This window comes from Cenococcum geophilum (genome assembly GCF_001692895.1).
Source record: "Cenococcum geophilum 1.58 unplaced genomic scaffold K441scaffold_16, whole genome shotgun sequence".
In the NCBI taxonomy this organism is placed as follows: Eukaryota; Fungi; Ascomycota; class Dothideomycetes; order Gloniales; family Gloniaceae; genus Cenococcum; species Cenococcum geophilum.
Genome location: NW_027137574.1, coordinates 1,828,331 through 1,950,226, shown reverse-complemented (window position 1 = coordinate 1,950,226; position 121,896 = coordinate 1,828,331). Strand labels below are relative to the sequence as shown.

Genomic DNA, 121,896 nt, shown 5'->3' with positions numbered 1-121,896 from the left:
ATTAGATTAAACTATATAGTACCTATAAGCTTATAGTATTAGTAGTTAATATACACAACTACACCAAGGTAGTTAGCCCGCAACCCTTCTAGGCGGCTAACTTCGTAGGTTATAACCTTATCTTTAGATACCCTTAGCTAGCGAAAGCAGATCCTAAAATACGCTTTAAAACTAGAGCCTTTAAATAGTGGAATAATAAAGATTTGGAAGGGTATATATTACTAATAAGCCTAAAGGACATCCTAGAGAATATAGCCCTAGGTAAAATAGTATATACTCTACACCTAAAGGAGTATCGGATCTAACCCCTATTTAGTAGCAAGATAGGTATAAAGTCTAGTATAGGTAATAACCCCTCTATAACGGAGACCCTATAGGAAACTACTAAATAGGTTATAGAGACATTATAAAGAGGTGGCGATCTTAAGGATCTTATAAGATACTTTAACCGCTATAGATTACTCTAGCTTAAGTAATATACGGAGAGTATACTACGGCACCTTAAACGCTGCGTTAAGGAGTTCCCTACCCTCTACTGGCTACTATATAAAACGGTTTAATATACGGTGGCAACTATATATGAGCAACCACTATAATATACGACGCTGCCCGCGAGCATCCTAAGGGAGCTCCGGGACCTATCTAATAATAACGCAAAGGACAAACGCGACCCTAATTTATCAAATATCCCAGTAGGCCTAAGGGACTTATTAAGGGTATTTTTGGGTAGGAGAGCAAAAGTCCTACTATAGAACTTAGAGTACGATTATGCAATTAATCTAAAAGAAGGTAAATAACTACTAAACCTTCCTATCTATAACCTCTTACGTAAAGAGCTTAAGATCTTATGGGAGTACCTTAATAGGTCACTAGAAAAGGGGTAGATCTAGCCTAGTAAGTTACTATTAGGCGCACTAATCCTCTTCATTCCAAAACCAGATAGAACTATAAGGCTATGCGTAAACTATTGCGGTCTTAATAAAATTATAATTAAGAACCGTTACCTACTACTACTAGTTAGTAAAATGCTAGATTAACTATTTAGGGCGAAGATCTTTATAAAGCTAGATCTATAAGACACCTACTATAAGCTCCGTATTAAAGAAGGGGATAAGTAAAAGACCGCTTTTAAGACCTAATACGGCCACTTTAAGTATCTAGTAATGCCTTTTAGGCTAGCTAATGCGCCTGTAATATTCTAATTATATATTTATAGAGCCTTAGGAGGACTAGTTAACCGCATATACGTCATCTATTTAGATAATATCTTAATCTACTTAAAAGATGAGGATTAATATAAATAATATATCCACAAAGTGCTAGAACGTTTAGATAATTAGGGCCTCTACACTAAGGCGTTAAAGTATATCTTTAACACTAAGTAGGTCGAGTTCCTAGGTTATATTATAACGCCTATGGGTATAGTTATAGACCTAGTATAGGTGCAGACAATCTAGGAGTGGCCGGAGCTAAAGAGCTACTAGGATATTTAAGTATTCCTAGGCTTTACCAATTTCTATAGGCGCTTTATCTATAACTACTTAGATATCGCCTAATACCTATCTAACTATATTATAGAAGCTTCTTAAGACCTAACCTAAGGAGCAAAAAGCTTAAAGGCGGTAAGGAAGAAAACTAAGAAGGGACTAACTAAATAGTATAAGCTATAGTTATAGCCTAAAAAGGTTTAGGAGGCCTTCTAGGAACTTCGCGTAAAGTTTATAAAAGCTCTATTACTACGGCATTTCAACCTAGATTAGCTATTAATAATAATTACTAATGCATTAAATTTTGCTTTTGCTAGTATCCTATTACAACCTAACAGGCATCCAGACGCTATTTAGCTCTATTAGAGACCAGTAGCATTTTATAGCAGAAAATTCTAGGGACCTAAAGTTAGGTATTATACCCACGATAAGGAACTGCTGGCTATAGTTAACTACTTTAAACAGTGGCGACACTACCTTAAGCACGCAAGCTATACTACTTATATACTCTTAGGTTACTATAATCTACGCTACTTTATAACTATAAAGGAGCTTATACCTTAACAAGCCAGATAGGCAGAGGAGCTCGCGTAATTTAATTTTAAGATTAAATATAAGCTAGGGGAAAACAACCCTACTAATAAACCGTTATAACGGCCAGACTATACCAAAGGCTTTAAAACGGGAGAAGGAAAACAGATAATAGATATCTTACTCCCTATATTACAGAACAAGCTCCGGGTATAGGATACTTAAGCACCTACAGCTCTATACACCAAGTCTTAGGCGGTATAAGCCCCATTAGTTTCCACTAATATTCTAGCTAGTACCCGGTCCGTTGCCAATAAGGGTCTAAATATACCTAAATAGGACATCCCCAATATATTCTTAGAACCTAGTAATACACCATCTTTAATTACTAAGCTATCCCCTTAAATAAATAGCGAAGCTATAGAGCAATCGGAACTCAGAGCCCTGCAATAACTAAAGGACTTTAACCTTATAGCGGCCTTCCTAATATACGCGTATTAAAGAGTTATAAGATCTATAGTACTATCTAGTCTTATACTTAGAGTAGTACGGGATAAAATAGCTTTTACTTAGGAACTATCTAAAGGGTTAACGGATCTTATCCGTAAGGTGTAACGGAGGGACGCTTCCTATACTATTCTTAATACGGAAGTAGACCAGAAACGTAACGGAAAGGAAGCTACTAGGCGCCACTATTAGGAACTAGACCTAATAGGCCTACTGCATAGAGGTAGTAAGGTTTAGGTACCACAAAAAGCAAATTTATAACAGAAGATTCTTATAAAGAATTATAATAATCCTTTAGGCGGCCACTATAGTTAAGTAAAAATAGTAGAATTACTTTAGCGCAAATACTATTAGCTAAGGCTTAATTAGGAAGCAAAGGAGTATATTAGCCATTATAAGAAGTGTTAAGTATATAAGATCCGCAGGCACAAGCTATAGGGTCTACTTAAATTAGTTTCCCTCGCTAGTAAGCTATAGTAACATTACGCTATAGACTTTATTATGGATCTCTTGCTATCTAAAGATAGCTAAGGATAAACATATAATTCGGTCCTTATACTTATTAATAGGTTTTTAAAGTACGTCTAATACCTTCCCGTTAATAAGACAATTAACACATAAAAGCTCGCCAACTTAATTAAGGAAAAATGCTTTCTTAAAATAAATTAGCCGCACTCCATTATTACTAATAGGGGCAGCGTCTTTATAAGTTAGTACTAGTCAGATCTATGCTTCCATTTAAAGATAAACCACTAGTATAGTACGGCTTTCCACCCGTAGATAGATGGGCAAACGGAACGCCAGAACTAGGAACTAGAGTCTTACCTATAGATGTATTTAAACTACTAGCAAGACAACTAGTGCGAGCTACTTCCGTATATAGAGTATGCTTACAATTTAAAGCAATATATATTGTATAAGTATACACCAATCCAGATTACCTATGGCGTTTAACTATTTAGGTTTAATAGTATACCTAACAATTACTAGCTAAGGCCGTATAATTAGTTATAGGATCCTACCGGAAAGTCTAAAGACATCCACTAAAGAGTATAAGGATACCTCTAGAAATAGGAGGAGTAATAAAAGTATGTAAAGCAGAGCCTATAAGATACCTAAGAGCAGTAGAGACTTTAGTATAACTGCAAGCACCAAGACAAGTATTTCGGAGTAGGCGATAAGGTTCTATTACGTTTAATAAATATTAAAAACCATTAACTATTAAAGAAGCTTAATATAAGATACCTAGGTCCCTTCTAAGTTAAGNAATAAATTAGNAAGCTAGCCTATNGTCTNNAGCTACCNCTATCTATNGCCTNTATATATCTANTGTTTTATATAAACCTACTAGAGCTATAGCATAGACTACTACTAGAAAAGAACTTCCGTCTAGGTCCAATTAAATACCCTAAAGTAGTGGGCGAGCGGTATAAGGTTAAAGCTATACTATACTATAAGTCTATCAAAAACAAGCTTTAATTTAAAGTTAAATAGCTAGGCTAGCCCGCTAAGGACTCTATATAGGAACCAGAGGATTACCTTAATTATTATAAAGATATTCTAAAAGAATATTAGGACCAAGGTCTATAATCTATAAGTCGCAGAAAACGCTTTAATACTACGGTATTATTGCGACCTATAAAGAAAGCTCGCAAAAAGAGTAAATAGGTTAAATTAGATATAAAACAGACAGGCTCCGGAAACCATAGGGATAAGGCTATAGCCTAAGGCAGGACAGGTCCTTAGCCTTTTCATATACATAGCATAGAGTTAATAGGGCATTTTACTAGAATTGCATTCCCATTCATTAATCTATATTAGGAACATTATTCCTAGGGCTTTTAAGCCCTTTTTAAAAGCCTTATGAGGCCTTCCCAAGCACCTAATTAAGGTCCTTAATTGCTACTATATACAAAAACGAATCCCAAAAGTCTAAACCATAAATGCCTAATCTAAAAAGCCACTACGCCTTATTATCAGGAGTAGGATCAGTATCTATTAGGCCACTAAGTAATAGCTAACAAGAATAGGATCTAGATACCTTAGTAGGCGTATAAGTAGGCATAAAAATAGGGGCAGGACAATAAGGTGTAGCTAGAGCAGAGACTCTTAAACGCTTAACACTAACATTAGGTCCAAACCAATACTAACAAAGCTCTTGTGGCATAAGCTTATAGTTAATAAAGACACGCTTAAGCCTAGAATAAACAGAGACGTTAGCTGGCTGGCACAGTCCAGAACCACTAAGACCTTACTACGGCAACTATTAGTTACCTATTTAGTAGGTATCTAAAGGGTAACCTACCTAATAACGCATCATATTATGCTCTTTTAAAACTTAACGCGCATGCGCGAACTCCTTTCTATAGTAGACAGCAACCTTCTTCTCATCACCCCTATCCCTTACCCTATCCTCAGTATACCAACCTTACTTTTATATTAGGCGTTACTAGCTAGCTTACTAGGAATTATGGGCAATATAGATGGCCATAGCATAGTCTTAAATTCGGCCAAGTTGTTTAGTATTTACGCTAGAATAAAAAAGAGCCCAGGCGATATAGTAGTTAAGGACATTAAAGAAACATCGCCACTTAGGCCCAGGCTATTAAAGCTTAAAGTTAGCAATGAAAATCTATTAAGAATAAAAAAGCTCACCTTAATATAACTACCGCTCTTAGTACGCATGCATTAATTATAAGGACTAAAGGTATTAGATCTAACGCAGTGCGTCTTATTATAAGCCTCCAGAATCCTATTATCAGATTTCTGGTCTTTTAAAGACATACAGGCAAAATCATTTAGGTAGGACCAGCACTAGTTATAAGTCAGCGGAGGTTAGGGTTCTATATGCAAAGGCAGGGCTAAGATACGCTGTAGAATCTACTTAAAAGAGTAGTTAGTAGGAGAATAAAGAGGCATATTAAATTATTAATGGAAAAAAAGAAAATCTTAATAATATATCAAAGATACGTCCAAAATTGGACGAAGGTTAATAATAGGAAAGTAAGGTATTAAGGAAAAGGAGCTACTTAATAAGCAAAGGTATCCTTATACTTTACCGTCTAATACCCTTCTAGTGAATAGCCGCAACCTTGCCAATATAACTCCGTTACAATAGCGCTATTTAGAAAGAAGGAAACACGCGTATAAGTTATTTAACCATTACTTCCTTATAAAAACTAACTACGCGGCCAAGGGAAGGCAATTAAGACATTAAATTAAAGACGTATATAGGTTAAATTAGACCTAAAACAATACTATAGTATTAAAAAATAACATTATAGACGTTCTTAACAATCGCATAATAGCTACAATTACTATCGTAAAATGTCCCTATTTGCTAGGTAGTAGAGCTACGCCAAATATACGGTATAGGACCACTAGATTTAAAACCATATACACTAAATCTTAAGAGATAAGTCTCTTTAACTAACTAATTAATACCTTAACCGCATCTAATAGCCTGAGGGTAAATATGGGAGTAATGTGTTAATAACGCAGAGGATTATAAGAAAAGGATTATAAGAAAGAATTATAAACTATATCTTAGCAGTTAAAGACAACGGCAAGCCAAGGCTCTATACGTTAAATCCTATACCAAAAGGTTCTATAGAACTATATTAGAATACTAAATTGCCTACAATACTTATAATTAATTATAGACCGGCATAAAGGCTTAGAAGCAGAGTTGTATAAAAATCCCTATATTAGCCTAGGTAGTCACTAGCATACTTCTAGTAGACTTCTAATAGGTCTCCTAGTAATCCTCGCGTCTTTTCTCTAGTTACGTTTTTCCCTTATTAAGGTTTTTCAGGAGTTTAAAGTAGGGGTTAGATAGATAGATAATATATAGCGGCATACTAACACCTCTCTAATATCTTTCCAAACCTCTTCCGGGACGAGCCCTTATAATCTCCCTACTATAAGGTAATAGCAATTAGGGGCCGACCGTAAGAAGGGGGGGGGCAATATAAGGAATATTATTGCGGACACCTTAGGTTGCCCTCAGGACAACCCCCGGACACCCCTTAGATAGTCGCCAGTTACGTGCTAAAGGCATATACCCGTAGTATATAGTCTCCATAATCCTAAAGGCCTTACCTCCTTAAGAATTCGTCTCTCTTATATTACGGACACTTTAAGTACAATGTTACAACTACTTGGAGAGGAGTTAAAAGAAGCTAGTTGGTTAATATAAGCACGGTCTAGGATAAAACCCGTAAAACTATATGACGAGAAATAGTAAGCAGAGTCACGTGATGTGATCTATATAATCTATATAATCTGCGAGATCTATAACAGAGCGAATAGAGCAGATAGAGCAGATAGAGTAACAACTTTCTTAGGAGTATGGTTGTGTATTTAAGGACCCACAGTCCCTACCTAGATAGTTCCTTCCTTATAGTAATTCTTAGAATATAATTAAAGTTAATCTATTAGGCAACTACTCTACTAGTTATTATTACGTTGTTAACTTACTTACAATACTTATATACCTAGCCCATTAATAAGTTTACCGTAGTCTTTACTACAAGGCTCTATTATATAATTACTACTACAGTTATAGTTTTAATAAGTTAAATAATATGCTACTAAAAGCAGCCACTATAACGCCATTAACGGCGGCAACTACGTCAGGATTAGGTAACAATACTAGTATAGCGGACATTAACTTATAATAACCTATAATAGTAGGATAGTTATAAGCAATAGTTAATTAGTTAACGGAAGATAATACGGCACTTAAAAATAGGATTAATAGGATAGGAGCAGTAAAGGTTAAGTTATTATCAATTAAAAGATTTTTAGGAGAGAGATTAAAGCTTAAAGGATTCCTTACGCAAATACACTTTAAGGTTGCGTAAGAGGGAGCAAAGCTGGCAATAACTATAGATTAAGTAGTATATGCAGGATTATTCTTATTAAGAAGAGCACTTAAATAGTTTAAGCCTTACCTTATAGAGATACAAGCTAACGGAATAATAATAACGAACTAAGAAGTACGGTTTATGTTTTTAAGCTGGAATAGATTTATAGAGCGACTTATATAAATATTCGGGGACCCGGAAGCAACAACTATAGTAAAAAGAAAACTTTAGGACCTAATATAATGAACTTTAGCGATTAAGTATACAATATAATTTTAAACGCTAGCTATATAACTTAAGTGGAATAATAAGGCGCTTATAGTATAGTATAAATAGGGACTTAAGGCTAAAGTTTAGGACGTAATTATTCTAATAGAAGATGCGGACACCCTAAGGGAATTAATAATAGGATCTTTTAAAGGGAACAGGCTAAGAGGGGCTAAGATAGAGTTCTATAGTTATATAAGACGCAAAGCACGCAATAACTAAAGCTAAATTAGAAACTATGGTATGGCGCAGAGCTAATAGACCTAAGTAATACTAAAGAAACCCATAAGAGATAGAGTAAAAAACTATAGAAACCTAGAGGTTAAAAATTAAGTAATTACAGGACTAAGGAGCATAGGCTAAACTAAGGATCTTAGTAGCAGAAGACGTTTAAGCGGACTCTATAATAAAAGTAATGGTTTAAAGAAGGAGCTTATATAAATTGCGGAAAACAGGGTTATTTTACCAAAGACTATAGAAGTGGTTAGAGTTATTACGTAGTAAAGGGAACTAAACTAGCAGTATATAATATACACGTATAAAGGGATAATAGTACATTACAAGGAACAAAAGAATATTTAATTAGAAGTTTTATATTTTATTATAACAACACATACTGAATTTATAAAGACGCTAAGTATAGTGCAAGCTATTGGCTATAAGAGCTAAAGTTAAGAGAACTTAAAGGAACTAAAGAGTTAGACGAAGATTAAAATCGACTCTATAAGCTAGATTAAGATATTACAGCTATATACGGACAAAGATTAGCAATAATAATAATAGAGTTAGAGTACTTATTAATTAACAGCAATAAGGATAGTAAGGGAACTAACTAGGGGTATTTAAACCTCGGTAACGCAACAGAAGTAGAGACTAAGACCGCTATAGAGTAAGGTTTAGTAACGGGCATTATAACACCATTAGATACGGCATCTATTACTTTATAAGACGGAAGGAGTAATATCTAGAAGTGATTAAGCAAGCAGATAACTGCTAGTGCTAGCTCACTACTTAATAAAGGCAAAAGGCTAAAGGCTTAAGATTCTTAAGAAGAGATAAGAGATAACTAAGATTCTTAAGATAAGATAAGGTATACTTAGAGGCCTATAACAGATAATAACCAATAAAGCAGAGCAGCGGCTTAGTTTAAGAATATATAAATAAGCTCGGGACAAGTATTCCCAACGGCATAAGACTCTTAAGATAAGATAAGTAAGATTTAGAACTCTTAAGACGAGACGAGGACACTAATAAAGCCTAGCTAGACTAAGGCTAGAGCTAAGCTTAAGTTAGAAGCAAGCTTAGGATTAAAAAATCTAAGGGATTAAGAATTTGGAGTACAAATTAGAACACCTATAAGTAAGAGGTAAGAAGCTTCTTTATAGATTAGAGAATCTATAATATAAACAGCAGTTAGACTAGAAGACAGATATATAGACCTAGAGGACTTACTAGTTAAATAAGACGTTTAAACTAAAGATCGAAAGTTCAATACTAAAATTAAAAAGTAAGAGGACTTTAAAAATCCACTTATAAGACGCAAAAAGAAAGAAACCATAGAGGAGTTTAGAGCGAGAATTACCTTATAACAAAAACAGAAACTAGATAAGAGATCTAGCATATTAGGATATATAAGGGATAGAGCACCCGTATAAAGAATTACTAATAGGCTAAAATAGGCACACTAAGAGCTAAGTGGCTTACCGAACTGGAAAGTAAAGAGGATTTAGGGATTCCTACTAGGTTCAAAGAACGACATATAAAGGGCTGTTATAACGCAGTAATAAAAAGATACTTCCTTATAAATAGACCGTATATACTCTAACAGCTATACTAAAAGTAGTATAGGCAACAACATAATAATAAGTGGGAAGATTTCTATATATAGTTAGACGAGAAAGTTATCTAAGACCACCTAATTACGGAAAAAGCAATAAATTATATTAAGGGAGCCTTAATTATAACATTAAAAGATCTAGAGGAATAATTAGAGGATTAGAGAAGTAAAAAACGCATCTTAGTACCTATAAATAAAGTCGCGACGTTTAGATCAGCATAATAAAGGTTTAAACTTAAGGACAAAAACAAGCCAAGAGTTAACCCAAAGCACCTAGCATACCATATACTATTATAGATTGCATATATAGACGATATATATAAAATGCATAAGAATCTAAAAGAAAAGAATCGGAAATACCCTATAAGGATATACTAGATAATAGATAAATAATAGTATAGAAATACCAAATATATGCACGGATGGCATCCAGTAAAAGTCTAAGAGGAAGGAGATTTAATACTTTAACTAGGAAGATTCCTTACGGAAGAATACTTAAATAGACAACAATAGTAAAAATGTTTAGAGAACACCTATCTATAGTATATCAAAGATAAAAAGCAAACTAGGCATTGGCTAAAGAATAAGCTAAGTATAATAGGATTAAGCAGCTAATAGTTAGGAAAAGTAGAGGCCTACAGGACTAAAGGGAGCCAGTGGTAGAGCCTTAGACCCTTAAAGGAATTTAAGAACAATACCTAAACCTAAAAATTAAATAGCAAGATTAATAGTTTAAAGTATTAGTAAATAGTGGAGTAATAAGGAACCATATCTCACTAATAGCAGTTAAAAGAATAGGGCTACCACATAGGTAGAAAAAGTACCCCTACCTATTAATAACAATTTTAGGAGATTCGATAGCCTATAGAGGAGGCGTCATTAATCTTAAAACAGGACCAATTTAGATAACCATTAAAGGGAGGCAAGTCAAGATGTCTTTCAATATATTACTATTAGGGAATAATAAGGCAGTATTGGGAATGCCTTAGTTACAGGAATATAATCCAAAGATTAATTAGGTTATAGGTTAGGTCAATATTAGAGATATATAATAACATAAGATGTAATAACAAACTAAGTTAGTATAGTACTAAGTCAGAGCGACATATAAGGAGACTAATTAAGGATTAAGCCATATACCAAAAAGATACCATAAGTATAGTAAGAAGCTATAGTTACTAGAAAGTAAAAAGCTGTTAGATTATACAGTATAGGACTATAAGATAGAGCTAGAACTAGGAACGAGTTTAAGGTTCTACCTAACTTATAAGTTAATAGAAAAAGAGTTATAAGCACTTAAGGAGTTTATCCAGGAAAATCTTTAAAAAGGATATATTAGACCATTACAGTTATTAGCGGGATATCCAGTACTATTCGTACCAAAGAAAAATGGAAAACTTAGGCTATATATTAACTATAGACAGTTAAATAGCATTACTAAAAAGGATAAGTATCCTTTACCCTTAATTAGCAAAATCTAAGATAGGATCAGCAATACGCAAATCTTTACAAAGATAGATCTAAGATAGGCGTACCATCAAATTAGAATTAAGGAAGGCGATAAATAAAAGGCAGCTTTTAGGTTAAAGGAAGGACTATACAAGCTATTAGTTATACAATTCGGGCTTACAAACGCACTAGCAACGTTTTAGAAGCGCATTAACAATATATTAAAAGAACATTTAGATAAATTTATTATGGTATACCTTAACGATATTATTATTTACTTAATAAGCGAGGAAGAATATAAAGAACACGTTAAATAGGTCTTAAAGAGACTATAAGAAAAACAGATGCCAATAGTAATTAAAAAATGTAAGTTCTTCACCAAGAAAACTAATTTTATTAGATTTATTATTAAACTAGGCTAATTTAGCATAGATCCCAAGAAGATTAAGGCTATAGTAAATTAGCAAGAACTAGGGAATGTAATACAGTTAAGGTTATTTATAGGGTTCTGCAATTACTATAGAAGGTTTATAGCTTAATAGTTAAAGGATATTAAGCTACTTACGAGATTAATAAAGAAGGAAGAACTATAGGTATAGGGAGAGGAACAAAAGAAACTATTTAAGAGAATTAAACAGTTATTTACCTAGGAGCCAGTTCTTAAAATCTATTAACTATAGCTAGAGACAGTAGTTAAAACGGATGCATTAGACTATATACTAGAAGCGTACTTTTTATAGAAATATAAGGATAGATAGCACCTAGTGGCATACTATAGTTAAAAGATAATATTACTAGAACTAAACTATAACATCTATAATAAGGAGTTATTAGGTATAGTTACAGCACTAAAGAAATAGAGGTTATTCTTATAAGGCATAAAAAACTATTTATAGTTAAGACGGATTATAAAAACCTAACGGGGTTCCTAATAACAAAAGAACTTAATTATAGATAGGTTAGATAGGTAGAGATGCTTATAGAATACTATTTTAAAATTTAGTATACTAAGGGTACAGAGAATACACGAGCAGATGCTCTAAGTAAAAAGGCTAAACTATAAAATAATAAAAAGCCATTAGGGGCTTTATTGCGAAGAGATATAGACAGATTAATTAGATATAATTATCTAAAGATTACGGTAATATAAGAAGAGAAAACCCATAAATTACTAGAGAGTAATTAGATAATAAAGATCCTAGACGCATAAACAAAAGATCCGGACTTAGAGTAGTATAAAAATTAAGAAGTAATATACGTGCTAAGATCCATTATAAAGGAGTTTATTAAGTTATTTTATAAAGGACTAACTTAAGGATACAACGGAGCTATAGGCTTAGTGTTAAGACTTTAAGAGGAGTATATTATTAATGGAATTTAGGGACTAGCTAGGCAAGTTATAAAGGAATATTTAGATTATTAAAGAAATAAACTAACGAGGCATAAGCTATATAGAGAGCTATAACCTATTAAAATACTAGAGAGACTATAGGAGGTTATATTATAGGACTTTATTATTAAGTTACTAAAGTTAAGAAACCCTATTACCAGACAAGATTATAATGCGATCTTAGTAATAATAGATAAGCTTATAAAGTAGGGATACTTTATAGCGTGCATAGAAGAAATATTAGCGGAAGATGTCGCTAGAATCTATGTTAAAGAAGTGTTTATAAGATATAGAGTACTAAGTAAAATTATATTAGACAGAGATTTAAGATTCGTAGTAGTATTCTAGGAAGTGTTTTTAGCAAAGTAAGGAGTTTAAGTAGTAACTTCCACTGTATATTATCTATAGACAGACGGTTAAACGGAAAGATTAAATTAGACACTAGAACAGTATTTAAGGTATTATATTAATTATGCATAGAATAATTAGGTATCGCTACTACTAGTTATACAGTTTATATATAATATAACACTATAAGAAGGAATAGGTATGTTACTATTTAAAGCGAATTACGGATATAAGCTAAGAACCTTACTATCGCTATATTAAGTAAAGAAGATAAGTAGCATAGCTAAGTAAAGAATAAAGAGCTTAATAAATCTTTATATAGACCTTACGGAAATAGCTAAGGTGGTATAGTAAAGAATAAAAAAGTACTACGATGCTAAGAGATCTAAGGGACTAGATCTTAAGGAGGGAGATAAAGTATAGCTACTATATAAAAATTTCAAGAGTTAACAACTAAGTAAGAAGTTAGACCACGTTAAACTAGGACCTTTTAAAATTATATAAAGAATTTTACTAGTTACGTTTAAGTTAAACCTACTAGCCAGAATAAAGATCTACCCTATATAGCATATCGCAATGCTAGAGCTAGCACACGGGAATATTAAGCCGCCAATTTATAAGGCAGACACGTATAGAGGACAAGAAGAAGATAAATAGTAAGTTTTAAAGATCGTTAGTTATAAGGACGTAGATAATAAAATATAGTATAAAGTAAAGTAGATAGGCTATAATAAGATTACCTAGGAGCTACTAGAGAACCTAAAGAACGCTATAGGAAAGGTATAGGAGTATTAGAAGAAAAAAGGTCAGGCAACATTAATAAAGAGGAATCGCCGAAGAATAAGTCACCTAAGGGGGACCTAGGAAGAGCGACTGCCAAACTACTTAGAGTTATTTCCTTCTCTATTAGAAGAGAATCCGTTCTTTTATTACTAAGTTCCTACAGACCTTACTCTATAAGCTTCTACTCCTTAAAACGAACTTTCTTACGAACTTTCTTAAGACAAATTAGTTAAGTAGACGCAGTAAGACAAGAATTAAGAGCCCGTTGTTAAGTATTAGTAGCCTCTTTCTTAGCGTCACGCGAATAATAAAGTTCTGCTAAAGCAACGGACAACTTATTATTAAGCTTCGCAGCAGTAAATTAAACATAAAACCCTATGATAAATTACTTAGGGAACTTAGAGACTATTAAGAGTTATAGGACGCGTATACTTAGCGTTAGAAACCAAGTAAATATTATAAGATAATTAAATGTTTACTCTAGTGCACTTTAAATAAAAGGAAGGTTGCCGGGATAAAGGACTTACTAACGCAATATAAACTAACCCCTCTTTCGCACAATAAGAATATGAAGATAGTATTACTTTACCAAGCGACAGTATAGAAGAAACTATACGCGTATAATAAAGAGTTAAAGAAGAAGAAGGTGCTTTAGGCATTATAAGTAATAATATTAACTAAATTAATTAGACGGATATCGCACCTTTAGTAAACGACTTAGAGATGCTAGGTATCTTTAAGGACGAAGATAAAAAGAAAGGAGATGGTGTTATAGACGCTTTAAGTACAATATTACGACTACTTAGAGAGGAGTTAGAAGAAGCTAGTTAGTTAATATAAGCACGGTCCAGAATGGAACCTATAGAACTATATAACGAGGAATAGTAAGCAGAGTCACGTAATATAATCTATGTAATTTATATAATCTATAAGATCTATAACAGAGCGAATAGAGCAGATAGAGCAGATAGAGTAACAACTTTCTTAGGAGTACGGTTGTGTATTTAAGGACCCACAGTCCCTACCTAGATAGTTCCTTCCTTGTAGTAATTCTTAGAATATAATTAGAGTTAATCTGGTAGGCAACCACTCCACTAGTTATTATTACGTTATTGACTTACTTACAATACCTATATACCTAGCCTATTAACAAGTCCACCGTAGTCTCTACTACAAGGCTCCGTTATATCTCACCAATCTATCTTATTCCAATCGTGTCCTTATAGCCCCTTATCTACAAGATCCCCTTATAAATGCTAAGTATATACACGGCTAGTATCTAGCGGAAGTTTAGGAGTTAGGTAACTTAATATTTTAACTAAAAAGATTTCTTACGGAAGAATACTTAGACGGATAATAGTAGTAGGAATGCCTAGAGAATACGTGTTTATAGTATATTAAAGATAAAAAGCGAACTAGGTATTAGCTAAAAAGCGAGTTAAGTATATAAGGATTAAGCAGCTAATAATTAGGAAAAGTAAAGGCCTACAAAACTAGAAAGAGCTAGTAGTAGAGCCTTAGACCCTTGAAGGAATTTAAGAATAATACCTAAATTTATAAGTTAAATTGCAAGATTAGCAGTTTAAAGCGCTAATAGATAGTAGAGTAACGTAAAACTATATTTTACTAGCAGTAGTTAAGAGAATAGGACTACCTTATAGATAGAAGGAGTAATTTTACCTATTAATTACGATTTTAGGAGATCTAATAACCTATAGAGGAGGGATTATTAATCTTAAAATAGGACCTATTTAAATAACTATTAAAGGAAGACAAATCGAGATATCTTTTAATATTCTACTATTGGGATAAGATAAGGCAGTATTAGGGATGCCTTAGTTATAGGAATATAATCTAAGGATCAATTAGATTATAGGTTAGATTAATATTAGAAATACTTAACGCCGCCAGATATAATAATAAGCTAAGTTAGTATAGTACTAAGTTAGAGCAATATATAAAGAGACTGAGTAAGGCTTAAGTTATATATTAAAGAGATACTATAAGTACGGCAAGAAACTATAGTTACTAAAAAGTGAGAAGCTGTTAGATTATATAGCATAGGACTATAAGATAGAGTTAGAACTAAAAATAAGTCTAAAGTTTTTTCTAATTTATAAGCTTACTAAAGAAGAAGGCAGAGTACTAAAAGAGTTTGTCTAAGAAAATTTATAAAAGGGATATATTAGACCATTGCAGTTATCAGCGGGTTATCCAGTACTATTTATACTAAAGAAGAATAGTAAACTAAGGCTGTGTATCGACTATAGATAATTAAATAGCATTACTTAAAAAGACAGGTATTTTTTACCCTTAATTAGCGAAATCTAAGATAGGATAGGTAACGCGCAAATCTTTATAAAGATAGATCTAAGATAGGCATACTATTAGATTAGAATTAAGGAAGGTAATAAATAAAAGGCAGCCTTTAGGTTAAAGGAAGGGCTATATAAACCATTAGTTATGCAATTTAGGCTTATAAACGCACTAGCAACGTTCTAGAAGCGTATTAATAATATGTTAGAAGAACACTTAGATGAATTTATTATAGCATACCTTAATATTATTATTATTTACTTAATAACTAAGGAAGAATACGGGGAACACGTTAAATAGGTCTTAAAGAGACTATAGGAAGAATAGATGCTAGTAGTAATTAAGAAATACAAGTTCTTTACTAGGAAGACTAATTTTATTGGATTTATTATTAAACTAAGCTAACTTAGTATAAACCTAAAGAAGATCGAGGCTATAGTAAATTGGTAAGAACTAGAGAACGTTATATAGTTAAGATTATTTTTAGGGTTTTATAATTACTGTAGAAGGTTTATAGCGCAATAGTTAAAGGATATTAAACTATTTACGCGATTAATAAAGAAAGAAGAACTATAGGTATAGGGGAAAAAGCAATAAGAGTTATTTAAGAAAGTTAAAAAGTTATTTACCTAGGAGCTAGTTCTTAAGATCTATTAACTAGGACTAGAGACGGTTATAGAAATAGATATATTAGACTATATATTAGGGGCGTACTTTATATAAAAATACTAAGATAAATGGCACCTAGTGGCATATTATAGTTAAAAGATAACATTACTAGAGTTAAACTATAATATCTATAACAAGGAGTTATTAGGTATAGTTACAGTATTAAAAAAATAGAAAGCATTCTTATAAGGTATAGAGAAACTATTTATAGTTAAGATAGATTATAAAAACCTTATAGGATTCCTAACAATAAAGGAACTTAACTAAAGATAGGTTAGATAGGCAGAGATACTTATAGAATACTATTTTAAGATTTAATATACTAAGGGTATAGATAACACATAAGCGGATGCTCTAAGTTAAAAGGCTAAACTATAAAATAATAAAAAGCTATTAGGGGCTTTACTGCGAAAAGATATAGACGGATTAATTAGGTATAATTATCTAAAAATTATAGTAACTTAAGAGAGTAATAAACTAGAGAAAGTCTATAAGATACTAGAAAGCTTTTAGGTATAAAGAATTCTAAAAGCATAGCTAGAAGATCTATAGACGAATATATACGAAAATCGAGAAGTAAAGTATATCTTAAGAAGTATAGCAGAGTAATTTATAGAAGAATTCTATAAGAGATTAACTTAGGGACATAATAGAGCTACGGGCTTAGTGTTAAGACTTTAAGAGGAGTATATTATTAACGGAATCTAAAATATCGTAAGAAAAGTTATAAAGGAATGTTTAGATTGCTAAAGAAATAAATTAATAAGGTATAAGCTATATAGAGGGCTACAACCTATTAAAATACTAGAGAGACTATAGGAGGTTATATTATAGGACTTTATTATTAAGTTNCTAAANTTAANAGATCCTATTACCGGATAAGATTATAACGTAATCTTAGTAATAGTAGATAAGCTTATAAAGTAGGGATACTTTATAGTATATATAGAAGAAATATTAGTAGAAGATATCGCTAGAATCTATATTAAAGAAGTGTTTATAAGATATAGAGCACTAAGCAAAATTATATTAAATAGAGATCTAAGATTTATAGTAGCATTTTAGGAGGTATTCTTAGCAGAATAAGGGGTTTAAGCAGCAACTTTTACCGTATATTACCTGTAGACAGACGGTTAAACGGAAAGATTAAATTAGATACTAGAGCAGTATTTAAGGTATTATATTAATTATATATAGAATAATTAGGTATCGCTATTACTAGTTATATAGTTTGTATATAATATAATACCTTAAGAAGGAATAGGTATATTACTATTTAAGGCAAATTATAGATATAAGTCGAGAACATCGTTATTACTACAGTAAGTAAAGAAAATAAGTAGCATAGCTAAAGAAAGAATAAAGACGTTAATAAATCTTTATATAGACCTTATAGAATTAGTAAAGAAAGTATAAGAGAAAATAAAAAAGTACTATAATGCTAAAAGATCTAAGGGACTAGATTTTAAGGAGGGAGATAAAGTATGGCTACTATACAAAAATTTTAAGAGTCGATAACTAAGTAAGAAGTTGGACTATGTTAGACTAGGACCTTTTAAAATTATATAGAGGATTTTACTAGTTATGTTTAAGTTAAACCTACTAGCTAAAATAAAGATCTACCCTATATAGTATATTATAATACTAGAGCTAGTATATAGGAATATTAAGCCACTAATTTATAAAGTAGACACGTATAGAGGATAGGAAGAAGATAAATAGTAAGTTTAAAAAAAGCCGTAACAGCAGCGAAACCAGCCTAAAACCACTTAATAAAGCAACCCGATATCGGAATCCTATTCCCCGCACCAAGAAACCCTATAAAACCACGTCGCCCCCTATCTAGAGCATAGGGGACGACGGAGGGGCGCAGGCTTCCTACTAGAGTCGCGAGAGTCGCGACGCGCGGGAGCCGAACTATAAACCAGGTGGGCAATAACGTAAAAAGGACAGCTGCCAGTAATAGTAAAAACTAAAGGAAATACTTAAACAAATTAAAGACGATCTTATAAAAGAGGAGGAAGAAACTCTACGGCACTAAATACTTACCTCTGTTTAAGAGGCAATATAGTATATTAAAGCCCTTTTAACGCGTCTAGTCCCCTAGACAACCTAAAAATAAAAGACTAAGGCCTAGCTTAACCGAATTAAAGCTAGTATTAAGAAAATCCAAAAAGAAACGCGTAAAGGAGGACCCCTAGGCCTAGGAGTTCCCCTAGTATAGGTCTAAACCTAGGCAGCCGTCGCTGCGCAGGCGGCCCACACGGTAAACGCAGTTGCGGCACTATAGAGAGCGAGTGTATGCGTCCAGCTTAAGGAGCCCTAGGGCCACGAACTAGGGGAGCTTCTTAAGACTATTTAAAGAATAATACTAAGCGCATATACCGTACGCACCCTTAATAGTAAAGATATAGATATTTATATCCCCTCCTAAATAATAAAGGACTAAATCCTAAACGGGCTAAACGCGCTAGGACTTAGGATACTAAGGAAAGATTACCTCCTAGAAGTACCGGGAGTCCTACTTAAGACTCTAATTAACAGTAAAAGGGACGTAAATAATTTAGAATTAACTTAATCTATTTATAAAGCTATAAAGTGCCTTATACCTAGAATAGCTATTAGCTAGATCTAATGGCTATATAACCCTAAAGCGCAGGCGAAACGCTAGGTAAGCTCTAGCAGCGCCTAAAGAGAACCTAAGAAGACTAAGGGAATAATTATAATTAGCGTCCTAACCTAAGCAATTTAGCAAAAGATTGTAAAAAGTAGGATAGTTATTAAATCCTAGCTTTTTAAGACTAGGCTATTTAAGAATAGCGTAATTATAAAGTAATACTACCGCTATAATTAATAGGGGTATATATAAAGCGTATACGGAAAGTAAATAAAATATAGGCAATATGCGGGACCATATAACACCACAGATTGCCCTAAGAAAAGAGTATCCTATATTAACTGCGGTAAAGCCTATAAAGTATAGCAAAGAAAGAAGTATAGGACCTTTTAAAGCTACCTTAAAGGTATCTAAATAAAGAGGATAGCCCTCTTAACGCAGTCGCTCCGTATATAAGAAGCCGCAGAAATAATATACCAACCCTTAATACCAGGAAACCTTATAATTAGCACTAATAAGAAAAGAGAATAGGAAATGTTTTACCTAGGGACCTAAGAATAACCACTTAAACGGGGACTAGGTAAACTATCTTTTATTAAAATAGCAAGTAGAGATAGATTATAATTAAGGCTCCGGCTTCACGCTAATAAAGTAATAATAATTAATAGCGAAAACGATAAGGAATAGGACACAGACATAGATAAGCCTATACCTACTTTAAATGAGTAAGTATATAATTATCCAGTATAACTACGGAAATGCAAACTAAGGGGCGTATCGCCCCTTCTTCGACAGCGTTACACTAGCGGACTACTAGGTTCTCGCAATTTAGGAGCCGGCATATAATAGATATACTAAATTAATATACTGCCCTAGGGGATTTACACTTATATACGACGCTCTCCCCATAATAAAGGTCTGCTTTATAATTAGCCGGAATATTAACGCCGTGTATTAAAAGCGTAGATAGTACGGCCCCTTTACCGTAGCCCTCTGGGTACGCCTAAAGGGGCTAGAGGCTATAATTATTAATATCTATAACCCGCGCGAAAATGGCCCTTAAATTAGGGCATGGCCTAAGGTTAAAATGGCTATTAAGGAAGCTAAGGGAGAAATTATACTCTTAGGTGACTTTAATGCCTACCACCCAATATAAAGTAGAAAGCATATAGCTAGCAAAGAGTAGGTAGAACGCCTTCTGGCCGAAACTAACGCTAGAGGCCTAGTACTCGCCACACTAAAAGGAGAGCCTATATGGAAAAGAGGGTAATAGGAGAGTATAATAGACCTTACGTTTATATCACTAGATCTATATAAAAAAGTTAACTTTTATAGTATAGTTAAGGAATAGGCCCTTATAAGAGACTATATACTAATCCGTATCCAAATTAATAACGCTAGCTATCCGCTAGCGGAACGCCAGCACCTCGCCCTTAAGAAGCTAGACTTATAGGGCTTTCTCTAAAGTATTTAGAAGCTTAACTAGGCTATATCTAAAGACCCCTTTTAAGCCCTTTAGGAAGGGATTAAGTAAGCACTTAAAGAACACTGCCTATAAGTATAGCCTAGCCGGTAAGCCCGTTAAGAATAGTCGCCATAGGCTATATAGCTCTACGCCGGCGCCTAATAGGCGTAATAATAGCTCTAAGCTTATAACAACCCCAAGGACTACTAAAGATATTTAGCATTAAACAATTAACTGTAAAAAGAGACTAGGAGAGTTAGTCGTAATAACTAAAGACGCTTTATTTATAAAATTACTAAAGATTAGTTAAAACCATACAATAAGGGACTTTGGACTCTATTAAAATGGAGTAAAAAAGTAAGCATAGCAAAGGCGGACCCCTATCTACTAGACCTTAGAAGGTCTACTAAGAATCCCTTAACAGATAATAATATTATAAAGGCTGATATCCTTACAGCTAAATTCTTTCCTAAAACTAGAATAGCAGACCTTAGCGATATAAAGACAATAAGGGAACAAAATATGCTTAATATTAGCCCCACTATCTTAATAGAAGAAATTAGTAAGCTTATTATAAGTCTTCTAAATGAAAAAGCCCTAGGGCTAGATAGTATACCAAATGAGGTCCTTAAAGTAGTTACCCTAATTATTATAAAAGATTTAGCAGAAGTAGCCAGTTATTACTTTACTAGCGGAATAATACCAGAAAGCCTTAAAGAATCTATAACTATAGTATTATATAAAAAAGGAAAGAAAGACTACTCTTTCCTAGGCAGCTATAGACCAATTACCCTTAAAAACACGCTAGTAAAAGTCCTAGAAAAGTATGTAGCTAATATTATATCTAAGGCTGCGGAGGAGTAGGGGCTACTTTCTTAGAACTAGATGGGAGTAAGGCGTAAACGATCTATACTATTAGCGGTAGGACTGCTTAGCTCCTATATATAAACGGCATGGTAAACGCGCCGCGGGTATATAGTGTTAATACTAAGCCTAGACTTAGCAGGGGCATTTAACAACGTCTCCTATAAAAGGCTCCTCTATATTCTAAAAAAAAAGGCTTTTTAAAGTAGCTTATAGACTTTGTATAAAGCTTTCTAATAGTATATAAAACCCGTATTAAGTTTATAGGATATAAGAGTAACTAGATTTAGACACAGACAGGCATCCCCTAAGGGTTACCCTTATTACTAATCTTATTCCTCTTTTTTATATTAAAGCTATTAGAGGAATTCCAGCGCCCTAATAGCGGCACGCTAGGGTTTAGCTTTATAGACAATATAAACCTTATTACCTAGGGGGACTCTACAGCAGAGAACTGTCAATAATTAGAGGCCGCTTATAACTACTACACTATATAGGCAAATTAATATAGGGCGGCGTTCGCCCCTAAGAAGTACTAGCTTATACACTTTATAAGGCGACGACGCCACGCTACTGTAGACCTTATATCTATTATGCGTATCACCGGCTGCGAGACAGCCCCTTAGAAAACCAGCATACAAGTCCTAGGGATCTAGGTAGACCCTAAGCTCTAATAAAAAGAGTAGGTTAAAAAGGCCGCGAGTAAGGGCTTAGTAGCCTTTAAAGCGATATTAAGGATTACCACGTCTATATAGGGCCCATTAATGCGCCGCTTACGCCTCCTATATACAGCCACCGTCCGACTAGCAATGCTATATAGCGCCTAAGTATAGGAAGTACGGGATAATAGCGGAACGCTAGTAAAAAGCTTGCTTAAACTACTATAGAAAGTCTAGAACTAGTGTCTCTGTAGGGTTATAGGGGTATACTAGCGAACACTAATAGCTGCAATAGAGAAGGAAGCGGCTATTCCCCTAATCTAACTCTATATTAAAACGATAGCCCTCTAAAGAGCTGCTAAGATAGCCTCTAATAGGGTAGAAAAGAAATTAGTAGAGGTACTTAAAGGTATCTAAAATATATTAGTAAAGCGCCGGTAAAAAACAAAACGGCTATTAGTACTATTAGAAGCGCTTAGGGAACGCGTAAAAAACTGTAAAAATGAGATATAAGGCTTCCTTGCGCACTAGAAGGACTATATAGAGTAGGAAGCTATAATAAACCCCCGCAAGCGTAGCCAGCGAAACGCCGGCAGAGCGTAGGTAGAGCGCCGCTACCGCATAGGAGGTCACTAGCACTAAAGGCAGGCAACCACCTTTATCGCGAAATGGGTAGATTTAAAATGGCGATAATAGTAGTAGGTAAAGGCTAAAGACCGCATAGAAACTACGTGGAAGACCCTATAGGGAAAACCTATAATCCCATTATATAAAGGCCTAATAAAAGTAAAGGCTATAGTACTATTTTTTCTTTATATAGAGGTAATAGGGCTTAATATATGGCTTATATCCGTTAGTATACCGGCGGTTCTCCTACGGTGCAAATGCGGCTAGATAAGGTAGATAATCTACTATATGCTATTCTAGTATCCAAACTACTAAAGGGCGGACTTTATAGCAAAATGCGCCTCGGAACGCCTTTAGGATATTTTAAATAATAAAGAAAGCGCCTAAGCGGCAGCAAAATGGCTGGTACAGTTAGGTATTTTACCCTAGTTTTAGGTAGTAAAGGTAATAAATGCAAAAAATATATATGGATACTAGCCCTTTTAAAGCCTAGAGGACTGGTAAAAGAATAAGGGTAAAAGGATAAGGAAAGAAGGGGGTAGAGTAAGATTGTCCGTAAAGCGCGGCTAGTTGGCTTAATATACAGACTTAAAGGCAGGTAGAAGGCGAGCCGCCGGCGCTCCGATATCGGAACGCTGCCATCTCTCCAGCGTGGCCCGAGGTGGGGTTTTCTCTAGGTTAGAGTTTTTCCTATAGAAGGTATTAGCCTACGTGGACCCACTAGGGGGACCGGGACGGGCGGTAAATTGAATTTATTATTAATAACGTACTAGGAATAAGAAATAGCCTAAATACCTTAACTACGCTTAATCTACTACTCTAGTCTAAGGTATACGTATAGCGTAAAAAGGGAGAATAGTTAGGCCTATATTAACTTATTATAATTAATAGTTAGACTTATACTATTTAGATACCTTACAGACCTACTTAATTCCATTTAACTGTTATTAAGCCTTACTATAAAGATAGCAGCTCTAAGCCTTCGCAGGATGCTATAGAAAATGCCCTAAAGGAGAGCTACGATTAACGTGCTTTAGAAGGCAACTATAATTCTAATATAATTATAGTAAATACGCCGCAACTATAACGCGGTAGAGGTCGCCTAAAGGGATTATAAAATTGCTAATATCTTATTAATTTTAAAGAGCAATTTATTGCCGCTATTAAGAATAGAGTTAAGCTGTTAATGGCCTTTATAATAGCTAAAGAGAAGGCTGACTTTAAACTCGTAAAATAGCTCTAAAAGGAAGGTTATATTATAACTTTAGGAGCTCCTTTCTAAGTATCTAATAAGTAGGAGATTGATAGTCTTATTGCAAGAGGAGTCTTTAAATTTAAAAAGTATAACCCTACTAAATTTAATAGAGTCCGCATCTTTAAGTTAAGAATAGTTAATAAAATTAAGGGCAAAGCTACTAATACCCTATTTAAGAAATTAAGGCTTATTATCTAAGGTTATAACGATAATAGTAAGGAGGTAATTCTTACATAATTTCCTATAATTTAACGAGCTAGTTAGCGAGTTATTGTTGTACTAGCTCCCTCCCTAATAAAGAATAAAATGGTGGTCTATCTGTAAGATATTATTTAGGCATACACCTAATTAGAGACGCACCTTTAGCGCTTAATATTAGCATACCTTCTAGAGCAAATTCGCTACTAATATCCTAAAGATACAATTATAGTTATACTTAAGCCATTATATAGAATTGCAGAGGTAGGAACTTATTAGTAGGCTACCTATAGTAAGCACTATAAAGAGAAGCTTTTAATAACTACTTCTATATTTAATCCCTGCTTCCTTATTATAACTACAGAAACTCTATTTAGAATTATTGGCATATAAACTAATAATATAATTATTTTAGGAGACGATTAGTTCTTAACTCTTAAAAAAGATAAGCTAGTAAAGGCAAATCTTATAGCAAAGCCAAAGGAAAAGCTTAATTTAATAATACTATTACTTTTTAATAGATGCATCCTCTCCCTAAATGAGGATTCTATTGCTTTACGCCAGAAGGGTTAAGGCAAGAAGATTAATATTATTAATGTTAACTCTCTAAAACAAGGATATATAGAGTAACGCGCTTATAGAGCTTACGTTACTTCTATCTATTAACCTAAGGCTTTATTTAATCTCTCTGTTGCCGCCTAATACTAGAAACTAACTAAGGATAACGTTCTTACCCTAAATAAATGTCTTTTTTAGTAAATAAACCATCTTAATCGGGGACTACTCTACATACCTATTAATCTTCCTACCGTTAAGCTCTTTATATTTATTAATAGATTATTTATAAATAATAAAGATTTTAGCTCCTAGCTAGGATATAAGATTATTATCGCGAACGAATTTACTGGAGAGAATAATCTTACGATCTATAGTAATCTTATTTATTAGAGCTTAACTAAGAGTAAACGCGTTACTTAAAGCGTTCTAGCGTTAGAGATATATAGAATAGTTAGCGGAGTTAATATAGTAATTACAATTGGAACTACCCTAAAAATAATTATAGATTAACTTAAACTTCCCGATATCCCTATAATTGTATATACCGACTTATATTCCCTCTACAAGTGTTTAGTTAAGCTTAGTACTATAAAGGAAAAGCGCCTTATAATCGATATTATGGCACTTTAGCAATCCTATAAGCGTTAAAAACTCTTTAAGATTTAATAGATTAATAGCTAAGATAACCTAGTAGATATAATAATAAAGGCGAACCCAAACAAGGCACTAAAGACGTTTATTAATACAAATACTCTACGTATATAAGTTAAAGGTTAGGTTAAAAGGGAGTCCCTAAAAATTTCTTAGTTATATAAGGTCTTAAGATATCTAGGAACTTTAACTACCGGTTAAAGTTATCTAATTAGCCAGATTCTATAGACCCTAACTTAACCTAGCTAATTAGGATTTTCTATCCCTAGGATGGAAAATTGCTATTGGCTTGCTTATAACTAGCGCCTTAGCGGCCCTAATATAATATACACTTACGACTCTAAGCAAGAAAGCACTACATACTAAGAGGCAAATTTTAGGACAGTAAGACTTATATTATAATAGCAATAGTAAGTAAGGAGGATTAGTATTTGTTACGCTAGTTAAGCAGTATTTATATATAGATAGCAACTATAAAAAAAGAGTTGCTAGTGTTAGGAATAAGGCAAGCGGTCATTACGTAACGCCGCGGCACTAGTGTGGTGAGGAGTCTTAAGCTCCTTGCCCTCCCTCATTCCAATCAAAAATAAGCTTTATTAACCAACATCACTGTAACCTACTCGAGTAGTCGTTATTGGTGAGTCACCCTGTGTGACCAACACAAATATTTACTTTAGTGCACTCTAAGCAAGAGAACGGTTATCGCGAAGATGGACTTGCTAACGTAATATAGACTAACCCCTCTTTCGAACAACGAGAATACAGAGATAGTATAATCTCACTAAAAGATAATATTATAGTAATAGTGCGAGCACGACGTTAGGCGTATAAGGAAGAAATTGCTTTAGGTATAATAAGTAATAATATTAACTAAATTAATTAGACGGATATTACACCTCTAGTAAATAACTTAGAGATATTTTAAATCTTTAAGGACAAAGATAAAGAGGAGGGAGATAGTATTACGGACGCTTTAAGTATAATATTATAACTACTTAGGAAAGAGACGAAAGAAGCTAGTTAGTTAATTTAGGTATAGTCTAAGATAAAGCTAATAGAACTATATAATAAGGAATAGTAACTAAAGTTATATAATATACTATATATTAAACGAGAGGAATAGGAGGAACTTACGTACCTTATATATAAGGCGTATATTACGTATAAGAAGGATTTTATAGGAGTACGGTTGTGTATTTAAGGACCCTTAGTCCCTACCTAGATAGTTCCTTCCTTATAGTAATTCTTAAAATATAATTAGAGTTAATCTGTTAGGCAACCACTCTACTAGTTATTATTACATTGTTAACTTCTATACTTGCATTTCCTATACACCTAGCCCAATAATAGGACCTATCGTAGTTCTTACTACAAGGTTCCGTTATAGGAGGAACTCCATAATATATATATTCTAGAAAAGATTTTTAAAAAAGAGCTAGATATTTTAGGGTTGCTTTTACTATTAATATCCTCTATAACCTATACCTTAAGGAATTTCTTAATATTGGAGTTGTTTTACTACTATAGTATTTATATTACCTATAGCTTTTAGCGCTAAAAAAAAGGGCTCTACCGTTATCTAATTCGCCTTTAATAACTAGTAAGGGGTATAGTTACTTACTTTTAAAGTAACGGAGATATAGAGGACGGTATTAAGGGGGAAAGGGGGTTAATATTAGAGAGTAGGGAGAATAAGAACGCGTTGGTATTTACCTAAATACTAAAAGCGCATAACTTATAAAGTAGTATTTATATTATAAAAAGGTAATTAATTATAAAGGAGACTAATCTAGCTTAACCTATTAGCCTATTAGGTTAAATAGGTATTATTAAAGAGTTAAATATATAGGTAAAAGTATCTCTTATATAAAATTGCGAAAATTAAAGTTGAGCGCTATAGAGTTCCGCACTAAAGGCCCTTAGATAGCAGGGCAAACTTAAGGTTGGTGGATAGCTGATTGGTTGAAAAAAGTGGCGTTTTCTTAGGCGGAGACTAGTGACATTTTAGTGTTAGTGAGTGCGCCTTAAGTTCTGCCCCTGTCTTCTGAGTCGCTCTGAGATAATACCTTTCCGCTACTACTACACAAATCGTCACCTATAACGTGTCTGATTTCCTGCTCATAATTCTCGATCTGTTACCGTTAAAATCTCTTCCCCCCTGGTCCGCTTTCCAAACCCTCTTTGGTTTTTTTTTTTGCCCCTCCTTCGTGTGTCGTTGTGAGTTTTAGATTGTCTTGGTTCGAAGGTTTCTGCGTCCTTTAGATTGGCCATATGCTCTAACGATTTCAAATGCTGTTTTGACTTCCTATATGCTTTTTCGACCCGGACATCTGTATCTTACACACTCTTTAGCAGCCGGATCGGTATCAGACCATGCCTCAGGATGTTTGAAGATTTCCGTACGCGCCTCCGCGTGGCAATGAGCTATCTGGAGTTCGTTTGTGGGCTTTTGAGTAGGCAAGTAGCAGTTCCGGATCGCAGTTTCGTGGCCTTGTTGCTCCTGCCTCACTGTATCCACCAATGGAGTAACTAGCTGGATTTGCTAATAGTAGCGGATAATCAAGACACGAATACGAATACCGCCTACACACTCCCTACTGACGATATGCCAATTATGGGTTTGTGCCTACAGCGTTCATAGTACAGCTCGCTGCAACTTGACCGACATCTTGATCCACTATTTGGGACAATGGTATGTCTCATACCTCCGGGAGTTTGCGGCAAGATTGATTCAAATCGCCTCAGTACAAAGCCACCGTCAGTATCAAATTGGTCAGTGTCATATATGATTGGTTGCCGTTTCTTGAAAGCCTCGCTCCAGCATGGCGAAGCGAAAGTTTGTTCGACTGGATGCCTTGTCCTACGTAGCGGATAGCTAGACGAGGACCTGATGTGTTACCATGCGCCATGCATGTGGCTGGTGCAATGCAAGTTGTTCATCATCTTAAGAATCCCATTTCTGATGATATTCTCCGGGTAATAGGAATGGACGTGGCCCACCTTCATTGGTCAAAGATGACATCTTTAGGAAGGTATGCAGCCCTGCATATTCCAAGATATTCTGTAATTTACCTGGCTACTTCATCGCAGACCTGGCTTCTTTAAAACCATGGAATGCTGTCATTTCATGAGGCGAACCGGACCTAAAACTTCCTACTTGGTAAAAATCTTTCCTTATAATTTCCAAGATTGGCAGAAGATAAACTTCTTTCACGTGTTCGAGAACGATTGTGACATGTATCATCGGACACTGTTTCACCATTCCGTAACGTCATCTTAGATATACCACACACCTGGCCAACGATGTGTTCCCCGATAACTACCGAAGGGGCTGAAATCATGCCAGACCAATTATTTCCACAAGGTTGTTGACGAATCGCTAACTGCCCTTGCCTTGAAATGTGCTGTGTTGACAAGGTTTGTGGATACGCCGGAATTGGCCAAACATGCAGATGCGCTCCTCAAATCAACGCTTGACATATTATGCGGGACATCGAAACACATCATCGACATGCATGGTAACAGCTCGCTGGGAGGAGGTGTGCATGCTTCGCGTCTTCACTGATAAAGTATCTTCTAGCCATTGCGGATGGATGAGCAGAGATACGAAGAAAGAAACCTGAAGTCTTCATTCTTTCCAACCTATTACGTCTCGTTTTATAACCACACGTGTGATATACTTTCGAGCCACATAAACTCTCTTCTGTCTACAGGCCGTGATGAGTTCTCCGGTTGAAGGTTCCCCGGTTGAAGGCCCCCCCGGGCTGGCGGAAAGATATGAAAGAAAGATGAGGGAGCGTTTGCAGAGTGGAGCAGACGCACTAGAGCAAAAACGAATTCAGGACCACGGGAACCGGCTGCAAGAGGTTCGGGGTGTTCCTGGATTAGCCTTATCTAGGGAAATCGATTCATCTGAGGAATCTGCTCCGAAAGTTCCGCTTAAGCCGGCTCCAAAGCCAGAGGGCTTAACAATCAGTACAGGGTCGAATCAAGAGCCTGACGATATCCAGTGTTAGTTTTCACAGCCCATCCTTGAATTTATTGCATGTACGGAAGACTGATTGAAGGCTGCGATGTCCAGTTGTCCCTTCATCCTCTGAATCAACAGATTCAGTTGAGGCATCACCTAAAACCGCTGTTGCCTCTATTGCCTCGAGTTTGCAAAGCACGCCACTACCCAATGATCCTGTCATTGAAGTCCTGCAGCACGAGCTGGGGAAAGTAAAGGATGAGGTAGAACAGCTGAAGCAGGCTCGGGACGAACGGAACGAGCAGATAAGGCACCTCCAGGAGCAACTTAATGAAGCCCAAGAGAAGTATCATCTCTCTATTGGCACTGTGAAGGAGGAAGTCACAACACTCTCCGAAACCGTAGACCATTTACGGCGAGAGCTGGAAAAGACTAGGCGCGAAAGAGATGAGTATGCCAAGGAGGTTAGAGAATTGCAAGATAAGGAGGCGCGTTTGAACGATGAACTACATAACGAGAGAATAAGCAGACGAAAGTTCATTCAAGAAGGGGCGGAGAAAGACCTCAATGCAGAGCAGGAAAGGAACAGGCTTCTTAGAATCATTGAAGAGCTATCTCGCCAAAAACCTATCCCTAAGGAGAGACGGCCGGCCGAGAAAGTGATTCAGCAGCAGAGAGAGCCGCAACTGGCTTGGCTGGAATTGGATCCTCTTGACTTGTCTTCGATGCATTTGGTTCCGCTGGAAGAGGAGACTGGTGAAAGTGCCCAACAATTCCAGCCGAAGAAGCTAGAAAGGAAATTCAGGAAAACACAGATGTACACGGGGAGTAGGGCAAACATGGCTGTCCGGAAATGGCGGGGGGGCCATGGTACTTTCAACTTACCCGGAGGAACTTTTGTTTTGGGGTAACAAGTCAAAAGAGGCCATGGATTTGGTACAATTCGTCGACGTGAGCGTGCGATTTCATTTGGACAGGAGCTTGCTGTTAGTCTGGGTATTGATATGCTCCTATTCTTCTGCTTCTTTTTGTCAGTAACAGAGCATAGCCTTGGGCAGATTACGCATTGGCATGGCGCGTTCCAGTTTCCTAGCATTTCTACGGGTAAACTACCATATCTACTTGCTTCGAGGTGGGATGTCGGTGTTTCGGGTACTTGAGTTATTTTCTCCCAGCATTTTCGTCGTTCGGCTGCTTACTTTCAATTCCTTCCACTACCACGGAGCAGTGTCGTTGGAATCAGCGCAGTAAAAATGTAAAACACGCTAACACCAAGAGCATGGCCCATGATCTGACGCAGCTTAGGCCTGGGTCATTTCATTGTTGCCACAACATATTTAAGTTAAGCTGTTAAAGACCTTAACAACCAAATATACAGAGTAACTCTTACAGCTTTCTTAATAAGTCTTTGCTTAGTTAGGGTTCTATTATGACTCACTTTCACCTTTCTAAACAGTTTGACGCCCTTCACGAGGGCGTGACTAGGGAGTACAGGAATCTGGCTTGCAATGATTGAACGATCCGGGCCTCGGGCTTATTATGTACATACGTAAGATCAAAGTTTAATATATACAGATATCTAGAAGAACCCGGCATATTTAAGAACGCCTTCCGCACAATGACATTATAATGCGAGCCACAATGTCAACCTCCAACCAAACGCCCAGAGACGCAACGCACTTCACATGAGAATTTTCTCCGGCTTCGATGGCCTCTCGAACTTATCCGTTTTAGCAGACCTCAACGGCTTCCCTTGAATCTCCCCCTCCACGGCCTGTAATAGATCATCTTCTCGCGTAGCATTTGTCGCCCATATGCGACTAACACTCAGGTCAAATGGCCCCGGTAACCTGTCAATAAGTCCAATACCTATTGTGCGTACTTTCTGCGTCAGCATCTCACGCTGTGGCTCTACTACTTGCCCGTGGTTTGTCCGCACAAACTCGTCCCACTTGATGAGCACCGTCTCCCATTCCCCCGGTGTCTTCGTGTATAGCCGGTGCTGGTGGATGTCTGTAGGTACGATTGATTCGGTCTGAACGTTGATGAAATATTTGCGGCCATCGGATTTGAATTGGAGAGCTAGGTAAGTGTATGGGTCGACGTCCCATAACGATTTGCCGAATAGGGTGAAACGCCGGTCTAATGTCCTCCACGCCGCGTATCCGGTCCTCTGAATGTGTGGCTGATCTTTTGGGAGCTCAATTGAGATATTCCCGTGGAAGCGGATATGAGATGGCTCCTTCCCCACTGCCGGGTGATAATCCAAGTTTACGGTGGAGAAGCCTCCAATATCTTGATCGGACATTTTCTTGCATAGTGCGAGAGAGCCTGGGCTGTCGAGGTAGATGAGGGGGTATGGCTTCTCAGGAATGGTGATGCCCTCGAATTTCAGAGCTGTAGTAATTACGTATTAGCTATTGAATGACTGATTGCAGGTGAATTGTTACTGTAAACTCACTGGAGACAGACAAGCGCTTAAATTCGTCTAGACTGCGCTTCAGGAAGCCCGGAGCAAGACACCGTGGTGAAGGTCGCATGGTGCAATGCAAGAATGTGAAGGTGCAGCAATTGTCGCCTTGGTGTTCGGTGCGCTTGTGCCATTCCTCAACACCACCACCACCAAAAAGCTATGATCCATGACGAAACACCTCGGCTTCTCCTTTCCCCGTACGCTAAACCGCTGTAGGTAACCAGACTTCGTAAATTTCTTGATCGGCCCTTTTCGACATTCCTCTTTCTAACTGCACAACCACCCATTCACTCCTTACTCCCTAATCTTTGCTAATAAAGTGCTTCAATTGTGTGAGCTTGCTGTTTCATCTCCTCATCCTCCCGCGCTGCCGGCATTGCCCAATAAATCCGCATTCGCCATCGACTATACATGACCTTGGCAACCTCCTCCCCGTCTCAACAACTTCGAGAAGACCCGGCACCACTCCAGCAGAGTCTACTGCCACAATCGCGAGAGACTGGAGATGTGCTCCCACAGAAGCAGGCCGACGGGACACCGGTAACCGCAAAGAAGTCGCCTTTTGCGAAATCATGGGCACACTTAATCGCAGGAGGGTAATGCATCGTCTCCTCCCGATTCCTCTTCCAAGTACTGATCCGGCACTTACACAGTCTTGGCGGAATGGCCTCCGCAACCCTCACCGCCCCTCTCGACGTCCTGAAAACCCGCCTCCAATCCACCTACTACCAGCAACATCTCGCGGCCTCGCGGTCCGCGCGCGGCCTGCCTCCCATCGAAACCATGTCGCTAGCCCGGAGCTCGCTCCAGCACGTGCGCGAGACGTTCCAGATCCTGTACGAAGTGCCGCGCGTGGAGGGCTGGCGCGCGCTGTTCAAGGGCCTCGGGCCGAACCTGATCGGCGTGGTGCCCGCGCGCGCCATTAATTTCTACGCCTACGGCAACGGCAAGCGCCTCATCAGCTCGTACTTCAACCACGGGCAGGAGGCCGCGTGGGTCCATCTGTGCGCCGCGGCCGCCGCGGGCATCGTGACGTGCACGGCGACGAACCCGATTTGGCTCGTCAAGACGCGGCTGCAGCTGGACAAGTCGCACCATGCTGACGGGGCGGGGCGGCAGTACAAAAATGCGCTGGACTGCACGATGCAGACGCTGCGGAATGAGGGGATTCGAGGGCTGTATCGTGGGCTCAGCGCGAGCTATCTGGGGGTTACTGAGAGCACGCTGCAGTGGGTGCTGTATGAGCAGATGAAGCTGGGGCTGTCGAGGCGCGAGCAGAGGTTATTGGCATCGGGGAGGGAGCCCGGGGTCTGGGATCAGACGGTTTCGTGGACGGGGAAGCTGTGTGCGGCCGGGAGTGCGAAGTTTGTGGCGGCGCTGATCACGTATCCGCACGAGGTACGTCCCTATCCTACTCCTCTCCCTTTCGGGAAATGCTCTCTCCCTCAGCTAGCTCTGCTTCCATCAACATATCTGACTCCCTCTCTCAGGTCGTCCGCACCCGCCTCCGGCAAGCTCCGATGCAAGACGGCCATCTAAAATATACTGGCCTCGCACAGTGTTTCCGGCTGATCTGGAAAGAAGAAGGCATGGCCGCGCTATACGGCGGGCTCGTCCCGCACATGCTACGCGTGGTGCCCAGTGCCGCAATCATGTTCGGCACCTACGAAACCGTGTTGCATCTACTTGGCACTTCGTCACAAGTCTAACCACGTCTTCTCTCAACCCATTACGTATGTTTGTATTTACGGTCTGGACGAGCAACGCAGTCGGCTGATTTTGGCCGTGAGAGCTGAATGAAATCTGAATGGGAAAACTACTCTACTCTTTATGTAATATATGCCGGAACGGCTGTCGGAGCTCGGTTGTACAAAAAAAAGGGAGTTTAGGTGGATATTAGACGGCCGTCGGTGGCCCGGTGTCTTTGTATTTATATGTATATTGCATATTAGCCGCACCTGGGGCTAGAGGTGTTTCAGGCGGCATTGGGAAGGGAATCCATGCTCAGGCACTCACAATAGGATGAATAATTGCATATCTCATTGTGTTCGAATGCGTAAAGTACAGTTGGATGGGCCATATTGAAATGGGTAGGAGAATACTAACGTATGCGTATCCTTAATTTGTGGTGTCATAGCTATAGATACCCGAGGGAAACTGGGAATTCTTATGTATGTAGTCCCGAAGTCCTCCAGACGTTCGTATAAAACTGACATAATATGGTAAGGACTCAACAACGCTTTTATAAACAGTATATGAGACCGGGTATAGCAACGAACAAAATTACGACCGTGTGTATTATAATACGGCCTCCAACGCCCCCTAATCCAGCCCCCCAGTCTCCCCCTGCAACTCCGCCTCCTCCTTCTCCCCCTTAACCTTCTCCTTCCCCTTCCCAGGCACTCTCTCCTCAAACCTCTCCCTCGCCTCCGGAAACTCCTCTAGCTCCGCGATCGCCTCCTCCCTCTTTAGCTTCCCCCCCTTAACATCCTCAACCAACCTCTCCGCAAACGCCCCGGCCACCAAACTAACCGTCTCCTGCCACTCCCCCTTCTGCGCCGCCGCGAGCGCGAGCGCAAAATGCGCATGNTCAGGCTTCGCAAACAACTTCCGCTTATCCGCGTACTTCTTCTCCGCCAGCAGGACCAGGCGGGCGCACAGCGCAGCATGCGGCGCCGCGAGCGTCCAGAACGACGCATCGAGGCGCAGGCTCGGGTACGAGCCGGAGGCGGAGAAGGAGCGCGCGAGGAAAGGGTCCGCGCCGGCGTCGAGCAGCGCGGCGGCGTTGGCCGGGCGCGCGGCCTGCAGGGCGCACTGGAAGGGCGTCTGGGCGTTGGACTGGTTGACGAGGCGGGGGGGCTGGCGCGCGAGGGCTTGGCGGAGCAGCGGCAGGAATGGTGTTGCGGCGAGGCGGTGCAGGAGGGACGGGCCCTGTGTCTTTTTGGGGGGCCCGAAGACGTTGCCGCTTTCTGGGCGGAAGTAGGGGCGCAGGCTGTTGATGAGTGAGAGGAATTCGGTGTCTTCGGGCTCTAGGGAGGGTGGGGTCGGCACGTCTTCATTCATGAGGGTGAGGGTTGCGAAGGCTTGGCGTGTGCGGATGGCTTTGCTAAGGAGGTCGGGGAGGCCGTCGGGAGGGTATTTGGTCTTGTCGCGTGCGAGCAGTGCGCTGGCAAGGCTGTGGCGGCCGGCGAAGTCTTCGCGTGGGAAGTTGGGCGCGTCGAAGAGGACTGATTCGAGGGTGGAGAGGGGGTCATCGAGCTCTTTGTCCCGCAGCTTTGTTGCCTCGTTGCTGTCGCGGATATAGCGCATTATGAAGAGAGCGACGCCGATGTGGCTGTTTTCGACGGCGACTTCCATGGGCGTGGTCTTTTCGCCCTTGACCTCGCGGCAGTGCAAGGGGTCAGCTTTGCGCTTCAGGAGCTCCTCGACGGCCCAGGTGAGCCCTACTTCAGCTGCGCCGTACAAGGGAGTACGCTTTTGAGAATCCCAGACGTCGAATTTGCTTGATCTTTCGAGAAACATCAGGGTCCTGACGACGGTTGTGCCGTAGCGCATGGCGGCGTATCCAATACCGGATAGATCTTTCCGCTCTGCTTCGGGGAGGCGAGCTAACTGTCTTTCCCAGAACAGTTCCGCGGCACGACGGTTGCGTGAGAGGACTGCAACATCAAGCGGTGTGTTTCCGTGATTGTTTTTGATTGATAGATCTGGCCCCCGGTCAAAATCGAGGAGTATTCGGGCGATGACATCGTCCCATTCTTCTCCGCGTCTTGCCTTGTAGTCGTCTACCTCTTCCTTGAAATCGATTCTGTAGTCGTTAGTTGAGAAGTTTCCTCGGTCTATGAATTCTCGCATTGACTTGTTGTTCTCCTTGGGATTCATAGCCACTACATGCAGTGGTGTCCAGCCATATTTGTCCTTGGAGTCTATCCTGGCACCGTTGATGATGAGGAGCTCGACCATGTGCCGGGATCGCTCTATAGTCGCCAGATGAAGCGGCGTCCATCCCTCTGCACATTTTGCTTCTATATACTTTTTTTTTGATGCCAAACGCGCTGCTTTCTTGAGATAGGATCCAGATACGGCGTAGTGGAGAGGTGTCCAGCCGAGATCGCTGTCGGTTTTGTTGAATAGGAGCGCCCGTTTGCATCCAGGTACAGGGTCCAGACTGCGCGGTACAGGGGTATAATTAGGGGGATAAGATGGCTTGCAATACCAGCGCTCAAAGGTCTTGTCGATTGGATTTCTCTTGTCGTCTAATGGGGCCATGATGACTGCGGCCGCTTCGTGTGCTATAAGGAACGTGTGTAAGAGGGAAAGCTAGATGATGCTGGACCGGCCCAACTAGCCGGCCTCAACTGCACAATAGGACTTGGTAGATACTTCTTCAAGCTAATAATAGAACTCGATGGTAAAATATAATTAGGCTCGACGGACAGCGCTTAAGCCACGAGGATATAAGACAAAAATGCGGCGCAGAACTCTAGTGATGACGTTGCAGTGCAGTGCGGCCTTGCTACAGCATAATCAGACAACAAATGGCTACAAGTATTCGCTAATGATGGATCTCGAAAAGAAAAGCGGCATATATGGAGAGGTATAGAGACAGAATGGAATGTTCTGCTAGAATTCGATCTCTCAGCCTGGGCGGTTCTGTCTTCGGTCGTATGGTGTTTTCCAGAGACAGGCTGGGATATGAAGGGCAATTGCCTTCCTGATATTCATAGCGGCTTCGGCGGAGTCAGCCGTGGGGGAGAGGGTTGAAGGCAGCTGAGACGACCAAGGCTGTAGCCTTTTTCTTACAAATGACTCCTGAGGTTGACGGCTGGCTGTGGCTTGCTGTGGCTTGATATTGCCCCTCCAATCACCCCTCCATCGCATCGCCATCTCGCCATCCGAAGCAATTTTTCTGTGTTGGTTTCGGATAGCCACCATGTCGGCAGAGGCTCTCGTGGGAATTGACCTTCAAGGCAAGCTCAAGCGCGTGGCGTCCGGGAAAGTGCGTGATGTCTTCGAGATTGACTCCGAGACGTTGCTGTTCGTTGCCAGCGACCGCATTTCAGCCTATGATGTTATCATGAAGAATGTGAGTCAAGCAGATATATTCTTTGCTCAATTGGGTCATCTCAAGTCTTCAATCTATTTCCCATATTTATGAATCTATCACTGGCTTCTTCATTTCATTCGCCGTTCAACTGTGCTGTAAATTCTGTAGAAAGAAGTCTGCGGAAACACCATCTCCAACTCCACCATCTACCACCTCAAATGTCTAACACTCCGCATTTAGGGCATCCCTGGGAAAGGCGCCCTCCTAACAGCAATGAGGTAATTCTCTCCTCTCCCTCCTCTCCAACCCCCAGCTAATCCACTCGTCCAGCGCCTTTTGGTTCAACTACCTCACAACCGCACTCCCGCACCTCCGCACGCACTTCCTCTCGCTCTCACTCCCACCCTCGCTCTCCACTCTCCCACCGGATCTCACAGCCCAACTCCAACCCCGCAGCATGCAAGTCCGTCGCTACCAGATCCTCCCCCTGGAGTCCATCGTGCGCGGCTACATAACGGGCTCCGCATGGAAAGAGTACACAACTCACGGCACCGTGCACGGCATCCCGATGCCCGCGGGGCTGCGCGAGGGCGAGAGGCTGCAGAAACCGATATGGACGCCCAGCACGAAAGCCGAGGCGGGGCAAAAAGACGAGAACATCAGTCCAGAGAAAGGTGCGCCGGCTCATGTTCCCACGCACCCTCAGACTCCCGAGCACCCTCAAGACTCCTCACACACCCTCAGCTTCTACCAGAGACGCGAATGCTAACGAGCTTCCGTACGTCTTCCAGCCGCGGAGATGGTAGGAGCCGATCACGCCTCCCAAATCGCCTCCCTCAGTCTCGAGCTCTACACCGCCGCCGCGGCGCACGCCCTCGCCGCGGGCATCGTCCTCGCGGACACGAAATTCGAGTTCGGCCTTGACGAGTCCACCTCTCCTCCGTCCATCGTGCTGGCCGACGAGGTGCTGACGCCCGACTCGTCGCGCTTCTGGCCCGCGGACACGTATGTGGATAATATCGGGCGTGCGCAGCCGAGTTATGATAAGCAGTATCTGCGCGACTGGCTGACGGCGCAGGGGAAGAAGGGGGTGGAAGGAGTGGAGGTGCCGGAGGAGGTGGTGAGGAAAACGGGGGAGAAGTATCGGGAGGCGTTTGAGCGGATTACGGGAGGTGTGTGGGGGGCGTAGGGAGGGTATGAGTTGAGAGAGATGGGCGAGGGTATGGGGAGGAATGGAGGGAGGTGTATGATACGCATACGTACGGATAGAGCCGCGACCTCGAGGCAGACATGGCGGTAGGGTGTAGGGATGGAGCGTGCACCTCGCACTATTCCTCTCTCAAAAGTCCATAGTGCACATCACACGGCAGAGAGACAAAACCCTAGATTCCTTGTATATCTCTCCCCACCGCGCCCCAGACGCACCACATCATCCAGGGTATCCAAGCTCACATCCTACTAGCAATGACACTTAGTGATACATCCATCCATCCTAAATCCCTATGCCAGACCCCTCTCTCCCACCCCTTTCTCAGCACTCCACTGCACAAGTCGACAAGCGAAAAGGATAGAAAGCACAGAAAACGCCGACACCTCGTCTACAATATCAAGATCATCATACCCATCCATCCCTCTGCGGAAAAAAAAGGGGAAAACAATAAAATCGAAAATGCGTCACCGCTATAACGCTCAGACAAAAATTTCCCACGCGTCGCAGCAGAAGCTACTCACCGCGCCATAACCCTAGACGTCAAAGCAAAAAATAAGAATAGAAAAGAGATAGAAAAAGATAAACCAAACAACTAAGAAAACGAAAAGACAGCACCCAAAATAACCACCCGGCCTAAAAGCCCACTCTCCACTCCCCACCCTACACCCTCCTCGCCTCAAACAACCCCAACGAAAGCGCCGTATCATTCCCGCCGGCATTACTCGCCGGATCGGGCAGGATCTCCCACCTGCGGAGCAAAAAGGGCATTGGTCGCACCTCCACCTTCTCCGCCCTACCCAACGCGCCCTGGCCCTGGGTCTGGCTCAGGTTCTGGCCCTGGCTCAGGTTCTGCGACTGCCCCTGCATCGGACTCGCGCTCGCGCTGCGCTGCGCCGCCAGCTGCTGCATCTGCTGCACCGACACGGACCCCGGCTGCGGGCTCTGCACCTGCGTCGTCGCGAAGCGCTGGAGCTGAGGCGGCTGCTGCTGCTGCGTGCCTCCCGTTCCGCTTGCTGCTCCGCCTCCGCCTCCGCCGCTGGCTTTCTGCTGTGCTTGCTGCTGGAGCAGCAGCTTCTGCTGGCCCTGCTGGCTCAGGCTACGCAGCATGGGGCTGGGCGGCCGCTGGGCGGGGGTGTGGTACTGGCTCTGGCTCTGAGCCTGTGACTGAGACTGGGATTGAGCCTGGGACTGCAGCGGGGTGGGCGTCGCGTTGGAGGCTGCTGCGGCTGCTGCTGCGGCGGCGGAGGGGTTAGCGGTAGTGCCGGCGGCGGGGGTGACAAGGCCGAGCCAGCCGTCGAGAGCGGGCTGCGAGCCGAAGACGAAGGCGGAGCGCGGGTCCGGGGTCGGGCGTGCGGCGTCGAGTTTGGCGAGGTGGGCGCGCAGGTCGTCGGGGAGGTCATCGGAGAAGTAGGCCGCGGCGTCGAAGATGTGCTCGGTGGTTGTCGGGTGGCGCTGCAGGGCGGGGTGGGTGAAGAGGCAGCGGAGGAGCCATAGGAAGGCGGCTTGGGTTTGGGTGGATGATTTGCCAGTTTGGAAAGAGGGCCTATGGATAATGGCGAGGTGGAGGAGGGCGTGGACCCTGCGTGACTTGATTAGCGTTGGGTTGGTTGGGTTGGTAAGGGAGTGCTCACCATGGACAGAGCTCCGCAGTGGTAGGTGAGGATGCGGAGAGGTCTATTAGCATGCTGTCTAGTTCCGATACCTTCTCGTTTGGTGCCGATAATAGTTCTGCGAGAGCCTTTAATCTATCAACTAGCACAGTAGTCATTTGTGACTGTCCTTCTGAAGATACGTTCGAAGCAGTGAAGTCAACAACGGTCAGATATCTGCGAATGAATGATTCATCCAGGCGTTCAGATGTCTTGAGAGGAGACGATACAATTTTCCCTAGGCTTGCTATGGCATTGAATATTTCGGCCTCGGCATGTTCGCGGATCTACCCTACTGTCGGTCATGACTCTGGCAAAATGGGGACATCTTGAACATACCTTGCGTGTGAGCCCAGTGTCAAGCCCAGCTATTAGATCCGACCAATTCGAACGATCATTATCCACAGCGGCTTTGATAGCTTCAAGAAGTGCTACTGATACGGTATCATCAGAGCTATCCGAGGATGACTTATTCAACTCGAAAATTTGGCGAAGCTCTAGTTGGCAGAAGGGTAAAGATAGATCATCTGCCGCGTTGACAATGGTCGAAACCTGATCCTCAAGGCTCTTCTGCGGGAGATCTAAATAACAGTTAGTTGTTTGAAGAACAAAACTACTTTTCAAGAATGCCTACCCAGGGAATTAGCAGGATCAAGAAGGCGATCCAGAGCTCGTTTAACTGCTGATATGCCAGTGGTAGAATCGGAGCCGATACCCAATGTACTTGCGAATGTCTGAACATTGTGGACCGCGAATTGCCGCAATAGAGCAAGCAAACGGTTACTCGATAGCAGTGAGGCAAGGTAATTATCAAGATCGGCAGAGCTATATAAGGAGCACAAATCGATAGCTTGGCGCACATATCGAAGGAAGCCTTTCTCGGGGTCCGCACAAAACTTTTGTTGTTCCAACCTATATCGGTAGGCATCCTGAGACCAGATTAGAATATGGCATTACGGATGTGAGTTTTAACTTACTTGAGTCTGGCAAAAGCGATTAAGCTCATTATTGGGCAGAATCGCGTTCAAAGCATCCAACGATACCGTAGCAGCACTGACCCCGTCCTTCCCTTCAAGACTGCTGATACATCGATTTGATACATCCACAAAGCCCGACAACGTGATGCAACCGGCAGCGGTCAATGTCGGAAGGGCTGTTAGTAGAACCTCTCCTGCATGGCCGAACAGCAGCTTCGATATCCATTGGTTCACGAATCGTTCAAAAGCTTTATCATCAAAGTTTCGGAGACGATAGAACCAGGACCCAAAATTGCTCGCCTGGGTGACGAGGCCTTTGCTCAGCTGTACCTCCAATCGCGTTGTGATCTTGTTGAATACCCGAGACATAATCTGCTCATCCATGCTCGTACCACTTGTAAGGATGCGCTCGATTTCATCGTCGGTGTCCATTTTCGTGCTCTGAAAGATGTCGGTCATATTGTCGGATGCCGGGGAGCAAGCAGCGATAGAAGCCTTTTGCTCGCATCTGGTCAAGTCAAACGCCAAGAGTTGCATAAGTTGAATATCAGCCCCTGCTGTGCGGGCAAGATCGGCGAGCGCAAGCGAGTGCTCTCTTTCTGGAGGCCTCTGCATCCTGAGAGTAGTGTATCTTCCGACAAGACGTTGGAAAAGTGGCTTGAAAGCGCCAATAGCGGCGAAAGTCTTGACATGATAGTTGAGGGTATCAGCGGCACCCGAGAGAACAGCATAGTCAGAAGAGCTGGTAACTATTCCAAGGATATCTGCAAGAATCGAATAGTCTCCGAGTTGTTCCATGAACTCTCGAATCATATAGAATTCTGATGATGTGATGGTCGACACAGGAGTTGGAGTTTCGATGGGTTGGCCTTTCATCGGCACTCTATACAGCATGTTAACTTGCATTTAAGAAGTTCATCATATATGTGCTTACAGTTCCATGATTTCAGTCTTAGAGGCAACTTGCTGCCTCATCCAGCGTCCCAGATCAAGCTTGATAGTTGTGCTCAACTCGGAGAGTTCAATCTCAGGTGCTTCTGCAACCATTTTAGTCGACTCGAAAAGGGTAGGAATTTGATGTATGACAAAGTCTTGAGCATCATCGAGAATTTGTTCCTCAGATTCAATGGGAAATCCTATGCCCTGTAGAAGAGTATGCCTCAAATTGAGCACGTGATCCGATAAGTCGTTAAGGGGTAATTCAGCAATCAGCCGAAAATGGCAAGCGGCGTTCTTTCAAGAGTCAGTTTAATGAATGCAGATGAGTGGGCGGTACATGCTTACCTGTGAGAAGTCCTTGTTGCGGCTTAGGGAGCCAGTTGCGATTAGCCACTGCAGATAGCGACCAACAGAGAAGTGCTTTGAGCGGGTTAGTTCTGCAACGATCCGAAAGACGTTTTGCGGCTCAGTGCTTTTATTTGGTTGCGCTGGAGTGAGGAAGGAAAGAATGCCACTATCTGTATCGATGCCCATCGAGTTCCACTTCCGGATTAAGCGGGTGACCAGATATATTCTGTGCGCTCCTTCGCGGTATATCGAGGAACCCCATTGCAGCACCGTCGAAATAAGGTCTTGCGAATCGGGTAATAGTCGAGTACAATCAGTGGAGACTTTCTCGACGTTGATGTTGGTGTTGTGTTCAAGTGAGTCCAAAAGCGACACAACCTCCTTCTTGGGAGATTTGACAGTGGGACCAGATTTTTGAGAGCCATCAGCAAGACGTCGATTTCGACGGTCAATGTTTCGAATTGCTTTATTGAATTCTGAGTTTGGCTGTTTGCTAGCGAGAACTTGCAAAACCTCTTTTTGGCTGTCCCAAGTTCTGGGCAGCAGCAGACAAGCGGGGCGAGATATCACCAAATTCGTGATGAGTTTCTCGAGGTGGGTGAAGATGGCCTTGTTTGTGTCATCGTCGCCATCCGAGTTCAGCTACAAAGAGAATTAATCAGCAAATGGATATATAATTTTCGGTATAAAAACCTACAGTGTTAGCATGAGTAAGTAGTCCCTCCGCTAAACGCCGGCCACGACGCCGAGAAGCAATGAGATCCTGCCAGTATATTTGGACAAGAAGTAGCCAGATAGGCAAGCGCTCCAATGAACTCGCGTCGAGCGATGTGAGTAACCAATCAAGATAATGGTCTTGGTCAAGAAGGTGGTCGGAATAAAGGTGTGAAGAGAGTCGAATGCTACAAACAAGTTAGAGGAAGCCACGAAAATCAAAGGACAACACTGTACGCACGCATAATCCATCCTTGTTTTCCAGTCTTGCTGTCCACAAGCAGATATGGTACTCTCCACAAATTGTTCCACGAAGACGGTCCATTCCCTAATCCACTTGAGTTCACCACCTATTCCGACTGTACCGTTGGCACCTTTTCGCTTGAATGCCCGCATTTCATTGGAACCAACGCATTTTGCAAGCCATACAGCTCTAGCAGTCGGAATGTTCTTGCTTAAGCACTGTTCCAATAAAAGCTTTCCCCGAATTCCGTGGGGGATGGTCCGACTAAGCCTCCGTAAAGCTATTGCCGGATTGGCAAGATCACGAAGCCACCCTTCTCGCTTTGTATCTGTTAAGGTTACCCTCGGAGGTGGTTTGAAGGTAGACGGAGCAGTGAGCCGTCCACATGATTGTCGCTTTTCAAGGACGGCGACAAAGAGAGTCGAGAGGGTTTGAAGGCCAGATTTGTTCTTGAGGTTTGACCATAGTGAAGGTCGGGCGGTGTTTGTCTCGTTTGGAACTTGTGGCTTATTGCCTACACCTGCCTTCACCAAAGCGTCTGAAAGGGTGTCTTCAGGGTGATTGCCATTCCAGGGGAAGAAGTCGGCGGTTTCTGTATCACGTAGTTAGCTTATGCAGAAGAATCGGGGCATGAAACCCATACTTCCGTGGGGAAAGAGAATAGCGGCAGATGGCGGGTCGAATCCTGCGAATTTTGAAGTTGTATCTTTCTTGACTCCACTTCCGCCAGGCATGATGCGTCTGTGCTGTTGTAGTATCTCATCGTGTAAAGTAGAGCCTGGCCTGGGGGGCATAGGCACGTTGGTACTCGGCGACTGTATTAAGTGTCCATGGGACAAGTGTGGAGGCATCCCCAAGTTCTCCGCCGCATTATTATTCCCCGTGCTGAAGAACAACTGCGGCTTCCCTCGAGGAGGCGGTCTGGCCTGTTCATTCTGTCCCGTCTGTATGTTTTCCAGAGGACTTGGTTTGGGTTTCGCAACTCCCTGAATCGATCCCAGAGGCCGGATTTTTTGTGGTGCATCCTCCGCAGAGCGCTTCTCGCCATCAAAAGTCAGGTCAATAACGTCGTGGCGCGCATTGCTGGCGGGATTGAGTTGGGTGGAGGGACGCCTTCGGTTTTGGGGTCGTTGGGGGCCTCCACTCCCGGCGCGCTGGAGAGACTCTTGTATCCCCGGAGCAGGACGAGAAGTCATCGCACCGAGAGCGCATACATTGTCAGCTTAGATGAAGACGAGGTGGACACGGCGATATTAGGGTTGCGGGCGGACGAATAGTGTTGAGCGCAAGACGGAGGGCGCATCTGTAAGGGTGATTAGTATCCGAATGGGCGAGGTAAGTAGGTGGTACAATACTGGAAGCGTCACGTAATGAATCCGCTGCAAGGTGGAAGAGTAGGAGTGCTTTGCTGCAGTGCGTACAAGAGTAAGTTACGAATGGATCCGGGGAAGGGCACTGCGGCGACCAGCCGTGACAGCCCGTAGGGTGGGTGTGGCAGCGAGGATTGTGATGGCGGGCTTGCGTGCTCGAGCTCCGAAAGGGCCAGCTGGGATGGAAGGCCGCCGAGAGAGATAAAAGCCCGGGCACGGCATCAAATCAATTCCATATTACCGTCATCGAGCTAGGCACGCTTGGTAGTGAGCACTATCAAATATGATGCTTTCCCGGAGGGGGTTATTCTATATATTGCGAGGCTTTGGATATCCTGAGCCTGAGACTTGTTTGCAAAAGGTTCTTGAGCCGCTGGGAGGCCAAAAAGCCTTGCAGCAGTCGGGGGGAAGAGGGACGTCTTCTCGCAGGCTTGCAATCAATGCCTCCCGCGTGCCGCCCAGGGCACTGGGCTCGCACGGCTCGATCCATGCAAAGTGGCGGCGGGCCCTAACGTTAACACGAATCCAGCCTGTGCTCGCTTCGGAGGGACATTTCCCAAACCTCCACTTTAACCTCCTCGGAGCCATCCGAACAAAACCCATCACCCCATACCTTTCCGATCATTGCCGCTCCCCGTTGTCATCCTGCAATCTCGCCGTATTCCGATCGCGGTAGCACTCATGGCGTCGAAGAAGGACATGCGGAGGCTAGACCTCAGTACGTTTGGCCACCTCTCCTTCTGCCTCCCATTCGTCCACGTCACGTGCCTTGCTGACAGCGCTGCAAACAGTTGTTCCCCATGTGGAACCGGCCAAGGACAAATCTGATGGCGATATGACTAGTACGATGACTGTAGTGGGTGAGACTTATGCCTAGAAGGCTCACACATGGCGCAGGTACCATGGCCAGCACTCTGCCCATGGCTACTGTGAGTTAAAACGCCCTTTTTTTATATTCCTAGTTGCTGAGCTAAGTATGTTCCAGATATTCACCCGGAACAAGTAAGGCATCCATTAACCGCGGAAGACATTGTATATTGCCTTGCAATCTAACGTGATGCTCCTACGACTAGGATGATTGGCTGGTAAACGCGGACAGCCCTGTTTATCTGAACAAGATACTGATCAACAATTCCAGGACTGCCGTCGTTTTCGCCTTACAATCTTGGTTGGCCGAAACTCCGGAGCAGAAACGCACTGCGACCACTCCTAGTTATTTCTCTGTTGGCATGGCCTGTGAGTTGTGCCTCTCCTCTCCAGTATTGACACATCTAACTGATATGGACCAGTCATGTCGCTCATGGTGGTAAGTCCCTCCATCGCCAAGCAGTCAGAAGGCGTGCGTGGTTCAGGATGTGTCATCTAAAGTCTGCTTATAGGCATATCTGCCTATGTTTCTACCGCCCCCAGCGAATCAGGCTGGAGTCGGTGCAGGCACCGAAGCTCCCGCAGCTGTTCCTCCTCCCTAATCTCCAGTTTTGCTTACTCAGGATTTTAGTAGTTCTCACTAGTTATTCTCTTCTGAAAAATTAGCATGCGTTGGCGGTCCTGTGTTTATTCTCTGTAAGATTATCCAGAGGGTGTAATATTCTGCTATTCCCACGAATGCGGATCGGATAGGGTCAAAAGAAGATATTCAAAATCAAACTTCTATCGCCTAAAGTATCCGTCCTTCATGATTGACTCTATCCTTACGTACATTGGTGATTGCCTACGTTTCACTAGTTATCCAGGGGTCCTGGAAATCCCCGGTTACGTTCTGTCAGGAGTTGGAGGGGTTTTGAATCATAAATTCGTAATTGAGATTGTCAGAGCGTACAAACTATGCAAGTACTGTCGGTGCTAAGGTTGTAGATCACAACTTTAGGTCGATATCTTGCAGTACCCCACGAGTTTTAAGGGGGATGTTGAGAAGCATGTATTGAAAAGTCCAGCCTGACCAGCCTATGGGAGTGGTTGTAATGCATTGTAATGCACCTACCACGCCTTCGCCGAGTGAGATTTCTAGAAGCTGGATAGAAAAGGCATGCTGCCATCGACGATCAAGTCACACCGCATTTCAAGAAAAACGCGCGCAGCTTTACGTCGAATCAACGGGCGGATAAGGAACGGCAAAAGTCATTGGGTGTGGCAACTTCCTTTCGTCGCACTGACCCGTCGCCTCTCCAACTTCAAAACCAGCCCCTCCTTCGAACCCAGCCATCAAGACAACAACATCAGCTCTCTACCATACTACCACAACTCATTCTTAGCGGCACATCGATCGCATCCCTCTCCCTTCCCAACAGAAACTTACCAAAGGTCGTTTGGGCACACAGCGAGTTTATGTCCATCGAAAATCTCAAGACTTTCGGTGAGTTGTTATCGCTCCTCTGAGCCTTTGCTTACTGGCATCGTGCGCCTGCCTGCGCCCTCATCACGCACACAGCTGCACCCACTGCACATCTTCAGCTGTATGCGAGAGAGGATGCGACTCTCAGCGCGCGCTTTTCCCGCCTTCCCGTGCTTTCTGTCGTTGAAACTCCTCTGCTAACATTCAGCCTTGCTACAGACCCGTTCGCCGAGGCCGACGAAGACACTGGCGAAACCAAGCAGTCTCAGAACTACATACACATCCGTATCCAGCGTACGTATCTTCTCTTCTCCGCTGCCTAGCCCATCACACTACCCTTACCGCAACCGTCGGAGGCCGCCGATCGCTAACCACTTGTGTCACCACAGAACGCAATGGTCGCAAGACCCTGACCACGGTGCAAGGCTTGCCCAAAAAGTTCGATCAGAAGAAGATTCTCAAAGTAATCAAGAAGAAATTCGCCTGCAATGGCACCATCGTCAACGACACGGAGATGGGCGAGGTGATCCAGCTCCAAGGCGACCAGCGCAAGGATGTGCAGGAATTCTTGACTGATAAGAAGGAAGGGCTGGAGCTGGATCCTAAGACCATTAAGGTGAGTCCTACAACTGAATTCTCCCCGATTTTCTCGCGTCGCGGAGCTCTGGGCGTCATGACGTACGCTAACCTGGAACCAGGTTCACGGCTTCTAAGCCCTATCATCCACCACGCCCCGCCCGCCACCACCGGCCGCGGGCTAAGCCACTCACAGACAAGTCTCTTTTCTCTCCCCACCACGGTGGCCGGGTTAAGTGACAGGGCATACAATGGGGCGAGTGTTAGATGATACCCTTTTTCCTTCATAGAGGACTACAATGGCTAGACGATACTTCCCTTTGTAGTTCTTTTGCTTTGGTTGCTCCGTACTTTGCAGTGGAATATGAGCTGTTGAGGAATTCATGACGGTCGTTTTCCCTCCGGTTGAGCGTGCTAGTTCTTTTTTCTCTGCTTTGCTTTGCTTCGAGCTTGGTTACAGCTACCTTGGACGCTGTGCCGATCATTCTTAGAAAAATCGTTAGCTGGCAGAATGAACTTTATTTGATTTTTACCAAACTTTCGTCGAGTAATGGCGACTTTCAATGTGATGATGAGTCGAGCTTCCGTACACAAGACAGCTTTACATTATAAAGCTAGTCAAACTTAGTCTGGACATCTCAACTACCCTCCAGAAGTGATCTTGCCACAATATATCCTAGCTTTTCTACAGGCGTCTTTCCAGCTATGCAGTATATAGTACATCCCACAACCCCTCCACTCACCAAACAATATGGTACAAATCCCCTACTCTACCCTAACCCCCCTCCTCCCGTACTCCGCTCCACACCTCAAACCCCAGCATTCTGCGCCGCCTCAAACTCCTGCATAGCCTTGACGCGCTTATCCTCCTCCCGCATCCCCTCCAGCGTCGTCTCTTCCCCAAACCCCCACACCATCCAAGGCCCCTCAACTCCCTTCACCATCAAGCGCTGCAAAACCACAAACTCGGTAACCTCGCGCTCAACCGTCGTGCCGCCCTCCAGCTCGCCCTCCGCCGTCGTCGTCGCCGCCGCCACCCGCGACGCACCAAGCGCCGACACCACATGCGGCGCCACCCGCGCGCGCGCCTGATCCTGTCGCAGCTGCCGCAGCTCGGGGCTGAGTTTCTGCGCCCCCCCGGTCCCCTTCCCCTCTCTTTCTTCGTCCTCCTCCGCCGCCGCCAGCTTCTCGGCCAGGACCTTCCGGGCCTGGGCGTCGGAGCGGGTAGTCAGGATTTGCACGGAGCGGATCTTGACGATGGCTTGGCGCAGGGCGGTTTCGGGGAAGCCGGGGAAGGGGAGCGGCGCCGTGCGGTGTGAGACGAGGCGCGGGCGCGAGAGATAGCGGGACAGGGTCCAGGTTACGGAGGTGCTGGGGGGGCGGTGCGAGAGGCGGGCGCGGAAGGTGGAGAGGAGGCCGGAGCCGCAGAGGGTTGTGAGGGCATGGGTGTCGCGGCTGGGGGGAGAGGTTAGCTGGGGTGGGGTGGTAGGGATGGTTGGAAAAGGGGGCTTAGGGAGGGGGCGGGGAGGAGGGAGGAGGGGCGTACGCTGCGAAGGCTTTGTAGATCTGCTGGTGCAGGTCTTTGGCTAGCGGGATGAGCTTCTTGCGGTCGAGCCGTGGACGTGGCTTTCCTTTCCTCATAAAGAATTTGTAGTATAGCTGGCTGGAATGGTGTCAGCATCAATCCGCTGTGTTCCATCCAGGGCAGCCGGTTGCATGTCCGAATCTAGAGGGCATACCCAGCAATATCCGTCACCCGTGTTTTTGCCCATCTCAACTCCAGAGTTAACCGATCTTTAGGTGAACTGAATATGGAAGGTATATTCACGCCGGTTGGTCGAATAAATGTTCCTATACGCCCAGAACCGAATTAACTATCCAATCCACCTACCCGTTTCAATTGCGCCACAACTTATGCAGGAAAGGGTGGTTCTACCAGGCAAAAGTCCTACATCGGTAGGGAATTGATCCAGTTTAGCTGCCTGTTGGGCCATCAAAGTCTTCGGGGACAGGAATTTCTGCGTCGGCGGTCTCTGCGCTTTCGTTAAGCTGTTCGGCGGTAGGGCCTCGACGCGCGGGGTTGAGGAGAATTGACGTGAGGGGTGGAGGAAGAGACATTGTGGACGGTAGGGTCGAGGTATTCGGCGTGGTAGGGGCGGATGCATTGCGGCGGTGGTGGTGGTCGCAACTTGTTTGGAGAGAGATATAAGTTTCTGGTGGAGGACAGAAGGGTTTCTCGAGATCACGTGATGGCGGTTCAGCCAACCTGTTCTTCCAAGAAAAGAAAAATAAAGTCTATTCTCCAAGTGTTAATTAGATGCTGTCCTTTATCAGATTTCCAAATCGTCATAGAAGTCCTCGATACTCCCTTCTACAACCTCCCAGGCCCTGGCGCCACACTGGTCTCTATCGGTTAGACAAAATCTGGGGTAACGCTTTGACGTGCAGCTCCTTGCCCGTCTCCGCCTTGGCCTACTGTCCTATTACGCCTGATTTGCAAAATTCTGTCTTCTCACGGCGTCGCTCGCGGTTATGCTTCGCGCAAAAGCTAGGTAGCTTCACTCAGGCTTGGATTCTTCCATTTTTTGCTCTGCCTTTTGCCTTTCTGCACTCTATTGCGACTCCATGGAAGTTCGATATGGTCTTGCGTCGACACGTCTCCACCGCACTACCAACTGCAAGCCCTTGATCTCCTAACTCCACCCCCCTGGACCCCCCTCACAACATCCATTTAGTCCGTTGCTTCGTGGCAGCATATGCCCGTGGATTTCGAAGCTGGCGCATCCACGTCCGCACTCCCCTCCACCCCCATATACCCCTCTTATCACCAGTCCCATCACCAGCCCTCTTCGTGAACATCCCTTGGGTACTCCTCCAATATACAGTCGGCAAGGAACCCTTTCGTTAGCAACAAACCCCAGACAGCATGAAGATCCACTGGAAAGCGAAGCATCCTCGTCGGCAAGTCCGCCTCTAAGGGCAGCCTCAGCCCTACATCCCCAAGTCGCTGTTATTTTGAATATCCCCAAGCATTGGCACATCTGGCTTCAGGTTTTCCGCTGGCTTTCGGTTCTTCCGGCCGTGTATTGGGCTATATACTGTGGATGTGTCATGTTCAAGGAAGCGCTCGACTTATATGCCAGCGGCATGCCTGCTTCAATCTGGAAGTTTGAGCAACGGATTTGGTTTACAGAGGTATTCCTGGCAATCCTCTGGGTAATATTTACTTTGCTGTTGTGCGTCTGAGAGTTGATGAGATTGGTACTGACTACAAAAATTTGCAGTGCGTTGCATCAGCTTACATATCCTTCTTCTTTATCGACTGCCTCATGAGTCGATGGTAGGTCTTTTCTTTCCTTCTTCTTGCCCTCTTTCATCCCTCAAAGCAAAGAGCTTCCTTCCATCATTCATCCAGACAGCATAAACATAAAGCCTACTTCTTCTAACACAGTCATCAGGCTTCTACACTACCCTCCTGGATCGGCGTTGATTCGACTTGCAACAATGGACTTACTCAACATGCTTCTCACTAACCAATTCGTTAACCTTTGTGGAGCAACCACAAGCCCACCCCGTCTCTTCCTGGCCTGGGTCTGCATTGCAAGTGTAAGAATAACTTCGTGCTTCTTCTGCAAGATTTTCCTTTGGAAGGACTAACTGCCTTTCCATCTCTTACTTCCTACCCATGCCCACATTCTAGGGCATTTCCATATTTCTCTACGCCGCCGCTTTCTGTTTATGCTTCTGGGACCGCGGAGCTCGTTTCGCTCTAATGATACTAGTGCACCTCTAAACAAATCAACTCCCTCTCCCGGCTTTTCCTGCCAGTCCTTCTTTCAGGCCTTCCTCTGCTGCTCTCCATCTCATTCTCCATCTCCTCAAACCCCCCACACATCCACGTTCCACCCAACACCTCTTTCAGCACCACCCTCTAATACCCCCAGCAGACCCTCACGATCCTCTACCACATCACGCATCGCCGCACGAACATCAAGCGCGAAACCACAACCGCTGTGCGCGTCTTCTCGCCCCTCACCTACCTCAGCCTGTGCCTGATCCTCTTCCAACTGCACCACCCCTCCTGGAGCGACCAGGTCGAGCAGAACCCCGTGGCCGTGCCGCTGTTCGTGAAGCTGAAGGCGGTCGGAGAATGGTTTGCCGACCTGGGCCGCACCGGTATGCAAAAGCAGGACTTGTGATGTTTTTCTTTCCTCCTTTCCTTCCTACCTTCTTTCTCTTCTTTCTTTCTTTCTTTCTTTCTTTCTTTTCTTTTGGCAACGATATCCTGGCGTGGAGTCTGGCGTCTGGTGTTTGTGAGTGGTATACAGTGGTATGGAGGGAAGGGGTAGGCAGTTTTAGTTATGAATCGAGCTGCTAGAGTTTTTTCTGCTGGTACTGTGCTGGTGCTCTGGTACTCTCTGACCTGCTTGCTTGTGCGGAGAGTGGGTCTGCTGGGAGTGTGATGTTGTTCAGCCGGGTTCCGGGGTGCTGTGGCTTGGAGCGAGATGTCTGTAAAACCTCTCGCTCTTCCCCGTGGCTTGCCTTTTCCCTTGCCACGGATCTGATTCTCGGGACCGACCACTTTGGATTGGCGAATTAACTGGTGCTTTTCATCAAACATCAACTCACACAGCGGAGAGGTGTACGGAATTTCTAAAATGAACCACCCTCACACAGCCTCATAAGGGTGTTGGTCGCTACCCTTACATTCGAGTGTGTTTCTCAAAGGGTTCTGAAAGGGGTCAAACACATCTTAACGCTGTGCATCATATCGAGCTACCGATGCATGCTACCGATGCATGCTAGCTGTGCCTCATTATAAAGCCGTGAGGAGTACAGGCAGGGATGGAGGAAGCAGGCGGACAGCACGGGGAGGCGGTGACGCATATGATCAGTTTGAGCGGTGAGGGTGGATGCTGTATTCAACTATGTACATGACCGACCCCGTCCATCATTCCATCAAAGGTAATCCTGACAAGAGATCATCTAGATAAAGCAGCACCCATAACGCGTCGAAGATACTTCCACTTTTGTAGAGAGAAAACGATCCACAGATAAGAAATTCCAACAGCGAAATGTGCCCAATCCTTTTCGACCCACTCCACAACGAGGATTTGAGGAGAAAGGAGTGATGGGAATGTATCGTGATCTCGAGGGTGGTGTGAGGAGATTGCATAGAGGGTTGTTCTTCCCGATGTAGTGTCTTAATGGTGGCGATGAAACCAACCATTTTCGACCTACTCCACAGCGAGGATCTGGGGAGAAAGGAGTGATGAGAATGATCGCGATCCCGAAATGATGTGAGGAGATGGTGTAGAGAGTTATTCCTCCCGATGTAGTGTCTCGAGGGTGGCGATGGGGTTATGGTTCTTTGAAAGACAAAAAGACTGAAAGACTTCTCCGCCAGGAAAAGCATGACTATCATATCACGAAGATAAAACCCACTATATCAATGTTGTAGGAGAAAAAATATGGACCATCAATAAAATTTGAGAAAGGAAAAGTTGTGCATTTGGGTTGCCTTTGTAATCGTGAAGTTCCGTATAGTGTACTAAGAAGTTTCTGCAAGAAGTTTCACCGATCTGAGCAGTTCATGTTACCGTAAAATTGTGCATGATAAAGTGAGAAATTGTTGAAGAAGGAATTATGGATCTGGTCGGTTTCGTGTTGCTGTAAAAATTTGCATGGCAAGATGAGAAGTTGCTGAGGACGATGTCCGTAATAGCTGCTATGACTATCTCTGGAGTAATTTCCAAGAATTTCTCTTCTAGACAGGAGGTCATGTCGGACGAGGTATCGGTGAGCTGACCGCCCAAAGTTGGCCCAGTCGCAAGCACAAGCTCTCGAAATCACCAGAAGTAGATGGCCGGTCGAGATGTCTCAAATGCTAGGAGTTGCCTCTCTTTTACAGTGCTGATTCATGAAGATCTAGAGACATTTAGAAGCGGCTTACAATATCCAAAACCCCTGGCATGAAATATATGACCAAATCCGAGGAGTGTAAGATGATTTGATGAGTTCTTCTCTCACTTCGCTCGCAACGGCTTCATAGTGATGTATGGTAGAGATTAATAGTGACCTGAGGTGCTTGAAGTTCTGCAGATGAGAGGAATAGGAAGAGTAGCGGTGCTGTGTGGTTGTACAAAGGCGAGGAGAGGAGGTAAATTGAAAGTTGATGTTTTGAAATCATTCCCAAGCTTGTTGATCTGTTGTATTTATATCTGAGCAGTTGCTCGGCTCTCTGAAAGGGGAAGTAATGAAAGAGAATATGACGTTTCTGAGAAATAGAGGGTAAGAGACTGCCGCTTGAGAGTAGAGAGTTGTTTGTTGCCCGGGTGTGACTGAATTTGTGGGCCGATAAAACTAGAACGGTAGTCGAATGCAGGCAGGCAAGGGCCATGCTGCGTCATTTACTAGTCAGGCGAGAGACTGATACGGTTGAGAAGCAGTAGCAGTTACCTTCAAAGAGCTAAGCTTCCAAGAAGAAGGGTATTTTGAGTACAAGTGAAGAAAGAAGCATATCCCAGCCAAGCTCACACGCAGAAAGGAAGCCATGGCAAGAATACAAGTGTAGGTGAAGCTAGCAAAATATTCCCAGATGCAGAAATTTCTAGAGATAAAGTGCGAAACAAACAAAACAGAACGATTGCAGTGAATCCGATAGGAGTGTGAAGAAACAGGCAAAAACTATTCGTGGATGGAGAATTCCAGTGGGTTCAGGGAAATGGGCACATTGCGAAGGAGGCAGGAAAAACCGCCGTGGATATGGCCGCAAAACGCTCAAAAATCCCTCCCAAATGCAAACGCCATCGTATCTGGCCCTCTCCCTCTTCCCAGTCGTCGTAAGGTCATGATTCATGATGGTGGTGTGATTGGTTGGGACTGGCGACAAATTGAGAGGTCATACTGAGATGGCATCCGTTGTGCCTGAAAGCGTCTACCAGGCGTGTCGGTCCCAGTTTGGATCTATTGAGTTAGAATATGGGAATTAGCTTTAGATCTCGAGGATCTGATGATCAAACAAAGGGAAACTCACCTTGAACGAAGGCAGCAAGAACCTTTGAGCCGGTCTGTAGGAGAGGGTGACCAACGACGATTTGGAGGAAACGCTGAAGTCCTTCTCTGCGGTGCTCAATGACATCGTCTGAGAATCTATGGGTGAGGACTTTGCCAGGGAGTGGTGGAATAGTGACGCGTGCAGACTCGCGTTCCAGAATGTCACGAAAGGCCTCAAATTCCGAGTATCTGCGACGAACAGAGGAGGACTTCAGCTTGAAAGCGGGGATGTTCGTCCGCATGACGATTTCGTAGGTTGTGTACATGCCACGGCCCATTCCATGCGTCATTGGATTGCGCACCTGAAAGATTTAGGCCGAGAGTCTTGAAGGGAGTCAGGAAACTTACTTCGATCTCCAGGAAGTTCTCCGGGGGCCCGTAAAGCTCCTCGTACGATTGTGAGCGAGCTTCGGGGAGGGATTGCATAATGAGACAACGTACAGGTATGAGGTGTTGATATTCAATAGGTATCTCACAAAGATTTGCGGGGCGAGGCGGGTCCCACTGCTCGTCGTTTTCATAACGTAGGTGATCATCTCATGCACGCGACCGCTCGTGCACGCTTTTCCTCACCAAAACATACCTTTTTATATGTATACCGCCTATAACTTAATAACCTTTTAATAAAAAATTATAAAATTATAAAAAAAATTATTAAATACTAAAACTATAACGTAAGCGATAGGGTTATAATGGTCGGTATAGTTATAACGGTTCCTAACAAATTTCGTCTGTGCGCAGTTTTAATTAATTTAATAACTCTTAAAATAGTACGTACCAGGTTGCCTGGCGGAGGTAATATTATATAAGAAGAGGACTCTATAGCTAATTTGGGTATAAATAGGCGCAGGTTATTACGGGTTCGGGTTATAATAATATAATTATAAGTACCCGCCGTAGGCAAGGACAATATAATCCTCCCAAGCTAAGCCCAGGTGTCTATAGAATCCTATACGCTAATATTATCTAGTATAATACAGCCCTTAATTACTACGGCCGCCGGCCGGCCATATATTCTAGTAATAAAATGATTAAAATCTTTAAGATAGATGGAGACTAATACCGCTTAATAGAGACGCTAAAAGGTTAAGAAGAGCTCGCCTAGGGTATTTCTCCTACTCCTTAAAAATATGCTATACTTATATATTCCTCCTTTATAGACACAAAGGCGCAGTCTGGTACGTCTCCTAGGTATACCCCCGCTATGGCACGCTTCTGGCCTCCTCTAGCTACGACGGCCGCGTATATATTTACCGCGAATTGCCCTCCCAGACCTCCTTAGTACTAGGTCAACACCCGTAATCACATAGACCTAAGTCTTCGCCTCGACAATCTACACCGCCTCCGTAAATATGGTCTCCTAGTTGCCGCCCAACCTAGGCTACCTACTCACATACGCCTCCTCTGATGGAAACGTAAGTGTCCTCTCCTTCGACAAAGATGGTAATTAGAAAACCACAATCTTTCCCGCGCACGCGATAGGTATTAATGCTATGAGTTAGGCGCCTAGTGCGGGCAGATCGTAAGGAAAGACGCGGGGATAAATACGGGCGTGGTTAGGCGATTTATTACGGGTGGGAGCGATAATACCGTAAAGATCTAGAAGTTCTCCTCCTTTATAAACAGCTATGAGAACGTCGTTACGCTCCCCTAGGGACATACAGATTGGGTCCGCGACGTGGTATAGAGTCCCACCCTACTCTTAAAATTATACATCGCGTCCGCGTCCTAGGATAAGACCGTAAAGATTGGACATTCTTAAATATGAGCGCTTAGAATGTAGGGGATTGGACGCTTGCGAAAACGCTGGAGTTTGAGGCGGTTACTTAGCGCGTGAGTTGGAGTCTAAGTGGGAATGTGCTGGCTGTAAGTAGTGGGGATAATAAAGTTACGTTATGGAAGGAGGATCTTAAGGGGGTAAAGAGGAGAATAACTAAATCCACTAAGAGATTAACTTGGTTATCTGAATGCGAGTGGTAATACTCGCGACGGACTTAAAATTGGATTGTTATATAGAGGACCAACTGGAGACTAAACTACTAGAGATGCAGTATCGCACGTATCTGTGGCTTTATCTCGCTATTCAGGGTATATATAAGACTTACTAGAACTGTTTGCGACCTAAGGAAGCATTAAGTCACTCCCCTCTACTGTTAAAGACGCCTACCAGAAAATTTTAAGTCGTGTCGGCGAGGAGCGGAGAGGCAATGTAAAGAAGATTCTGCAGATTGTGGTTGGGGCACGTCGTCCCCTAACCGTACAGGAAATGGCGTTGGCTCTCGGAATAGCCACGTCGACGCAGTCCAAGTCGCTAGGAAAGGCTAAACTCGACCCCATACGACTCGAAGAGAGAATCTATCAGGTGTGGATTATTTATCTTTATTAACCGTGCCACAATACACCTACTGTAAACTGAACTACATCCACCAGAACAATGGAAGAGAGATTGTGCAACAAGAGCTTAGCTGTATCAGGGCATGCGGCAAGCCTTCACAAGGGCTCCAACGATTACTGCTCTCCTTAATTAAGATCGAAATTAGACAAGAACACCTTAACAGAGCCAAATGCATAATCAGTAAGCTGTTGGGCATCTACAGCAAGATTGCTAAGCCAGACATAAACGAAAGAGTTGGGCATGTACGAACGCTAATCGCCAGGGCGCGCATCTCCCGGTTACCTAAAGCGGAAAGGAACTGGAATGCTGCTCTCCTTCAGAACAGGGCTTATAACCCCCTGGAAAAAGAAGTCTTTACCTACAGCGTAATCTATCTCCTCATCTCCTCTGTACGCTTTCAGCTTGAGAATCTTGATGGGTCCCGGGTTTTTTTCAGACGCGCGATAGAGGTCCTTTGCAGGAAGAAACCTCAATTTTTGATGCCTGGTGTCGGGACATATTTGCTCAATTCTGTTAGATCAGACTTACAATCAACGGCTAGTTGGATAGTACCGAGTATAGTTCAGTAAATATAAATTGTGATCCTACCTATACCTAGATTTGTATTGTGTTAAACTAACTCAACTCGCACCGTTACAAGCCCGCTCGCTCTTTACCAAGGATGGGGTAAATAGTGCAAATAGGGTTGCTGACTAAACAAAAATTTCCCGCTGTGCTGCCGCAGCTTGAGGAAAGCCGCTCTACCTTTCTAAGGTACTGCCTAACATAACAAACCGTTTCGGATTCCTAGCTATACCGCTAATCATACAAGCAGATTCCATGGGATCGCATAAAGAGACCTAGGTTCGACCCGTCTCCCCCATCATACCCTCCTCCGATCCTCCCTCTCAAAAGTCAGTTACATTTCGGTGCTATAGTTGGTAACAGGTTTGTCACCACCGGTACCTCAGCAGGTGCGTCAACAAGTCAGGCAGCGCTGAAATGTTCCGCATGGCACGCTAGCAGGGAGGGCGGCCGACCCGCTCCGGCCACACTCTTATGGGGGTCTAGGGGGTTATACGTGTGATCAAGAGGGGACTAAACTTTTGAAAAAGGAGGATATTCATCTCGGACATTCTTTTAATCGAATCCTGGTCTTTCGTTTAGCTAGTTCCCGCTATAAGGCGGCCCCTACGGCCCACCAAACGAAGCCCCGGAGCCCTAATAGCTACTTCAACCCCTAAACGCGTATTAGTAACACCACCTCTAAAACCGCCAGCAGCTCTACTAAGACGTATAAAGAAACTAAGCGCGAAGGTATAAGAGGCCTAGCAGTCGCTAAAAACACGATCCTAAAGATTAGCACAGTTTAAATAGTAGATAACCGCACTATAAACCGGACTATAAGCTACACAGTATATACTACCCCTATTCCCTATAATAAAAGCCTCTACCTTACCCGAATATAAAGAAAAAGGTATTAATTATAACAAATTTTATTAACTTATTAAAAGCCTTAAAGAAACTATAGCATAGTAGAGTAATATCATCATAAACTAGAATAGTATTATTAAGAGTATTAGAAATAACCTAATAGACATTAAATTAGAATAGTAAAGCCTTAAAAAGTAAAACGCTAAACTCTAAAAGGCTATCTGGTCCTTATAAGCGCAACTAAATATTTTTTTAGCTCCAATATAATTATAGGCGTTAGTAGCGGCTAATAGAGGTATAGTAGGGGTAAAGGTAACTTAGCTATAAATAATAAACGCTAGGAACTCTAAAGAACCCAATTAGCAGCTAGTGATAGATATTAGCTAAACAGGTAAGGAGATAATAGAGAAGGTAGCTACTATTAAAGTAGTAAAGTAAACTATTATATAAGGTATAAAGGATATAGATAGGCTTATAGGAGCTATACTTAAGGACTTCCGTGTATAGTAAATAAGAGATAGCGTAAGCATTATTAGATTCTTAGTAGAAAAAAATAAAAAAGCTGCGTTTAGGTAGACAACTACCTAATGGCTTAAACTATATATCTTTAGGGCAAGGCTTATTAGACCTAAGTGGTATATAGTTAAGGCGGACTAGGTTAAAGTACCTTTAGCAATAGATATTAATAGCGGAAAAGTAAGTAAGTTAGCTATAAAGCGCTTTAGGGTAGAGAATAGGGTAGAGGTATATATAATAAGATAGCTCGGATAACTAAGGCCGCGCGGCTAGTATATATTAGTAATTATTAAAGTGGTAATAAAAGAGGATATAGAGAAGCTGCTTACGTTAAACAACGTATTATTTAGGGAAGGTGCGATTATTATATCGCTATTTAAGGAACAATGTACCCTTATAGCATACTATAAATGCAGAAGGTTTAGATATAGGGCTAAAAACTATACGCGACCTAATATATACGAAATATGTAGGCGGGAAGGTTATCTCTAGTATAAGACGGTTAATCTACACTACGTAAACTATTAGGGTCCTTACTAAGCCTTATACCATAAATGCCTAGTATATAGGAAAGAAATAAATAGGATTTTTATACAATAGCGTTATAAATAGAGAACTTTAGATCCTCTAGGCGAATATAAAGAAGTATAGGAAAGCGCAGCATATGCTATATAACGACGAAGCGCTAGTAGACTTCCACTTTATTCTAGGCCAGGAGCCTTACTACTTTCTCTTAGATAGGGAAGTAGTACTAGCTAGCTTAAACCCCTAGTAGATAAAGTTTATCCTAATAGGTAGGTAGTAGCGGTATCCCCTAGTTAAGTTATATATCTAGGCGTCTAAAGAGCTAGTAGCTATACAGCTATAGGTAGATTTAGTAGACATTACGGCAGTAATAGCGCACGTTAGCTAAAGGAGATTTATAATTATGTTAGTATATATTCCAAACAGATATTTAAAAAAAACTAAGGAAGAGAACCTAAAGGAGCTCTCTAGTAGGCTGGAGATAATTAATAGTCTAATCTAGGGTAAACTATTACACGACCTATATACCAAGGTAGTAATTACAGGCAACTTTAATTGGCATAATCCGCTATAGAAAGAAAGTTATATTAGTACCATATTAACGCAAAAAGAAAGTGCGCCAATTATTAACTTTATAGTAAACCAGTTACTCTAAAGCCTACTTCTAGTAGGAGTACTTATATTTAAAAGTAACGCGGGGCAGATATTAACAATTAACCTTATACTTATAACCCTAGGCCTAGCGAGTAAACTAGTAAAGTATACTATCTGGGAATATAAGTACGGGTTAGACTATAGAGCTATCTATACTAGCTTTTAGGTTAATATAAACATATAAAAAAGCTAGGAGAGGCTACTTATTAAGAATACAAACTAGAATAAAATTTAAGAAGACATGGAGCAACAGAAAGAGATAAGATTCCCTATAAAAGATATAGACGAAATGGTTAACTGCCTTAATAGGTAGGTTAATAAAGCCCTTAAAGCATACTACTAGCGGGCTAAGCCATTACTATATATAAAAAGATGGTGGAACGAAGACCTTATAACGCTAAGAAAGTTATATATATACTAAAGGAATAGGAATAGTATAATATAGAGATAAGAAAGGGACGACCCTAAACTATATAATATCGCAGCAAGAGTAAAGAAGCTCTTTTATAGAACTATTCGGCGATATAGGAAGCTCTACTAGGACAAATTCCTTAGTAATAGTAATAATATATAAAAAGCGTCGAAATACCTTAATCCGTAGGCTATATCCGCATTCGCTAGAATACCGCTAATTAAGAAGGCTAGAGGATAGGGAGAGGTTGTTATAAAGAACCATAATATTACAAAAGAACTACTCTAGGTATTCTTTCTAGTCCTACCGCCGTGTAAATAAGAGGAGGACGCTATAGCTAGTTACAACCAATTACTATAGGAGCCTATCGCTAAATATAAGGTTAAAGTAGCTATATTTAGGGCTAGCCTAGATAAGGCTCCTAAAAGGGACGGCCTACTAGCTAGGGTATAGTAAGAGTTATAGCCTATACTAAGCGGTAAGATTACCACTCTCTTTACTAAATTACTTAAGATAGGGAAAGTACTACAGGAATAGAAGGTAGTAAAGATTATGCCGCTATAGAAGCCAAAGCGGGGGGACTATATAATAGCAAATAACTATAGGCCAATCTCCCTCCTCCTAACGCTGGGAAAAGCACTTAAATCGCTAATAGTAGAGAGGATAGTATACCTAGTAAAGGAACACAGCCTACTACCTAAGATATACTTTAGAGCTAGAAAGCAAAGGTTAATAATATATACGCTATTATATCTCTACAAGGACGTATTTAAAGCATAAAAAGAAAAAAAGATACTATCTTTAGTATTATTTAATATTAAGGGTATATATAATAATATAGCTATAGAGCCGGAAATTAGGAGACTACGGCAGTATTAGATACCTTAAACAATTATATAATAGGTATAGGACTTCTATATAAACCGTTAAGCCTATATTCTAGTTAATAGATATATATTAGAGGTATAGGCGCTCCCGTAAGTAGGTCTTCCGTAGGGATTAGTACTGGCCCTAATACTCTTTCTATTCTTTAACACGGATCTTATATAAAGTATACCCAGAAATAGCAGCTCTATGGCCTTCGTTAATAACTACTCGGTATAAATTATAGGCCCTATAGCAGAGAAAAACACGCAGATTATCTAGGGCGAGATTATACCGATACTTAAAAAATAGAAAAGGACTAGTAGAGCTCAATTTAAAGCGAAGAAAATATTATTTATCTACCTTATTAGATATAAAGAAGCGGGCAGGGATACTACTACGCCGCTCCAATTTAAAGAAAAAGGAATCCCCCTAATATAGGAAGTTAAAATCCTTAGGGTAATTCTTAATAAAGAGCTATAATTTAAGGCATACCTAGCGGATAAGGTAGGCAAGGCCACTAAGGTAACACTAGCGTTACGCAGATTAAAGGGACTATAGTTTAAGAGCGTTAAGTAGCTAGCTAAGAGCTTAGTCCTACTAGTAGCAGACTACGTATCACTAATATAGTACCCACTTATAACATAAAAATTAATATAGCTCCTCTAGTAAGCGTAAAGGATCACGGTATAAGCTATTATTAGGGGGTTCCATACTATTACTCTACCAATAGCGGAGGTAAAAGCTAGCTTACTTCCTCTTAAGTAAAGGCTATATAACTAGGCCATCGCGTTCTAGGTGTTAATCTATAAACTAGGCAAATTACACCCTTATTAGATAATTTAAAGATAGAGGCTCTATAAATAGCACCAATCACCACTTTAGAGGACAGTAAAGATATATAAGGATGTCTAGGTAAATAAAGTACTAGAGGTTAAACCATATACATACCTACTATAGGTGGCTAAGCCTAACGTAGTAATATATAAGGACAAAGAGCATACTTAAGCTGTTATTAAAGACTATAAGCTAGGGTAGGTTAACATATACATTAATACATTAGTACGCAATAGTAGGGCAGGAGTTAGTATATATGCTACACCATCTAAAGCAACGCTCTTAAAAACGGTAGCAAGCTCTAATTAGGCTGACGCTTACCTTATAAAGCTTCTAGCAATTAGCAAAGCAGCTAACTAGCCGTAAAACCCTACGTGCACGGCTATTAACCAAGTAGGTTTTCCAATACCTACTTCTAGTATAAGAATATTCTCCAACTTATAATCAGCGTTGCTGTTAGTATAAAACTAGAGGGCTAGAGCCTACCAGGAAGTAGTTATAGAGATCTTAAAGAAGCTTTAGCTAAATAATATCACGCTATACTAGATTCTAGGCCACTTAGGATTTATAGGAAATAAAAAGGCTAATAAGCTTACTAAAGTAGCAATAAGACTAAAGAGCGAGGAGCTACTACAGAGAGACGGCCTCCTATAGTACCTTGTAACGTAAGCCTTAAAAAAAGCTAAGATAATAACAGGACCGCTTCTATTAAAAAGATCTAATATAGGCAAGTTTATAAGGAAGATTGACGCAGCACTTTACCTTAGAAAGGCTGTAGGATTATACTAGCAGCTAACTAGCTTAGAAGCTGCTATTCTTACGCAGCTATAGACCGGCAAGTCATTTCTAAAAGAATATCTCCACAAAATTAATATATTAGAGACGGCGTTATGCGACTATAGGCTTATAGAATTAATATAGCACTTCCTCTTCTCTTATAGGAGGTGGATATAGCAGAGGTTTAAACTAAGAGAGTAGTATAGAGATTAATTTGGGGATCTATTATATATATTAGGAGGCTACTTACGTAGATAAAAAGGAGGCAGGAATATTAACGGCCTAATTAAGCGCTAGAAGCCAGACATTAGCGTAGTTAAAGCTATAATTAAATTTACAAAAGAGACCGGACGTTTATACTTAAGTATATAAGATATAGAGAGTATAAAAGCCAACGTTAATAAGTAAAAACTCTTAAGAATCCCTTCTCTAATCATCTAACCAAATATACCGCGAGCCTCCTCTATACATACCTCTACTAGTACGTCGCTAATTAAGAAGCGCATAACGCTAGAATAGCCCTATAAATATAAGGCGTTAAAAACTACTTACCTAAGCTCGCCTCTAAACTCTAACTTTCTTCTAATAGTAACACATTACTTTCCTTTATTTTTTTCCTTAGTTAAGCATAGTATTAGGTAATAGATATATAGTTCTTATAGTTAGCTTCTAAACTAGAGCATACATATTAATAGCAGGAAGTATTTAGTTAGCGCTCTATAACGGCCTATACCCTAGATAGTATATAGCTATAATAGAATATATATATATATATATATATATAGGGGTCTAAGAAAAGGAACACTAAAAGCGAGATCTAACCTATACTATCCTATAAGGGTTCCTTTCCGTCTTATCTTGTCTATACAGTTAAGCTAAGAGTGAGGATCTCATCTATTACTAATGCAGCGGCGTTACGTCGTGGCTAGAGGGCGCTTTCAAATACATCGTCCTTAACGCCGTCAGAACAGCAGAGTTTTCGCAGGTCTTAGCGCTCATTAACAATATAAGGCAACTTATTAAGAACAGAGGAATGGTCTTAAAAACTACCTAATGTCTCTCTACCTAGGCACTAACCTAGGGCCACAAGCCAGCGCTTACATTTGCTAGTAAAAGCGATAGGAATCTAAGGAGATAACAGGGCACCTCTATACTTATTCCACTCTAAAACTATACCTACAGCGAGGGTATAGGAAGAATCTCAACACCGTTAACCACATTTAGCGACGTTAATCCTCCCTTTCTACGTAGCGGCGTTAACCTTTCTCTAGGCGGCGACGTTAATCTAAAACGGACTAAGAAAGAGCTAGGGGCACCCTTCTCTAGGCGGCGACGTTAATCCAAAACAGATTAAGAAAGAGCTAGGACGAACCTATATAAATAGGCTAGAACGGACTTAGATATAGGTGTTGGTTAAGATAAAAGGATAATAAGTTTAGTTAGTAGGCGGCTAAGGGACGATAGCTACGCGGCGTTGAGTTATCTAGGCCCGCGCCTACAAGACACAGTCGGCCTATTGTCGCGAGAGCGTCACAGGTAACGCGAAGTAGCTAGATAACGGCTGTGGGGCGTAATATACAATGGCAGCGACGGACAACTCTAGGGACCTTACCCCTTTACTAGGCTCTGACCCCTAGTAGACCTATCTTAAAGGAAGGATTAATACCTTGTTGATAACACTATCTATATAGCCCAAAAGGACAGATACGCGTGTTAGTTTATCTAGGTAGGGGTAGGCTGTAAGGATAGGCTTATAGAGCAAATCAGGTGCATATAGGTAGGAGCTAGCTTTGTCTACTAGCTACTACATTAACCGTAGCAAGGAACTAGGCAAGTAGTTTAGGCAAACTTGCTATATATAGTAGTTTTACAATACATATATATTCTGGTCTATGGCCTTCGTCAATAACTACTTAGCATAGGTCATAGGCCCTATAGCGGAGGAAAACACGCAGATCATCCAGGGCGAGATCATACCAATGCTTAAGAAATGGGAAAGGACCAATAGAGCTCAATTTAAAGCAAAGAAAACATTATTTATCTACCTTATTAGATATAAAGAAGCGGGCAGGGATACCACCACACCGCTCCAATTTAAAGGAAAAGGAATCCCCCTAACACAGGAAATTAAAATCCTTGGGGTAATTCTTAATAAGGAGCTATGGTTTAAGGCACACCTAATAGATAAGGCAGGTAAGGCCACTAAGGTAGCGCTAGCGTTGCGCAGATTAAAGGGACTGTAGTTTAAAAGCGTTAAGCAGCTAGCCAAAAGCTCGGTCCTACTAATAGTAGACTACGCGTCGCTAATATAGTACCCGCTTATAATATAAGAATTAATATAGCTTCTCTAGTAGGCGCAGAGGATCACAGTATAAGCTATTATTAGGGGGTTCCGCACCGTCGCTCTACTAATAGCAGAGGTAGAAGCTAGCTTACTCCCTCTTAAGCAAAGGCTGCGCAACCAGGCCATCGCGTTCTGGGTATTAATCCATAAACTAGGCAAATCACACCCTTATTAAATGATTTAAAGACAAAAGCTCTATAGACGGCACTAATCGCCGCTCTAGAGGACAGCAGAGATATATAAAAATGTCTAGGTAAATAGGGTGCTAGAGGTTAAACCGTATATATACCCGCCGTAGGTGGCTAAGCCTAATATAGTAATATATAAGAACGAAGAGCATACTTAAGCTGTTATTAAAGACTATAAGCTAGGGCAGGTTAACATATACGTTAATATATTGGTACGTAATAGTAGGGCAGGAGTTAGTATGTATACTACGCCATCTAAAGTAATACTCTCAAAAACGGTGGCGAGCTCTAATTAGGCTAACGCTTACCTTATAGAGCTTCTAGCAATTAGCGAAGCAGCTAACTAGCTATAGAACCCCACATACACGGCTATCGACTAAGTAGGTTTTCTAATACCTGCTTCTAGTATAAGAATATTCTCCGACTCGCAATTAGTATTACTATTAGTACAAAGCTAGAGGGCTAGAGCCTGCTAGGAAGTAGTTATAGAGATCTTAAAGAAGCTTTAGCTAAATAATGTTACGCTATACTAGATTCTAGGCCACTTAGGGTTTATAGGAAACGAGAAGGCTAATAAGCTTACTAAAGCAGCAATAAGACTAGAGAGTAAGGAGCCACTATAGAGAGACGGCCTCCTATAATACCTTATAACGCAAGCCTTAAAAAAAGCCAAGATAATAACAGGACTGCTTTTATTGGGAAGATCTAATACAGGCAAGTTTATAAGGAAGATTAATACAGTACTTTACCTCGGAAAGGCTATAGGATTATACCAGCAGCTAACTAGCTTAGAAGCTATTATCCTTACGCAGCTATAGACCGGTAAGTCATTTCTAAAAGAATATCTCTACAAAATTAATATATTAGAGACGGCGTTATGCGACTATAGGCTTATAGAATTAATATAACACTTCCTCTTCTCTTATAGGAGGTGGATATAGCAGAGGTTTAAACTAAGAGAGTAGTATAGAGATTAATTTAGGGATCTATTATATGTATTAGGAGGCTACTTACGTAAATAAGAAGAAGGCAGGAATATTAACGGCCTAATTAAGCGCTAAAAGCCAGACATTAGCGTAGTTAAAGCTATAATTAAATTTATAAAAGAGACCGGACGTTTATACTTAAGTATATAAAATACAGAGAGTATAGAAGCCAATATTAATAAGTAAAGACTCTTAAGAATCCCTTCTCTAATTATCTAACTAAATACACCGCGAGCCTCCTCTACACGTGCCTCTACTAGTACGTTGCCGATTAAAAAGCGTATAACGCTAGAATAGCCCTATAAATATAAGGCGTTAAAAACTACTTACCTAGGCTTACCTCTAAACTCTAACTTTCTTTTAATAGTAACACATTACTTTCCTTTATTTTTTTCCTTAATTAAGTATAGTATTAGGTAATAGATATATAGTTCTTATAGTTGGCTTCTAAACTAGAGCATATATATTAATAGCAGGAAGTATTTAGTTAGCGCTCTATAACGGCCTATACCCTAAATAGTATATAGCTATAATAGAATATATATATATATATACATACATACGTGGGGGTCTAGGCAGCTATATACGGTAAGGCCGGTTAATAAAACTTTTAAAAGAGGAGGATATTTATCTCGGACATTCTTTTAATCAAATCCTAGTCTTTTGTTTAGCTAGTTCCCGCTATAAAGCGGCCCCTACAGCCCACTAAACGAAGCCCTAAAGCCCCGATAGCTGCTTCGACCCCTAAACGCGTATTAGCAACACCACCTCTAGACCTGCTAGTAGCTCCACTAAGATATATAAAGAAACCAAGCGCGAAGGTATAAAAGGCCTAGCAGTTGCTAAGGATATAAGCCTAAATATTAGTATAGTTTAAACAGTAGATAACCGCACTATAAACCGGACTATAAGCTACACAATATATACTGCCTTTATTCCCTATAGTAAGAGTCTCTACCTTACCCAAATATAAAGGAGGAGGTATTAATTATAACGAATTTTATCGACTTATTAAAAGCCTTAAAGAAACTATAGTATAGCAGAGCAATATTATTATAAACCAGAATAGTATTATTAAGAGTATTAGAAATAACCTTATAGATATTAAATTAGAATAGCAAAGCCTTAAAAAGCAAAACGCTAAACTCTAAAAGGCTATTTAGTCCTTATAAGCGCAACTAAACACTCCCTTAGCTCTAATATAATTATAGGCATTAGTAGCGGCCAATAAAGGTATAGTAGGGTTAGAGATAACCTTACTATAAACGACAAGCGCCAGAAACCCTAAGGAACCCAATTAGTAGCTAGTAATAAACGTTAGCTAAGCAGGTTTAGAGGCAATAGAGAGGGTAGCTACTACTAAAGTAGTAAAGTAAACCATTATATAAGGCATAAAGGATATTAAGGGGCTTACGGGAGCTATACTTAAGGACTTCCGCGTATAGCAAATAAGCGACAGCGCGAGCATTATTAGATTCTCGGTGGAAAAAGATAAAAAAGCTATATTTAGGTAGATAACTGCTTAATAGCTTAAACCGCACATCCCTAGGGCGAGGCTTATTAGACCTAAGTAATATACGGTTAAGGCGGACTAGGTTAAAGTACCTTTAGCAATAGATATTAATAGCGAAAAAGTAAGTAAATTAGTTATAAAGCGCTTTAGGGTAGAGAATAGGGTAGAGGTATATATAATAAGATAGCTAGGATAACTAAGGCCGCATAGCTAGCACGCGTTAGTGATTATTAAAGTGGTAATAAAGGAGGATATAGAGAAGCTACTTACGTCAAACAACGTGTTATTTAGGGAAGGCGCGATTATTATATCACCATTTAAGGAGCGACGCACCCCTATAGTATGCTATAAATGCAAAAGGTTTAAACATAGGGCTAGAGACTACACGCGACCTAATACGTGCGAAATATATAGGCGGGAAGGCTATCTCTAGTATAAGACGGTAAATCTACACTGCGTAAACTGCTAGGGTCCTTACTAAGCCTTATACCGTAAATACCTAGTATATAAAAAAGAGATAGATAGGATTCTTATACAATAGCGCTATAAATAGAGAACTCTAGATCCTCTAGGCGAATATAAAAAAGTATAAGGAGGCGCAGTATGCGCTATATAATAACGAAGCGCTAATAAACTTTCACTTTATTCTAGGCTAGGAGCCTTACTACTTTCTCTTAGATAGGGAAGTAGTGCTAGCTAGCTTAAATCCCCAATGGATAAGGTTCGTCCCAATAGGTAGGCAGCAGCAGTATCCCCTAGTTAGGTCATATATCTAGGCATCTAAAGAGCTAGCAGCTATATAGCTATAGGTAGATTTAGTAGACATTACGGCGGTAGTAGCGTATATTGGCTAAAGGAGACTTATAATTATATCGGTATATATTTTAGATAGATATTTAAGGAGAACTAAGGAAGAGAACCTAGAGGAGCTCTTTAACAGACTAGAGATAATTAATAGGCTAATCTAAAGTAAACTATTACGCGACCTACATACCGAGGTAGTAATCACAGGTGACTTTAATCGGCATAATCCGCTATAGGGAGGAAGTTACATTAGTACTATATTAACGCAGGAAGAAAGCGCACTAATTATTAACTTTATAGCGGACTAGTTACTTTAGAGCCTACTTCTAGTAAAAATACCTATATTTAAAAGCGACGCGGGGCGAACATTAACAATTAACCTTATGCTTACAACCCTAGGCCTAGCAAGTAAACTAGTAAAGTACGCTATCTAGGAGTATAAGTACGGATTAGACTATAGAGCTATTTACACTAGCTTTTAGGTTAATATAGACACACAGGAGAGCTAGGAGAGGCTGCTTATTAAAAATACAAACTAGAACAAAATATAAGAAAACATAAAGCAATAAAAAGAGATGGGATTCTCTATAGAAGATATAGACGAAATAGTTAACTACCTTAATAAATAGGTTAATAAAGCCCTTAAAGCACACTGCTAATAGGCTAGACTATTACCGTATATAAAAAGATGGTAGAACGAAGACCTTATAACGCTAAGGAAGTCATATATATACTAGAGGAACAGGAATAACGCGATACGGAAGTAAGAAAGGGACGACCCTAAGCTACGTGATATCGCAGCAAGAGTAAAGAAGCTCTTCTATAGGACTATTCGGCGACATAAAAAGCTCTATTAGGACGAATTCCTTAGTAACAGTAATAATATATAGAAAGCATCAAAATACCTCAATCCGCAGGCTATATCTGCGTTCGCTAAAATACCACTAATTAAGAAGGATAGAGAATAGGGAGAAGTTATTATAAAGAACTATAATATTGTAAGAGAACTACTCTAAGCATTCTTTCTGGTCCCGCCGCCGTACAAATAAAAGGAGGAAGCTATAACTAGCTATAACTAATTACTATAGGAGCCCATCGCCAAACATAAGGTTAAGGTAGCTATATTTAGGGCTAGCCCAGATAAGGCTCCTAGAAGGGACGGCCTACCAGCTAGGGTGTAGCGAGAGCTATAGCCCGTACTAAGTAGTAAGATCACTACTTTCTTTACTAAATCACTTAAGATAGGAAAGGTACCCTAAAAATAGAAGGTAGTAAAGATTATACCGCTATAGAAGCCGAAGTAGGGGGACTATACGGTAGCAAATAACTATAGGCCGATCTCCCTTCTCCCGACGCTGGGAAAAGTACTTAAATTACTAGTAGCGGAGAGAATAGTATACCTAATAGAGGAACACAGCCTACTATTTAAGATATACTTCGGAGCTAGGAAGTAAAGGTCGACAATATATACGCTATTATATCTCTATAAGGACGTATTTAGAGTATAAAGAGAAAAGAAGACACTATCTCTAGTATTATTTAATATTAAGGGTATATATAATAATATAGCCATAGAGCCGGAAATTAGGAGATTATAGCAGCGTTAAATACCTCAAACGATTATATAATAGGTATAGGACTTTTATATAAACCGTTAAGCCTATATCTTAGTTAATGGATATATATTAGAGGTACAGGCGCTCCCGTAGGCGGGTCTCCTATAAGGATTAGCACTAGCCCCAATACTCTTTCTATTCTTTAACGCGGATCTTATATAAAGCGCACCCAGAAATAGCAGCTCTATGGCCTTTATCAACGACTACTCGGCATAGGTTATAGGCCCTATAGCGGAGAAAAACACGCAAATCATTTAGGGCGAAATTATACCGATGCTTAAGAAATAGGAGAGGACTAGTGGAGCCTAATTTAAAGCAAAGAAAACATTATTTATCCACCTTACTAGATATAAAGAAGTAGGTAGGGATGCCACTACACTGCTCCAATTTAAAGGAAAAGGGATCCCCCCGACTTAGGAAGTTAAAATCCTTAAAATAATCCTTAATAAGGAGCTACGGTTTAAGGCGTACCTAGCAAATAAGGCAGGCAAAGCCACTAAGGTGGCGTTAGTGTTGCATAAATTAAAGGGACTGTAGTCTAAAAGCATTAAGCAGCTAGCTAAGAGCTCAGTTCTACTAGTAGTAGACTACACGTCGCTAATATAGTACCCGCTTGCGATATAAGAGTTAATATAGCTCCTCTAGCAGGCATAGAGGATCACGGCATAAGCTATTATTAGGGGGTTCCGCTCTATTACCCTACTAATAGCAAAAGTAGAAGCTGGCTTGCTCCCTCTTAAGTAAAGGCTATATAACTAGGCTATTACGTTCTAGGTATCAATCTATAAACTAGGCAAATTATATCCCTATTAGATGATTTAAAGACAGAGGCTCTATAAACGGCACCAATCGCCACTCTAGAGGACAGTAGAGATATATAAGGATGTCTAGGTAAATAGGGTGCTGGAGGTTAAACCGTATATATGCCCGCCGTAGATAGCTAAGCCTAACGTAGTAATATATAAGGACGAAGATTATACTTAAGCTATTATTAAAGACTATAAGCCAGGGCAGGTTAACATATACGTTAATATATCGGTGCGTAATAGTAGGGCAGAAGTTAGTGTATATGCTACGCTATCTAAAGCAACGCTTTCGAAAACGGTAGCGAGCTCTAATTAGGCCGACGCCTACCTTATAGAGCTTTTAGCAATCAGCGAGGCAGCTAACTAGCTATAGGACCTCACGTGCACGGCTATCAACTAAGTAGGTTTTCTAATACCTACATCTAGTATAAGAATATTCTCTAACTTATAATTAGCGTTACTGTTAATATAGAGCTAGAGGGCTAAAGCCTGCTAGGAAATAGTCGCAGAGATCTTAAAAAAGCTTTAGCTAAATAATATCACGCTATACTAGATTTTAGGCCACTTAGAATTTATAGGAAATAAAAAGGCTAATAAGCTTACTAAAGCAGTAATAAGACTAAAGAGCGAGGAGCCATTATAGAGAGACGGCCTCCTATAGTACCTTATAACGCAAGTGTTAAAAAAAGCTAAGATAATAATAGGACCGCTTCTATTAGGAAGATCTAATATAGGCAAGTTTATAAGGAAGATTGACGCAGCACTCCACCTTAAAAAGGCTGTAGGATTATACCAGTAGCTAATTAGCTTAGAAGCTGCTATCCTTATATAGCTATAGACCGGCAAGTCATTTCTAAAGGAATATCTTTACAAAATTAATGTATTAGAGACGGTGTTATATAACTATAGGCTTATAGAGTTAATACAGCACTTCCTCTTCTCTTATAGGAGGTGGGCGCAGCAGAGGATTAAACTAAGAGAGTAATATAAAGATTAATTTAGGGATCTATTATATACATTAGGAGGCTACTTATATAGATAAAAAGGAGGTAGGAATATTAACAGCCCAATTAAGCGCTAGAAGCCAGACATTAGCGTAGTTAAAGCTATAATTAAATTTATAAAAGAGACTAGATATTTATACCTAAATATATAAAATACAGAGAGCATAAAAGCCGACATTAATAAACAAAGACTCTTAAGAATTCCTTCTCCAATTATCTAACCAAATATACCGCGAGCCTCCTCTATACATACCTCTACTAATACGTCGCCAATTAAGAAGTGCATAACGCTGGAATAGCCCTACGGACACAAGGCATCGAAAACTACTTACTTAGGCTTGCCTCTAAACTCTAACTTTCTTTAATAGTAATATATTACTTTCCTTTATTTATTCCTTAGTTAAGTATAGCGTTAGGTAATAGATATATAGTTCTTATAGTTGGCTTCTAAACTAAAGCAAGCATATTAATAGCAGGAAGTATTTAGTTAGCGCTCTATAACGGCCTATACCCTAAATAGTGTATAGCTATAATAGAATATACATATATATATACATACGTAGGGGTCTAGGGGCCCCAGAGAGAACTTTTAAAAGAGGAGGATATTTATCTCGGACTTTCTTTTAATCAAATCCTAGTCTTTTATTTAGCTAGTTCCCGCTATAAAGCGGCCCCTACGGCCCACTAAACAAAGCCCTAAAGCCCCAATGGCTGCTTTAACCCCTAAACGCATATTAGCAACACTACCTCTAGACTCGCTAGTAGCTCTACTAAGACGTATAAAGAAACTAAGCGCGAAGGTACAAGAGGCCTAGTAGTTACTAAGGATATAAGCCTAAATATTAGTATAGTTTAAATAGTAGACAACCGCACTATAAACTAGACTATAAGCTATATAGTATATACTACCTCTATTCCCTATAATAAGAGTCTCTACTTTACCTAAATATAAAGGAGGAGGTATTAATTATAATAAATTTTATTAACTTATTAAAAGCCTTAAAGAAACTATAGTATAGCAGAGCAATATTATTATAAACCAGAATAGTATTATTAAGAGCATTAGAAATAACCTTATAGATATTAAATCGGAATAGTAAAGCCTTAAAAAGCAAAACGCTAAACTCTAAAAGGCTATCTGGTCCTTATAAGCGCAACTAAATACTTTCTTAGCTTTAACACAATTATAGGCATTAGTAGCGGCTAGTAGAGGTACAGTAGGGTTAGAGATAACCTTACTATAAATAACAAGCGCTAGGAACCCTAAGGAACCTAATTAATAGCTAGTAATAGACGTTAACTAAGCGGGTTTAAAGGTAATAGAGAGGATAGCTACTACTAAAGTAGTAAAGTAAACTATTATATAAGGTATAAAGGATGTTAAGGGGCTTACGGGAGCTATACTTAAGGACTTCCGTGTATAGTAAATAAGCGACAGCGCAAGTATTATTAGATTCTTAGTGGAAAAAGATAAAGAAGCTACGTTTAGGTAGATGACTACTTAATAGCTTAAACCGTATATCTTTAGGGCGAGGCTTATTTATAACGGAACCTTATAATAAGAACTACGATGGGTTCGTTAATAGGCTAGGTGTATAGGAAATGCAAGTATAAAAGTTAATCAACGTAAATAATAACTGGTGGAGTGGTTGCCCAATAGATTAACTCTAATTATATTCTAAGAATCACTATAAGGAAGGAACTATCTAGGTAGGGACTAAGGGTCCTTAAATACACAACCGTACTCCTATAAAATCCTTCTTATACGTAATATACGTCTTATATATAAGGTATATAAGTTCCTCCCATTCCTTCCGTTTAATACGTAGCATATTATATAACCTTAGTTACTATTCCTTGTTATATAGTTCTATCGGCTCCATTCTAGACCGTGCTTATATTAACTAACTAGCTTCTTCCATCTCCTTTCTAAGTAGTTATAATATCGTACTTAAAGCGTCCGTAACACCATCTTTCTCCTCTTTATCTTCGTTCTTAAAGATTTAAAACATCTCTAAGTTGTTTATTAGAGGTGTAATGTCCATTTAATTAATTTGGTTAATATTATTGCTTATTATACCTAAAGCAATTTCTTCTTTACACGCCCAACGTCGTGCTCGCACTATTGCTGTAATATTATCTCTTAGTAAGATTATACCGTTTCTGTGTTCTTATTGTTTGAAAGAGGGGTTAGTTTATATTATATTAGCAAACCTATCTTCACAATAACCGTCCTCTTACGCGGAGTGCACTAAAGCGAATATTTGTTTATCTTATAACGTTCGCTCTACTTCTAATGCTGAATATACGCGACCTACTACTCTTAATAGTCGTCTGGTTCCCTAATTAATTTATCTTAGGGTCTTATATTTAATCTGCTGCTACGCGGCTAGATAGTAAACTATTATAAGCCCTTGCTAAGTTAGAACGTTTCCATAATGCGGAACAGAAGGCCCTAAATGCTTAAATTACGGCATCTACTCGTCTGCTTCGTCTTAAAAAGGTTTATAAAAAGGTTCGTTCTAAGAAGTGGAAACTTATAGAATAAGGTCTACAGGAACTAGGTAATGAAAGAATAGATTCTCTTCTAACAAAGAAGGAAATAGATCTAAGTAGTTCGGCAACTGCTCTTCTTAGGTCCCCCTTAGATAACTCATTCTTTAGCAATCCTTCTTTGTTAATACTGCCTAACCTAATTTCTTCCGATACTCCTATACCTTTCCTATAGCATTCTTTAAATTCTCTAGTAGCTCCTAGGTAGTCTTAGTATAGCCTATTCACTTAACCTTATACCATATTTCGTCATTAATGTCCTTATAATTAACGATCTTTAAAACTTACTATTTATCTTCTTTTTGTCCTTTATATATATCTACTTTATAGACCGGTGGCTTAATATTTCTATATGCTAGTTCTAGCATTATAACATACTATATAGGGTAGATCTTTATTTTGGCTGGTAGGTCTAACTTAAATATAACCGGTGAAATCCTTTACGTAATTTTAAAAGGTCCTAGTCTGACGTGGTCCAATTTCTTGCTTAATTATTAACTCTTAAAATTTTTATATAGTAGCCACACTTTATCTCCCTCCTTAAGATCTGGTCCCTTAGATCTCTTAGCATTATAATACTTTTTCATTCTCTTTTATACTTTCTTTGCTAATTCCATAAGGTCTATATAAAGATTCATTAATGTCTTTATTTTTTCTTTAGCTATACTACTTATTTTCTTCGCTTACCATAGTAACAACGATGTTCTCGGCTCATATCTATAATTTGCCTTAAATAGTAATATGCCTATTCCTTCTTAAGGTGTTATATTATATGCAAACTATATAACTAGTAATAGTAATACCTAATTATTTTATGTATGATTAATATAATGCCTTAGATACTGCTCTAGCATCTAATTTAATCTTTCTATTTAACTGTCTATCTATAAATAATATACGGTAGAAGTTACTACTTAAACTCCTTACTCCGCTAAGAACACTTCCCAGAATACTGCTATAAATCTTAGATCTCTATCTAATATAATTTTGCTTAATGCCCTATATCTTATAAATACTTCTTTAACGTAGATTCTAGCGATATCTTCCGCTAAGATTTCTTCTGTGCATGCTATAAAGTATCCCTACTTTATAAGCTTATCTACTATTACTAAGATCGCGTTATAATCTTATCCGGTAATAGGATCTCTTAATTTAGGTAACTTAATAATAAAGTCCTATAATATAACCTCCCATAGTCTCTCTAGTGTTTTAATAGGTTATAGCCCTCTATATAGCTTATACCTTATTAGTTTATTTCTTTAGCAATCTAGATATTCCCTTATAACTTTTCTAGCTATCCTCTAGATTTTATTAATAATATACTCCTCCTAAAGTCTCAACACTAAGCCCGTAGCTCTATTATATCCTTAAGTTAGTCCCTTATAGAAGTCCTCCATAAACTACTCTGCTATGCTTCTTAGGATATACTTTACTTCTTAATTTTTGTATATATCCGTCTGTAGATCTTCTAGCTATACTTCTAGAATTCTTTACGCCTAAAAGCTTTCTAGTGTCTTATAGACCTTTTCTAGTTTATTGTCTTCTTAAGTTGCTGCGATTTTTAGGTAATTGTACCTAATTAATCCGTCTGTATCTTTTTGCAATAAAGCCCCCAATAGCTTTTCCTTATTTTATAGTTTAGCTTTATAGCTTAGAGCATCTGCCCGCGTATTATCTGTACCTTTAGTATACTAAATCTTAAAATGGTATTCCGTAAGCATCTCTGCCCATCTAACCTATCTTTAGTTAAGTTCCTTTATTATTAGGAATCCTATTAGGTTCTTATAATCCGTTTTGACTATAAATGGTTTCTCTATACCTTGCAAGAATACTCTTTATTTCTTTAATGCTATAACTATACCTAATAACTCCTTATTGTAGATATTATAGTTTAACTCTAGTGGTGTTATCTTCCGACTATAGTATACCACTGGGTGCCATCTATCTTAATGCCTTTACATAAAGCACGCCCCTAGTGTATAGTCTAATGTATTTATTTCTACAACCGTCTCTAGTCCTAGTTAATAGATCTTAAGAACTAGCTCCTGGGTAAACAACTCTTTAACTTTCTTAAAGAGTTCTCTTTACTCTTCCCCCTATACCTATAGTTCTTCTTTCTTTATTAATTGCGTAAGTGGCTTAATATCCTTTAACCACTGCGCTATAAACCTTCTACAGTAATTATAAAATCCTAGAAACGATCTTAACTATATAACGTTCTCTAGTTTCTGCTAATTTACTATAGCCTTAATCTTTTTTAGATCTATGCTAAGTTAGCCTAGTTTAATGATAAATCCAACGAAATTGGTCTTCCTAGTAAAGAACTCGCATTTCTTAATTGCTACTAGCATCTATTCTTCTTATAGTCTCTTTAAGACCTATTTAACGTATTCCCCGTGTTCTTCCTTAGTTATTAAGTAGATAATGATATCGTTAAGATATATTATAACAAATTTATCTAAGTATTCTCCTAATATATTATTAATACGCTTCTAGAACGTTGCTAGTGCATTTATAAGCCCAAATTGCATAACTAATAGTTTATATAGTCCTTCCTTTAACCTAAAGGCTGCCTTCTATTTGTTACCTTCCTTAATCCTAATCTAATAGTACGCCCATCTTAGATCTATCTTTGTAAAGATTTGCGCATTACCTATCCTGTCTTAAATTTCGCTAATTAAGGGTAAAGGATACCTATCCTTCCTAGTAATACTGTTTAACTGTCTATAGTTAATACACAGCCTTAGTTTGCCATTTTTCTTTAGTATGAATAGTACTGGATAACCCGCTAATGACTGCGATAGTCTAATGTATCCCTTCCGTAGATTTTCCTAGATAAACTCTTTTAACGCTCTACCTTCTTCTTTAGTAAGCTTATAGATTGGAAAGAACTTTAGACTTATTTCTAGTTCTAATTCTATTTTATAGTCCCATACTATATATTCTAACAGCTTTTTACTTTCCGGTAACTATAGTTTCTTACTATACTTATAGTATCTCTTTAGTACATAGCTTAGTCTTTTTTCTATTTCTTTATAGGTTGCTCCTACTTAGTACCATACTAACTTAATTTATTGTCGTATCTTACGGCGTTAAGTATCTCTAATATCGACCTGACCTATAATCCAATTAATCCTTAGATTGTATTCCTATAACTAAGGTATACCTAGTACTGCCTCGTCCCGTCCCAATAGTAAGATATCAAAAGACATCTCAATTTGTCTTCCTTTAATAGTTATTTAAATAGGTCCTGTTTTAAGATTAATAATCCCTCCTCTATAGGTTATTAGATCTCCTAAAATTGTAACTAATAGGTAAAGTTGCTCCTTTTATCTATAAGGTAGTCCCATTCTCTTAACTACTGCTAGTAAGATATGGTTTCGCGTTACTCTACTATCTATTAGCGCTTTAAACTGCTAATCTTACTAATTAATCCATAAATTTAGGTATTGTCCTTAAATTCCTTTAAGGGTCTAAGGCTCTACTACTAGCTCCCTCTAGTCCTATAGGCCTCTACTTTTCCCAACTATTAGCTGCTTAATCTTAGTGCACTTAACTCACTCTTTAGCTAATGCCTAGTTCGCTTTTTATCTTTAATATACTATAGACACGTGTTTTCTAGGCATTCCCACTACTGTCGTCCGTCTAAGCATTCTTCCGTAAGAAATCTTCCTAGTTAAAGTACTAAACTTCCTTCCTCTTGGGCCTCTACTGGATGCTATCTATATATATATTTGGTATTCCTATACTATTATTTGTCCGTCATCCAGTATATCCTTATAGGGTATTTCCGATTCTTTTCTTTTGGATTCTTATACATTTCGTATATATCGTCTACACACGCAATCCATAATAACGTATAGTGTGCTAGGTGCTTTAGGTCAACTCTTAGCTCGTCTTCGTCTCTAAGTTTAAACCTTTATTATACTGATCTAAACATTATAACTTTATCCGTAGGTACTAAGATGCGTCTCTTACTTCTCTAGTCCTCTAAACATTCCTCTAAATCCTTTAACGTTATAATTAAGGCTCCTTTAATATACATTATGGCCTTCTCTATAATTAGGTGGTCCTAGATAACTTTTTTATCCAACTATATATAGAAATCTTCCCACTTATTATTATGCCTTTGCCTATACTACTTTTAGTACAGCTGCTAGAGTGTATACGGTCTATCCGTAAGGAAATATCTCTTCATTGCTACATTATAATAGCCTTTAGTATATCGTTCCTCAAACCTAGTAGGAATCCCTAGATCCTCTTCTTATTCCAGTTCAGTAAGCCACTTAGCCCTTAGTATACCTACTCTTAGCCTATTAATAATTCTTTATACTAGTGCTCTGTCCTTTATACGTCCCAATATACTAAATCTTCTATCTAGTTTCTATTCTTACTACGCGATAATTCTTTGCCTAAATTCTTCCATAGTTTCTTTTAATTTACGCCTTGCGCTCTAATCCTTAAAGTCATCTTACTTCTTAATCCTAGTATCGACTTTTTAATCTTTAGTCCGAACGCTTCGTTTAACTAGTAAATCCTCTAGGTCTATATATTCGTCTCCTAGTCTAATTACTATTTATACCGCAGATTCTCTAATCTATAAAGAAGCTCTTAGCCTCTTACCTATGGGTGTCTTAATTCGTACCCCAAATCCTTAACCCTTTAAGTTCTTTAATCCCAAGCTTGCTTCTAACTTAAGTTTAGCCCCTACCTTAGTCTAATTAGGCTTAACTAATATCCTCATCTCGTCTTAAGAGTCCTAGATCTTACTTATCTCGTCTTAAAAGTCTTATACCGTTGGGAATTCTTATCCCAAGCTTATTTATATATCTTTAAACTAAGCTACTACTCTGCTCTATCGGTTTCTATCCGTTATAGGTCCTTAAGCTTACCTTATCTCGTCTTAAGAATCTTGGTTATCTCTTATCTTATCTTAAGAATCTTAAGCCTTTGGCCTTTTGCCTTTATCAAGTGCTAAAGTAGTTCGCTATCCTACTTCTCTTACGTCTTATAAAGCGATAGACATTATATCTAGTAGGGTTTTAATCCCTACTAATATTCCCTATTCTATAGTGGAATCATCCTCTACCTCTAGTATAATATCTTTAAGGTCTGCTCGCTCCTAGTAAGCGGCCCTTATTGCCTCATTATTATAGAGTATTTCGCCTAGGTCGAATTCATTATCCTTAATATCCGATCTGTGAACTAGTTCGTTGGTTCCTCTACATCCTATAGGTGCTAGCTCCTATAGCTAATAGCTTGCGCTATACTTAGCATCCTTATAAATTCGGCATGCGTTATTATAACAAAACGCAAAACTTTTAATTAAATATTCTTTTGTTCCTCATAGCATATTATCGTCCCTCTATACATATATGTCGTCTACTAGTCTCGTACCTTTTACTACGTAGTAACTTTGCCTACTTCTATAGTCTCTAATATAATAACCCTATTTTCCGCAATTTATGCAAGCTCCTTCTTTAAACCATTTTTCTTATTATAGAGTCCGCCTAAATATCTTCTGCTATTAAAATCCCTGATTCGGCCTTTGCTTCTTAGACCTTTAATCACTTAATCCTTATCCTTTAGGTTTCTATAGTTTGCTCCATCTCTTATAGGCTTCTTTGGTACCACTTAGGTCTATTAGCTCTACGCCATACTATGGTTTCTAACTTAGCTTTTGTTGTTGCGTACTCTACGCCTTATATAACTATAGAACTTTGTCCTAGCCTCTCTTAGCCTATTCCCTCTGGTAGATCCGGTTGTTAATCTTAATTACCTAATCTATTAGTTCCCTTAGGGTGTCCATATCTTCTATTAGGATAATTATATCCTAGACTTTAGCCTTAAGTCCTTATTTATACTATGCCATAAGCGCCTTATTATTCTACTCTACTTATATTGCTAGTATCTAAAACTATATTATGTACTTAATTGCTAAAGTTCGTTATACAAGGTTCTGGAGTTTTTTTTCCGCTATAGTTATTTCTTCTAGGTCTCCAAACATCTGCGTAAGTCGTTCTGCAAATCCTTCCTAACTTAAGAATATAAATCGCACGTCTTAGTTAGTGGTTAACATTCCGTTTGCCTATATCTCTATAAAGTAGAGTTTAAACCACTTAAGTGCTTTCCCTAATAAGAATAGTCCTGCATAGGCTATCTAATCCACAGGTATAGGTAACTTTGCTCCCTCCTGTAAGACCTTAAAGTGCATCTATATAAGGAATCCTTTAAGCTTTAACCTCTCTCCTATAAATCTCTTAATTAATAGTAGCTTGATCTTTGCTACTCCTATCCCGTTAAGTCTTTCTTCCAATACTGTATTGTTAGCTGTTAACTAGTTAACTACCTCCTATAGCTGTCCGACCGTCACAGGTTGCTATAAGTTAGTATCTGCCATACTAGTGTTACCTCCTGTCCCTAAAGTAGTTGCTACCATTAATAGTGTTATAGTGGCTGCTTTTAGTGGCATATTATTTGACTTCTTATATTAATACTATAATTAGGTAGTGATTGTATAACAGAACCTTATAGTAAGAACTATAATGGGTTCGTTAATAGGCTAGGTATATAGGAAATGCAAGTATAAAAGTCGATCAACGTAAATAACAACTGGTGGAGTAGTTGCCTAATAGATTAACTTTAATTATATTCTAAGAATTACTATAAGGAAGGAACTATCTAGGTAGGGACTAAGGGTCCTTAAATACACAACCGTACTCCTATAAAATCCTTCTTATACGTGATGTACGTCTTGTACGTAAGGTACATAAGTTCCTCCCGTTCCTTCCGTTTAATACGTAGCATATTATATGACCTTAGTTACTATTCCTTGTTATATGGTTCTATTGGCTCCATTCCGGACCGTACTTGTATTAACCAACTAGCTTCTTCCGTCTCCTTTCTAAGTAGTCATAACATTGTACTTAAAGCGTCCGTAACATTATTAGACCTAAGTAGTATATAGTTAAGGCGGACTAGGTTAAAGTACCTTTAGCGATAAACATTAATAGCGGAAAAGTAAGTAAGTTAGCTATGGAGCGCTTTAGGGTAAAGAATAGGGTAGAGGTATATATAATAAGATAGCTAGGACAACTAAGGCCGCGCGGCTAGCACGCGTTAGTGATTATTAAAGTAGCAGTAAAGGAGGATATAGAGAAGCTGCTTATATCGGACAACGTATTATTTAGGGGAGGCGCGATTATTATATCACCATTTAAGGAGTAATATACCCCTATAGCATGCTATAAATATAAAAGGTTTAAATATAGGGCTAAAGACTATATATAACCTAATACGTGCGAAATATATAGGCGGAAAGGCTATCTCTAGTGTGAGACGGTAAATCTACACTACGTAAACTGCTAGGGTCCTTACTAAGCCTTATACTATAAATACCTAGTATATAGAAAAGAGATAGATAGGATTTTTATACGACAGCGCTATAAATAGAGAACTCTAGATCCTTTAGGCGAATATAAAGAAGTATAGGGAGGCGTAGCATGCGCTATATAATAATAAAGCGCTAGCGGACTTCTACTTTATTTTAGGCCAGGAGCCTTACTGCTTTCTCTTAGATAGGGAAGTGGTGCTAGCTGGCTTAAATCCCTGGTAAATAAGGTTTGTCCTAATAGGTAGGCAGTAGCGGTATCCCCTAGTTAGGTTATATATCTAGGCATCTAGAAAGCTAGTAGCTATATAGCTATAGGTAGATTTAGCAGACATTACGGCGGTAGTAGCGTATGTTGGCTAAAGGAGACTTATAATTGTATTGGTATACATTCTAGATAGATATTTAAGGAGAACTAAGGAAGAGAACCTAAAGGAGCTCTTTAGTAGACTGGAGATGATTAATAGGCTAATCTAAGGTAAACTATTACGCGACCTATATACTAAGGTAGTAATCATAGGTGACTTTAATCGGTATAATCCGCTATAGGGAGGAAGTTATATTAGTATTATATTAACGCAGGAAGAAAGTGCGCTAATTATTGACTTTATGGCGGACCGGTTACTCTAGAGCCTACTTTTAGTAGAAATACTTATATTTAAAAGTAACGCGGGGCAAACATTAATAATTAACCTTATACTTACAACCCTAGGCCTAGTAAGTAAACTAATAAAGTACGCTATTTAGAAGTATAAGTATGGATTAGACTATAGAGCTATCTATACTAGCTTTTAGGTTAATATAGACATATAGGAGAGCTAGAAGAGGCTACTTATTAAAAATATAAACTAGGATAAGATATAAGAAGATATAAAGCGATAGAAAGAGATAGGATTCCCTATAGAAGATATAGATAAAATAGTTAACTGCCTTAATAGGTGGGTTAATAAAGCCTTTAAAGCACACTGTTAATGGGCTAGACTATTACCGTATATAAAAAGATAGTGGAACGAAAACCTTATAACGCTAAGGAAGTTATATATATACTAAAGGAACAAAAATAGCGCGATACGGAGGTAAGGAAGGGATAACCCTAAGCTATATAATATTGTAGTAAGAGTAAAGAAGCTCTTCTATAGGACTATTTAGTAATATAGAAAGCTCTATTAGGACGAATTCCTTAATAACAGTAACAATATATAGAAAGCGTCGAAATACCTTAATCCGTAGGCTATATCCGCGTTTATTAGAATACTACTAATTAAGAAGGATAGAGAATAGGGAGAGGTTATTATAGAGAACTATAATATTATAAAAGAACTACTCTAGGCATTCTTTTTAGTCCCACTACTATATAAATAAGAGGAGGAAGTTATAACTAGCTATAACTAATTGCTATAGGAGCCTATCACCAAATATAAGGTTAAGGTAGCTATATTTAAGGCTAGCCTAGATAAGGCTTTTAGAAGGGACGGCCTACTAGCTAGGGTATGGCGAGAGCTGTGGCCTATACTAAGTGGTAAGATTACCACTCTCTTTACCAAATTACTTAAGATAGGAAAGGTACCCCAGGAATAGAAGGTAGTAAAGATTATACTACTATAGAAGCTAAAGTAGGGGGACTATACGGTAGTAAATAACTATAGGCCAATCTCCCTCCTCCCAATGCTAGGAAAAGCACTTAAATTACTAGTAGTGGAGAGGATAGTATACCTAGTGGAGGAATATAGCCTACTACCTAAGACGCACTTTAGAGCTAGAAAGCAAAGGTTAACAATATATACGCTATTATATCTCTATAAGGACGTATTTAGAGTATAAAGAGGAAAGAAGACGCTATCTCTAGTATTATTTAATGTTAAGGGTACGTATAATAATGTGGCCATAAAGCCAGAAATTAGAAGATTACGGTAGCGTTAGATACCTTAGACGATTATATAATAAATATAGGACTTTTATATAAACTGTTAAGCCTATATCCTAGTTAACGGATACACATTAGAGGTATAGGCGCTCCTATAGGCGGGTCTCCCGTAGGGATTAGTACTAGCCCTAATACTCTTTCTATTCTTTAACGCGGATCTTATATAAAGCGCACCTAAAAATAGCAGCTCTATGGCCTTTATTAATAACTACTTAGTATAGGTTATAGGCCCTATAGCAGAGGAAAACACGTAGATTATCTAGGGCGAGATTATACTAATGCTTGAGAAATAGGAGAGGACCAGTAGAGCCCAATTTAAAGCGAAGAAAATGTTATTTATCCACCTTACTAGATATAAAGAAGTAGGTAGGGATACTACCACGCCACTCTAATTTAAAGGAAAAGGGATCCCCCCGACTTAGGAAGTTAAAATCCTTAAGGTAATCCTTAATAAGGAGCTACGGTTTAAGGCGTACCTAGTAAATAAGGCAGGTAAAGCCACTAAGGTAGCGCTAGCGTTGCGTAGATTAAAGGGACTGTAGTTTAAGAGCGTTAAGCAGCTAGCTAAGAGCTTAGTTCTACTAGTAGTAGACTATACGTCACTAATATAGTACCCGCTTGCGATATAAGAGTTAATATAGCTTCTCTAGCAGGCGTAAAGGATTACGGCATAAGCTATTATTAGGGGGTTCCGCTCTATCGCCCTACTAATAGCGGAAGTAAAAGCTAGCTTGCTCCCTCTTAAGCAAAGGCTACATAACTAGGCTATCGCGTTTTAGGTATTAATCCATAAACTAGGCAAATTATATCCTTATTAGATAATTCGAAGATAGAGGCTCTATAAATAGCACTAATTGCTACTTTAGAGGATAGTAGAGATATATAAGGATATCTAGATAAATAGGGTGCTGGAGGTTAAACCATATATATACCCGCTATAGGTAGCTAAGCCCAATATAGTAATATATAAGGACGAAGATTATACTTAAGCTATTATTAAAGATTATAAGCTAGGGCAGGTTAACATATACGTTAATATATTAGTGCGTAATAGTAGGGCAGGAGTTAGTGTATATACTACGCCATCTAAAGTAACGCTTTTGAAAACGGTAGTAAGCTCTAATTAGGCCGACACCTACCTTATAGAGCTTTTAATAATTAGTAAGGCAGCTAACTGGCCATAGGACCCTATATATACGGCTATTAACTAAGCAGGTTTTCTAATACCTGTATTTAGTATAAGAATATTCTCTAACTTATAATTAGCGTTGCTGTTAGTATAGAGCTAGAGGGCTAGAGCCTGCTAGGAAATAGTTATAAAGATCTTAAAGAAGCTTTAGCTAAACAATGTTACGCTATACTAGATTCTAGGCTACTTAGGATTTATAGAAAATAAGAAGGCTAATAAGCTTGCTAAAGCAGCAATAAGACTAAAGAGTGAGGAGCCACTATAGAGAAACGGCCTTTTATAGTACCTTATAACGCAAGCGTTAAAAAGAGCTAAGATAATAACAGGACTGCTTCTATTGGGAAGATCTAATACGGGTAAGTTTATAAGGAAGATTAACGCAGTACTCTACCTTAGAAAGGCTGTAGGATTATACTAGTAGCTAATTAGCTTAGAAGCTGCTATTTTTATATAACTATAGACCGGCAAGTTATTTCTAAAGGAATATCTCTATAAAATTAATATATTAGAGACGGCGTTATATAACTGCGGGCTTATAGAGTTAATATAGCACTTCTTCTTCTCTTATAGGAGGTAGGCGTAGTAAAGGATTAAACTAAGAGAGTAATATAGAGATCGATTTAGGGATCTATTATATATATTAGGAGGCTACTTATATAGATAAGAAGGAGGCAGGAATATTAACGGCCCAATTAAGCGCTGGAAGCTAGATATTAGCGTAGTTAAAGCTATAATTAAATTTATAAAGAAGACTAGATGTTTATACCTAAGTATATAAGATATAAAGAGTATAGAAGCCGACATTAATAAGTAAAGACTCTTAAGAATTCCTCCTCTAATTATCTAACCGAATATACCACGAGCCTCCTCTACACGTGCCTTTACTAGTGCGTCGCCAATTAAGAAGCGTATAACGCTAGAATAGCCCTACGGATACGAGGTATCGAAAACTACTTAGGCTCGCCTCTAAACTTTAACTTTCTTTAATAGTAACACATTACTTTCCTTTATTTTTTCCTTAGTTAAGTATAGTGTTAGGTAATAGATATATAGTTCTTATAGTTAGCTTCTAAACTAAAGCAAGTATGTTAATAGCAGGAAGTATTTAGTTAGCGCTCTATAACGGCCTATACCCTAAATAGTATATAGCTATAATAGAATATACATATATATATATATACGTGGGGGTCTAGGTACCCTCCCTATAAGATACATAGGCTATAAGATCTTAGACATTCTTTTAATTGAATTCTAGTCTTTTATTTAGCTAGTTCCCGCTATAAGGCGGCCCCTACAGCCCACTAAACGAAGCCCCGGAGCCCCAATAGCTGCTTTAACCCCTAAACATATATTAGTAACACCACCTTTAGACCTACTAGCAGCTCTATTAAGACGTATAAAGAAACTAAGCGCGAAGGTATAAGAGGTCTAGTAGTCACTAAGAACACGAGCCTAAATATTAGTATAGTTTAAATAGTAGACAACCGTACTATAAACCGGACTATAAGCTATATAGTATATACTGCCTCTATTCCCTATAGTAAAAGTTTCTACCTTACCTAAATATAAAGGGGGAGGTATTAACCGTAATAAATTTTATCAACTTATTAAAAGCCTTAAAGAAACTATAGTATAGCAGAGCAACATTATTATAAACCAGAATAGTATTATTAAGAGTATTAGAAATAACCTTATAGACATTAAATCGGAATAGTAAAGCCTTAAAAAGTAAAATACTAAACTCTAAAAGGCTATCCGGTCCTTATAAGCGTAACTAAATACTCCCTTAGCTCTAATATAATTATAGGCATTAATAGCGGCTAGTAGAGGCATGGTAGGGTTAGAGATAACCTTACTATAAACAATAAGCGCTAGGAACCCTAAGGAACCTAATTAGTAACTAGTAATAGACGTTAGCTAAGCGGGTTTAGAGGTAATAGAGAGGGTAGCTACTACTAAAGTAGTAAAGTAAACTATTGCGTAAGGTATAAAGGATATTAAGGGGCTTACGGGAGCTATACTTAAGGACTTCCGCGTATAGTAAATAAGCAACAGCGCAAGCATTATTAGATTCTCAGTAGAAAAAAATAAAGAAGCTACATTTAGGCAGATAACTACTTAATAGCTTAAACCATATATCCCTAGCGTAAGGCTTATTAGACCTAAGTAGTATATAGTTAAGGCGGACTAGGTTAAAGTACCTTTAGTAATAGATATTAATAATAGAAAAGTAAGTAAGTTAGCTATAAAGCGCTTTAGGGTAGAGAATAGTATAGAGGTATATATAATAAGATAGCTAGGATAACTAAGGCCACGTAGCTAGTACGCGTTAGTGATTATTAAAGTGGTAATAAAGGAGGATATAGAGAAGCTGCTTACGTTAAATAACGTATTATTTAGGGGAGGCGCGATTATTATATTACCATTTAAGGAGCGATATACCCCTATAGTATGCTATAAATATAAAAGGTTTAGATATAGGGCTAGAGATTACACGCGACCTAATACGTGTAAAATATATAGGCGGGAAGGCCATCTCTGGTATAAGATGGTTAATCTATACTATATAAACTGCTAAGGTCCTTACTAAGCCTTATACTATAAATGCCTAATATATAGGAAAGAGATAGATAGGATTCTTATATAATAGCGCTATAAATAAAGAACTTTAGATTCTTTAGGCGAATATAAAAAAGTATAGGGAAGCGTAATATACGCTATATAATAATAAAGCGCTAGCGGACTTTTACTTTATTTTAGGCTAAAAGCCTTACTACTTTCTTTTAAATAGGGAAGTAGTACTAGCTGGCTTAAACCCCTAGTGGATAAGGTTTGTCCCAATAGGTAGGCAGCAGCAGTATCCCCTAGTTAGGTTATATATTTAGGCATCTAAAGAGCTAGCAGCTATATAGCTATAGGTAGATTTAGTAGATATTACGGCGGTAGTAGCGTACGTCGGCTAAAGGAGACTTATAATTGTGTCGGTATATATTCTAGATAGATATTTAAGGAGAACTAAGGAAAAGAACCTAGAGGAGCTCTTTAGTAGGCTAGAGATAATTAATGGTTTAATTTAGGGTAAACTATTACGCGACCTATATATCGAGGTAGTAATTACAGGCGACTTTAATTGGCATAATCCGCTATAGGGAGGAAGTTATATTAGTACCACATTAACGTAGGAAGAAAGCGTGCTAATTATTAACTTTATAGCGGACCGGTTACTCTAAAGCCTACTTTTAGTAAAAGTACCTATATTTAAGAGCGATATGGGGCGAATATTAATAATTGACCTTATACTTGCAACCCCGGGCCTAGTAAGTAAACTAATAAAGTGCGCTATTTAGGAGTATAAGTATAGGTTAGACTATAGAGCTATTTATACTAGCTTCTAGGTTAATATAGATATATAAAAGAGCTAGAAGAGGCTACTTATTAAGAATATAAACTAGGATAAGATTTAAGAAGATATAAAGCAATAGAAAGAGATAGGATTCCCTTTAAAAGATATAGACGAAATAGTTAACTGCCTTAATAGGTGGGTTAATAAAGCCCTTAAAGTATACTGCTAGTGGGCTAAGCTATTACCGTATATAAAAAGATAGTAGAATAAAGACCTTATAACACTAAGGAAGTTATATATATACTAGAGGAATAGGAATAGTATAATACAAAGATAAAAAAGGGACGACCCTAAACTATATAATGTCGTAGTAAGAGCAAAGAAGCTTTTTTATAGGACTATTCGGTAATATAGAAAGCTCTATTAGGATAAATTCCTTAATAATAGTAATAATATATAGAAAGCGTCGAAATATCTTAATCCGTAAGCTATAACCGCGTTTACTAGAATACTATTAATTAAGAAGGTTAGAGGATAGGAAGAGGTTATTATAGAGAACTATAATATTACAAAAAAACTACTCTAGGCATTCTTTTTAGTCCCACCACTATATAAATAAGAAGAGGAAGCTATAACTAGCTATAACTAATTACTATAAGAGCCTATCGCTAAATATAAGGTTAAGGCAGCTATATTTAGGGCTAGCCTAAATAAAGCTCTAGGAAGGGACAGCCTACTAGCTAGGGTATAGCAAGAGATATAACCTATACTAAGCGGTAAGATTACTACTCTTTTTACTAAATTACTTAAGATAGGGAAAGTACTATAGAAATAGAAGGTAGTAAAGATTATACCGCTATAGAAGCTAAAGTAGGGGGACTATATAGTAGTAAACAACTATAGGCCAATCTCCCTCTTCCTAACGCTAGGAAAAGCACTTAAATTGCTAGTAATAAAGAGGATAGTATACCTAGTAAAGGAATATAGCCTATTACCTAAGATATACTTTAGAGCTAGGAAGTAAAGGTTAATAATATATACGCTATTATATCTCTATAAGGACGTATTTAAAGCGTAAAAAGGAAAGAAAACGCTATCTTTAGTATTATTTAATATTAAGGGTGCGTATAATAATATGGCTATAAAGCCAGAAATTAGGAGATTATGGCAGCGATAGATACCTTAGACAATTATATAATAGGTATAGGACTTTTATATAAACTATTAAGCCTATATCCTAGTTAACGGATATATATTAAAGGTATAGGCGCTCTTACAGGCAGGTCTTCTATAGGGATTAGCACTAGCCCTAATACTCTTTCTATTCTTTAACACGGATCTTATATAAAGCGCACCCAAAAATAGCAGCTCTATAGCCTTTATTAATAACTACTTAGTATAGGTTATAGGCCCTACGGCAGAGGAAAACACGCAGATTATCTAGGGTAAGATTATACCGATGCTTAAAAAATAGGAAAGGACTAGTAGAGCTTAATTTAAAGCAAAGAAAACGTTATTTATTTACCTTACTAAATATAAAGAAGCGGGCAGGGATGCCACCACGCCGCTCCAATTTAAAAGAAAAGGAATCCCCCCAATACAAAAAGTTAAAATCCTTAGGGTAATTCTTAATAAGGAGCTATAGTTTAAGGTATACCTAGTAAATAAGGTAGGCAAAGCCATTAAAGTAGTGCTAGCGTTGCGCATATTAAAGGGACTATAGTTTAAGAGTGTTAAGTAGCTAGCTAAGAGCTCGGTTCTACTAGTAGTAAACTACGCGTCATTAATATAGTACCTACTTATAATATAAGAGTTAAAGCAGCTCCTCTAGTAGGCGTAAAGGATCATAGTATAAGCTATTATTAGGGGGTTCCATATTGTTACTCTGCTAATAGTAAAGGTAAAAGCTAGCTTACTCCCTCTTAAGTAAAGGCTATATAACCAGGCTATTACGTTTTAGGTATTAATCTATAAACTAGGCAAATTATATTCTTATTAAATGATTTAAAAACAAAGGCTTTATAGACAGTACCGGTCGCCGCTTTAAAGGACAGTAAAGATATATAAGGATGTCCAGGTAAATAGGGTGCTAGAAGTTAAACTATATATATATTTACCGTAGGTAGCTAAGCCTAATATAGTAATATATAAGGACAAAGAGCATACTTAAGCTATTATTAAAGACTATAAGCTAGGGTAGGTCGATATATATATTAATGCATTAGTACATAATAGTAGGGCAGGAGTTAGCGTATATACTATACCATCTAAAGTAACGCTTTTAAAAATGGTAGCGGGCTCTAAGTAGGCTAACGCCTACCTAATAGAGCTTCTAGCAATTAGCGAGGTAGCTAACTAGCCATAGGACTCTATATATACGGCTGTTAACTAAGCAGGTTTTCCAATACCTACTTTTAGTATAAGAATATTCTCTAACTTATAATTAGCGTTACTATTAGTATAGAGCTAAAGGGCTAGAGCCTACCAGGAAATAATTATAGAGATTTTAAAGAAGCTCTGGCTAAATAATATTACACTATACTAGATTCTAGGCTACTTAGAATTTATAGGAAATAAAAAAGCTAATAAGCTTACTAAAGCAGCGACAAGACTAGAGAGCGAGGAGCTACTATAGAGAGACGGCCTTTTATAGTACCTTATAACGCAAGCCTTAAAAAGAGCTAAGATAATAATAGGACCGCTTTTATTAGGAAGATTTAATATAGGCAAGTTTATAAGGAAGATTAATACAGTACTCTACCTTAAAAAGGCTATAGGATTATACCAGTAGCTAATTAGCTCTAAAGCTACTATCCTTATATAGCTATAAACCGGCAAGTTATTTCTAAAGGAATATCTCTATAAAATTAATACATTAGAGACAGCGTTATATAACTATAGGCTTATAAAATTAATATAGCACTTCCTTTTTTCTTATAGGAGGTGGATATAGTAGAGGTTTAAACTAAGAGAGTAGCATAGAGATCGATTTAGGGATCTATTATATGCATTAGGAGGCTACTTACGTAGATAAAAAGGAGGCAGGAATATTAACGGCCCAATTAAGCGCTAAAAGCCAGACATTAGCGTAGTTAAAGCTATAATTAAATTTATAAAAGAGATTAAATATTTATACCTAAGCGTATAAAATATAGAGAGTATAAAAGCTAACGTTAATAAGTAAAAACTTTTAAGAATTCCTCCTTTAATTATCTAACTAAATATACCGCAAGCCTTCTCTACATATACCTTTACTAATACGTCGCCGATTAAGAAGCATATAATGCTAGAATAGCCCTACAGATATAAGGCGTTAAAAACTACTTACCTAAGCTTACCTCTAAACTCTAACTTTCTTCTAATAATAATACATTACTTTCCTTTATTTTTTCCTTAGTTAAATATAGTGTTAGGTAATAGATATATAGTTCTTATAGTTGGCTTCTAAACTAAAGCATACATGTTAATAGCAGGAAGTATTTAGTTAGCGCTCTGTAACGGCCCATACCCTAAATAGTGCATAGCCATAATAGAATATACATACATACATACATACATACGTGGGGGTCTAAATTCTGGTGATAAAGTGGAAAGGTCGGGCGAAGGCGTTCCACCAGTTGGTCTGGCGGATGCCAAGAGATTCCAGAAACAGATTCCGGCAAGGCAAAAATAGAACCAGCTTAGCCAAGCCGCGTCTGACCAATAGGAGACTGGTTCGGTTTTGAACCCGCTCGCTTTATACGAGCCGGTCAACAACACACAGCAAAGCCGTGCGAGGTAGGCATTTCTGGCATTGAGATGGTAGGTAAAAAATGGCGTGTTAGGTTTTGGGGAGGTCTTCAGCCGTTTGTGTTAGAGTAGTGGCCGTAGGATGTTGGACCTATCTAAGGGCGATCAGCAACCTAACATACTCTTTTGCTGTTAAGATAGTCTTAATCTATATCCTCCACGCGTCTAACCAATATCTAGACAGGAACGTGCAACGCCCCACTCCCCATCCAAAGGCCCTCATCCAGATTTACAGACCCTCCGTCGGTCCCCTCACCATTCGCACCCCCCCTCTTCGCCATATCTCCATCATCACCAACCACCAATCTCTCCAACACCGACTTCAGGAACCCACCCCAGAAACCGTCCGGCCCCTCATCAAGGCCGTATTCTACGATGTTCCGCCACATCCTCAGCTATTTAAAAACGCCCGACACACTACTCATTGCAGCATTACCAAACTCTAGGATACGCACCGCTTCGCCTTCCTCAGATTCCAGATATGCGATATAAAAATACAGCTCATATCCCACAACGGTAAAGCCCGGCTCCACAAGGCAGGTAGTGTCAGGCAGGCCCGCGCGTCATCCCAGCTTCGCCTTCTTACGCAGACTCGCCGCCATCCATATACTAAGCTGGTATTCGGCCTCAAGCTTATCGCCGTCGGAGGGCTCAACCTCAATGCCGGAGAAGACGGCCGTGGTCTTGGTAAAGGCGTCAGTCATATAGCTAACGCATTTATTTCCGTGCTAGAGAAGGCGTGCGTATAAAGATTCAAAAGGCGATACGTCGTGCGAGTAGAAGAGGGTGTAATCGGCCTTTCAGTCAAGGACGCGCTACTTACCAAATACATCGGTAGCGCGCGAGAGGAACTCAAAGTCAATATTCTGGGATTGCCTGCCGTATCAAACGCGTTAGCTTATCAGTGTTTTCAAATAGGTCAGATGGGGTAGAAGTACACGCTCTAGATACAGAGTTTGCCCTTAGCGTACAGCCGGAGCGCCAGCCTCACCATCGGCCTAACCACGTCGTCGCACCACGCATTCTCGTCGCGGCCCCTCATCTAGCAATAGAGCGCCTTCCTAAATATCTTCCTCACCTTCCTCAGTATGTATTCTAACTCGGCACGGACGGCGGAGTCAAGGTCAGGGTCAGAGAGATCACGCGTGGCGGTCTTGCTAAAGGCGGCAGGCTTAAATCTTTAGAAGCCCATATCTATATCGGCTTTAATTGCTTTCTATAACGGGTTAGCCAACTTTAGCAATAGACGGCTGCACGCTAATACGCACCTCAAGCCAGCCGGGTATCCAGCCCTAATCCAGCCCGTCCTCAAGTCGCGCTACCACGGCCATTACCCGCGCAGGAGGTTCCGGCTCCACCCCATCCAGCGGTTCCGTCGTAATCGGAGGCAATACAACTCTCAGTGCCGCAATTATCTCGCGCGATAGGCTATTTCCACGTCGTAGCGTCAAGGCGCCTACACGACTGCCGGGTGGGCTAAAGGTATTAGAATTGCCTAAGGTAAGCGGGCGGGCATTCAACCCAATAGCCGATGCGCTCTGCCCTGGAAGCAAGTCATCTATATTCCGCCGCTGGCGCTTACTAGGGCTAACATCACAATACACGGACATGGCGGTGAGCTAGTATACGGCTATAGGCTCTAAGCTAGCGCGCTTACACTTCAGCAGCCGGTGTTCTTCGTCTACGGGCGGCGTCAGCAAGAGCTGTTTAAGCCAGGAGGAGATTTGCGTGGTCTTTTCGGTGAGGATAAAGGGTAATACGGGCGGTAATGTAGCCATAATAACGTGTGGAGCGGTAGGGGATCGAGAGAGTGTTTTAGTGTTGTTCATATGCCCGAATCCAGTCCAAAGTCCCATTCCGCCGAAGCGAAACGTCCGGCGCTCTTCAGTTAACTCAGCAACCCCACCACTAACGTGTTTTATCAGTCATCCGCCAAAATCAGTCATCCGCCAGCCCCAAAAACCCCAAAAATTAGAAAAATCGCATTTTGATATCTTAACAACGGCTTTATAATAAATTCTAAAATTCTATAGCTAGCCTTTTATACCTATTTTAAGACTCCCGTTAAAGTTCTAGAATAATAAGCCTAGCCGTTATTAAGATATTAAGTTTTATTGAGTTTTGGCCCCCAATTTTGAGCTAAATTGCTATTCCTCTAGAACTACGTAATAAATTACTTCCAAAGTTAGAGTAGAGTCTTAGAATAGGCATAAAAGGTTAGCTATAGAATTTTAGAATTTATTATAAAACCGTTGTTAAGATATCAAAATGCGATTTTCCCAATTTTTGGTAGTTTTTGGGGCTGGCGGATGACTAATTTTGGCGGATAACTGATAAAACACGTTAACGTATTCCACCACTCACCTGCGAACACCAGTCACCTACGAACCCCAAAAACCACCAAAAATCGGAAAAACTGCGCCTTAATATCTCGATAATGGCTTAATAATAAATTCCGAAATTTTATAATTAGCCTTTTATACCTATTTTAAACCTCTTATTAGATTTAAAAAGTAATCTATTAGATAGATCTAAAGATATTATAAGATATTGCAATTTAGCTTAAGATTAGGGGCTAAAACCCAATATTTTAATAACGGCTAGGCTTATTACGCTAGAATTTTATTAAGAGTCTTAATATAGGTATAAAAGGCTAATTATAAAATTTCGGAATTTATTACTAAGCCATTGTTAAGATATTATGGTACAGTTTTTCCGATTTTTAGTGGTTTTTTGGGGTTCGTAGGTGACTGGTATTCGCAGGTAAGTGGTGGAACACGTTAACGTGTTCTATTAGTAAACTGGCCAGATCAGTAAGCTGGCCACCCCAAAAACCACCAAAAATCGCGAAAACTATACCTTAATATCTTAATAACGGCTTAGTAACAAGTTCCAAGATCTTAAATTTAGCCTTTTATACCTAGTTTAAGACTCTTATTAAAGTTCTATAATAATTAACCTAGCTATTATTAAGATCTTAAGTTTTAGCCCCCAATCTAAGCCAAAATTGCTATATCTCTAAAACTAGAGAATAAATTACTTTTTAAATTAAATATAATACTTATAATAGGTATAAAAGGCTAACTATAAAATTTTAGAACTTATTATTAAGCTATTATTAAGATATTAAGGTATAGTTTTCGCGATTTTTAGTGGTTTTTAGGGTGGCTAGCTTACTAATCTAGCCAGCTTACTAATAGAACACGTTAACGTATTACACCACTAAGCTGCGTATACCAGTAAGCTACGCACTAAAAATTATACCAAAAATTAGAAAATTTAAACCTTAACATCTTAATAACGACTAGGTAATAAATTCTAAAATTTTAATATATTATATATAGTACCTAGGTCTAAGGGTTATTAAAAATTTAAATGCTAAAACTTATAGTTTTTAAAATACTAGTTTTTTGGCCTTAAATTCAAATTTTTTTACCTTTTCCCTTAATATCTTAAGAATTTTAAAAGTTTCGCTCTTAGGAATTTAATGGCCTCTATTTCTAAGTGCTATCTATTACCTATTAAGTTTTTAAAATTTATTACTTAGTCGTTATTAAGATATTAAGGTTCGAATTTTCCGATTTTTAGTATAATTTTTAGTGCGCAGCTTACTGGTATGCGTAGCTTAGTAGTGTAATACGTTAACGTACTTTACCGGCGAGCTATAAATACTAGCGAGCTACAAACCCCAAAAACCACTAAAAATTAGAAAAAGTGCACCTTAATATCTTAACAATGGCTTAATAATAAATTCTAAAATTTTATAATTAGCCTTTTATACCTATTTTAAACCTCTTATTAGATTTAAAAAGTAATCTATTAAATAGCTCTAAAGATATTATAATTTAGCTTAAGATTAGGGGCTAAAACCTAATATTTTAATAACGGCTAGGTAACGGCTAGGCTTATTACACTAGAATTTTATTAAGAGTCTTAATATAGAGGCATAAAAGGCTAATTATAAAATTTCATAATTTATTATTAAGCCATTGTCGAGATATTAAGGTGCACTTTTTCCGATTTTTAGTAGTTTTTAGGGTTCGCAGCTCGCTGGTGTTCGCAGCTCGCCGGTGAAGTAAGAGCATAGAGCATAAAGACTGCATATAGGGAAATTTTGCTAGGCGAGAACTTTAAAATTTTAAGTCGTTTTGCGAGGCGTCCTGGTCATATCTACGTACACAAGGTACCACCATAGTAGGACTTAACGAAAATCGCGAAAATCAAAGTTCCCTATATGCAGTCTTTATGCTCTATAGTCTTACGTTAACTAACATGTTTTATTAGTTATCCGGTAATATCAGTTATCTAATAGCCCTAAAAACCACTAAAAATTAAAAAAACTGTACCTTAATATCTTAATAATGGTTTAATAATAAATACCAAAATTTTATACTTAGCCTTTTATACCTATTTTAAACCTCTTATTAAATTTAAAAAATAATCTATTAAGTAGCTCTGGAGATATCATAGATATTGTAATTTAGCCTAAAATTAAGGGCTAAAACCTAATATCTAAATATTGGCCAGACTTATTATACTAGAACTTTATTAGGGGTCTTAATATAGGGGTAAAAGGCTAATTATAAAATTTCGGAATTTATTATTAAACCGTTGTCGAGATATTAAGGTGCAGTTTTTAGTAATTTTTAGAGCTATTAGATAACTAAGATTACCAAATAACTAATAAAACACGTTAAACTACTACTTTACCTCTACGGCTAGTAGCACCGCAACGCCACGCCTAAAATAGTTGTTCGTCCCTAATCTAACTATAGTTATCTCTACTTTCTCCACTTTAAAAAGTAGACCTTTATGTATGTATATATGTATATATATATATTCTATTATAGCCATATACTATCTAAAATATAGGCCGTTATAAAACGCTAACTAAATACTTCCTATTATTAATATACTTGCTCTAGTTTAGAAGCTAACTATAAGAACTATATATCTATTACCTAATACTATACTTAACTAAGGAAAAAATAAAGGAAAGTAATATATTACTATTAAAGAAAGTTAGAGTTTAGAGGTAAGCCTAAGTAAGTAGTTTTTAATGCCTTATATTTATAGGGCTATTCCAGCGTTATACACTTCTTAATTAGTAACGCACTAGTAAAGGTATATATAGAGGAGGCTCACGGTATATTTAGTTAGATAATTAAAAAAGGAATTTTTAAGAGTCTTTGCTTATTAATATTAGCTTTTATACTCTCTATATCTTATATACTTAGGTATAAATATCTAGTCTCCTTTATAAATTTAATTATAGCTTTAACTACGCTAATGTCTGGCTTTTAGCGCTTAATTAGGCTATTAATATTCCTACCTCCTTTTTATCTGCGTAAGTAGCCTCCTAATATATATAATAGATCCCCAAATTAATCTCTATATTACTCTTTTAGTTTAATCCTCTACTATACCTACCTCCTATAAGAGAAGAGGAAGTACTATATTAACTCTATAAGCCTATAATTATATAACACCGTCTCTAATATATTAATTTTATAAAGATATTCCTTTAGAAATAACTTACTAGTCTATAGCTGTGTAAGAATAGCAGCTTCTAAGCTAATTAGCTGCTAGTATAATCCTATAGCCTTTTTAAGGTAAAGTACTGCGTTAATCTTCCTTATAAACTTACCTATATTAGATCTTCCTAATAAAAGCAGTCCTATTATTATCTTAGCTTTTTTTAATACTTATATTATAAGGTACTATAGGAGGCCGTCTCTCTATAGTAGCTCCTCGCTCTCTAGTCTTATTACTACTTTAGTAAGCTTATTAGCCTTCTTATTTCCTATAAATCCTAAGTGGCCTAGAATTTAATATAGCGTAATATTATTTAGCCAAAGCTTCTTTAAAATCTCTATAACTATTTCCTAGCAGGCTCTAGCCCTCTAGCTCTATATTAATAGCAACACTAATTATAAGTTGGAGAATATTCTTATACTAAATACAGGTATTAGAAAACCTACTTAGTTAATAACCGTACACGTAGGGTCCTACGGCTAGTTAGCTACCTCGCTAATTACTAGAAGCTCTATAAAGTAGGCGTTAACCTAATTAGAGCTTACTACCGTTTTTAAAAGCGTTGCTTTAGATAGTATAGTATATATACTAACTTCTACCCTACTATTACGCATTAATATATTAATATATATATCAACCTACCCTAGCTTATAGTCTTTAATAATAACTTAAGCATAATCTTTATCCTTATATATTACTATATTAGGCTTAGCCACCTACAGTGGGTATATATACGGTTTAACCTCTAGTACCCTATTTACCTAAACATCCTTATATATCTCTACTATCCTCTAGAGCGGCGATTAGTGCCGTCTATAAAGCCTCTATCTTTAAATCATCTAATAAGGATATAATTTGCCTAGTTTATAGATTAATACCTAAAACGCGATAACCTGGTTATATAGCCTTTGCTTAAAAGGGAGCAAACTAGCTTTTACTTTCGCTATTAGCAGAGTAATAGAGCGAAACCCCCTAATAATAGCTTATGCCGTAATCCTCTGCGCCTACTAAAGAAGCTATATTAACTCTTATATCGCAAGCGGGTACTATATTAATAATATATAGTCTACTACTAGTAGGACCGAGCTCTTAGCTAGCTGCTTAACGCTCTTAAACTATAGTCCCTTTAATCTACGTAACGCTAGCACTACCTTAGTAGCTTTGCCTACCTTATTTACTAGGTACGCCTTAAACCATAGCTCCTTATTAAGGATCACCCTAAGGATTTTAACTTTCTAAGTTAGGGGGATCCCTTTTCCTTTAAATTAGAGCGGCGTAGTAGCATTTCTACCTACTTCTTTATATCTAGTAAGGTAGATAAATAACGTTTTCTTTGCTTTAAATTAGGCTCCACTAGTCCTCTCCTATTTCTTAAGCATTAGTATAATCTCGCCCTAGATAATCTACGTATTTTCCTCCGCTGTAGGGCCTATAACCTATACTAAGTAGTTATTAATAAAGGCTATAGAGCTGCTATTTCTAGGTACGCTTTATTTAAGATCCGCGTTAAAGAATAGAAAGAGTATTAGGGCTAGTGCTAATCCCTATAGGAGACCTACCTATAGGAGCGCCTATACCTCTAATATATATCCGTTAACTAGGATATAAGCTTAATAGTTTATATAAAAGTCTTATACCTATTATATAATCGTTTAAGGTATTTAACGCTGCCGTAATCTCCTAATTTCCGGCTCTATAGCTATATTATTATACGCACCCTTAACATTAAATAATACTAGAGACAGTGTTTTCTTTCCTCTTTATACTTTAAATACGTCCTTATAGAGATATAATAGCGTATATATTATTAACCTTTACTTCCTAGCTCTAAAGTGCGTCTTAAGTAGTAGGCTATATTCCTCTACTAGGTATACTATCCTCTCCACCACTAATAATTTAAGTGCTTTTCCCAGCGTCGGAAGAAGGGAGATCGGCCTATAGTTATTTGCTACTATATAGTCCCCCCACTTCGGCTTCTACAGCGGTATAATTTTTACTACCTTTTATTCCTAGGGTACCTTTCCTATCTTAAGTAATTTAGTAAAGAAAGTAGTAATCTTACCACTTAGTACGGGCCATAGCTCTTGCCATACCCTAGCTAGTAGGCCATCCCTTTTAGGAGCCTTATTTAGGCTAGCCCTAAACACAGCTACCTTAACCTTATATTTGGCGATAGGCTCCTATAGTAATTAGTTATAGCTAGTTATAGCTTCCTTCTCTTATTCGCACGGTAGTGGGACCGGAAAGAATACCTAGAGTAGTTCTCTTGCAATATTATAGTTCTCCATAATAACCTCTCCCTATCCTCCATCCTTCTTAATTAGCGGTATTCTAGTAAACGCGAATATAGCCTGCGGATTAAGGTATTTCAATACTTTCTATATATTATTACTATTACTAAGGAATTCGTCCTAATAGAGCTTCCTATATTACCGAATAGTCCTATAAAAGAGCTTCTTTACTCTTACTGCGATATTATATAGCTTAGGGTTATCCCTTCCTTACCTTTACATCGCGCTATTTCTATTCCTCTAGTATATATATAACTTCCTTAGCGTTATAAGGTCTTCATTCCACTATCTTTTTATATACGGTAATAGTCTAGCCTATTAGCAGTGTGCTTTAAGGGCTTTATTAATCCACCTATTAAGATAGTTAACTATTTCATCTATATCTTCTATAGGGAATCCCATCTCTTTCTATTGCTCTATATCTTCTTATATCTTATCCTAGTTTATATTCTTAATAAGCAGCCTCTCCTAGCTCTCTTACATATCTATATTAACCTAAAAGCTAATATAGATAGCTTTATAGTCTAATCCGTACTTATACTCCCAAATAACGCACTTTACTAGTTTACTCGCTAGGCCTAGGGTTGTAAGTATAAGGTTAATTGTTAATATTCGCCCCATATTACTTTTAAACGTAGGTATTCCTACTAAAAGTAGGCTCTAGAGTAACTAGTCCGCTATAAAGTTAATAATTAGTACGCTTTCTTCCTGCGTTAATATAGTACTAATATAACTTCCTCCCTATAGCAGATTATACCAATTAAAATCACCTACAATTACTACCTTAGTATATAGGTCGCGTAATAGTTTACCCTAAATTAGCCTATTAATTATCTCTAGTCTACTAAAGAGCTCCTCTAGGTTCTCTTCCTTAGTTCTTTTTAAATATCTATCTAGAATATATACCAACACAATTATAAGTCTCCTTTAGCCAACGTGCGCTACTACCGCCGTAATATCTGCTAAATCTACCTATAGCTATATAGCTGCCAGCTCTCTAAATGCCCAAATATATAACCTAACTAAGGGATACCGCTACTGCCTGCCTATTAGGACGAACCTTATCTACTAGGGATTTAAGCTAGCTAGCACTACTTCCCTATCTAAGAGAAAGTAATAAGGCTCCTAGCCTAGAATAAAGTAGAAGTCTACTAGCACTTTATTATTATATAGCGCATACTACGCCTCCTTATACTTCTTTATATTCGCCTAAAAAATCTAAAGTTCTCTATTTATAGCGCTATTGTATAAAAATCCTGTCTATCTCTTTCCTATATACTAGGCATTTACGGTATAAGGCTTAGTAAGAACCCTAGCAGTTTACGCAGTATAGATTTACCGTCTTACACTAAAGATAGCCTTCCCGCCTATATATTTCGCATATATTAGGTTATATATAGTCTCTAGCCCTATATCTAAACCTTTTATATTTATAGCATGCTATAGGGGTATATTACTCCTTAAATAGTAATATAATAATCGCGCCTTTCCTAAATAATACATTATCTAACATAAGCAGCTTCTCTACATCCTCCTTTATTACTACTTTAATAATCACTAACACGTACTAGCCGCGCGGCCTTAGTTATCCTAGCCATCTCATTATATATACCTCTACACCATTCTCTACCCCAAAGCGCTTTATAGCTAACTTACTTACTTTTCCGCTATTAATATCTATTGCTAAAGGTACTTTAACCTAGTCCGCCTTAACCGTATACTACTTAGGTCTAATAAGCCTTACCCTAAGGATATACGGTTTAAGCTATTAAGCAGTTATCTACCTAAATATAACTTCTTTATCTTTTTCTACTAAGAATCTAATAATACTCGCGCTATTGCTTATTCGCTATACGCGAAAGTCCTTAAGTATAGCTCCCATAAGCCCCTTAACATCCTTTATACCTTACGCAATAGTTTACTTTACTACTTTAGTAGTAGCTACCCTCTCTATTACCTCCTTACTTACTTAGCTAACGTCTATTACTAACTACTAATTAGGTTCCTTAGGGTTCCTAGTACTTATTATTTATAGCAAGGTTATCTCTAACCCTACTATACCTCTACTAGCCACTACTAATACCTATAATTATATTAAAGCTAAGGGAGTATTTAGTTGCGCTTATAAGAACTAGATAGCCTTTTAGAGTTTAGCGTTTTGCTTTTTAAAGCTTTACTATTCCAATTTAATATCTATAAAGTCATTTCTAATGCTCTTAATAATGCTATTCTAGTTTATAATAATATTGCTCTACTATACTATAGTTTCTTTAAGGCTTTTAATAAGTTAATAAAATTCGTTATAATTAATACCTCCTCCTTTATATTTAGGTAAGGTAGAGACTTTTACTATAAGAAATAGAGGTAGTATATACTATATAGCTTATAGTCTAGTTTATAGTGCGGTTATCTACTATTTAAACTATACTAATATTTAAGCTCGTGTTCTTAGCGACTGCTAGGCCTCTTATACCTTCGCGCTCAGTTTCTTTATACGTCTTAGTGGAGCTACTAGCGGGTCTAAAGGTGGTATTACTAATACGCGTTTAGGGGTTAAAGTAGCTATTGGGGCTTTAGGGCTTCGTTCAGTAGGCCGTAGGGGCCGCCTTATAGCGGGAACTAGCTAAACGAAAGACTAGGATTTAATTAAAAGAATATCCGAGATAAATATCCTCCTCTTTCAAAAGTTCTCGTAGGGAGGGTACAAGGGGGTAACATAAGCGGGCTAGCTCGTAGACCTTTACGTATATATGTATGTATATATATATATTCTATTATAGCTATACACCATCTAGGGTATAGGCCGTTACAGAGCGCTAACTAAATACTTCCTGCCATCAATATATATGCTCCAGTTCAGAAGCCAACTATAAGAACTATATATCTATTACCTAACACTATACTTAACTAAGGAAAAAAATAAAGGAAAGTAATATGTTACTATTAGAAGAAAGTTAGAGTTTAGAGGCGAGCCTAGGTAAGTAGTTTTCGACGCCTTATATTTATAGGGCTATTCTAGTATTATGCGCTTCTTAATCGGCGACGTACCAGTAAAGGCACGTATAGAGGAGGCTTGCGGTATATTCGGTTAGATAATTAAAGAAGGGATTCTTAAAAGTCTTTACTTATTAATATTAGCTTCTATACTCTCTATATCTTATACACTTAAGTATAAACGTCCGGTCTCTTTTGCAAATTTAATTATAGCTTTAACTACGCTAATATCTAGCTTTTAGCGCTTAATTAGGCCGTTAATATTCCTACCTCCTTCTTATCTGCGTAAGTAGCCTCCTAATATATATAATAGATCCCCAAATCAATCTCTATACTACTCTCTTAGTTTAAACCTCTACTATATCCACCTCCTATAAGAGAAAAGGAAGTGCTATATTAATTCTATAAGCCCGCAGTCGCATAACACTATCTCTAATACATTAATTTTGTAGAGATATTCTTTTAGAAATAACTTACTAGTCCATAGCTGCGCAAGGATAGCAGCTTCTAAGCTAGTCAGCTACTAGTATAATCCTACAGCCTTTTTAAGGTAGAGTGCTGCGTTAATCTTCCTTATAAACTTGCCCGTATTAGATCTTCCTAATAAAAGCGGTCCTATTATTATCTTGGCTCTTTTTAAGGCTTGCGTTATAAGGTACTATAAAAGGCCGTCTCTCTATAGTGGCTCCTTACTCTCTAGTCTTATTGCTGCTTTAGTAAGCTTATTAGCCTTCTTATTTTTTATAAACCCTAAGTGGCCTAGAATCTAGTATAGCGTGACATTATTTAGCCAAAGCTTCTTTAAGATCTCTATAACTACTTCCTAGCAGGCTCTAGCCCTCTAGCTTTATACTAATAGCAACGCTAATTATAAGTCGGAGAATATTCTTATACTAGAAGCAGGTATTGGAAAACCTACTTAGTTAATAGCCGTGCACGTAGGGTCCTACGGCCAATTAGCTGCTTTGCTAATTGCTAGAAGCTCTATAAGGTAAGCGTCGGCCTAATTAAAGCTTACTACTATTTTTAAGAGTGTTGCTTTAGATAGCATAGTATATATACTAACTCCTACCCTACCATTACGCACCAATATATTAACGTATATATTAACCTGCCCTAGCTTATAGTCTTTAATAACAGCTTAAGCATGCTCTTCGTCCTTACATATTACTACATTAGGCTTAGCCACCTACGGCGGGTATGCATACGGTTTAACCTCTAGCACCCCATTCACCTAGACATCCTTATATATCTCTACTATCCTTTAGAGCGGCAATTAGTGCCATCTACAGAGCCTCTATCTTTAAATTATCTAATAAGGGTGTAATTTACCTAGTTTATAAATTAACACCTAGAACGCGATGGCCTAGTTATATAGCCTTTACTTAAGAGGGAGTAAGCCAGCTTTTACCTCTACTATTAGCAGAGCAACGGTATAGAACCCCCTAATAATAGCTTATACCGTAATCCTCTGCGCCTACTAAAGAAGCTGCATTAATTCTTATATTGTAAGCAGGTACTATATTAGCAACGTATAGTCTACTACTAGTAGGACTAAGCTCTTAGCTAGCTGCTTAACGCTCTTAAACTGCAGTCCCTTTAATCTACGCAACGCTAGCGCCACCTTAGTGGCCTTGCCTGCCTTATCCGCTAGATATACCTTAAACTATAGCTCCTTATCAAGAATTACCCTAAGGATTTTAACTTCCTATATTAGGGGGATTCCTTTTCCTTTAAATTAGAGCGGCGTAGTAGCATCCCTACCCGCTTCTTTATATCTAGTAAAGTAGATAAATAACGTTTTCTTCGCTTTAAATTAAGCTCTACTAATCCTCTCCCATTTCTTAAGCATCGGTATAATCTCGCCCTAAATAATCTACGTGTTTTCCTCTGCCGTAGGGCCTATAACCTATACTAAGTAGTCGTTAATAAAGGCCATAGAGCTGCTATTTTTAGGTACGCTTTATATAAGATCCGCGTTAAAGAATAGAAAGAGTATTAGGGCTAGTGCTAATTCCTACGGAAGGCCCGCCTACGGGAGCGCCTATACCTCTAATATGTATTTATTAACTAGGATATAGGCTTAACGGTTTATACAGAAGTCCTATACCTATTGTATAATCGTCTAAGGTATCTAACGCTGCTATAGTCTCCTAATTTCCGGCTCTATAGCTACATTATTATACGCACCCTTAATATTAAATAATACTAAAGACAGCGTCTTCTTTCCTCTTTATACTCTAAATACGTCCTTATAGAGATATAATAGCGCATATATTATTAACCTTTACTTCCTAGCTCTAAAGTATATCTTAGGTAATAGACTATATTCCTCTACTAGGTATACTATCCTCTCCGCTACTAGCAATTTAAGTGCTTTTCCTAGCATTAGGAGGAGAGAGATCGGCCTATAGTTATTTACTACTATATAGTCCCCCCGCTTCAGCTTCTATAGCAGTATAATCTTTACTACCTTCTATTCCTATAGTACTTTCCCTATCTTAAGTAATTTAGTAAAGAAAGTGGTAATTTCACTACTTAGTACGGGCCATAACTCTTACCACACCCTAGCTAGTAGGCCGTCCCTTCCAGGAGCCTTATTTAGGCTAGCCCTAAACACAGCTGCTTTAACCTCATATTTAGCGATAGGCTCCTACAGCAATTAGTTGTAGCTAGCTATAATATCCTCCTCTTATTTACACGGCGGTAGAACTAGAAAAAATACCTAGAGTAGTTCTCTTATAATATTATAGTTCTCTATAATAACCTCTCCCTATCCTCTAGCCTTCTTAATTAGCGGTATTCTAGCAAATGTGGATATAGCCTACGGATCAAGGTATTTCAACACTTTCTATATATTATCACTATTACTGAGGAATTCGTCTTAATAGAGCTTCCTATATCGCCGAATAGTTCTATAAAAGAGCTTCTTTACTCTTACTACAACATTACATAGTTTAGGGTTATCCCTTCCTTATCTCCATATTATACTATTCCTATTCCTCTAGTATATATATAACTTCCTCAGCATTATAAGGTCTTCGTTCCACCATCTTTTTATATATAATAATGGCTTGGCCCGCTAGCAGTATACTTTAAGGGCTTTATTAACCTACCTATTAAGGTAGTTAACTATTTTATCCATATCTTCTATAGGGAATCCCATCTCTTTCTATCGCTTTATATCTTTTCAAATCTTGTCCCAGTTTGCATTCTTAATAAGCAGCCTCTTTTAGCTCTCCTACGTATCTATATTAACCCAGAAGCTAGTATAAATAGCTCTATAGTTTGACCCGTACTTATATTCCTAGATAGCGCACTTTACTAGTTCACTCGCTAGGCCCAGGGTTATAAGTATAAGGTTAATTGTTAATATCCGCCCCGCGTTATTCTTAAATATAAGTACTCCTACTAGAAGCAGGCTCTGGAGTAACCGGTCTACTATAAAGTTAATAATTAGCGCGCTTTCTTCCTACGTTAATATAGTACTAATATAACTTCCTCCCTATAGCGGATTATGCCGATTAAAGTCGCCTATAATTACTACCTCGGTATATAGGTCGCGCAATAATTTACCCTAGATTAGACTATTAATCATCTCCAGCCTACTAAAGAGCTCCTCTAGGTTCTCTTCCTTAGTTCTCCTTAAACATCTATTTAAAATATATACCGACACAATTATAAGTCTCCTTTAGCCGATATACGCCACTACCGCCGTAATATCTACTAAATCTACCTATAGCTGTATAGCTGCCAGCTCTCTAGACGCCCAGATATATAACCTAACTAGAAAATACTGTTACTGCCTACCCATTAGGACAAACCTTATCTACTAGGGGTTTAAGCCGGCTAGCACTACTTCCCCATCTAAGAGAAAGTAGTAAGGCTCCTGGCCTAAAATAAAGTAGAAGTTTACTAGCGCTTCATTATTATATAACGCATACTACGCTTCCCTATACTTCTTTATATTCGCCTAAAGGATCTAGAGTTCTTTATTTATAATGCTATTATACAAAAATCCTATCCATTTCTTTCCTATATACTAGGCATTCACGGTATAAGGCTTAGTAAAAACCCTAACAGTTTACATAGTATAGATTAACCGTCTCACACTAGAGATAGCCTTCCCGCCTATATATTTCGCACGTGTTAGGTCGCGTATAGTCTCTAGCCCTATATCTAAACCTTCTATATTTATAGTATGCTATAAGGGTACGTCGTTCCTTAAATGGCGATATAATAATCACACCTCCCCTAAATAACATGTTATCCGACATAAGCAGCTTCTCTATATCCTCTTTTATTACCACTTTAATAATTACCAACGCATACTAGCCGCGCGGCCTTAGTTATCCAAGCTATCTTATTATATATACCTCTACCCTATTCTCTACCCCAAAGCGCTCCATAGCTAACTTACTTACTTTTCTACTATTAATATCTATCGCTAAAGGTACTTTAACCCAGTCCGCCTTAACTATATACCACTTAGGTCCGATAAGCCTCGCCCTAGGGATATATAGTTTAAGCCATTAGGCAGTCGTCTACCTAAATATAGCTTCTTTATCTTTTTCTACCAAAAATCTAATAATGCTCGCGCTGTCTCTTATTCGCTATACACGGAAGTCCTTAAGTATAGCTCCCGTAAGCCTATCTATATCCTTTATACCTTATACAATAGTTTACTTTACTACTTTAGTAGTAGCTACCTTCTCTATTATCTCCTTACCCGTTTAGCTAACGTCTATTACTAGCTACTAATTGGGTTCTTTAGAGTTCCTAGCGTTTGTTATTTATAGCTAAGTTACCTCTACCCCTACTATACCTCCACTAGCCGCTACTAACGCCTATAATTATATTAGAGCTAAGGGAGTATTTAGTTACGCTTGCAAGGACCAGATAGCCTTTTAAAGTTCGGCGTTTTGCTTTTTAAGGCTTTACTATTCCAATTTAATATCTACTAGGTCATTTCTAATACTCTTAATAATACTATTCTGGTTTATAATAATATTGCTCTACTATACTATAGTTTCTTTAAGGCTTTTAATAAGTTAATAAAATTTATTATAATTAATACCTCCTCCTTTACATTTAGGTAAAGTAGAGGCTCTTACTATAGGGAATAGGGGCAGTATATGCTGTGTAGCTTATAGTCTAGTTTATAGTGCGGTTATCTACTATTTAAACTATACTAATCTTTAGGATTATGTCCTTAGCGACTACTGGGCCTCTTACACCTTCGCGCTTAGTTTCTTTACACGTCTTAGTGGAGCTGTTAGTAGTTCTAGAGGTAGTGTTGCTAATACGCGTTTAGGGGTCAAAGCAGCCATCAGGGCTCCAGGGCTTCGTTTAGTGGGCCGCAGGGGCCGCCTTATAGCGGGAACTAGCTAAATAAAAGACCAGGATTCAATTAAAAGAATATCCGAGATGAATATCCTCCTCTTTCAAAAGTTCAGTCCCCTCGTAGACCTTCACAAGGGTCTGGTCGGTGCGGCTCGGCCACCCTCCCTACTAGCTCCCGCGAGCTCTCAGCAAGTGTCGTCTTAGCGTCTGCTAGCAGACTTAGTTTGCCGCAGGCTTCTTAAATACCATACATTTATAATCCTCCTACTTGCCTTCTATCATCCACCGCACGTTATAATACTTGACAGGCTATACAATACAGCCCTGCTTAGTATGCTGCTGTTAGTTTTCGTCACATATACGTGTATATTGCAGCTCGCCGTCGTTCCATCTCTACCCACTCCTCTCCTCCTCTGACCACCTCATTAGCCTCAAACCATGCCTCCCGAGCCACACCATAAACAAGAAGACCGCGACCTAAAGCACGAGACACACAGCAAAGACGGTCAGATACAACGTTTTGTTGTTGCGCTCCAAGAAGGGATTATTGTTCAGCAGGACGTATGCTCTTTCTCCCAGTAACATGCGCGTGCTGGCACATCGGCAAGAACCGAAAAGGCCTGCGCTGGAAACAAATATGAATAGGATTCCTGGAATCGCAATGGCAGCGTCCTTTGCCAGAGTCCAATGCCAATGCCACTTGGGTTTCAACAAACGGGAAAAGCACCAAGTAAGGAGGGCGCTGGCGACATATGCGGAGATGAACACCAGTATAAGAACACCGCGACACCCCAAGCCGCGCGGAGGACTGTAATGTGTGATTACATATGAGGTGACCGCAGAGATAATAACAGGCAAGGCGGCAAGCACAAGCGGGAAAGCGCTGCTTCCCAGATTACGGCTGGAGCTTTGGAAGAGCTGTTTGTGCGGGCGGTAGGTATATATCGCACCGTTCCACGCCTGCGCCACGAAATAGTCCTCTTTGTCCACATACCCAAATATCGGAGCGATATCTTGAACATATCCCTGCGCCACATGGTCTTCTCCCTTCCTAGGAATCTTACTGGCGAAATCTTGTATGATTTGGAAACAGGAGCGGCGGGAAACAAAGCCTCCGACGACGTTGCTGAGAAGTACGATTGGGATGATCCAGGTCATGAATATTGCCGTGGCGATTCTGCCAGCTGGAGGGCTGGAGTCCCCGCCGCCTAGGATGCCGATAAAGGCGGAGATAACCTGCCAGAAATAGAGGATGACGGCGAGACAGGTCCGCAATATGTCATCAGTTCGACTATCAGCCAGCTTGCGGGCGGTATCAAACATGACATCCATCAGTTGTGTTGAGGACATCCTCTTAGTATCCCAGCCGCGAAATAGCTGCAGATACACTGCTATTGGATCCTTCGCTGGCACACTGAGCTCTTCCATTGCACCTAGAAGCGTGCCCATTACCTTGGCCTCGCCGACGTTAACCGTGTTAGATGGTTTCCGATATTGAGCGGCAGTATGATGCAAGCGACTCCAAACTTCGATTTTTGTGAGTAATGACCATAGCGAGTTGATTGGGTCACCAAGCAGGTGTAGTATTGTCTGATATTTCCTCTTATCGATCGGCGAGACGTCCATGTTGCTGATTAAGATGAGTACTGGAATGACCCACGTATTGAGTCTTGGACCACTATCTGTATACCATCGTATTCCCCCTCCGCAAAGCTCCTCACAGCCACGAAAGGTCAAGACCGGGTCGCTCCAGGAGGACAGTGGTAACCCGTCTTTGCCTCGGTTGAAGACTTCGTCGTCTGGTGACAAGCTGCCACTGGCAAGCCGCGATCTGACAATTCTCAGGCATAAATCTCGGTTGAAAGAAGCGGCAGGAGGGATTATCGCGAAGATAGCTAAGAAAACATTCCAGCGTTTCAGGTGCCGAAGTGGCATTATTTGGAGCAAATGGAGCAAAGAATGGATTGTAGGGGGAGGACAGCAGATAGAACACAAATACTTCCCTTCTTAATAGCTGGCTGGAGCGCGTTTTTATTGAACTGCCCATAGGCGGTTCGTCCCGGTGGGCGCATTGAGCGGTGACTGACTGTGATAAGGCGCACAGGCTGTGTGCTATCAAAAAATCAAATATTCCCGCATCGAGAAAGGACGGCAGGATACTTGCAGGCCTCACTTTGTCTCTAGGCTGATTTTCGCCTTACTAATTCGCGTTTCGTGGAGCTTGCAACCCATAATAGCGTGAGCTCTATGCCATGAGCCGCGCACAAGGCAGACTCGAATGCTGCAGAGGTAGCAAGGCAAATTAGTGTTTGATAAACTGAACAAACAAGGCGTTCTCGATACAAGCCTCGATAAGAAGGCTTCCGGGATATTAAGGTATGAGTTGGTCTCTGCAGCCGGATTACGCATATTGCGTCAAGGCTTAAGACCTTTGTCCTGCCTAAAATTGGTTTAGCGGCACGCGAATTTTATATAGCTGAAGTATCCGACATCCTGACGTATGTATGTATGTATGTATATTCTATTATAGCCATGCACCATCTAGGGTATGGGCCGTTATAGAGCGCTAACTAAATACTTCCTGCCATTAATATGCATGCTCTAGTTTAGAAGCCAACTATAAGAACTATATATCCATTACCTAATACTATACTTAACTAAGGAAATAGAGGAAGGAAATTACCTCAGCGAGCTCAGACGTGATTTTTTTAGCTAGCGTCGGAATAACCTACGCCGTCTTCCGAATTGCAAAATCACGTCTGAGAGCCTTTGGCGAGATTTGTTAAAACCGTAAGCAAAATCCGTAAAACGGATATTGCGGATATCTAATTTATTTATTCACATAACGCGTTATTATTAAACCCCGTAGTTACATTTTTTTTAAGACTTAGGGCTTCTAAATGGTATTAATTTTATTATACGGCTATTACTTAGTCCTAATATTAATTTCGTTAAAGTTAAAAAACGCGTTGTTAAAAGCGTAAGCTTATATTATATCTTATTAAATAGTCTACTAATATAGATAAAACTATACAGATATATAGATATCTACTACTTAAAGCTATTACAACACCTAGTAGGTGCTATAGTTGGGTCCTTCCTTAAAAATATCCTCCCTTGGCCCGGAGTGTCTCTGCTACTACTAGGGGGCAGAGCCTCGTGCAGAGCCTCGTGCAGAGCCTTAGTAGAGCTTCGTGTAGAGCTTAATACAGGGCTTCGTGCAGAGCTTCGTGTAGAGCTTCGTGCAGAACCTTAGCAGAGCTTCGTACAGAGCTTCGTGCAGAGCTTCGTGCAAAGCTTCGTGCAGAGCTTCGTGCAGAGCCACGTGCAGGCGTACAGACGTGTAACTGTGCAGACGTGCAGACGTTCGTACGGGCGATTAATTGCAGAGACGTTTNTAGAGACGATTGTATGGGCGNTCGTACGGGCGTTCGTACGGGCAATTGTAGAACCTTCCTAGTATATTAGCGCTGCGTGTTAGTAGAGCTTTGGAGCTCTATATAGGGCTTCGAACAGAGCTTTGAGCAGAGCTTCGAGCAGAGCTTCGAGCAGAGCTTCGAGCAGAGCTTCGAGTAGAGCTTCGTGCGGAGCCTCGTGCGGAGCTTCGTGCAGAGCTTTGTGCAGAGCTCCGTGCAGGTCTCCCCCTGAGCTTCGTTCCGCAGAGCTCTCGCAAAGCTCTACGCAGAGGGCTGGCGGCGTAGGCGTAAGCGTTCAGCGTTGGTGTTTACTGCGCGGCTCGGCGGTGCAGAGGTAGAATTAGGGCCTCTACGGCGACGAATTCCTCTTAACGTCGCGCGCGTATAAGGAGCTAAAGATCTCATAGCTTTATAGAGTAGGCTTTTCTCTATAATTTGGTATAATTTTTATATTAACAGGTATTGTGGGAGGGTAGGTTAATTTTGTTAAAGTTAATAAGGTCTTCTTATATAAACCATGTTTAGGTTTTCTATAAATCTCGCCAAAGGCCCTCAGACTAAGAAAACGATTACCGTCCTAAATCAGCTTAGCGGACGGTGCGGATATTCCTATATCCGCAATCGATTTCTTAGTCTGAGCTTCTAAGGTAAGGAAGGAAATGTGTTACTATAGGAAGAAAGTTAGAGTTTAGAGGCGAGCCTAGGTAAGTAGTTATCAACGCCTTATATCCGTTGGGAACGCACTAGTAAAGGCACATATAGAGAAGGCTCGCGGTATATTTAGTTAGATAATTAGAGAAGGAATTTATAAAAGTCTTTACTTATTAATATTAGCTTCTATACTTTCTATATCTTATATACTTAAGTATAAACGTCCGGTCTCCTTTATAAATTTAATTATAGCTTTAACTACGCTAATATCTGGCTTCTAGCGCTTAATTAGGCCGTTAATATTCCTGCCTTTTTCTTATCTGCGTAAATATCCTCCTAATATATATAATAAATCGCTAAATTAATCTCTATACTACTTTCTTAGTTTAATCCTCTACTATACCTACCTCCTATAAGAGAAGAGGAAGTGCTATATTAATTCTATAAGCTCGTAGTCGCAAAACGCCGTCTCTAATACGTTAATTTTGTGGAGATATTCCTTTAGAAATAACTTACCGGTCTATAGCTGCATAAAAATAGCGGCTTTAACGCTGCTTAGCTGCTAGTATAATCCTACAGCCTTTCTAAAGTAGAGTACTGCGTCGATTTTTCTTATAAACTTGCCTATATTAGATTTTCCCGCTAAAAGCGGTCCTAATATTATCTTAGCTTTTTTAAAGGCTTACGTTATAAGGTATTATAGGAGGCCGTCTCTCTATAGTAGCTCCTCGCTCTCTAGTTTTGTCGCTACTTTAGTAAGCTTATTAGCCTTTTTATTTTTTATAAATCCTAAGTGGCCTAAAATCTAATATAGCGTAATATTGTTTAGCTAAAGCTTCTTTAAGATTTCTGTAACTATTTCTTAGTAGGCTCTAGCCCTCTAGCTCTATATTAATAGTAACGCTAATTATAAGTTAGAGAATATTTTTATACTAAAAGTAGGTATTAGAAAACCTACTTAGTTAATAGCTGTATATATAGGGTTCTATAGCTAGTTAGCCACCTTACTAATTGCTAAAAGCTCTATAAGGTGGGCGTCGGCTTAATTAGAGCTCGCTACCATTTTTAAAAGCGTTATTTTAAATAGTATAGCATATACGCCAACTCCTGCCCTACTATTACGCACTAATGTATTAATGTATATATTAACCTGCCCTAGCTTATAGTCTTTAATAATAGCTTAAGTATATTCTTCGTCCTTATATATTACTACATTAGGCTTAGCTACCTACGGTAGGTATATATACGGTTTAACCTTTAGCACCCTATTTACCTAGATATCCTTATATATCTTAGGAAGCAATAATTATACACCCCCTAAATAATACGCGTACACCCCCCAATTAATATATATATACCCCCTACCTAAACAAGCTTAGATCCTTCCACCTTAGGTTAAAATATCACGTGTATTTGACTTGTTTATATCTACATTAGTACGTAACCAATGCGCGCCTATACCCAAAACAACACCTCGCATTTACCCTACCTTTCCTCATACCTACCATGGCTCTCAACCCACCCCCATTAAAGCTGTACGACTCTGCAAGGCTTGCTCTTAATAATGTTCATAAGTTCGCTAAAGGGCAGGGCTATGCGGTATTAACTTTCCGTTTAAAAACTGACAAGCAGGTGCCACCAACTGTGCGCAAGATATGGCTTCGGTATGCTAAAGGAAACGACTATAATAAGGCCTCTAAGAAGCGCTAAACTAGCTCTTATATAACCGGCTACCCTTTTAAACTTACACTTACTCGTATAGTAATTGGGTGGCAGGTAGAAGTATAAGATCCTATCTATAATTACTAGGCGTTCGCCTACGCTGGAGCTCTACTATATTACTAATAGCGTTCTAAGGAAATAAAGAAGACAATTACTAATATATTGGCTAGTAGTATTAATCTAAGCAAAATACTTACAAATCTACTTAAGAAGGACACTATAATTTGCCTCTAGGATATCTATAATAAACGTTAAGTAAATAAGAAAAAGCTGCTTAGTGGGCTTTCCTCTATACAAGTATTACTTAAGGCTTTTAATAAGCATAGAGGCAGCAATCTTAAATTAAAATACTACTTTACATATAAGCAAGACGATTACAATTATATTAAATACTTATTCTTTACTTATCTAGAGTCTCTTAAGTATTTTTTAAAAGAATCTAGATATCTTCTTACTTAATTACACCTACAAAACAAATAGATTTAAGATGCCTTTCCTATATATAATAGGGATTAGTATATAAGGGATATTATTATAAACATTTTAGGTTGCCCTTAGAACAACCCCTAAACGCCCCTTAAATAGTCGCCGGTTATATACTAGAGGCATATACCTATAGTATATAGTCTTTATAATCCTAGAGGCCTTATATAATAAAGCCTTATAGGAAATACTACGGTGGGCTTGTTAATAGGCTAGGCATATAGGTATAGAATAGTTAACAATATAAATATAACTAGTAGAGTAGTTACCTAATAGATTAACTCTAATTATATTCTAAGATTTACTATAAAGGAGAGAACTATTTAGGTAGGGACTGTGGTCATTTAAATATATAACCGTACTCTTAAGAAATCCCCTTTATACGTAAGGTACGTATACTCTATTTACTCTATTATAGATTATATAGATCCTATAAATTATATAGATTACATTATATAGCCTTAGTTACTATTCCTCGTTATATAGCTCTATCGGCTCTATTTTAGACCGTGCCTATATTAACTAACTAGCTTCTTTTAACTCCTCTCTAAGTAGTTATAATATTATACTTAAAGCGTCCGTAATACTATTTCCCTCCTCTTTATTTTTATCCTTAAAGATTCCTAATATCTCTAAGTTGTTTACTAGAGGTATAATATCCGTCTAATTAATTTAGTTAATATTATTGCTTATTATACCTAATGTTACGGCACTATAACGCGTAACCTGGACAGGGAGTCTAGTTAGGGGTTCGGCTAAGGACTTGGCGTTATAACGCGTATATATTACGCCTCTACCTCTTATATATACCTCTCCTCTTCTCCTTAGCTTAGTATCTTCGTAATACAGCATTCTACAAGCTTTAGTTTAGAGGCATTTGTACGAGCCATAACATTATACTAAGCTCACCCTATATTGCCTAGGAAGGCCTTAATAATATCCCACCCTAAAAGAAACTTCGTCTATAATAACGCGTTAACGCGCTATACTTAGATACTAAAACAACTCTATATTGCCTAGGAAGGCCTAAATAATATCCTACCTTATAAGCCAGATAGGACTAAACCTATACCCCTAGAATTAAAACTAAAGTATATAATACTAATAAACCTTAGGAAGCTAACGATGGCGCCTAAAGCAAGCTTATTTAAGAGAGCTGCCTCTATCCGAGAGAAACCTAAGATCTAATTAGGATCAGAAATTAAAGATAATAATAACGTCGTAGACGTACGCGAGTAGATTCGCGCCCTTATAGCTAGCCAGGAAGCCGATCGTCTTAAAGCAAGAAATATATAAGAGACCCTATAAGAGATCCTAGAAAGCCTTACGGCCCTATAAAATAGCCTAACTTCCCCTTCTTAAAGCCCTAGCCGACCTATTTACTTTACTAAATATAATATACTAGGGAGTACGAATATAATAACGAAGCAATTAAAGTCCATTAAGCTCCTTAACCCCCTACTACTATCTAATAGGATAGACCCTACCTTTAAGAATTAGAGGATTTAAGTACGAGGAAAGCTCCGTATTAATTATAACTATTTCCTTTCTAAAGAAGCTAAAATACTCTACCTCTTTAGTTAAACCACTAGGGACGCCCAACGGCACCTCTAAGCTAAGTTTAAGGACAATTCCCCTATCCAATTTATATCTATTAACGAGATAATACGGTACCTAGCGGCTATCTATATTAACCTAAACAAAGTATAGGACGCCCGGTATAACTATAATCGCCTAATAATAAAACTAAACTAACCCTTTACTAAATTCTAGACTTAATTCCTATACCTTACGGGAGAAGGCTAGGTTTCCCTTAAGAATTACTAATTAGACCTATACAATAAGCTAACAATTTAGCTATAAGAGAAGATTGCTATAACCTTAAACAACTTACTAACTTACGATAAACTTGTAGCTTATTACCTATTATTAGACTTAGAACTAAAGCGGATTAAAGCCTATCCTAATTAGTAGAAGTAACTTTATGGCGACTAGAACTCGCTAGCTATACCTATAGGAGCTAGAGTAGGAAGATAAGTTACGACTACTCTTATACCAAAAGCGGTTATAACTACGCACTAGCGAGCAACGCCCGATTAGCTACGTACTACGCCATTAACTAGTACTCGCCGCAATACTCCGATTAACCCTACCTCGGCTATATACTATAACTGCGATAAGAAGGGTTACTTTACTTTATCTTACCTAGAGCTAAAGGATATAGGCAATATTAAGGAGATAGAAGAAGGAGAAACGTCTAACGAGTCAGGAAAAGAAAAACCCTAGGGAAAGACTCCCCCCTAGGGTACCCTATTAATCTTAAAGAGATTAATCTAAGTTAGTTAATGGGTAGAAAATACTTTACGGTTCTATATATAGTATCTTAAAATAGATATAGTGTTAATATAACCGCCCTTATTAACACTAGAGCAAATAGTTTTACCTTTATAAATACTGCCTATATAAATAACGTTACTAAGTTTCTAAATATAAAAGCCACTAAACTAGAAAAGCCTATCTAAGTAAGAGCATATAATGGTTAGGCTGGTAAGCCGGTTACCCACGTTTTAAAATTACATATCGCTCTTAACGGACGACGCTAGTATAATATCCCCTTTTGCATCCTAAACCTAGGGTCCTATAATATAATCCTTAGCCAAAAATAGATGTCCTATTTTAATATTTAGCTAAATATATAATAAAGACAATTTATCTAGCTAGAGGATAGACCGAAATTACCTTCCTTTATTAGGGAAATCCGAACCGACCGCAAGACACTAGCCGCGAGGGCTAACCCTACCTATTAGTAGGATATTAGGGACCGCGACCTAGCCTTCGCCTAAGAAGATGCCCGTCGCGAGGCCGGAAGGAACTCTTTTATACTAACAAAGATACTCCCCTAGAGCGCTACGGTTAATAAGGACTCTATATACGGTAGTAGGATAGATAGCGACGTAAATTACATCTAAATTACGCAGATTTAACTAATATAGAAGAGAATATACCGATAGGACATAAGAGATAACCTTTAAAAGATGTGACAGGAGCTAAGAGGAGCGATAATAACGCCTTTACCCTAGAAGCCCCTAAGGTCCTATACACCCCTATTATTACGCAACCCCCCTATAGTAGATATCGCGGTAATTAGCGCTATAATATTCCACTTTAATATATATAGGAGAAACAACAAGGTCTTTATAACTAGCTTATATAAAATTAACCAGATTATTAATAAGAGGGAAGAAAAGCTAGCTAAGGAAACTAATAAGGAACTAGTTAAACGCCTCCTCCCTACTACTTATACGGGATATAAGAATGCATTCTTAAAGGCGGCTTTAGATAAGTTACCTTCTTACTAGACATATAATTATAGGATTTAATTAGAAGCTAATAACTCGCTAGGATATAGCCCTTTATACTAATAATTAATAAACAAGCTAAAAGCAATAAAGTAGTACTTAATTAAGAACCTTAATAAGGGGTTTATTAAGCCAAGCTAAGCCCCTTTTACTTACCCTATCCTATTTATAAAAAAGCCTAATAGAGGCCTTTACTTCTATATTGACTACTAAAAGCTAAACACTATTACTTAAAAGGATTAGTATCCCATTCCTTTAATAGACGAGACCCTTACACGTCTAAGCTAGGTAAAGATCTTTACTAAACTTAATATCCGCTAAGCTTTCTACTAAATTAGAATAAACCCTATATCTAAAAACTTAATAACGTTCTATACCCGTTACGGGTCCTATAAATATAAAGTCCTTCCTTTTAAACTAATAAATGGGCCAGCTATATACCAAAGGTATATAAATAATGTCCTTTTTAACTACCTTAATAAATTCTGTATAGTATACCTAGACAACATCCTTATATACTTAGACGACGAACTTAAGTATAAAGTTTATATAAAGAAGGTCCTAGAGAGACTACGGAACGTAGGCTTATAGATAAATATTAAGAAATGCGAATTCGGAGTAAAACGTATAAAGTACCTTAGGTTTATCGTTACTATAGAAGGAATTAAAGTTAATCCTAAGAAGGTTAAAATAATTTATAACTAGAAACCCCCTTATACCGTAAAAGGGATCTAGTCCTTCCTTAGTTTTTATAACTTCTACTACTGGTTTATCCGTAACTATAGAGTTATAGCTAAGCCTCTTATATAACTTACCCAAAAAGACACGCCCTTTATTTTTAATAGTAACTATATAAAAGCCTTTAAAGAGTTAAAAGAGCGGCTTATCTCTTCCCTAATCCTTTATTACTATAACCTAGACCTTAAATTAATGTTAGAAACGGACGCTTCTAATAGGGTTATAGCGGGAATCCTATTATAGCTATATTAGGACGGTAAATAGTACCCTATCGCCTTCTTCTTAAAAATAATAGACCTAGCTAAGTATAACTATAAAATACACGATAAAGAAATGCTAGCTATTATTTAATCGCTATCCTAATAGCGCGCGGAGCTTAAAGGTACAAACTCCCAGATTAAGATATATATAGATTATAAGGCCATAGAGTACTTTATAACTATAAAGTAGCTTACTAAATAGCAAGCCTAGTAGGCTAAAGTACTCTCCTAATTCTTCTTTACGATTATATATTATTCTAGTAAGCAAAACTCTAAGGCTAATACCCTAACTTAAAGAGAACAAGATATAGAACCCTAGAATAAGCTAAAGACCTAATACCGGACGCGCGCGCTTCTCTATCCCGAATAGCTTAACCCGCGGATCCTTAAGGAGCTAAACTTCTAGTAAAACAAGCTAGCACTAATAGAGGAGTCCTTAGATAAACTAATAGGGCTAATTAACCGCCTTCTAACTATAAACCGCACGGCTAACGCCCTAAAGGCCCTCTGTAATTAAGCTATAAGAGAAAACCCCAATCTTAAAACAGAGGAAGGATTGCTCCTATATTAAGAGCGGCTTATAGTCCCCAACGTTAATAATTTATAGACTAAACTAATTCGCGAAGCCTATTACTAGGTCTCTACGGTATACTCTAGTAAAAACAAGACCCATAAAATTATTAGCGGCCGCTACTACTAGCCTAAGATAGCTATAGATATTAATTAATATATACGGAACTGCGACAACTACTAAAGAGCTATAATCCTACGAAATAAGACCCTAGGACTACTAAAACCGCTCCTAATACTAGAGCGCCCCTAGTAATATGTCTTTATAGACTTCTATAAACTACCTATAGACTATAATGGATATAATATAGTTATAATCCTAGTTAACCGCTTTAGCAAGCGCCTATTCTTAATCCCCTACTATAAAAATATTAATGCTAAAGAGGCGGCCTAGCTATATATCTACTACGTCTACCGAATTTATGGACTGCTAGATACTATTATATCTAATCGCGGGCTATAGTTTATATTAGCCTTCTAGAACGAGTTTACCTAGATCTTAGGCATTAAGCTAAAGCTCTTTATAGCGTATTACTCTTAGATAAACGGTTAGATAGAGATTATAAATTAGTATTTAGACTAGAGACTCCGGCCCTTTATTAACTACTTTTAGGATAACTAGTCTAAACTACTCCCCCTAATAAACTATGCCTAAGCAATCCTACCCTATAACTCTATAGGGTTTGCCCCTATTTAGCTAGAAATAGGCTACTTACCCTATATAAGCTTTAACTAGAAAAGATCGAAAGAACCCTAAACTATACGCAAGAAACTATCCTATAGTAAGGCCCAGCAGTACACTAAACGCTTAGAAGAGGCCTAGACGGTAGCCTATAAGAACTTAAAAAAAGCCCAAAAGTTAATAAAACAGTAAGTAAATAAACACCGCCAGGAACCTAACTTTGCCCCTAGTAATAGGGTTTAGGTTATAATAAAGAATTAAAGAACTAAGTGGCCTAGCCGTAAGCTAAACTACTAGATAATAGGACCGTACGAGGTTCTAGAGAAAGTAGGCAACTTATATAAGGTAAAGCTCTTAGATTTAATTAGAGTTTACTCTATTTTCTTGCCGGATAGGTTACGGAAAGCTATAAGTAACCTATTACCCGGGCAAAAGAACAAGCCTCCCCTACTAATTTAAGTTAGTGGCGATAATAAATAGGAAGTTAAGGAAATACTAGCATATAAGCTAGTGCGAGGAGCGCTAAAATACCGTATCTAATAGAAGGGCTATAACCTAGACCTAACCTAGTACCCCACTTAGAACTTTATAGGCTGCCCCTAAAAGCTTAAAGAGTTTTATAATTAATACCCTAACTTACCTAGACCCCTAAAGTACCTAGATAAGTAGATGGAATATTAGTATAATAAAGATAATAAGTTACCGGAAGAGTATAGAGATAAGAATACCCCAAGGCCTAAGGAACGAAGCCTACTATAATATACGGCCACCTAGATTTACGCATTATATAAGGCCTTTAGATATTTAGGAACTTCAACCGCCAGTTAAAGTTCTCTAATTAGCCAGATCCTTGCTAAGAGTTTTAGCGGCTACCCTTTCCGCTTTAGCGCTTCTATGTAACCTACGGTCGCCTTATATACTTAGTCTAAACGTACTTACGTCTCCTTTTCTCTAGTTTTACTTTGTTTCTAATAAAGCCTAAAGGCAGGCTTTCTTTTAAAGGGGGGGGTAATATTATGGCACTGTAACGCGTAACCTGGACAGGGAGTCTAGTTAGGGGTTCGGCTAAGGACTTGGCGTTATAACGCGTATATGTTACGCCTCTACGTCCTATATATACCTCTCCTCTTCTTCTTAGCTTAGTATTTTCGTAATACAGCATTCTACAAGCTTCGGTTTAGAGGCATTTATATAAGCCGTAACACCTAAAGCTTCTTCTTCTTCTTTAACTACTCGTCGTGCTTATACTGTCGCTGCGATATTGTCTCTTAATGAGATTATACTATATCTATATTCTCGCTGTTTAAAAGAGGGGTTGGTTTATATTATATTAGTAAGCCTATCTTTATAATAGCCGTCCTTTTACTTAAAGTGCACTAAAGCAAATATTTATTTATCCTGTAATATTTACTCTATCTTTAATGCTAAATATACGCGATTTATTACTCTTAATAGTTATCTAGTTCCTTAACTAATTTATTTTAGGGTCTTATATTTAATCTACTGCTACGCAGCTAGATAATAAACTGTTAGTTATCCTAGCGGAGTTATACTATTTACGTAATACTAAATAGGAGGCTGCCGATGCTTAATAAAGGGCCCTTAAGTCTTGTCTTGCAGCGTCTACTTAGTTAATCTATTTTAAAAAGGGTTATAAAAAGGTTCATTTTAAAAAGTAAAAACTTATAAAATAAGATTTATAGGAACTTAGTAATAAAAAAACGGATTCTTTTTTAACTAAGAAGGAAATAGATCTAAG

General features: G+C 39.3%; 17 protein-coding genes across 17 annotated transcripts; 9 read left to right on the top strand and 8 right to left on the bottom strand.

The window, feature by feature from the left end:
* Positions 1-809: 809 nt before the first annotated feature.
* On the top strand, positions 810-1,037 carry K441DRAFT_555503 (uncharacterized protein; the record flags this gene model as incomplete). Its single annotated transcript, XM_067643282.1, is given in 2 exon segments — positions 810-880; positions 896-1,037. Coding segments are annotated over 2 exon segments (213 nt in total), but the record flags the coding sequence as incomplete, so codon positions are not given.
* Positions 1,038-28,962: 27,925 nt separating this feature from the next.
* Positions 28,963-30,307, top strand: K441DRAFT_72164 (uncharacterized protein). The gene is made up of 2 exons (XM_067654063.1): positions 28,963-29,357; positions 29,428-30,307. The coding sequence occupies exons 1-2, from the start codon at positions 29,066-29,068 to the stop codon at positions 30,225-30,227; spliced, it is 1,092 nt and encodes a 363-aa protein (XP_067505206.1). The 5' UTR covers positions 28,963-29,065; the 3' UTR covers positions 30,228-30,307.
* Positions 30,308-30,808: 501 nt separating this feature from the next.
* Positions 30,809-31,917, bottom strand: K441DRAFT_609225 (CIA30-domain-containing protein). The gene is made up of 2 exons (XM_067645506.1): positions 31,778-31,917; positions 30,809-31,713 (listed from the first exon to the last, which is right to left on the bottom strand). The coding sequence occupies exons 1-2, from the start codon at positions 31,854-31,856 to the stop codon at positions 30,998-31,000; spliced, it is 795 nt and encodes a 264-aa protein (XP_067505205.1). The 5' UTR covers positions 31,857-31,917; the 3' UTR covers positions 30,809-30,997.
* Positions 31,918-32,200: 283 nt separating this feature from the next.
* Positions 32,201-33,498, top strand: K441DRAFT_686534 (mitochondrial carrier; the record flags this gene model as incomplete). The annotated part of the gene is made up of 3 exons (XM_067652001.1): positions 32,201-32,385; positions 32,443-33,187; positions 33,280-33,498. The coding sequence occupies 3 exons, from the start codon at positions 32,201-32,203 to the stop codon at positions 33,496-33,498; spliced, it is 1,149 nt and encodes a 382-aa protein (XP_067505204.1).
* Positions 33,499-34,111: 613 nt separating this feature from the next.
* Positions 34,112-36,092, bottom strand: K441DRAFT_695648 (ankyrin; the record flags this gene model as incomplete). The annotated part of the gene is made up of 1 exon (XM_067652828.1): positions 34,112-36,092. Exon 1 carries the CDS (start codon positions 36,056-36,058, stop codon positions 34,112-34,114), a length of 1,947 nt encoding a protein of 648 aa, XP_067505203.1. The 5' UTR covers positions 36,059-36,092.
* Positions 36,093-36,722: 630 nt separating this feature from the next.
* On the top strand, positions 36,723-38,399 carry K441DRAFT_716795 (phosphoribosylaminoimidazole-succinocarboxamide synthase-like protein; the record flags this gene model as incomplete). Its single annotated transcript, XM_067653983.1, has 4 exons — positions 36,723-36,875; positions 37,077-37,114; positions 37,167-37,510; positions 37,628-38,399. The coding sequence occupies 4 exons, from the start codon at positions 36,723-36,725 to the stop codon at positions 38,023-38,025; spliced, it is 933 nt and encodes a 310-aa protein (XP_067505202.1). The 3' UTR covers positions 38,026-38,399.
* Positions 38,400-38,706: 307 nt separating this feature from the next.
* Positions 38,707-44,386, bottom strand: K441DRAFT_609218 (uncharacterized protein; the record flags this gene model as incomplete). The annotated part of the gene is made up of 11 exons (XM_067645505.1): positions 44,273-44,386; positions 43,561-44,220; positions 42,915-43,509; positions 42,657-42,861; positions 41,957-42,601; positions 41,607-41,905; positions 40,673-41,555; positions 40,330-40,624; positions 40,035-40,276; positions 39,678-39,982; positions 38,707-39,625 (listed from the first exon to the last, which is right to left on the bottom strand). Exons 2-11 carry the CDS (start codon positions 44,111-44,113, stop codon positions 38,707-38,709), a joined length of 4,941 nt encoding a protein of 1,646 aa, XP_067505201.1. The 5' UTR covers positions 44,114-44,220; positions 44,273-44,386.
* A 546-nt stretch (positions 44,387-44,932) lies between these two features.
* On the top strand, positions 44,933-45,976 carry K441DRAFT_658414 (uncharacterized protein). Its single transcript, XM_067648347.1, has 8 exons — positions 44,933-45,005; positions 45,079-45,129; positions 45,185-45,216; positions 45,273-45,289; positions 45,361-45,372; positions 45,426-45,523; positions 45,577-45,593; positions 45,667-45,976. Exons 1-8 carry the CDS (start codon positions 44,969-44,971, stop codon positions 45,754-45,756), a joined length of 354 nt encoding a protein of 117 aa, XP_067505200.1. The 5' UTR covers positions 44,933-44,968; the 3' UTR covers positions 45,757-45,976.
* Positions 45,977-46,612: 636 nt separating this feature from the next.
* Positions 46,613-47,435, top strand: K441DRAFT_686530 (eukaryotic translation initiation factor SUI1; the record flags this gene model as incomplete). The annotated part of the gene is made up of 4 exons (XM_067652000.1): positions 46,613-46,640; positions 46,839-46,913; positions 47,009-47,235; positions 47,433-47,435. 4 exons carry the CDS (start codon positions 46,613-46,615, stop codon positions 47,433-47,435), a joined length of 333 nt encoding a protein of 110 aa, XP_067505199.1.
* Positions 47,436-48,004: 569 nt separating this feature from the next.
* Positions 48,005-49,360, bottom strand: K441DRAFT_695644 (uncharacterized protein; the record flags this gene model as incomplete). Its single annotated transcript, XM_067652827.1, has 4 exons — positions 48,005-48,650; positions 48,742-48,858; positions 48,935-49,046; positions 49,087-49,360. The coding sequence occupies 4 exons, from the start codon at positions 49,358-49,360 to the stop codon at positions 48,005-48,007; spliced, it is 1,149 nt and encodes a 382-aa protein (XP_067505198.1).
* A 591-nt stretch (positions 49,361-49,951) lies between these two features.
* K441DRAFT_704978 (uncharacterized protein) lies at positions 49,952-51,588 on the top strand (the record flags this gene model as incomplete). Its single annotated transcript, XM_067653562.1, has 5 exons — positions 49,952-49,983; positions 50,141-50,411; positions 50,480-50,535; positions 50,654-50,801; positions 51,143-51,588. 5 exons carry the CDS (start codon positions 49,952-49,954, stop codon positions 51,392-51,394), a joined length of 759 nt encoding a protein of 252 aa, XP_067505197.1. The 3' UTR covers positions 51,395-51,588.
* A 491-nt stretch (positions 51,589-52,079) lies between these two features.
* On the bottom strand, positions 52,080-52,703 carry K441DRAFT_71927 (uncharacterized protein). Its single transcript, XM_067654022.1, has one exon. The coding sequence runs from the start codon at positions 52,618-52,620 to the stop codon at positions 52,147-52,149; it is 474 nt and encodes a 157-aa protein (XP_067505196.1). The 5' UTR covers positions 52,621-52,703; the 3' UTR covers positions 52,080-52,146.
* A 1,429-nt stretch (positions 52,704-54,132) lies between these two features.
* Positions 54,133-54,677, bottom strand: K441DRAFT_555413 (Phox-like protein; the record flags this gene model as incomplete). Its single annotated transcript, XM_067643275.1, has 3 exons — positions 54,133-54,161; positions 54,232-54,553; positions 54,600-54,677. 3 exons carry the CDS (start codon positions 54,675-54,677, stop codon positions 54,133-54,135), a joined length of 429 nt encoding a protein of 142 aa, XP_067505195.1.
* Positions 54,678-56,081: 1,404 nt separating this feature from the next.
* K441DRAFT_555970 (uncharacterized protein) lies at positions 56,082-56,231 on the top strand (the record flags this gene model as incomplete). Its single annotated transcript, XM_067643309.1, has 1 exon — positions 56,082-56,231. A coding segment is annotated over one exon (150 nt), but the record flags the coding sequence as incomplete, so codon positions are not given.
* Positions 56,232-56,517: 286 nt separating this feature from the next.
* Positions 56,518-57,187, top strand: K441DRAFT_676593 (uncharacterized protein; the record flags this gene model as incomplete). Its single annotated transcript, XM_067650974.1, has 3 exons — positions 56,518-56,613; positions 56,682-57,035; positions 57,164-57,187. The coding sequence occupies 3 exons, from the start codon at positions 56,518-56,520 to the stop codon at positions 57,185-57,187; spliced, it is 474 nt and encodes a 157-aa protein (XP_067505193.1).
* A 35,849-nt stretch (positions 57,188-93,036) lies between these two features.
* Positions 93,037-93,871, bottom strand: K441DRAFT_704975 (uncharacterized protein; the record flags this gene model as incomplete). Its single annotated transcript, XM_067653561.1, has 5 exons — positions 93,037-93,135; positions 93,172-93,264; positions 93,362-93,385; positions 93,416-93,670; positions 93,722-93,871. The coding sequence occupies 5 exons, from the start codon at positions 93,869-93,871 to the stop codon at positions 93,037-93,039; spliced, it is 621 nt and encodes a 206-aa protein (XP_067505192.1).
* Positions 93,872-108,698: 14,827 nt separating this feature from the next.
* Positions 108,699-110,191, bottom strand: K441DRAFT_609198 (uncharacterized protein; the record flags this gene model as incomplete). Its single annotated transcript, XM_067645504.1, has 1 exon — positions 108,699-110,191. The coding sequence occupies one exon, from the start codon at positions 110,189-110,191 to the stop codon at positions 108,734-108,736; it is 1,458 nt and encodes a 485-aa protein (XP_067505191.1). The 3' UTR covers positions 108,699-108,733.
* Positions 110,192-121,896: the final 11,705 nt, after the last annotated feature.

Coding starts and splice junctions, on each gene's coding strand:
- K441DRAFT_658414 (XM_067648347.1), top strand. CDS start 44,969: ATGGCGTCGAAGAAGGACATGCGGAGGCTAGACCTCA. Junction 45,006..45,078: donor CATGCGGAGGCTAGACCTCA/GTACGTTTGGCC, acceptor CGCTGCAAACAG/TTGTTCCCCATGTGGAACCG. Junction 45,130..45,184: donor ATCTGATGGCGATATGACTA/GTACGATGACTG, acceptor CACATGGCGCAG/GTACCATGGCCAGCACTCTG.
- K441DRAFT_609225 (XM_067645506.1), bottom strand. CDS start 31,856: ATGCGACCTTCACCACGGTGTCTTGCTCCGGGCTTCCTGAAGCGCAGT. Junction 31,714..31,777: donor TAAGCGCTTGTCTGTCTCCA/GTGAGTTTACAG, acceptor TAATTACTACAG/CTCTGAAATTCGAGGGCATC.
- K441DRAFT_71927 (XM_067654022.1), bottom strand. CDS start 52,620: ATGATAGTCATGCTTTTCCTGGCGGAGAAGTCTTTCAGTCTTTTTGTC.
- K441DRAFT_72164 (XM_067654063.1), top strand. CDS start 29,066: ATGAGTTCTCCGGTTGAAGGTTCCCCGGTTGAAGGCCCCCCCGGGCTG. Junction 29,358..29,427: donor AGAGCCTGACGATATCCAGT/GTTAGTTTTCAC, acceptor TGCGATGTCCAG/TTGTCCCTTCATCCTCTGAA.